This window comes from Ochotona curzoniae, unplaced genomic scaffold, assembly GCF_017591425.1.
Source record: "Ochotona curzoniae isolate NIBS_2020 unplaced genomic scaffold, NIBS_Ocur_1.0 contig_523, whole genome shotgun sequence".
Lineage (NCBI taxonomy): Eukaryota > Metazoa > Chordata > Mammalia > Lagomorpha > Ochotonidae > Ochotona > Ochotona curzoniae.
The window spans coordinates 8664773-8765733 of record NW_024466459.1 but is presented as its reverse complement, the minus strand read 5'-3'; the positions used below and the strand labels follow the sequence as shown (position 1 = coordinate 8765733).

Below are 100961 nucleotides of genomic sequence, written 5' to 3'. Positions count from 1 at the left end.
CCTTCCTCCCCTCACCTCTGCCCTACTGCTAACTCACAGATCCAGGAGGAACCCTGTCAGGCCTGGGACCAGCGAGTTCTGCTTTCCTCCTGGCCCACTGGCCTCTTCAATTAACCCGTTCCCTTTCATCAGCTCCCCCTGCTCTCTCTCTCTCTCTCTCTCTCTCTTTCTCTCTCTCTCTCTCTTTCTCTCTCTCTGGTGAGTTGGCTGTGCAGTGTCGCATAGCCTGCACCCATCAGGAACTCTGTCATGAGCACTTCCTCCCCACAGGAACCCCATTTCCCAGCATAGGGGTACGCTGGCAACAACATGATGACGTCTCAGGGTGGTCCATGGTCTCTCAGCGAAGTAGATTTTTGCGTCCTCCCAAGTGACCCGTGCAGAAGCCCTGATCCCTGGAGAAATGTCCGCAGTAGGGCTCTCTGGGAGGCACCTGCAGACAGAGGGCAGGCTTATGGACTTGGAAGAAGCCATAGAAAAACTAGCTTGTTCCTACTGGCTTAAGTTGTCACCTGCAATGCTGGCATCCCGTATAGGCACCAGTTCGAGTCCCAGCTGCTCCACTTCCCATCCAACTCTGTGAATGCGCCTGGGAAAGCAGCAGAAGATGGCCAAGTGCTGGGGCCCCTGCCCTTGCAGGGGAGACCCGGATGAAGCTCCTGGCTTCAGCCTTGACTGCAGAGTGAACTAGCAGATAGATCTCCTTAAGTATGCCTTTCAAATACATAAACAGTACATTTTTCAAAAATATTCTTAGTATATTACATGTGAGGCAGGCAGCCTACAGCAACCTGGGAGGGGGTCTCACCAGACCCCAGCTTTGCCTGCTGCTGCTGATCGGGGGTGGGGCTGTCCACCCCAGGCTGTGGGAAATCAGCAGCTGCCAGCTGAGCCACACGCCCTGCTTGTGGCCCTCTGGAGCACACCTGATGAACATTGCTCGATTTAAGCACCAAAACATTGGGGGCACCTCAAAGACCCCCAGAAACTATCACGTGGGACGAGAACTTCTGAGATATCCTCAACCAAATTACAAGGGCCCGAGGGTGGGAAGGGCGAGAGATAAGGGGCGGTCCTCCCTGACAGCACTCAACCGCTGAGCCTGCAAAAGACCCCGGTCAAGCGCTTGCCCCAGGCACAGCCCTCCTCACCTGCGGAAAGACACACAGCCAAGCACCCCTGAAGCCAGCACTGCTCCTCCTAGCCCACGCCTTGGACCTGCAGCCCGTGGAGGCCCAGCATATGGCAGGTATGCTTTCCCTCCTGCAGATTCTGTTCCCAAAATACTCTTGGCTCCCAGGTGCCCAAACAGATTGCCAAGTTCTTGCTGGTCCTGCCATGGGTAATGGTGAAACCGAGCCCTCCTAAGGAAGGCCTGGTTCTTCCCTAGTCAGCACCCACCTGCAATGGCTCGGTAAACCCTTTTCGTTACAGAGAGTTTTCTGACCTTAAGATCGGCCTTACCAGCAAGGGAAGCCACTGTTGGCCATGGGGACATCCTGTAAGAGAGTGCCGCTTCAGGGCCACTCCTGGCTAATGCACCTGGGAAAGCAACCGGCAGTGAGTGGCTCAAGTATTTCCACCCTATCACCCACGTGGGAGACCTGGGTGGAGTTCTTGGCTCCTGCCTGCTGCTGCCATTGCAGGGTAAACTAGTGGATGGAAGATCTCTGTCTCTCAAATAAATAAACAAATCTTATAAAAATGAGAGTGTGGGTTTAGCCCCCCATCATGGGCTACTTGGCAGGCATCGAAGAGTTTGCTTTTGCGGGCTGCTGTTGCAGCACAGCAGGTTAAATCGCCGCTCAGGATGCAGACAGCCTGTGTCAGACGCCTAGAGGGGTGGATTCCCGCCTTGGCTTCTGAGACGCACACCCTGGCAGGCAGTGGATGGGGTGCTGCGGGAGCAGTCCCTTGGCTGGGCTTGGTCCGGGTTCTTGTCTCTGTGCAAGAAACACTTCAAGGAAGAGACATAGGAAAAAGCTGAGGGGCAAAGCCAGGATTATTTAAAGTGAAAGTACACTCTCAGGGGAGACAGCATTTCCTGTTATAAGCTTTGCAGTGCTGGGTCTGGCGCTGTTAAGCTACAGTCTGCGACACCAGCATTCCATATGGACCCCAGTTTCAGTCCTGGTCACTCCACTTCCCATCCGGCTCACTGCCCATACTCCTGGGAAACTCGGCAGAGGATGGCCCAAGGCTTGGACCCCTGCTCCCACAAGGGAGACCTGGAAGAAGCTCCTGGTCCCTGGTTTCATTCTGGCCCAGCCCTGGCCTTTACAGGCCATTTAAGGATTGAACCTGCAGATAAAAGATCTGTCCTAGAGAATCAAGATGATAGAATAGGATGAGAACACGTTTAAACAGAGAAAGAAACATTAGCCAGGATGAAGCAGAGCAGGCACATGCCAGGAAATAGAAGAGGACAGACGGATGGCAGAAGGGCACCTGGAGATGGATGGACATAGGAAACCAGTGGAGACAATGGTGTGGTCTGCAGTGACCTGACACGCCAGTGGCCTTCAGCATGTGGCAACCGGAACTCCACCTGCAATCAGGAGGGAAGGGGAGTTCACCGGAATGCAGGAGGTGAACCCAGACAAAATGCCAGGCGGGGTTGGCAGCCCTCCCGTCCAGCTGGTCTGTTTGATTCAACCAGGAACAGAGACAGAGCAGCAGGCCCCAGACCTGCATCCGTGTGGGATCCCAGCAATTCACCGTGAGCACTTGAGTTGCTATTTATCGTGCTGGGCCCGGATAAATGGTTTTTATTATTCTCATCCACACTTTCACAGCTATTATGCCCGGCGTGGTGGCCTAGTTAGTGGCTCCTTCACCTCCACACGGCTGCAGGGGCCCGGGCAGTTGGGCCATCCTCCGCTGTTTTCTTGCTTGCAACTGGATGGGAAGTGAAGCAGTGGGACTTGAACCAGTGCCATAAGGGATGCCAGTGCTGCAGTCAACAGCTTAACCTGCTGCGCCTGCCCCGGGACAGCTTGTTTTGTTAGTGTTCATTCTGACCTTTGAAACGAGACTTCGTTCAACCAGTTTCGGTTTTCTTAGCCATTCCCCTAGTGAAACCAGGCCGAATCTTGCTGGTCCAGGTCTGCGAGCCAACTCCTGGGAGAAGGAACTCGGCTCTGGCTGCTACAGGGTGACATTCTCCTCTACGCACAACTCCGCTTCAGTTCTCAAGTTCAAAATGTAAAAGATTCCATTGTCAACGGAACTGCAAGTTCAGCGTAAATCATGGACAAAGGCTGGCGCACGTTCAAGTTTGGTGTGAAGTGCAGGCCAAGAAAAGCCAGAATGAAACAAAGAGGGGTGTGTTTCAGGGCCCTTGTCCCTGGCCCTGAGGGACAAGGTCGGTCTTGGCAACCAGCAAGTGGTGGTTCTGCATGCTTGCCGCACTGCCCGAACTTCGGAAACAACGGAAGGCCTTGACTCTGTTTTCCTTCTCTGAACAAGCTGGGCCCGAGTGATCTTTACTTCTAAAAATAACCCCAGCTTGGATCTCTCAGCTGATTCTCTCCATAGGATGCCGGAATCCACGCTAGGGGTGGGAGCAAAATTCTGGGCACATGAAACCAAGCTCACCGGGAGTGACCCTCTGGGCCCCACCAAGGGCAGTGGTACAGAGCAGCAGCTGCCAGGGCCGCTGGAAAATCCGACATGGAACGCAAGGTGGACTCCTCGGGGAACAGAGGCCCTGGCCCTGCCTGCAGGGTTAGCAGCTCTTGGGGGAGTCCCTGGAGGGAAAGTCTGGGAGCCTCTTAGGGACCCAGACCCCACCAAAGCCTCCACCCCAATAGAAACCTCTGGTGCCTTCTGGCATTTCCTTGTCCAGGTGGCCAGATGACAGCAGTGCTGGCAGGGACAGGAGGAAGGCCAGGCAGGGCTGTAGGGGCCGATTGCCCAGGCAGACAGAGAGATCACACAGCATGTGACTCGGGACATGAGGTGTGCTTGGCTCAAGGCCACCCATGTCTAGGGTGGCCCCCAAGCCATCCAGCGTCCAAGGGTAGCTGAGGCCACAGGGGTCGGCCACAGTCACAACTGCCCCCCGCCCCAGACACTCAGAGGCTGCAGCCAGTCTGCCCACTCCCACTCAGGGAACCAGAGCTTCCCAGGGGTCCTGCCTACAATTAGCAGCCATGCCTCCTTTTGCTACTCAGTGGGATAGTGGTGAGGGTTTCCCAGAGGGCAGGTGAGTCAAGCAGTTAAAATAGAGCTGGCTAATCTTCTACCCATGATGCCAGCATCCCATATGGGCACCAGTTCAAATCCTGGCTGTGCCACTTCCCATCCAGCTTCCTGCCTATGGCATGAGAAGACAGCAGAGGACGGCCCAAATGCTTGAGGCCCTGCACCCACATGGGAGACCCGGAAGAGGCTCCTGGCTCCTGGTTTCAGATCGGCTCAGCTCCAGCCATTGCAGCCGTTTGGAGAGTGAACCAGCCAGAAGATCTATCTCTCTGTAACCCTGCTTTTTCAAATAAAAACAAAATATTTTTACAAAAGAACAGGTCTGACACACAGTACCGATTGAGTGAAGGGGTTGGGAAGTATTTATGTCTATTCGTCACACGCCGATAATAAAGCAACAGACACCACACCTATTGTATCAACAAATAGTTTATACTGAAGTTGGTGAAGCAGGTATTATGGGATGGCAATACCTGGAAACAGCAGAAAGTGAACCTGGAATAGAGCTCGGATGTGTGGAGAAGGGAGCAGGGACCCCAAGGAACCACCGAAGCAACGGCAGGGAGGGGTGGGGGACAGGACGGGCAGAGGCTGGCTCAGAATGCAGGGACACTGGGACCAAGAGCCTGCAGGCCCTCCAGCGGCCCCTGTCGGCAGAGTGGGCCGAGAGCCGAGGGGCAAGACGCAGCTCTCCTTTCACCCTTTAGACTTCCAGTGGCCCCAGTCACCACACCCAGCTCAACAAGTGCAGCGGCCCTCCCGGAGGGGAGGGGACAGACGGGGTGGAGGGGAGAAGCTGGTGGGGAGGGGAGGGGATGGACGGGGTGGAGGAGAGAAGCTGGTGGGGAGGGGAGGGGACGGACGGGGTGGAGGAGAGAAGCTGGTGGGGAGGGGAGGGGACAGACGGGGTGGAGGGGAGAAGCTGGTGGGGGACAGAGACAGTCCAATGAGCTGGCGACTGGCTTAGCAGTGGATTGTGGTCTGAGAACTGCATTTGTGAACTATGATTCGTTCTCTTTGTGTGCGAATCATGTTAGCATGAGAACTGTGGAGGCAAATAACATTCGGGGGGCCGGTGTGATGACTTAGTGGCTAAATCCTTGCCTTGCAAGCGCTGGGATCCCTTATGGGCGCTATTTTGTGTCCCAGCTGCTCCACTTCCCATCCAGCTCCCTGCTTGTGGCCTGGGAAAGCAGTCGAGGACGGCCCAAAGCTTTGGGACCCTGCACCCACATGGAAGACCCAGAAGAAGCTCCTGGCTCCTGGCTTTGGATCGGCTCAGCTCTGACTGTGGCAACCACTTGAAGAGAAAACCAATGGAGGGAAGACCATTCTATCTCTTTCTCTCCATAAATCTGATCTATCTTTTCAATAAAAATAAATAAATCTTTTTAAAATTTATTAAATTTATTTTTTATTTTTTAAAGATTTATTTATTTTATTGGAAAGGCAGATACACAGAGATGAGGAGAGACAGAGAGGAAGATCTTCCGTCCAATGGTTCACTTCCCAAGTGGACGCAACGGCTTGAGCTGAGCCAATCCCAAGCCAGGAACCAGGAGCCTCTTCCGGGTCTCCCACATGGGTGCAGGGTCCCAAGGCTTTGGGCCATCCTCGACTGCTTTCCCAGGCCACAAGCAGGGAGCTGGATGGGAAGTGGGGCAGCCAGGATTAGAACTGGTGCCCATATGGGAGTCCAGGCACGTGCAAGACAAGGACTTTAACCACTACGCTATTGCACTGGGCCCATAAATAAATCTTAAAAAATAATGCTAGATAGCAAAATATTGGGATGGTGCCCCTCGCTGGCAATGCTGTGTGTTCTGTTGCAGGTCAGAGGGCATGGAGGCTTGCTGTGGCACTGAGTATGGTACAGCCTGGGAAAAAAGAGGGAGGGAGGGAGGGAGGGAGGAATGAAGGGAAGGAGGGAAGGAGGATGGAGGGAAGAGCTGGAGACTCATACTCCTCCGTGAGGACCAGGTGGGGGTGGCGCTGGGGACAGAGTGGAGTTGTGAGAGTAGGGGAGGATGGGGAAGAGCTGCCTGCGTCCACTTGACTGGCCCCTAAGCCAGGCACTAGCTGATTTGCTCTGGGGTTTCTGGCGTCTGCAGGGGGCAGTGAGCGCAGGGCTGGGCAATGCCCCCTGGGGACTCCCCGGGCCAAGTGGAGCTGGCGCCAATGAGCCTGTGGATCCTGGGACTGGGGGTGGAGAGAGAGCTGGGAGACCTCCCCAGAGTCGCAGGACCTCGGGCTACCTCCTGGAGTTAGGAGGGGGAACCGGCCAGTGGACAGCCATGAGCAGGGACAGCCTGGTGCCCTGGCTTGTTCACAGAGTGCTTGGCCCCTGCTACACCTAGCACCCCCACAAACCATCTGGAGACATCTTTGGTTGGCCCCATTTCAGGGCTGCCGGTGGCATGCAGTGGGAAGGAGCCACAGATGGAGCTCTGACAGCAAAGAATGTTCCAGGCCCCATGTCAACAGCACTGAGGTCGAACACCCCGCCCTCAGGAATGAGCTAGATCAGCAGTCCAGGCCCACAGTGGGCGGTGACACCGCAGGAAACACATCTGGTTTCCATTTCTCTCCTTCCTGCGGGGGTGGGGAGACACCACAGCCCCCCTCCTGCCTGGGTGCTGGGAAGGAAGGGTGCAGGGGAGGGAGTCAGGGGCTGGGAGGCAGGCCTGGGAACAACCCAGGGATCGGCGCATAAAGCCATACACTGCTCTGGGGCTGTGCTAGTAACTACAGCATGGCTTGGACTGCAGCGATGCTGTGGGACCCTCATGTCCACCAGGGCTGGTCTAACACTGCAAAAGAATGAAACTTAAAAAAAAAAAATAAACTTTAGAAACGGATTTATGGGGCCCAGCATGGTCGCCTAGCAGCTAAAGTCCTTGTCTTGCACACAATGGGTTCCCATATGGGCACCAGTTTTAATCCTAGCAGTCCTGCTTCCCATCCAGCTCCCTGCCTGTGGCCTGGGAAAGCAGTGGAGGATGGCCCAAAGTCTTGGGACCCTGCACCTGCATGGGAGACCCGGAAGAGGCTCCTGGCTTGGGATTGACTCAGCTCAAGCCGTTGTAGCCGCTTAGGGAGTTAATCAATAGATGGAAGATCTTCCTCTGTCTTTCCTCCTCTCTGTATATCTGACTTTGTAACAATAAAAAATTAAATAAATCTTTAAGAAAATAATGTCCCATGAAGAGTGAAGGATTCTAGGTAAATATTGTGAGGTGGGGCTGCGTGGCTTCAGATAGCATGCGGGCCCAAGGGCCAGGGCCAGTGGGCATTGAGGTGCTGGCTTCCTGGACTTGCATCTGGAGGGATCCCTTCTCCCTCCCTCACTTGCTGTTTTTCAACTTTATGTACTTGCTTTTCTGGAGCTAGTGGGATCCAAGTTGCTGCTACCTCACAGGGGTGTGTGTGAGCAGGAAGCCAGACCCAACGTGGAGGCGCTGCGCCAGGGGCCAGGCACCCTGCCATGGGCGGAGGCCACTTAACCTGCTCTGCCAACTGCCTGCCCCAGCTGGGGCGAGGCCAAGGGCAGGAGTCTTCAGTGCTTCCCGCCTCTCCCCCACATCTGCACTGCTTCTCACACAGAGTCCATGTGTGTATGCATGTGTGTGTGTGTGTGAGAGAGAGAGAGAGAGAGAGACCTGCCCTGTCCCTGGAATCTGGCTTCGTGACTAAGGCTGATCCATCTCAGCTTTTCCACTCATGCGTGGGTCTCTTGGGATAGCCCCCCACTCCATGTCCCAGGGAAGGTTCAGGCCAGCACTGCGGCCAATGTCTCCTGTGGTTGAGGGTGGGCGCCATTTCCCATGTCTGGCCCCACTGACCTTGCAACCCAGGGCAGCCTGCAGGAAGCCGCAAGCTGGGCACACAGTCAGCTCCGAGCCCACCCACCGTGCAGGAGGACAACCCATCGCTCTAAGATGTGTTCATACCATCTGTGCTTTCCCCTGGGGCGTCGAGCGCTTTTGCCAACATCTGCTTCCTTCTGGGACAAAAAAAAATGTTCTTTCTAGTGATGACCCACGAGGGGGTCACACACATCAGACATCAGGGCTGGCAGCAAGACACAAGTCTAGCCTGAAACATGGTGTGGGCACACATGCCATGTGGCCAGGTAACACTGCCCTCCCTGCCCTCACCCCACGCCGTTCTTTCTTTCCCTTCTTCCTCGCCTCCAGTTCCCTCACACATTTCAACTTGTTATTCCAAAATACCCACTTGGACACCAGGCAGATGCTGGGAGAGCTGACCCACATCAGAGGGAACAGCAGGAGGAGGAGGGAAGAAAGATTGATGGCTAATTCCTAACCTCCCACCCCCATCCTGGTGCGGTCTCCAAGTCCTCCAGGTGGGTATGCAAGGGAAAACCGAAACCCCTAGCAATTAAATGCCAATTAGACAAGAAGATAAAAAAGCAGGTCCAAAATTGCATTAACCATTCAACAGGGAACTGGATTACAATTGACTTCCTGAAGCCGCAAGGGCGCCTGTGTCGACGCCCCCTAGTGGGAGCTATGCTAAGAACAGCAGCACCAGGCCTGGCGCCCCCATCTCCCCCTTTTCCTGGAGCCTGGACTTGGTCAACATCCGCACGTTCCCACGCCCGCGAGGAAGTGCGGGAGAGATGGTAGCCGCATGCGTCATTTCTGTTCGGTGCCTGAGTCACCCCCAGCTCGTGTTGCTTCTTGGAGACTCCACTCACCACGTGGGAGACAGGCTTCAGAACCCAATCACTTTGAGATTGCAGGCTGGCATGCCAAGAGAACCCTGGGTGCTGTGCCCAACACCAGCCTCATCCAAGGGTCTCTGAAGTGCCTTGTGGCCTGACACTTAGGGCTTCCACAGTCAGAATGCTCTCTCCATGCATACGCATATGTGTGTGTGTAGGTAGACATTATAGATCTAATACAGGGTCAGGGGAAAGATGGAGAGAGATCTTTTGTTTGCTGATTTACTCCCCAAACGGCCAGATCGCCAGAGCTGGGCCAGAACAAAACCAGGAATCAGAAGAAGTGGTGAAACTGACATGAAATGCGTGCTCATACAGTGCACAAGTGTGCAGCACCAAGCTCTCACACTGCCATGCAGCCAGCATTTCTGTCTGCTCTCCAGGCACTTCTCTCTGCCCCTCCCCTGCTCCCTAGCCTGTCAGTGCGCCGTCCCCACCCCACCTCACCCCGGCTTTGCTTCTTCTGGGCACTGCAGATCTGACCTGAACCTCTGCACCTGCATTCTAGCTCTTGGCATCCTGAGGCTTACCCACACCATGGGGTGTTACCAACAACTCCACCCCTTCTTATATACCCGGACTGCAACTCCTGATGGGTCACGTGCTGCTAATCCGCTCACCCTCGGACCGACAGCTGGGTCGCTGCCGCTCCTGGCTACCGTGACTAATGCTGCCAGGCGCACTGAGGCCCCGTCCTTGTGTGGGCACGTGTTTCCATGTCTCTTGGTGAGTAACTCCGTGGTGATTTCATGCAGGATCCTGCAGCCTCTCACTTTAACCAATCTTTTTCTTTTTTCCCAATGGCTCCTTGGCCACTGCAGCTCTGCTACGTCTGATCTCATGGACGGTGTGCCAGCCTGTGTTCAGAATTAGAATCGGATCCCTGCTGCTGGCTTCAGGGTCCTTGGGGTATTAAACCTCGGGGACTAGAGCGCTCACACCTTCCCCAGCAGCGTGGCTCCTGCAACTTAGGGAAGGCAAGCCGCCCCACGTGAACCGAGACAGCCAGAGCCGAGAGCCGGGAGGTGGCAGACTCGCCCCTGCAGACCAGTTCATCTCTGCATTGTCTACCCTTTTACGAGTTCTCACATGAGAACTCCCTGGTCACACATACTTGTCACACATGGCAAAGGCGACTGCGACTCGCCCTACAATGTTCTGTGCTTGCAAGTGTCAAGTTCTGCGCCTATGGATTTTTTTCTAGGTCGTGCACAGTCAGGGAGACTGATGCATCGGGACCATCTGTCCCTCCCGGGACTCCCCAGCCTGCTGTGCCAGCCTATGGGTGGGGGCGCGGGCAGCAGCAGGGGCAGTGCCCCTGGTGGGCTCTGGGCTGCACCTACAAGCAGGAGGCATGGGGAGGGGGCAGGGCAGGTGGGGGAGGGCAGCCCAGGACATCTCTGGGGGGCACTTGCGTGTACAGACCCTCACTGATTGCTTTTCTAGGAAGGAACCCCAAGAAATGCAAATATGCTCTGATTCCTCTCTGCCCCACAGCATGCTCCCGGCCCCAAATGGGGTGCCTGTGTGTGTTTCATAACTTCCTTTGTTAGCCTGCACCCCATCAGAGGCACTCAAAATCACAGCCTCTACCCCTGGTCAGGTCATTTGCTTTTCACTGCCGTCTTGGAGGCTGCTACCCTAGAGAACTGTCACTTTCAATGCACCCCTCAGATCAGGACTTTAGGGGCATTGAGCAAAGAGGACCACGCCCTCTGCTTTGGGAGCTGGCACTCCTGTCGGATCAGCCCAGGGTCCTGCCAGCAGGGAAAGATGCCAAGTGGAATTAGGTGACCGTGATGCTCGTCTCCAGCTCCCCTCCCGGGCCCCAGCTGTCCAGCCCAAGCTGCATCTTCCTCGCTTACATGCCCAGGGCTGCGTGTGGAAAGAATCGAAGGCTTTGTCCTTCAGGAGATGAGCCTCTTGGGATGATGGAGCTTCTATTTTGGGGTGCCGCAGATAATGAGCATGAGGGGCCGGAAGTCCTGCTGCAGGGTCCCTGTCTTCTGTGGCTTGGACAAATGGGCCAGCCACCCCCTCCTCTGCCCTGGTCCCTGCCCACCCCCAACTTGCAGTAACTGCCTTCAGTGAAGGATGCTGCGTGGCTGTTTGTAAAAGAGGAACAAGCCAGAGATGGAAGTAGGGTGGGGCAGGCACCAGGGTGCTTGTCTGGGGCTACCGTGAGATTGTTCTTCTCTCCCCTTCCCCTCTCCTCCTGCCCCCCACAGATGGATGCCCACTGTCTGTCATCAAGACATGGCCTGGCTTAGGGTCACGTCCAGCCCCCTGCTGGTTTGCTTTGGGGGGAAGCACTTAGCACACCCATCCCTTCTGCCCCACGCTCTCTGCTGCACACAGAACCAGCTCTGGTTTTCTGTTTTGCAGCTGCACACGTGCCAGGTACAGCTTTGCAAATCCCAGTTTTCCTGGTGGGAACTGCCCTGGTCGCTGGCCAGGATAGTGACATATATGGCTGCCTCTGAGGCTTTCTTGGAAGGAGGTCATAGGAACAGGTGAGCAGGATGTAGCTGTGTGGGCCAGGGGCTGTCCCTGTCTGGAGCCTTGGCAGAAGGGACCCCCACGAGCATCCTGGATGTGGGGTGTGTGGGATCCCGGAGCTCTGGCTGTGCTTACAGAGTGCTAATGTCAGCAGGAGCCCATAGCATAGTCCTGCTGCCTGCTGGCCTGCTGCAACCTCACCACTGTGGTCCCAGGACAAGAGCTGCCAGGAGCCTGGGGACCCTGACCAGTAGCGGGGGTTGGGCTGGAATCCTACCAGGACCACAAAGAGCGAGCCAGTGTGCCTCTGCCCCGCTGTGGGTGAGAACTTGGGGTTTTGCAAACCTGCAATTACTAAGTATAGCCAAGATGCCAATTTCTCCCTTTCAGATCGTTTTCAAAAACGGACATGAGCTTTCTTGGGCACAGGGAGGAGCTACACACCACAAGACTCTTCAGAACCGCATCCTGGTCCCAGCCAGCACGTCCCGCGGGGAGAGCGAGCGAGCTCCTGACTTACATCCGCTTGGACAGAGCTGGCAGAGAAGGTTCTGGAGCCGAGTCAGGACACAGTTCCCAGACTACTGTCCAGGCCATCTGTGTTTGGCACCACAAGATGTCTGCACTGTCATCCCCACACAGCCCTGTGGAGCAACGGGGTTCCACAGTCAGCACCAAGTTCAAAGTACCAGGAAGGGGATGTGCCCGCGGGGTCCTTACAGGCGGGAAGTGGGGTCCCTCTGCCGGTGGGGTCCTTACAGGCGGGAAGTGGGGAATGGGACAGCCAAGTGGAGGCCAGAGCAGGCTTGGAAGATTCCATGTTTCAGGAGGGGGCCCTGAGCCAAGGAGTGCAAGTGGCCCCGGGGAAGCTGGGAAGCGCCAGGGAACACTGCCTGCAGGCACGCCACCAACTTCGAAGCCCCACACACATAAAATTCCGTGGTTTTCCATGAGCACAGCAGTAAGGACCTAACACAGGAAGGTTTTGAAACATTGGTGGAAAAACAAGAATGAAAAGCTGAGGGGGACTCCCCATGAACCCACGAACACCGTGTCCAACACTCAGCAGAGCTCTTCCAAGGCCTGGGGAGCTAACCCATCTGTTCAGGAGGCCGAGGAGCCTGTGGTCCCGGCGCCAACTCTGAGCGGTGAGGCAGAAGGCATGGTGGAGGGCCTGGCGCGGTAACCTAGTGGCTACAGTCCTCACCTTAAACACATCAGGATCCCATATGGGCGCCAGTTCTAATCCTGGCAGCTCCACTTCCCATCCAGCTCCTTTTCTGCTTGTGGCCTGGGAAAGCAGTCGAGGACGGCCTAAAATCTTGGAACCCTGCACCTGCATGGGAGACCTGGAAGAGGCTCCTGGCCTCTTTGGAGCATCAGCTGTTGTGCTCACTTGGGGAGTGAATCATTGGACGAAGATCTTCCTCTCTGTCTCTCCTCCTCTCTTTTTTTTTTTTTTTTTTTAAAGAAGGCACAGTGGAGGTGCTAGGCCAGGAGTCTGTGCTTTCCATACAGACATAAGCAGCTTTCAGAGGACCAGACACTGGCAGCACCAGCAGGAGGGCAGGCCAGCCTCCCAGACACCCTTTCTTCCCACACCTGTGCCAGCAAATCCTCCATTCCTCTCCCAGAATACCTGGTCTTGTCCCAGGTTGTACCAAGGGGTCACACCCTGTTTTGAAGGGCCACTCCCTACATTTCTGGCTGCTCAACTTCCAATCCAGCTTCCTGCAAATGCACTTTGGGAAGGCGGCAGCCCGGGGAGCCTGCGGTGCTTGGGCCACCATCAGCCTTAGGGGGAGATGCATGGGGCTCCTGGCTTCTACCTGGCCTAGCTTGGGCTGTTGTGGGCATTTAAGAGTGAGATCTCTCTTGGTTGCTCTGAGATACGCATTTAGTGAAAAAAGGTAAAAACAAGAAGAAGACACTCCTAGCTCCCAATCAAGTAGGTTTTCCCTCCGAGAGTCGGTGACAGCTGACAGAGAACAAGCCACAGAGGCCCAGGGAAGATCCAATCTCATGACAAATCTCGGCCGACTCCTTCCCTGGGAGAACAGCGTGTGAAACTGCAGACAAGACAGGTCAGAGCGGGGTGACACCTGTGCAAGTCCTGGGGTGCTGATGAGTGACAGGACCTCCCCCACAGCCTCCCTGGGAACCAAGGCTGCCCACACCGTGACCTTGAACCAGGGACACAATGCGTTTCTGTTTTCCCAAGTCCCCAGGAAACACACAAAGCAACACTCCCACAGTTCAGGGTGGAACAAGAATGGCCTACACAGACACCTGCCTTGAGAATGTTCTGGGAGCTGCAGCTCAGGGGAGGAGAGCACGTGGGAGGCAGAGCCCTGGGGCCTCCTGGTTTAGAGAGGACATCCACAGAGAAGAGGAGACCATGCCGCCCCCTGCTCACAGCTGCAGAGGACCAGGAAACCTGGCCAAAGCACACCCTCACTGCCCACAGCCAGGAATCCTGCACCTCTAGCCCGCTGTCCCAGATCCCCCCGGTGCTGGCAGATCCCCCCCTTCTGCCCGCCAGGCCTGCCCTGGCCAACCTGGAAGCCACATCTAGGAAAACTCCTAGAATGGAAAACCACGCACAGGCCAGTCCAGGAACAGCAAATCTTAAAGAGAGCCGCCAGGACTGGCCGCCTCCCCGTCTGCCTGGCCCCTGCCCTGGCAGCCTGGCACGCAGTAAAGCGGCACCACAGGGAAGACTGAGGTCAGGGCAGGCCTCGGGCTCTGCAGCTGGAGAGCTGGAACCTGCAGGGAAAGTAGTTTCAGGCCAGGGTGAGATGGCCAGGAGTCCCTCCCACTAACAGCCAGTCACCTGCCAGGCTCGCTCCCAGGTGACCAGAGAGGCTGGCACATGAATGAATGCCTGCTTTCTTTCTCCAGAGAAAAAACAAAACTACCCCAGGCAGGCGGAGGCGCTCAGGTGTGCCTGCCTGGGGAGGCCGGGGGAGACAGACCCACAACCCCCCTCACCTGTGTAGCAGGTACATCGGGAAGCCCAGCCCTGGCTGGCAGACGCAGTGGGCCACCCAGTTGGCCCACGCCCGATGGCAGGCCCCTGGTGGGTCTTCCTGGGAGCCATTCTGCTTTCTCAGCGGGACCTAGTGACTGGCCTGGGCAGGAGCAACAGCCAGAAGCCTGCCCACCCCCACTCCCCAGGCCCACTGCAGGAGGCTTGGCCTCTTGGGTCCCTGGATCAGGATTGTGACAGCTGCTTAGCTCCCTAAGGAGTTGGTCTGAGGTTGGGGGGCTGTGCGTGGGACTCTTCACTGTCCAGCCAAGCCGCGGGGTGCCAGGCTCCTGGCCAGAGGGTGATGGAGGTCTTTCTGGTGTTGCTAACTTTGCAAAAGCAGCAGCGTTCTTAGCAGAGGCACCGGGACTGGCAGAGGCGAGGGAGAAGCGGGCACAGGGCAGAGCAGGCAGCACTATGGGCCTTGGGGCGAGGTGGCAGGGAGGACAATGGGGTCATTGTGTTCCCTAGAACCGGGGTCAGTTCGCCTTCCTCCCACTGGGCCTTCCACAACTGGCGCTGCCCCCGCTCCGAGCTCTAGCTGAAGGACGAGGGCCCCCCATGTTCCCCCCACCCCTCCCTGCCACCGGTCTTCCAGGAGTCAAAGCCAGACCCAGCCTCTCACCTCGGAGCCGCAGGAGGGAGGGCAGGCGGGGGGCGCGCGGCGCACGGCGGCCCGGGGCTCCCGTGCGGCGCCCCTTCCTCCCGCCATGGCTCGCGTCCCCGCAGCGCGTGACAGCGTGACAGCAGCACTGCGGCTGCAGCGCCGCCCTCCCCTGCCCGCGCCGGATTCCCGGGCAGTGGGGGCAGGGGGCCGGGGTGCAGGACCGGAGTCTGCGGACGGGCGCCGGCCCGGGGGCGGGGGTGGAGCGGTGGGGCTGGCGACACCACTGCACCCCTCCTCCCTGAGTTCCTGGGGTCGCGGAGTTTCTCCACCCGTGAGCGCGTCGCTGAGTCACCACCTCGGCACTCGCTCGGGGCGCCCAGGACCCCAGCTGGGGCTGCCGGGGAGGGGGAGGCGCTCAAAGAAGCCAAGGCGGGTCCAAAGGACCACGTCTCCCATCCCATCCCACCCCACCCCCGCCACCGCACCCTGCCGGGAGACCCCCGAGGCTCGTCCTCTTGCCCCTTTCCCTCCACCCACTACCGAGAGTTAGGAAACGCGACCGGGCCGCCCGGGTCCTCGTGAACAGAAGGTGCCGTGGAGGCGTGCCCGAGGTCAGGGCGCCGCCCGGCTAATTGGCTCCGCGCTCGTCCCGGACCTGCCTCTTCTCCATTTAAGAAGCCATGAGCAGAAGCGCGTGTGCGCGGAGAGCGGGGCAGGTGCGCGCGCCGGGGCTCTCCGCAGCCGGGCTGGCTTGGGGACCTCCCCCCAATCCCTCTGCCTCCGAACAGGGGGTGAGGGGCTTGGCTTTTCCTATCCTTGACCCTTACCTGGCCCGCAGTCACCACGTCAGCTGTGGCAACTTCTTCCTCTCAGGCGCTGCAAATAACCCGGGCATTTCACTCGAGATTGTAGCGGGCACCTTCGGTCCCTCTCCGGGAGAAGTACAGCTCTCACACTGACACACGCGCCCCCGGCGGCCTCCACTAAGCGATAATTCCTGCGTGCTTTCGCAGCCTCGCGCTGGCCGCGGGGGACAGGGGTGGCCTCGGGGGCCACACCCGCCCAGCTTGGCGCTCTAATCGGGACCCGATCCCCGGGGCCCTGCCACGATGCCAGGCGCCTCACCGGCGGGTGACCAACGAGGACCTGGATCGCCCGCTGCGGGCAGCTGCTCTGGCCCAGGTGAGCCTCGATGGTGTCCCTTCCGGGGGCAAGGATCCCAACTTTTGAGCTTCTTAACGAGGCCCTCCCCTGCCCGCCTCCCTTTCCAGCTCGGAGCCTCCGTGGCTTTGTGGATGGTACGCCCGGCTGCCTCGGGCTCAGGGGCCAGGCTGCACACCGGGGTGCTAAAAATAACCTTCCTCGGAGAGTGCGGGGGTGGAAAAGCAAAGGACGCCCCGGGCGGCGGGAGATGCCCCGATCCGGATGAGGGGCACCTGGCAAGGATGTGGTCTCGAATTCCCGGGGCGTCAAGCGGGCTCCTTCATCCCTGCCTCCCGCGGCGTGAACTGGTCGCCACCCCTCGCCCAGGGCGGCGTCGAGGTGTCTCCCGGAGCGTGAAAGGGCGCGCGCCCGAAGCCCGTTTAGATGTTGTGCATCCAGGCAGGTTTTCTCCTGGTCCGCGTTGCGCGCACTCCATTTGGCGCTGCCGGCACAGGCTGCAGCCGCCGGGCGCCGCTAGCGGCCGGATGCTTCGCCCGCGTCTCCGCGCCGCTCCCGTTACAAGCGGCGGGGTGCAGAGTCGCGCCCCAGGAGCCCTAGCCAATAGGCCGCGCGTGACCCGGTCGTGTGCGCGGACAGTGATGGGGCTGGGCCGGGAAGGCCGAGTGGGCGCCGGGCTCCCTTGTGAGCTCCGGGAAGGCGGGGGCGTGGCCGGGCCGGCGCCCAGAGCCCTCCCAGCGCCGCGGCGCGCAGCAGCCAAGTTGGGCGGAAAGTTTGAGGCCAGAGGGAGCGAGCCCGCGAGTCTGTACCAGCCCGGAGCTCCACCTGCCGATCAGATGCGGGGCTGGGCCCTGGGCGAGAAGCGTTCCGCCCCAGGCCACTCCAGGGAACGGCAGTGGCTTCTCTCCAGGCAAACCGGACCGACTGGGTACGGCCTCCTGCGGCCGGTTGCTCCTGGAGGCCCGCCCCTCATCGGGCCCCAGGGAACTAGGCCACGCATCGTGAGGCCTTCGCGCCCAGTTGGCGCTGGGACGAGGGCAGGCGGCGGCAGGCTGCGCGGCCCAGGTTCAGCTGCTGGGGGGATCCGGACGCGGACCCCGTTGGAGCGGGGTCCTCGGAAGCGCGCGCGAGGCTGCAGCTGCTCGGGCTGAGGCAGGGAAGAGGCGAAGCAGCTGGCTGCGGGCGGGAATCCTCGCCCTAAACTTCCCGCTCCGTGATGACCGCTCAAGTTTTGGGATTTTTACGCAACTGGACTCCCCACCCTCTGGGATCCCCGCGGGGTGAGATGCTGAGCTGGTCGGAGCCAGGGAGCCACGGGGCTCTGACTCATCGGTGGCACCGGAAAAACTGAGACCCCAGAGAGGAAAGCCCCCCCAACTCAGGGCAGCGACCTTGGCCTCGGGGGTTGGGGGCTCAGGCCCATGACGGGGGCGCCCGAGGTGCCACCTGAGCTCTGCTCTCCGAACCTCCCAGGTTCCCTGCCCACGGACTGCGGACCGAGGCAGGGACACGAGGTCCCAGGCTCGGGGGCGCACCCGCCCGTCCCACCTGGGAGGAGCCGCGCGCAACTCGGGTCTCCAGCTCCTCTTCTCCTTCAGATGCAGCCGCCGCAGAGAATGACCCGGGGGGTCCTGCAGTTACGACTCGGTTCGGGGAGGGCGCGCCCCACAGCCGGCCCCGCGACGCCCGCCTGGACCGTGGCGATAAGGGGCTGAAGGCAGCAGAGACGGCGGCCGCCACGGGCAGCGCCCCTTCGGTGCAGGGCACGGCACTGCCGTGGGAGCCACAGGCCGAAGCTATGGATCCAGGTTTGTTACCGGCCTAGCTGGGGGCAGGCCGTAGGGGGATCCCCTCTTCCTCACCAGGAACGCACAGCGCCCAGCTGCTTGTACGAGAGGGCCTAGGGCTGCTCGGGATAAGACTCTTTCCTTCCGATCCCGCGAGGCCGGAACCGGGTAGGGAGGGACAACTAAAGGGGCGCCCCCACCCCGGGAGCCCGCGCCGACTGGGCAGGTTCACCGGGGTGGCGCGATCCCGTCCGGTCCCCCTAGCGGCCGACGAAGAACGCGGCGTCGGTTGGTTCCTCCGCAGCGAGCGGCCCCCGGGGTCTCCCCCGGCCCTGCCGCGTGTTGGTGCTGCTGAACCCGCGTGGTGGCAAGGGCAAGGCCCTGCAGCTCTTCCGCAGCCACGTGCAACCCCTGCTGGAGGAAGCCGAGGTCTCCTTCAAGCTGATGCTCACGGGTGAGTGATTCCCTGAGGCGGGGTGTGTGGGGTGCAAGGCACATCCCCTGAGAGCTATTCGTGGAACCCCTCAACCCCCACTCTCCCCCACTGCAGAGCGACGGAACCACGCGCGGGAGTTGGTGCGTGCGGAGGAGCTGGGTCGCTGGGACGCGCTGGTGGTCATGTCTGGAGATGGGCTGATGCACGAGGTGAGCCCACCTGCCACTGCCTCTCCGGGGTGCGGTGGGGCCACGGGCCGGTAGTGGCTGCTCAGAGCACTAGGGCGCTGCTGCACCCACAGGTGGTGAACGGGCTCATGGAGCGGGCCGACTGGGAGATCGCCATCCGCAAGCCCCTGTGCAGCCTTCCGGCAGGTTCTGGCAACGCGCTGGCAGCTTCCTTGAATCACTATGCCGGGTGAGAGCCCAGGGACCCAAGAGGAGTACTTTTCCCCTGGGCATCGCCTCCCCAAGACCCCGACCCAGGCCCTGAGGTTTTCTGAGTTCCGTTTCCACTTGGGCTGGGGGTCCCGGCTGCCTGCACCTGACTCCTCTCCTCCTCTGAGGAGCACTGTTGCTGGAGGAGGAAGGACAGGGCTCTGGTTTTTTGCCATCTGACTGTCTCCTCCACAGCTACGAGCAGGTGACCAACGAAGACCTCCTGACCAATTGCACCCGGCTGCTGTGCCGACGACTGCTGACGCCCATGAACCTGCTGTCGCTGCGCACAGCGTCCGGATTGCGTCTCTTCTCTGTGCTCAGCCTGGCCTGGGGCTTCATTGCCGATGTGGACCTGGAGAGCGAGAAGTACCGGTGCCTGGGGGAGATGCGTTTCACAGTGGGCACCTTTATGCGCCTGGCAGCCCTGCGTACCTACCATGGTCGCCTGGCCTACCTCCCCGCGGGACGGGCAGCCGCCTCCCAGACGCCCAGCTCGCCCGCTACAGCACGGCAGCAGGGCCCCATGGATGAGCACCTGGTGCCCCTGGAGGAGCCAGTGCCTGCCCACTGGACGGTGGTGCCCCATCAGGACTTTGTGCTGGTGCTGGCACTGCTGCACTCACACCTGGGCAGCGAGATGTTTGCAGCCCCCATGGGCCGCTGCGCGGCGGGCGTCATGCATCTCTTCTACATGCGGGCAGGTGTGTCCCGGGCCTCGCTGCTGCGCCTCTTCCTTGCCATGGAGAAGGGCAGGCACATGGAGCATGACTGCCCCTACTTGGTCCACGTGCCTGTGGTGGCCTTCCGCCTGGAGCCCAAGAACGGGGAGGGTGTGTTTGCTGTGGATGGGGAGCTGATGGTCAGCCAGGCCGTGCAGGGTCAGGTCCACCCCAACTCCTTCTGGGTGGTTAGTGACTGTGGGGGACCCCCTGCCAGCATGGGGCCCCCGCACAAGTCACCCCCTCAAGAGCCCTTGTGACTTTAGGGCACTGTGCCTTTGCGGCCGTCCCTCCTTCCCAGGACTTGGGTGTGTGCGTGTACACCACACTGCGCTGCGGGACTCCTGGAGGAGTGGGGAGGTGGTGGCTGTGTGCTTTGACAGACAGGCTCTGCCTGTCAAGAGCCACAAACTCAGCTGGCTGGGCCAGTTGCTGTGGGAGGCACTCCTGCTCGGAGAGCCCACCCTGTGAGTCAAACCTGAATAAAACGACATTTCCCACTCTGGTGGTTCTGTTCTAGGGACTGGGGGGAGGAAATGGGGTGCTGCAGGGGTGGGTTAGTAGAAGGACCATGTCTCTAAATTCAAGGCATGAGGGAAATGAGCGAGGGGTCCCGAAGAACTCTGAATGTTGGCTATGGGGACTCCTGGCTCCCCTTCCCCGTCCCATCTGCAGCTGTCCACAGTGTCCAAGGTGCAGCAAGGGGCAGTCTCCTGCATGCGAGGACAGTGACAGCCCGCCCGCCCCTGCCAGGAGCTGTGATGTCAGCCCAGCTCGCTCAGAATCTAGAGCCTGAGCCCGGGTCAGCTGCAGGCCCCTAGGGACTGCAAGCTGCTGACAGGCAGACACAGCTGCGCACTGACTTTTCAGGAAAACTCCAGCAGTGAGGAATGAACCCCGCCGAGAAGCACGAACAGTGACCCTCATGGCCCCTGAACCCTGGGAGTGGAAATCAAAGATGCCAGGGGCATGTGGACAAGGCAGGGGCAAGGTGCTATGCCCAGTGCTGCCTTTTCCCCCTACCCAGTTAGGGAAGCTGGGACCTTCTCTGGCTGGCCACGAGGTTCCTTTCCCAGGGGACGGACTGTTCCAGGTACAGATGTGTACACACACACACATACACAGGAAGGCAATAGAGCCCAAATGAATGGCAGAGGCAGATTTAATGGTGTCACCTTGTCTTGTTAATGAGCCAACCAGAAAAAAAAAAAAAGCAAGTTAAAAAAAAAAAGTTGAATCACACAGCACTTTATACAGATCGTATAAGCAGGAACCATTCACATCTCCACACAACGCGCTAGAAGCAGCCTCGCCGCTCATGGTGCCCCTGCAGACGGCCGTGCTCTGCGCCCCAGCCCCGGCCACCCCGGATCGCTCCTGCAGACGGCTGTGCTCTGCGCCCCAGCCCCCGGCCACCCAGCGGGCACAGCTGCCCCGTGGGCTTGGCTGCCCGGGGGCTCGGGGCTGGGGGGCAGGCGGGCTTGGCTGCCCGGGGCCCAGCGCACAGGTATGCAGCCACTTAAGGCTGACAAAACGCATCATGCTTTGGCTTTTTTTTTTGCCTTTTTTTTTTCTAATAAGAGTTAATATCTTTGCTTCTGAGATTTATTTTGTCCAACCTTAAATATTACATACATACACCAAAAATTACAGAGCTGCAGTGTACTCAACAGCTTTTTCAACCTGGAGCTTCACATTATCAAAAGCTTAGAAAACTTGGAAACCTCTGGGTCTGTCTCGGGGAGGTCCCAGCACTCACACGCACACTCCCTCTGGGGTTGAGCCTGCAGTCTGGAAGCCAAAGGCTGCCAGGGCCAGCTCACCAGGCCACCTCCCGATACTCCCGCCTGTGCCTCAGCTGTGTGCTGCTGCCCCAGCCTGTGGGGCTAAGATGCCACCTGCCACAGTCCACACTACATATGCCCCTGCCAGCTCCAGGCAGCACAGCAAGGCACCCCGAGCAGTCTGCGGGGGCCACCCCTCTCCTGCGTACGATCTTCCACCTCACCTGGTCCCAACCTCTCCAAGAGAGCCAGTCCAACAGGTCTAAGGGCTATAATGCAGTTAGCGGGCCAGGTGGCGCCAGGGGTCAGGGGCAGCAGCTACAGCTCCCTGGGGACAATGCCCATGTCGGGGGACAAGGGAGGACTTGGGACGTGGGGAGGCTACAGCGACTGCCGAGGTCAGTGGGGACCAGGGGAACTGCGGGGACAACCTACCCTTCATGCAAGGCACATCCACCCTCCCACTGGTCTGTGCCGGAGCCCAGCCCCAGGCCCCAGTAGCACGCCACCTCTGCCCTGGGAACAAGTGCTGGGACGCTCTGCCGGGGGCAGTGAGCGGAAAGCCTGCGGCAGGGTCCCACCTCGGCGCAAAGGAAACAGCAGCACCTCGAGACACTCCTGGCACTTCTGTGCCACGCTCACCCAGGGGGCGGGGCAGGGATTGGCACTGGGGGACATAGGGGACGGATGGGCAGGGGAGAGGCTGCAGGCGAGGGAGGGAGTGGGCAGCAGCTGGCCTCGCCCTCTGTGATGCACCTTCCTCTGGGCCTGGGGCTACTTGTCCTCTGTTACCTCAGGCAGGCCTGCCTCCAGCAGGGCTGCCCGGAACTGCGTCAGCACACCCCGGATGCTCTTGATGAAACCCTTCGAGAGCGGGAAGAGGGGGAAGCCGATGTCGGGGTAGCCACTCTTCTCAGGCAGGAAACTCCGGTAACTCTTTCTCCGTTTCTTTGGTTTAACGCTGGGTGGCACAGAGGCGTCTGGTGCCGTCCCCGGAGCCTGGTCTGTGGGGTCCCTGCTGGCCGAGGCCGGGCCCGGTGCGCCCCCCTCTGAGTCGGAGCCCTGCGAGGCCTCCCCAGGGGCCAGTCCCCCATCCTCGGGGTCCTCACGGCCCGAGTCTGAGAGCTCAGCCATGGTGGGGGGCTCCGGGGAGCCTTGGTCCTTGGGGACTCCGTTGGGCAGGCCTTGGGCCCTCTCCAGCAGCACGTGTGTCTCCAGCCAGGACTCAATGCGGCTCACCAGGCGCCAGCCGCCTGTGCTGAAGTGCTGTCGGATCTCCTGCTCGAAGACCTCGGGCGGCCGCCGCACCAGCTGCGTCATGGACTGCACCACGCGGATGAGCGCCATCTCGTTGTAGCAGCGGCTGTTCTCGTAGCCCTCCTGCAGGCCCCGGTCACTGTCGAAGCCGGCCTCATTGTAGTAGGGCTCGTTCACCAGGATCAGACCTGTGGGCAAGAACGCCTTACCTCAGGGGCGGCCAGTCCTTGCCTCACCTCGCCACCCCACCGCGGGCACGTCCAGGTAGCAAGCCCGCCACCAGTCCCACCGCACCTTGGATGGAGATGAGCACCTGCAGAAGGCTGGACTTGCTCGTCCACCTCTCTGTCCCCTACAACACAAACACAGTACTGTGGATGGACTCTGTCTCAGACCCCACCTGCCCCCCGCCAGCCAGGATGCTGGCTCCACACTCACCTTCCCGATCCAGGTGCCCAGCAGGCTGACGCACACCTTCCCGTTGTCATACAGGTTGGGGTTCAAGCGGCCACTGCACTGAGAGAGGTAGCAGAAGTGGGGGGGCACGGCCGGGTAGATGTTGGGGAGTTGGATGTCGAACAGGTAGAGGCCGTCCTCATAGGGGGTCCGTGTGGGGCCTTTGATGAGGGCGGAGAAGAGGTCCTGTGGGTGGAGGGGGTTGTGGTTGGAGGGGGCTCCAGGACTCGGACCAGGCCAGGGACAGAGCAATCCAGTGCCAGGATCTCTGCCCCAAGTGTGGGGTGGGAGCATATCACCCCAGGATGGCCTGAGGGGGCCTGCTGGAGACCACCAGAGGGGAGGTCAGTCCTCTGGGCACCTGCTGGCAGGGAGAGACCAGGAAAGTGCCTGTTGGGCGGAAGCTTCACACATACACACACACACTCTGCAGGGTCTTCCTGCCAGGCTCCAAGTGAGGCCTGGACACAATAGGCATACCTAGCAGAATGAGATGGCCAGATCTACAAAAATAACTTTTTAAAACTAAAAAACAGGACCCAGCACAATGGCTCAGTGGCTAAGTATTTGCCTTTTGGGTGCTGGGATCCAATATGGGCACTAGTTCATCTCCCAGCTGCTCCACTTCCCATCCAGCTCCCTGCCTGTGGCCTGGGAAAGCAGTCGAGGACGGCCCAAAGCCTTAGAGCCCTGTACCCATGTGGGAGACCTGGAGGAAGTGCCAGGCTCCGGACTTCAGATCAACTCAGCTCTGGCCACTTGGGGAGTGAACCAGTGAGCAGATGGAAGATCTTTGTCTCTCCTTCGCTCTGTAAATCTGCCTTTCCAATTAAAAACATTACTTATTGGGCCAGCGGTGTGGCCTAGTGGCTAAAGTCCTTGCCCTGAATGCACCGGGATCCCATATGGGCACTGGTTCTAATCCTGGTGGCTCACTGCCCATCCAGCTCCCTGCTTGTGGCCTGGGAAAGCAGTGGAGGACCACCCAAGGCCTTGGGACCCTGCCTCTGTGTGGGTGGAGGAAGTTCCTGGCTCCTGGCTTTGGATCAGAGCCTTACAGGCCATTATGCTCACTTGGGGAGTGAACCATTGAATGGAAGATCTTCCTCTCTGTCTCTCCTCATCTCTGTATATCTGCATTTCCAGTAAAAAAAAAAAAATCTTTCTAAAAATTTTAAAAATTAAACATTATTTATTTATTTATTTATTTATTACTGCAAAGTCAGATATACAGAAAGATGTTCCATGTCTGCTGGCTCACTCCCCAAGCAGCAGCCGCAGCTGAGCCAACCCCAAGCCAGGAGCTAGGAGCCTCTTCCAGTCTCCCACATGAGTGCAGGGTCCCAAGGCTCTGGGATGTCCTCAACTGCTTTCTCAGGCCACAAGCAGGGAGCTGGATGGGAGCAGGGTAGCCGGGACACGAACCAGCACCCATACGAAAGCCAGCACATGCAAAGTGAGGATACAGCTACTAGCCTATTGTGCCAAGCCAAGAATAATCTTTAAAAAAAATAAAACTCAAGAAGAGGACCCAGAGTGATGGCTCAGTGTCTAAATCCTCACCTTGCAAGCACTGGGATCCTGTATGGGCACCGGTTCATGTCCTGTGCCTCCACTTCCTGTCCAGCTCCCTAATGGTCTGCCAAAGCAGCAGAGGACGGCCTGTGTCCATGTGGGAGACTCAAAGGACGCTCCTGACTCCTGGCTTCAGAGGGGTTGAGCTTTGACAGCTGTGGCTACGTGGGGAGTGAATTGGTGGATAGACTGTTCTGTCTTTCCTTCTCTGTGTAAATCTGCCTTCCCAATAAAAATTTTAACAATAAGCCTTAAAACAAAAAAACATCATGAAGAAACAGTGTGCCCAGTTCCCTGCCCGGCCCTGGCTCTGCTGCCCCGTTCCCTGCCCGGCCCTGGCTCTGCTGCCCCGATCCCTGCCCGGCCCTGGCTCTGCTGCCCCGATCCCTGCCCGGCCCTGGCTCTGCTGCCCCAGGAGCTCCCCAGGGATCCGTGTGTTTCCGGAATAGGCCAGAGTCTAGCACCGTGCCTGGCTAGAAACAGAGGTCCAGAGACAGCTGCTAAGGGAAGGCAGCGGCTGACAGGACAGCCTGTTCCTCCCACGGCCTTTGGGAGACGGGACCCCAGAGCACCGGCCTGGCAGCAAAGGAGTGGGCACATAAGGCGGCCTGTGGCGGCCAGCTTCGCTGCATGAGCCACGCCACAGGAATCTGTGGGCAGGGCTTGCGCGTGGCCCCTGGAGCAAGAAAACGACCTGCTGATGTTGTCAGATAACTCTCTCGCGCCAAGAACAAGTCCCACCGAGAGATGGCGTCAGGGTGACACATGAGAACTGACAGCAGGAGGCTCGCGTCCGGGAGCAAGCCCACGCACTTGTGATGGCCACGGCCTTCGGAGCCGAGGCTGGCCACAGGCAGCTGCCATTCTGTGCATGGGGTTCCCTTCTGTGAAGAGGATCTGACTCCAGTAATAATTACAGAGGTAATTCCATGCCAATCTCTGGCGAGAGGTTGGAAGGCAGGCACTACGTGGCCCGACTGCTTGTGGCATGCCAGGTGCTTGCCAGCCCCGCAGGCCGTGCAGCTGCATGGCTCTGGGCCAGCCCACACCTGAATAAATCGCCCGTGAGCCCAGTCACCCGCCCACGCCACACCATCAGCCCACTTGCCATTCGGTCCTCAAAAGTCTTGACCATGATGCCGTCGGGCAGTGAGGTAGCCAGCAGCGCCATCTCCTTTCGCACTGTGCTGAAGAATTTCTTGGCTTCTGGTGGCTGGAACTCAATTTTCTTGAATGAGTGATTTGCTGCGGGGGCAGGGATGGGGAAAGAGTTAGTGCCTCATTCTAAAGGGACCCAACTTGCCTGCTGCCCCAGAATGGGGCCAGTGAGAGTGGTCTCCTGGTAACCCAGACAGCCTCCAGACACCCACCAGCCTCCCCATGGCTCCTGGGTGTGACCACACTGGGGACGCTGCTCCCCGCCAGGGCAGCAGCGGGGACGGGGCGGGCTGAGCGGGAGAGACTGACTCACAGGGCGCAGACTCCAGCACGGAGAAGACCTCGCCCTTGGCGCTGGTGAAGGTGACGCCGGGCTTGCCGCCACACTGCTGGCACAGCACCGGGGTCTCACTGGGCCACTCGGCCTTCACCGGGGACTGGCCCTCGGGCTTGTCCTCCTTGCGCTCGGCTTCCGCCATGGCCTCCATCTTCTCCTCCTCTGCAATGGCCACATTGTCCAAGGTCTTCTTGAGGTTCTCCTGCAGCTTCTTGATGTCGTCCAGGAACTTCTTCTCCCGTGTGGGCTTCTCGGGCTCCACGGTCGGGGAGGTGGGGGAGCCGGTGAGCAGCTGCTCCACCGTCATGTTCTTGAGGCTCTCCAGGATCTTGATGGCCTCCTTCAGCTCCCGGAAGCTCTTGGGGGGCCCGTCCTTGCTGGCCTTCTCCATCAGCCCTGCCATGGGCGTGGCCATGGCCACAGCGCCCTGGATGGCGGCCGTCGCAGCCTCTTCGCTAATCACCACCCCCTTGTCCTCCTCGGGTGCGGCTGGTTGCTCAGCGGGTGGGATGGGGGGCTCCTCTATCTTGGGGTGCTCATCTTCCACCAGCCCGTTGTCCGTCTCCCAGCTGTCGCTGTCATCCTCCCACTCATCCGAGGATGCCCCACTGGTGCTGCCTTCCACGGAATCATAGTCTGACTCCTCAATCTCTGACTCAATGTTGTACAGGTGCTGGGGGCAGAGAACGCAATGGGAATCCGCATGGAAGCCGCCACCCACCATGATCCTTACAGGCAGTGATCATGGGGCTTACCAGGCCTGGTGGTGGTTCCACCCTCCCCACCCCCTTTCTGCTCAGGACTCTCTGTGCTGGGGGTCCTAGGATTCTGAGAGCAGTCCACCTCAGCAGAACCAAAGTCCCAGTTGAGTCTGTTGTTGCCCAAGAGGGCTCCAGTCAGTTACAGGGTTGTGGAGGGAGAGCTGGCCAGGTCAGATCCTCTTCCCCTGCTGGGAACAACTGTCTAGATGAGGGGCCAAGCCCTTGTCTTCCCCGGCCTGGCCCACATAGACATCAGGGGCAGGAAGTTCCCCTCCGACAAGGGGACACCCACTCTTGTGCTCCACACCCAGCACAGCGGCTGGCACTGGCACTGAACATCCATCCCTTCACCCTGGGAGCTCGGTCCAAGTCCATATGCACCTGGCCTGTGGGCTGCACGCCCTCACGCGGTTCTGTGCAGGATGCCAGCCCTCCCTCCCTGCACTTCCTCTGGGATCTTATTAGGAAGGTCTGAGCCCGTCTCTGGTTCTTAGGGACCGGGGCAGCTAGCACCTGCAGCCCTGGCGGCCACAAGCACGGCTGAGTGTCTCACCTGGGGCAGGATGATGGTCTTGGAGTTGTCAGCCCACACCACCTCCACCTTGCTGCTGACGTCCACACGGGCCACTTGGCCCACCGACGGCTGCTGGGCAAAGGGGACGGGGTCAGGGGCAGCCTCCTGGGAAAGGCCAGGGCCAGTGCTACCGAAGGCTGCAGCAGTGGGCACAGCAGGACTTAGGACTAGGGAGCAGGACCTGTGGTGGCACCTGCCTATGGCTCAGGACTTCCGTGTGCTCGAGACCCCACTCACTCATGCATTCTGGTCTCTTGCCATTTGCAGAACAGTGCTTCCTGCCGCAGTACTTGGTCCCCACTCTTCCCTCACCTGGGATCTGCCCAAAGCTCCCCCAATTCCCCAGCTCTTCTGTACTCCACAGCATGCTCATGGGGATGGCAGTGGGGGACCCAGCCCCTCCAGGAGCTGTACCTACAGGGCCAAGGAGGGCCCATGGGGACAGACGGGGCTGAGCAGCAAAGCCACGCCGAACCAAGGGGACTTCCAGGTCGCACTGCCAGGAGCCACCTGGTGCCACCCTCAGAGACTGCAGCTGCTGCGGGGCCAGAAGCAGAGACCCAGAACTAGGATACAGGCCAGTACCTCATCCTCCTTGTGAGGGGCCCCATCCTCGGCATTGCCAATGCGGATGACAATGTCAGTGGTGCGGAAGCGGAAGTCAGGGTGGTCGGCAATGTCGTAAACGCTCACATCGTCCTCTTCCCCAATCAGCTGTGGGGCAGGAGAACTGTGAGGGGCAGGCCAGCCCACCCACCCCCAGCCTGCCTGGAGGAACAGACAGCACACGCTCACCTCCACATCATCGCCACTCGGCCGCAGCTTGAACCACTTCACCATGCAGGTGCGCCCGATGTGGTCCCCAGACTGCACCACGCCATAAACTGCAGGGTCTGGACAGCTCTGGACTGGGGAGTCAGAGGAGGTGACATGACCAGACAGGCACCGGGGGGTACCTGTAAGCCGCCTGCCACAGGCCAGTCTCTCCAAGCCTCATGTTAGCTCGGACCTCAAGTCCTCTAGAAAGCCCCACCCAAGCCCCCACTGCTGCGGGCTGCCCAGCAAGCCAGTCCTACCCCGCTTGTCCACCACGAAGTCCCCAGGGCAGAACTCATTGTTGTCCAGGTGGTGCACGGGGAAGAGGTCGTTGGAGCGGATGTTGCACTCCACGGAGCCGTCCTGCCACATCACGTCGGCCGAGGTCATGGTGGTCACCACCTCTACTGCCACCCTGCGAGCAGGCCAGTGAGCCGAGCTGGGGCCCCCAGAAATGCCTCCCCAGGCAAGGACAGCTGGGCATCCCCGGTGGCTTGGAGGACACGTGACCCCTGCTCAAGACCCCCTGCAGCTCAGGCCTCCTCTAAGACAGGACCCCTGTGGGGCACAGGTCACTCTCCGAGCCCTGCTACCTCCCCTCCCCGATGGGTCATCTTCAGTGGGCACGCGGAGCGCAGACCTCAGGCCATGTGGCGGGCAGCGCACTGAGCTCACCTGTCTCCCGGTTTGAAGTCTCGGCTGATTTTGTTCTTCTTCCTCTTGTGTTTCCGCTTGAGGTTCTTGATGGACAAGGGGATGCTTTTCTTGCGGCCAGTGCCGCTGCCACTCTGGGAGGAGGCGGTGGAGCTGGCCGAGGAGGTCACCGAGCTGGTGTCGTCTGTGTCGTCAGCTGCCTCGTCGTCTGCGTCCTGCTCTGAGTGCAGCCTGTCGTCCCCGCCCTCCTTCAGCAGGAACGGGGGCGGCCGCTGGCCGGCCTCGGCGGGCTCCTCCACACCCTCCTCCCGCATCTCCACGGGGCTGGCGGGCGTCTCAGGGGTCCCCTCGGGGCTGGCAGCAGCTGGCTCACTCTTGGTTTTGGGCTCTCCTTTCTTGTCTGGGTCCTCCGTGGAATGGTCCCGGGGACATTGGGTGTCCGGGGAGCAAGACATGACCCTCACGACCTGCTTCTTCAGGAGGCGCCTCACCTGTGAGGGACGGCAGGGGCAGAGCTGGAGGGCAGCAGGTGGCCTGAACCCACGCTGGGCCCATGGCATGTCCCGCTCCCCTGCTTTCCAGTCTGGGGGCTGATGGTCCATGCTCCAGCGGCCAGCAAGGTCATCAGGACCGCCTTGAGACCTAATGCATAGACCATCCCGGCTACGCAAATGGCTTGAGGCTGGTTCCTTAAGTGCCTACCAACCTCCAGGCCCAAGGACATACCTTCTTGGCCATGGAGCCCTCCCCCTGGGCGCAGTTCTTCTCTGGACACTCCCAGGCGATCTTTGCCGGCTCTACCTTGGCAGGGAAGACATACAGGCAGCGCTCCCCGAGCTGCCGCTGCGCATGATCAAAGCAGCCAAGCCGCTTCACCCTGGAGGGGAAAGGCAGGGACCGTCGCCGTGGTGGCGTGGTGGTCGGGTCCTCGGCCCTCCCCACCCTCTGCGCCAGGGTGTGGCCCTGGGCAGAGCCAGGCTCACCTGCCCAGGTTTTCCTGAGTGATGGTGGAAGGCGGGGGGCTGACGCTGTCCGTGCCTCCTGGACAGAAGCTCTTGGTGATCCACGTGACTTTCAGCTCCACGACCTGCACCTGGGGCCGGAGGGGCACAGCAGCAGTCAGGGCAGGTCTGAGGGCAGCCCCCTGCCCTCTAGGCACCAAGAGGACCTTCCGGGTGCAGGATCAGGTGCAGACTCAGTGAAGCAGGGCCTGACTGGCAGCCCTACTTCACCCTTGTTGGGGACACCTCCCCCGCCCTGAGGTCGACTGGCTGGAGGACTTCCGCCTGGAAAGTGCTCTCCCATCCTCCCAGCCCTCTTAGAGCAGCGGGGCACAGCCGGCTGTACTCTCCGTGCAGGCCACAAGGGGGCAGCAGCTCCACTCCGAGGCCCCCACCTCTTCCACCACCACTCGGAACTTGCTCTTGGTGCTGAGCACCGGCTTGACCCCCGACAGCCACTGGACACTGGAGAAGATCTTGGCGGGGCCGATGAGCACCTGGCCCGGGTAGAAGCCGTAGGAGTCATCAAAGAAGAGACCCTGGGGGTTAGGAGAGGGAGCAAGGTCCGTTTGGGGCACTGGCTCTCTGCCTGCCCAAACCCAACCCTCCAGGTCTGGAGCAGCCCTTCTTTAGGGTAATGGGCCCCAGGGACGGCACAAGATGGATCCCGCCTCATTCTGTGTCCCCAGCCAAGTCCTGCTGCAGGGTCCTTGCGGCTGGCAGAGGGACCGAAGCTCTGGAGTGCAGCCGGCTAATGATCAGCAGCACGCCACGAGAACGTACCGAGTCACTGACGTGCGGACACACATCGTAGAGCTTGGCACCATCTTCTGTGTTCATGGAGCACCTGAAACAGCAAGTGGGGGCTCCATCTGCAAGGGTACAACCGCCCAGGACCAAAGAGGGGTCAGCAGGGTGGCCGCAGGCCCAGAGGGCAAGGCTGTCTGGAAGGCCAGCTTCCCGTTACGGACACTGGTTTGAATCCCTGTTGCTCTATTCTGATTCAGCTTCCTGTTAATGCCCTGGCTGTTGTGGACAATGGAGGCGTGAATCAGCAGAAACAAAAGAACTAATCTCTCTCCTTCTCGGGACAGCCCCACTCTATCAGTGTCTGGGTTCAATCCCCACCCGGCTTCTGATCCCAGCTTGTTGCTAACGTGCAAGGGAGACGGCAGATGATGGCTCAGGCGGCTGGATCCCCGTCACTCACACAGGGGACCTGGCCTTGGGCCCTAGCTTTGTCCTCTCAGCCGTTGTTGCAGGAGTCTGGGATCTCCCAGCAGCCCATGAGAGTGGCTCCAAATGATGGCATGTCTCAAGCCAGCAGAACTGAGCCACCGCAGATACGGAGAGCAGCACAGGGCTAGGCCCTGAGATGCCAGAGGCCAAGTGCCAGCAGCACCTGTCACTCCCCTTGATTGCATCTGGCATCCCAGCCCCACCAGGAACACTCCGCCTGCCCTCCCGGCCCAGCCAGGGCCCAGCCAGAGCCACACCCACCTGGCACCATTGGAGAGCTTCAGGATGATCTGGTTCTTCAAGTCGTAGACCTTGCCCAGCCAGCAGTCATAGGCGATGTAGTCCCCATACATGAAGGGCTGCAGGGGATCAGGGACGCGTCAGTGAGGCCCAGGGGATGGGGGCAGAGGGAGAGCAGCTGTCCTGCTCACTGCTGCCTGGACCTCCCTCAGAAACTCTGGGCTGCACCCCAATGCCCCTTCCCAGATGTGGTGGGGATGGCAGAGGGGGGCCGAGAAGGGCAGGCAGAGGCGGCTGGCAATGCAGACAAGCAGTAGCGTGCTCTTGACACTGGATCAACAACATCCTGAGGACGGCGTGCGCCAGCTTCCCACTGAGAGGGTGTGGGAATGACTCTGTTTAGCAGCCCAGGCGAGGTGCAGGCATGTCTGGCTGTGTGTGCATGATGCACTGGTAGCTATGTTCCCGACGCTGTCCCAGGAGGCCAGGCAGCCACTGGCACACCCTGCACCTGGATCTGGGCTTCTAGAATAACGTTTTCCTCCAAAAGAAGAAATGGTTGATCCCAGGGCTGGATCAGAAACACAATGTGAGGGCCCGGTGCGATAGTGTAGTAGTGAAGGTCCTCGCCTTAAACGCGCCAGGGTCCCACATGGGTGCCGGTTCTAATCCCGGCGGCTCCACTTCCCATCCAGCTCCCTGCTTGTGGCCTGGGAAAGCAGTGGAGGACAGCTCAAAGCCTTGGGACCCTGCACCCATGTGGGAGACCCAGATGAGGCTTCTGGCTCCTGACTTTGGATTGGCTCAGCTCTGGCTGTTGCAGACGCTTGGGGATTGAACCAGCAGACGGAAGCAAGATTTTTCTGTCTCTCCTTTGTGTAAATCTGCCTTTCTAATAAAAATAAATCTTTTTTTAAAAGATTTTATTTATTTTTTATTGCAAAGTCAGATATACAGTGAGGAGGAGAGACAGAGAGGAAGATCTTTCGTCCAATGGTTCACTCCCCAAGTGACCGTAATGGCTGGAGCTGAGCCAATCTGAAGCCAGGAGCCAGGAACTTCTTCCAGGTCTCCCACACGGGTGCAGGGTCCCAAGGCTTTGGGCCATCCTCCACTGCTTTCCCAGGCCACAGGCAGGGAGCTGGATGGGAAGTGGGGCTGCCATGATTAGAACCGGTGCCCATATGGGATCCTGGCGTGCTCAAGGTGAGGACTTTAGCTGCTAGGCCACGCCGCTGGGCTTAATAAAAATAAATCTTAAAAAACAACAACAACAAAAAGGCAGACAAGAGACAAGGTCACGTGAAAGGGCCATAAAATGCAGCACAGGCCAGAGCTAGCTCACTAAAGCCACAAAGCAACCATGGGAAACAGCTCAGGTCCACACTGGTGCAGGAAGCACGCAGCCAGCCAGGAACGTGATGTAGGACCTAGCAGTCAGCCGTGGAGGCTCGGGCTGCGACGAGTAAGAGTCTCCTAACATAATCCTGAGATTTGTTCCTGCACGTTTTACCACTTACAAACAAATAAAGCAAAAACGCACTTGCAGCAGTGCCGTGGCCAGGGACCCACAGCCGGGGCGCTCTGAGGCAGGCCTGCCCTGCACGCACCGGCTCATGCTGGCCATGCCCTGCACACATCCCAGCCAGGAGGGGCACACCAGGGGAACACCTAGGCCAGGAAAGGGATGCGGGCCCTGCCAGGGCAGCACACAGGCTCCAAGGACGGACAATGACGTGCCAGGGGCATCTCTTGGCCAGGGCTGCATGGGCATGTGCGCATGTTTAGAAAATGCATGCGGGGAATTCTGGGGCATTCGATCTGTAGTTTGCGCTCAGATGTTTCAGGGAAAAAAGGAGATGGATGGGAAAGTAGGGTTTTGCGGGAAGTCCCAGACGCGAGGGGGAAGGAACTTTCCACGCTGAGGGCCAGGATCCACAGCATGTGGGAAGTCTGAGACAATTTAAAGAGCCTCTTCAAGGAGTATTGGAATAGAAAGAAGTTAAGACAATGGCCTGGGTGCCCGAGCTGGGGCTGCAGTCACAGCCACAGGTCTTGAGGGAAGAGCCAGCTGCTGGGAGCCCTGGGCCCCGCCATGCGACCCGGGGAGCTGCGTGGGGACCCGGCTCACCCAGATGTGCTGCAGGTCCTTGCTGTTGACAGGGTAGATGATGCAGTTGGTGCCGATGAGCTTGACGGCACAGTCGATGTTGACATCAATCACCGTGCCGCACTGACTGTCCTGGGGAGGCAGGAGAGTCCAGGCCCAGGGCATCACAGCCGACCCTGGCCGGACAGCACCCCCAACCCCACACACCCTGTGCCCGGGGCAGGATGGGAACATGGACTCTCGGTGCAGTCCATGTGCCAGACCACGAACCTGGCCAGATAACGCAGGGTCCACACCCCCGCCTCCAGCCCCAAACCCCCGTGTCCAGGGCAGGATGGGAACGCGGGACTCACAGTGGAGCGCATGTGCCGGACCACGTCCCGGGGCACCACGGAGCGGTCCTCCAGCTTCAGCTGTAACAGCAAACAGGCAGGTGTGGGAGACAGACATTTGCTTTCCAACCCAAGAGGTACAGCACCCGCATTTTCACAGGCTCCCCATCTGCCCAGTAGCCCCTGGGGTCCAGCAGTGGCTCTCCCTGAGGGCTTCCTGACCGTACTGAGATCACAGCCCCGGCATGCTGGCATTCTGCCGTGAGTTACAGCCCTTCTCTCCTCTGACCCACGTACAGGATGCTGCCTGAGTGGGGTCACCCTGAGCCCGGCTCATCCGACTATCCCTCCTGACCAGCAGCAGCCTGCTCCTTATCTGCAGGCTGTAGCACCCGGCGGCTGCTGAGTAATGCTTGCTCGCACTCAGAGCCTGCGTGCTGGCAGCCAGCCAGCCCCTCAGCAGCACCCAGCCGCTGTCCACAGCCCAGGGCACTCCTCTGGAGTTCTTTACCAGTCATGGGAACAGGTGGGTCTCTGCAGCCGCACACTCCATGACCCCAAGTCACGAGACTGGCAGAGGCCTTCCTGCTTCAGTCTTGGGGCTAGAAAGGCCATTACTCTGGAAGCAGGCCAAGTGTCGAGGTCACAGACCTGCTGACAACAGCCACTGCAACTCTGCTCTTAGTAGGATGTGGCTCATAAAAAATACAGGGGACAGCAAAGCAGCAATGGCTAAAACTACCGGAAGCAAGCAGCTCCAGACAGGACGCCTCATTGTCCATCCTCAAGTCAGACAACCCAGAAACCTCTGTGAGCGGGGGTGGGGCTGTGGCAGGACCAACAGGAGTCTGGCAGGCACCCTCAAGGCCCCCCATGTGTCACTGTTGTCATTCCCACGGCCCCGAGTGGACAGGCTGTGGCTTGGACTCGGGCAATCTGGCCCTGAGCCCGTCCTTCACTCCACAGACAGCCTCTCTCTGCGCAGGCCGCAGAGGAAGGGGCAGGACAAAATAAGCACAGGTAACCACGCACTGGAGCGACTTCCAGTGAGACACGCCTGCCTGCAGATGTCCGGGGGACCCCAAGAGCTTCCTGCTTCCCTAGCTCACGTCAAATGTCCAATCACAGGTTTGGCGGGCCTAGGAAGGCGGACACTAGAGGGCGCCAGCTCCCTTCCAGGGAACAACAGGTGAACACTAAACCATGAAGTGCTCTCCAACCATTGCACTCTCTAGGTGAGCCCTGAACCTGTCAGCATCTAGCACACCGGCCAGCTGTCACTAGGGCACTACAGTTCCAAATGGCTGTGAAGTGGGTGAGATGTGGCCTCACATTTTATGGAAAGCTGTAGCTACCAGATATCCCAACAGGAAAAGCACAAGAGAGAGCGCAAACTGGCGGTGGTGCTTCTGTGTGAGCAGTGCCCTGGGCAGGGAACTGAACGTGCGTCACCCCCGTGGACTGGGGCTGCCTGGGAGACCCAGGAGCAGTCCTCTGCTGTCCCCTGGAGAGAGAGGCATCATGCAGGACATCCGTCTGGTGTGTGTGTGTGTGTGTGGTGTGGGTATGCAGGCAGTGTGTATCTGCATGTGGCGTGTGGGTCTGTAGGATGTGTGGGGAGGTGCAGGGTGTGTGTGTTAGGGGGACACAGGGTGTGTGCCTGTGCGTAAGGTATGGGTGTGTGGGGTGTGTATGTACAGTGTGTGTGTGAGTGGGGAGGTGCAGGGTGTGTGTGTGTGTGTGTGTGTGTGTTAGGGGGACGCAGGGTGTGTGTGTGTGTGTGTGTGTAACGTACGGGTGTGTGGGATGTGTATGTACGGTGTGTGTGCACAGCAGTGAGTGGGGAGGTGCAGGGTGTGTGTGGGGTGGGGGTTTCTAGTCAGGGCTGGCAGGCTTTCAGGAGCTTAGAAGCTCGTGCTCTCACAGGGGCCCACCCTGGCACAGGCTGGCAGACAGAGGGACACAGGCCGGGCTGGGCTGAGAGTCACACAAAGAGGGCAAGCTGGGAGTGCAAAACAGTGATCACAGAAATTCCAAATGTGTGGTTACAAAGGATCACCTGGAGGGTCATGTGGCAGAGAGCACGGGTACCACAAAGATGCCAGACTATGCCCGCACATGGCGGGTTTCAAGGCAGCCACAGAGCAAGGCCAGGTCACTTGGGCCATGATGAAAGTCCCTAGCTTTCAGACACAGAATCCCAAAGAGTGGGCAGGTCATGGGGGGATGTCTGTGGCGTCCACAGCTGGGCCAAGGTGAGGCTGGAACCCTGCAGAGCACAGGGCAGCCTCAGGGATCTCGCCACAGCACAGCTGCGAGTGCCCAGGATGGCAAGACGGAAAAGCAGGCAAGCCCCACACACCTATACCTTACGCACAGGCACACACCCTGTGTCCCCCTAACACACAAGCCCCAGGAAGGGGTGGGGAGCAACCCGGGGGCAAGCAGCAGCAGGGATGCCAGCACTTGTGTCCCACGCCTCGTGTGGTCCCCCGCTTCTGCCAAGGTGGCTGGGCGCTGCCCAGGAGGAGTGGAGCACCAGGCCTGTCCTGCCGGAAGACTCATTGGCTTACCGCCAATGCCGAAGGCCACACAACCTGTCGGGACAGCCATCTCAAGGCCTCTCTGGACAACACGGCAGGGACAACCAGCTTTTCCTAGAGCTCAAGGTCTGACCCTTTCTTCACGCCACTGACCAAGGCCAAGCAGGTGGAGTCAAGCCCACCCTAAGAAGTGTCCCAGATGAGGCTGGACAAGAAAAGCGCAGGGAAGCAAAAACAGCAGAGAGCTCAGCGTCCAGCCAGCGCCCCCTGTGACTCCCACTGTTGCCAGCCCGCCTACGATCGCAGCCCAGGCTGGCAGGCCGAGGGCGTGGAAGGGCCCGGACACCCATCCAGGGCACTGCTGGCCTCCACAGGCTGAGACCAGCTCCTCCCTGAGGCCAGCGCAGGACCGGGTCTGCCCTTGAAACTCCAGGAGCCACGCTGGCTGGGGCGGCATCTGTGGACGGCGTGCCTGCTGCTCCCCAGGCAACAGCTTGCAGGCACTGCCCGGGAGTGGACATCACTCCTGAGGCTGAAGGAGTCAGTGGCCCCGAAGGTCTGCCCCTGCGGGAGACACGGCCTCAGGCGGGGTCACCAGCACTGCAGGGGCCGCAAGAGAGCCTCCACAGTCCCAGCTGCCCCCAGAGCACACATGGGGCTCTCCTCAGCCCCCCAGGGAGGACCACTGTCACTGGTCAGTGATGTTACCAGTCTTCAGGCTGGGCAGCATTCCACATGCCACAAAGGCTGGAGAAGAAATCCTGGGTCGCAAAGACCAGCGGCTTGTCAGGACCCACTGTGCCCCTGGGCGAGTGAGAAACAGGGCAAGAGGCGGCAGTGCCCGTGGCCTGGGTCTGACCTTGGCTGGACTGAGCCAGGCAGGACCCGGGAGACTCCCGAGAGGAAACGAGGCCAGACCAGCGCCAGGAACGTCTCAGTGCCAAGGTGGGTCTCACGGGGGGCTCACAGGACTTCCAACCACAGCAGGGATCTCAGGGACCCTAATCAGTCCTTGTCACTGCCCTCCCACCCACACTGGCATGCACTAAGGAAGCTCTACCCATGGCTGGAGCCCCGCTGAACCCGGGGCTTAACTACACAGAGGAAACCACGCAGACCCAAGTTCCCTTAGCGCCCCATACGGACTCGGCCAGACAACAGCACAAACATAAAACAGGGAATTTACAGGGCTTGGCACAGCGTGTGGCGCCCTGAGTCACGCTGCCATCTGTGAGCTGGCTCTGCTTCCGATGCAGCTCCCTGCTAACACACCTGAAAAGCGGCAGAGGATGGCCCAGGTGTGTGGGCTTCTGCTGCTCACAGGGGAGACCCAGATGAAGCTCCTGGTGGATGGAAGATCCCTTTCTCTAACTCTGCCCTCAAACATACAAATAAAATCCTAAATAAACATAAGAATCAGGCATAAAGGGCCCAGCATGGCAGCCTAGTAGCTAACGTCCTTGTCTTGCACGTGCCAAGATCCCATATGGGCGCTGGTTCTGATCTCGGCAGCTCCACTTCCCACCCAGCTCCCTGCTGGTGGGCTGGGATAGTAGAGGAAGGCCCAAAGCCTTGGAACTCTGCATCCATGTGGGAGACCCGGAAGAAGCTCCTGGCTCCTGGCTTCAGACTGGCTCAGCTCTGGCTGTTGCGGCCACTTGGGGATTGAATCAATGATGGAAGATCTTCCTGTCTCTCCTCTCTGTACATCTGACTTTGCAATGAAAAGAAATAAAACTTAAAAAAAAAAAAAAAAGAATCGGGCATAGGGATGGGGTCGGAGTGGGTCAATGCAAACAGGAGTTCAGTTCTAGGGAGCTACCTAGGCCGTCCTGGGATAGGGAGAGCGGCATGGGAGGGTGTGTGTGTGTGTGTGTGTGTGTGTGTGTGTGTGTGTGTGTGTGTGTGTACCTAGGCCGGCCTGGGATAGGGAGAGCGGCATGGGAGGGTGTGTGTGTGTGTGTGTGTGTGTGTGTGTGTGTACCTAGGCCGGCCTGGGATAGGGAGAGCGGCATGGGAGGGCTGTGTGTGTGTGTACGTACCTAGGCCAGCCTGGGATAGGGAGAGCGGCATGGGAGGGTGTGTGTGTGTGTGTGTGTCTGTGTGTGTGTGTGTACACCTAGGCCAGCCTGGGATATGGGAGGGGCATGGGAGGTGTGTGTGTGTGTGTACCTAGGCAGGCCTGGAATAGCGGAGGGGCATGGAAAGTGTGTGTGCCTGTGTGTGCACATTTTGAAAATCTCAAAGTGGAAGAGCTGCCAGAAAAACACGAGTCGAGCCTGTTGGTGGCAGTCTCGGGGCCAGGTGGATTCTAGCTGGGTCCCACTGGGAGGGAAAGGTGAATGTGGGAAGGTGCTACCCACTTGCCAGCATCAGCTCTGCCCTGAGAACACCTTCCAGCACACACGCATGCCGGGGCCCAACAAGCAATGCCTGTTCCACTGTGTATCATGGTCAGAAAGTCTGTGCCTGTTAAGAAACCAGAATCTCCACCAAGGACCTGCTAGCCCCGTGCCTGGGCACTGCCAGCTCCCTCTGGCAAGCGTGCTAGGGGGTGTCCTCCCCTTGCACCAGCAGCTCAGGACCCAAACATCAGCAGCCAACACCTGCAGGCCCAGGACAACACAGCCACTGCCAACCTTCAGGGCGGGGGAGTACCACCAAGCTGGCTGGGACAGCAAAATGAAGAAAGGCAGAAAACCAGGGCTGCGGGTCTGACTGGCCAGCTGACCACCAGGCTGCTGAGCCTGCACGGAGCGTGCTGCCTACCTGAGCACGGGAGATGTTGCCATTAAGCACCAGGGACTCCCAGACCTGCAGGAGCACAGCTGGGAATGGCTGCAGTGTACAAATCAAAACACTGGTGCCCCATCAACCATGCTTTCTAAAGCAGCTCCGCCTCCCCTGACTGGGTCACCAGGGGGGACAGAATGTGCACCTAGATGGGAAGTCAGAACGAAATGACACCCGCAAACATTGACTCACCACAGCACATGGACAAGCTGCATGGAGGGACTCCTGTTTTGGGGGCTTGCAGGAGGCAGGGAGCCAGGCTGCACAGGAACTGTACCCCCAGCACTCCCACTCCCCAGGACTACCCTCTGACTCCCCCTGCAGTCCAGGCAGGGACAGACCGCATTACTGCCTGGAAACTGCAGCCGCAGCGCCAGCTTGCTGGAACGGTCAGGAAGCCTGGCCTGCCAGGGACAGAAGGGGCTTGTAACCAACTGTCTGCTGGAGCGGGCGGGAGGCGTGCGCCTGGCAGCAGGCCAGTGGGAGGCCCGGGCAGGCGGCTGGTCTCTGCAGATGCTGCAGGGTTGGATATGCTCAGTGTGTGCTCTGTGGCAGGAACTGGCACAAGGGGTGCCCTGTGTTGCACCCCTCGCCTGGGCTCTTGGCCTGTCAATCTGGTGGAAGGGCTGGCAAGGAGGGGCGAATGGGCAGAAGCATGAGCCACTGAAGTCACTTCCTGCTCTTGCCCCTCCTGGTTGGGCAGTCGCCACTTTATCTGTCACAGGCAGCTGCCCAGGGGCTGCGGCATTCCCGAGAGCGGGAAGGGAAAGGCCAGCTGTCCAGGCACAGAGAGTGCTCACTGGCGCCACACGGCCCTCTAGACGCCACTGCCACACACCATGCTGCAGTCACTACAGGAACCTGGCCTGCCAGAGCTGGCACCGTGTCAGGGGAGGAATTCAGGTGCCCTGCCTCTGCCAGGCCACTTGATCCCCTTAGGAGACCCTGGTCTTGCTGTTCTAACCTGAGGGGTACACCTGGGAAGCCTGGAGTGGTGAGGGGACTGCCCAGGGTCACCCTGTCCTTCCTCACCCGGTGTGCAGGGCCCTCTGGCACAGCCCTTAGCAGCACTGGAGGAAATCAAGTTGGACCACCATGCACACTGCGGCCTCTGGGTGGCAGCACAGTGCCTTGTCTGCACCTACTGGGGGGACCTCCCCAGGTGACTGGGGGCACTTCCTCAGACCTTGCTGATCTCAATGGCGTTGTAGGGGAGGAGTGAACAACAGGCTGCTTCTCTGTGAGCTGTCTAGGGGAGACCCTTGGGTCCAGCCGGGATGCACTTCCTTGGGGGAAGACCCCTGTGGGGACTTCGTCTGAGGCCAGCAGGGCAGAGCCTGCACTCAGCCACGGGGGACCCGTGGGAGAGACCCCTCCTCCTTGAGCTCACACAGCTCGGCTGGCGACTCCAGCACCCATAGTTACTATTTTGGGGTAGATGAAACGAACACCCAGCCAGACGGCTGGCATCCCAAGGACACCAACTGGCCTGCAGCCTCTGGGCTGCCCACATGGCCCCACGGGGTGGACAGCAGCAGCTCTTGGAGAGATCACAGGGCCCTGGGGACCTCAACTGTCCACCACCTTGCCATCACTTCTCCCAGAGTACACCTGCGAGTCAGAAGTGTATACCAACTCCCCGTGAGCGTGGCCACAGAGCCAGGGAGCAGGACGTGACCGACTCACCAGGTGTCGTGAGAAGATGAGAGACAACACGCACAGCCGCTGCCAGAGCGAGCGCTGCCACCCTAGGTCCACCTCCCCAGGACAAGCAGCTGTGGGCTGCACAAGCTCGCTCACCATGGAGCCTGCCCTCTTGCGTCTCCACCTGCCTGGCACTGCCCACAGCCACCTTCTTGCCTGTCCTTGGAAGCAGGTCCCCACATGTCCCCAGGTAGCAGGGCTGGGGGACATGCCCTACCACCTGACCAGCACAGGGCTGGCCCTGAAGGCTCCTGTTCTGAGGTGCTACCAGCTCAGCTGGAGGGACCAAACACCTACATAGCAACACTTAGGAACACAATGTAAGGGACTTCAGTACAGCCCGCAGTACCGCTGACCAGCACCTCCCGTCCTGCCTGTAATGTGGAGCCAGGGGTCGGGTGAAGTGGTACTGTGTGAATCAGTGAGCAGGTGCAGGGGACCCAACCAAGGAAGATGTGGCAAAGCACCATTCTGGAGCAGGACATGCTGTTGGTCTGACAGGAGAAGGAGCTGAGTTCAGAGACAGGAAATGACACGCAGAGCCACCACACCACAGGGACCAGGAAGGCCCAAGTGGAGAGCCCCAACCTAGCAGGTGGTACCAGGCGGCAGGGCTTCTGTCCTTGTTTCTATGCAGGGGGCGCTGCAGTGCTGAGAACTGAAGGAGGCTCCAGGGTGTCCCCCAAAACAACAGACCAAATGCTCCGCACAGGCAGGACCCACTTCTGATCATTAACCCTAAGGCGGTGTCGCAGCCAACCCCACTTCGTTCTGTTTTGTTTTTGCTATAAGATCTATTTTTTTTAAAGATACATTTATTTTTATGGCAAAGCCAGATATACAGAGAGGAGGAGAGACAGAGAGGAAGATCTTCTGTCCAATGATTCACTCCCCAAGTGAGCTCAACAGCCAGTGCTGTGCTGATCCGAAGCCAGGATCCAGGAACCTCTTCCAGGTCTCCCACATGGGTGCAGGGTCGGTCCCAAGGCTTTGGGCCGTCCTCGACTGCTTTCTCAGGCCAAAGCAGGGAGCTGGATGGGAAGTGGAGCTGCCGAGATTAGAATCAGTGCCGATATAGGATCCTGGTGTGTTCAAGGTGAGGACCTTAGCCATAGGCTACCGTGCTGGGCCCTACGATCTATTTTATTTGAGTTACAGAAAGAAGGAGAAAGAGAGAGGGCATGCACGTGCTGGCTCACTTCCCAAGTAGCCACATCTGGCGCTGGTCCATCTCCCCACGTGGCTGCAGGGGCCCGAGTGGTTCCTCATCCGCTGCCTCCCAGACACCTGAGCAGGGAGCTGGATTACAGGGGGCAGCTGGGACACCAACCAGCGCCCTTGTGGGATGCTGGTGCCACAGGCAGAGGCTTAGCCTACTACGTCTGGCAATGGCCCTAGCCTTGCTTGTCTTTGAGGGGTAACTACGAGAAACCAGCTACTGGTTCGAGTCCTGGCTGCTCCACTTTTGACCCAGCTCCCTGCAAATCCACCTGGGAAAGCATCTAACGATGGGCCAGGTCCTTGGCCCCCTGCACTCCTGTGGGAGACCCAGAAGATGCTCCTGGCTTCAGACTGGCCTGGTTTCAGTGGTTGTGGCCATTCAAGGAATATCTTTGTCTCCCTTCTCTCTGAAGCATTGCCTTTCTGATGAAATAATAATAATAATAATAATAATAATAATAATAATAATAATAATAAACAAAACAATGGCAAAAAAAAAAAGCGGTTTCGTTTCAATCAGCAATCTTCTCTTTCTTCTAAAAGAAAATATACTCCGGGCCTGGAGTGGTAGCCTAGTGGCTAAAGTCCTCACCTTGAATACGCCGGGATCCCATATGGGTGCCAGATCTAATCCCGGTGGCCCCACTTCCCATCCAGCTCCCTGCTGTGGCCTGGGAAGGTAGTTGAGGACAAATCACAGCCTTGGGACCCTGCACCCATGTGGGAGACCCAGAAGAAGCTCTGGCTCCTGGCTTCAGATTGGCTCAGCTCTGGCCGTTGTGGCTGCTTGGGGAGTGAAACAGTGGATGGAGGATCTTCCTCTCTGTCTGTCCTCTCTGTATATCTGCCATTCCAATAAAAATAAATACATCTTAAAAAGAAAACCTTAAAAATATATACACTCCAATTGTTTAGAGACTCAATTTCTACAAGACCTGGGAATGAAGCAGCTGCTTTAGAACCATGAGCCAAGGGAAGCTCTTTCCCCCGGCACACCTTGCCTGAGGTCCAGCCCTTGGAGAGTCCCCAGGGCCCCCCTCTGCTGGCCCCCCAGCATGGCCAACCCCATGCTCAGGGGAACCAGCTCCATCAGAGGCCGAGCACAGAGCCCTGAGCTCCAGGACACTCAGTCCAGCTGGAGTGCTGAGGGCAAAGAGCGGGTTTTGCCAGCACACGTCCTTGGCAAGTGGGCTCAGGGGATGTGGTTCTACCACCCCGAGACTGCCAGGCAGCAAGACAGGAGCCTGGGCCTACACATGGCCCAGAGCTGGATTGTCAGATCAAGTCAGTGTGCAGAGTGAGCACGCGGAGTCTGGGGAAGCCGTGCGCACTGGCGGGAAGCCGCATGGCTGCTGGCCACTCGAGACCCCTTCCTCACCTCCCGACCGGGGCAGCGGAGTGCAGCCTCGGCTGGCTGGCGGCAGCAGCTCCCTTGGCCACATTCCCTTGTGATTCAGCTGCGCTCTGACAAGCTCTCCAGCCAAGACCACCTCACCTCCCAGGTGCTCACCCAGAAATCCCGTGCTATTCCAAAGGCACAGAAGTAGAAGACTAAGACAAAGTTAACACTGGAGGGCCTAGCACAGTAGCCTAGTGGCTAAAGTCCTCGCCCTGCACACACCAAGATCCCATATGGGCACCAGTCCTAATCCCAGTGTCCCACTTCCCATCCAGCTCCCTGCTTGTGGTCTGGGAAAGCAGTCGAGGACCACTCAAGGCCTTGGAACCCTGCAGCCATGTGGCAGACCCAGAGGAGTCTCCTGGCTTCGGACTGGCGCAGCTCTGGCTGTTAGGTCTACTTGGGGAGTGAATCAACAGAAAATCTTCCTCTCTATCTCTCCTCCTCTCCGTATATGCAACTTTCCAAAAATAATAATAATAATAATAAATCTTTTTTTTTTTTTAAAAGTTAACCGTGGAGCCTCCATGCCAGGCAGAGCCTTGCAACGGGGGCTGCTCCTCCCGGAAGCACCAGAGCGACGCTGGGGGACACTGGTCCCTGCCATCCTTGTGCTTTCACTAACACATTGATTTCAGGCCAATGGGCAGAGAGGTGGGGCGCTGAGGAAGTCACACAGACACAACCTGACACCCAGCCATGTGTTCTCCTGGATAACACGGGACCAGTGCTGGCTCTCCCAGGCAGCCACCACTGCAGCGGGCTGGGGTGGGTGGGTAGGCTGCTGTTAACACTTGCTTTTCCCAGGGAAGCAGGAGCCTGGCACAGCTGTGGAAAGCCGAGGCACAGGAGACGCCTAGCACAGGAGACAGATGGCAAGATGTGGCCTGGCACTGCATGGTGATGGCCCACCACAGATGTCCATAGCCCCCCAGAGCTCCCCAGACTGGCTGAGCTGCACAGGAGTCGGCAGGGCTGTCCCCGCCGCTTGCCCCCCAGGATACTCCAACATCAACCTTGACCATGCACCTTCCCTTTCTCCAGCTTCCCACATTGCTAGAATTTTGTCAGGGAAGGACTGGGTACACAGCAATCTAGGCAAAGATTACCAACAAAATACCAAGCAAACAGGTGGCAATGGCTGCCTCGCTGAGCTCGTGTTAACCGGCATGGCTGTGGACATGGTCACGGCGCACTTGGAAAGGAGAGCGGGGACACTCCCACCAGAGCCCAGTCTCCTCTCCAACAGGCCCACTGCTCCTTTCCTGACCAGAAATGGGGACCAGTCCCTGCACGAGTTCCCGATAGCTGAGCCCGACTGTAGGAAGACACGTAGATGAAGCAAGACCCCTTTCCCTCAGCCAGCCTCCCCTACGACGCAGGGGCCACCTCCAGGAAGCCACCGGGGCACACAGTATGATCTGGCAAGTAGCACATGGCGGATGCACTAGCGCATTACAGCTGATGCAGACAGCCTGTGCGGCCCTTGAAGAAGCTGGAGGCCCAGAGGGCAAGCTCTCATTTGCTGCTGGTTCATTCCCCAGAGGCCCTCGGCAGCTGGGGCCCAAGCTTGCACGGAGCCATCACACTGCCTCCCAGTGTCTGTGATGGCAGGAAGCCGGATCAGGAGAGAAAGCAGGCCCGGAACCCTTGCATTCTGATGTGGCACATGGCGAAAACCTGCTCCTGCCTCTTTCCATTTGTCCCCACAGTCCCTGGGTCGTGGACATGGCCAACAAGGTGCACACCAAGCTACGCGGTGTGGGTCATTGCAGGAAACAGCTCTGGCTTCAACACCTGCTCCCGCTCTGATGGCCTTTCCTCAGAAAGGCCTCTCGGGGGGCGGACGCAGGGGACACTGTGAAGGAGTGGAGAGTGACCGTGGACGAGAGGCTTCTCACAAGCCAGGGACACCTGGGGTCCCAGTGCACTGTCTCTCCTTCATGTCTCTCCAGTTGTAGGCTCCCTAACCCAAGCTTACCCCTCCCCCAGTCCCTTTGTTCAGGTTAGGTCTGTTGCTCTTCCCTTTTGCTTTCTTTAAGTTTGATTAACATAGAAAAACCAACCCCAGAGGGCTGTTAGTCTCCTCTAAGACAGCGCTTAACAAAAGCTTGCGTATCCTGGCCTCTGTAACAAGAGCCTTGTCACCCGACTTTTGGGGATAGAAAAGTCTGCATGTTCTCATGCTAAAGGCAGGGATGATGGCCGCAGTGTAGTTTTAATGAAATCATTTCTCCATTACGCATCTTCTCGTTGTCTCCTTCATTAATCCTGACAACACCGTCACCCTCCACGGGAGGGCCAGGGCCAGTCCCGGATATTCTGTAGACAATCTGGCCTCCTGCTGGGGAAGTGGTGTCACCCAAGTGCAGACTTGGGGTCTCGAGGCCCCTCTTCAGTATCTGGGGCTGAGATGCTCACACTAGGCAGGCACATTGCCAATGCCCAGCTCCTCACGCCCATCACTGGGAGCCCATTAGCCCAACACAACAGCTCAGATACCCACTGCAGGCACTGCGGGCAGGGACGCATTCATGACCACACATTCATCTGAGCCTTCTCCAGAGTCCTGGAGCGGGGGGACCAAGGACAATCTGTGGGCCCAGTACAAGAGAGCCTGCCTCATGGTCATCCCAACACATTTCCTTCATTCCAAGCTTTAAGGCTAGAACTACACAGTGGTGGCTTTTACTAAAATGAATATTTTGGGGGATGAGTGGGAGGAGGAAAAAAAAATACGAAAAGGGTGTTTGTATGATGAACTTTTAAAAATTGAAAAGCAAAGTTATACAGAAAAGAGGAAGAAACAGAAATCTTCCAACAGCTGGTTCACTCTTCAAATGGCCACAAGGGCCAGGGCTGGGCCAAGCGGAGCCAGGAGCCAGGAGCTCCAGCATACACAGCAGGGCCCAAGCAAGCACCTGAGCAATCCCCTCCTGCGTGAGGGCGCACGTGTGCGGGGGCTGGCTTGGAACCACAGGAGCCAAGGTGAAGCCAGGCAGGTGCCCCAGCAGCAACCCAAACACCCAACTTCCACCCTTGAAAGTCTGCTCAGACACCTGGAACCCAACCCCAGATGGAAATCAACTATGAAGCTGAAAGCCATGAACGTCTGTGTTTAAGTGTGCTAACACTGCTCTGTTTTAAAGCTCTACACAGTCTCAATTCCCTTGCACTTTTTTTTTTTATTTCCCTATTTTTTACATAACTCTGAGCAATCCAGAAAGTCATGCTTCATATAGCGGACTCTTACACACAGGCACAAAATAATCCCCAGGCAGGGGACGACCTTGTGGTGCAGGTCCTACAACGCCTATATTCCCTATGGGCACTGGTTCAAGTCCCAGCTTCTGGTCGGCTCCTGCGGATGCACCTGGGAGGTGCCCTGGCCATACGCCTCTTCTCCCAGCCCCACTGCAGGAACTGACGCAACAACAGTAGGTGGTCACCAGGGATTTCCAAGCGTGCTCATATGACCCCATACACACCAAGGACTCTGTCAAATGTCCATCTGTACCGTTCTTCAGCGCCAAGTCAACCACCTGGGTATTCTGAATGCCTTCCCTGTGTGTGGGTCCCAGCAAGGCCCTTCAAAGGGGGCACTGCATGCTTGAAAACGTCTCCCCTCTTACTGAACTGGCCCCTGTGCTGGGTGTGTAGCACCCTAAGAACTGGAGGGAGGTGCCCACTGCCCCCCAGCCCCTTCACTGACCGCTGGGGTCCCACGTATGGAAGCTTTATGTCTTACTCTTGTAGCTATAGCTGGCTGCCCTACCACCTGAGCAGGCTCCCTGAGTGTGGAGCACACGCATGACCCCTCATCTCCCCACGTCTTCCAAGCCAGCCTCTGGCACTGCCCTCTGTGGTAGCACCCGGCGCCCACCATCCCCACGTCAGTCAGTGCCCATCACCGGCCCAAGCGCTGCACCTCTCGCTGACTCCCACCCTCCCCCTCTCATCCCATCTTCTAGTTTCTGCTGTGACTGCTTCTCACTCTCGAATGGTCACACCAGCCAGCTGACCAACTCTATGGTAAGCACTTCTGTCCTGGCCTGCTGCAGTGGCACGCGGCGACCTGGCCACCTGCTGGAGCTCACCGCTGAACCTGTGGGGTGGTCTGTCTGCTGCTCTCTGGCTGCCTGGAAGCTGCCGGGTTCTCCCGGGGAATCCCTCCCAGCCATCTGCAGCACCCTCTCGCCCTGCCCTGTGTCCCAGCTCCACTTCCCTGCTCCACCTTGTCTCAGTGTGGCTTTCCAGTTCAACGAATCCTCTCCTGAGAATCTATTCTGCAGAGGGGGAAGAAGGGGCCAGAACATGGCACAGTAAGCTAATCCTGTCCGCTGTACTGGCATTTCTATGGGTGCTAGCTTGAGTCTCATTTGCTCTACTTCTGATCCAGCTCCCTACTCACAGCCTGGGAAGGCAGCAGAGGATGGCTCAAACCTTTGGACCCTGCCACCCCTGTGGGAGACCTGAAAGAAGCTCCTGGCTCCCAGCTTTCAACTGGCTCAGTTCTGGCTGCTGCAGCCATTTGGGGAATACCAGATAGATTTTTTTTCTGTAACTCAGCTTTTCAAGTACAGTAAATTCCATGTTTTGTTTTTTTTTAATTAAATATTTCAGGCCCGGCACAATAGTGTAGTGGTTAAAGTCTTCGCCTTGCACACGCCAGGATCCCATATGGGCACCGGTTCTTTTTTTTTTTTTTAAGATTTATTTTTATTATTTTTTCATTGGAAAGGCGGATATACAGAGAAGAGAGACAGAGAGGAAGATCTTCCGTCCAATGATTCACTCCCCAAGTGAGCGCAACGGGCCGATACTATGCCGATCCGAAGCCAGGAGCCTCTTCCGGGTCTCCCACGCGGGTGCAGGTTCCCAAAGCTTTGGGCTGTCCTCGACTGCTTTCCCAGGCCACAGGCAGGGAGCTGGAAGGGAAGCGGGGCTGCCGGGATTAGAACCGGCGCCCATATGGGATCCCGGGCGTGCAAGGCAAGGACCTTTAACCACTTGCGCCACTGCGCCGGGCCCCGGGCACCGGTTCTAATCATGGCAGCCCTGCTTCCCATCCGGCTCCCTGCTTGTGGCCTGGGAAAACAGTCAACGATGGTCCAAAGCCTTGGGACCCTGCAACCGCGTGGAAGACCCAGAAGAGCTTCTGGCTCCTGGCTTCGGATTGGCTCAGCTGCAACCGTTACGGTCACTTGGGGAGTGAACCATTGGACGGAAAGTCTTCCTCTCTGTGTATCTGCCTTTCCAATAAAAATAAATAAACCTTAAAAAAAATGTATTTACTTTCCAAGAAACCCCTTGTTTATTTTTTATAGTAGCCTTTAAAACATCCACAGGTAAAATCCTGGCTCTTTGGGGGGTGTCTAGCCTGGTGGGTAAGTCACTGGCACCCCAGATTAGAGTGTCTGGATTCAAACTTTATTTTTTTAAATTCTTTTATTTTGAATTTTGAGTTATATGATACATTTTTGTATAGGCTGGGATTCCCCCCCCAAACTCCCACCCCCGTCAGATTTTTCCCATTTTTTTTTACAATAGTGTAGTCCTTCGTAAGGAATCATAGTTCTATCAGTCTCTTATTTAAGTGTACCCCGACACTGCTGGTATAGACAATAGACAGTCCAGCATCCCATTGTCTACACATGTCCCACAGTTTCACTGGGAGTTCATCTTTCGTCTGGATGCAGGGATGCATGTTCCATTGCACCCCCACGTCTGCACATGACAGACCCCAGTACTCCATCACTATACATTACCATAAGTGAGAAGCCATGAAATGAGGTCAACAGCCGGTATGAGTTAGAGCAACAGCCTCAACAACAAATTACAGCACCTTGAAAAAAATAACGCGCCACTGAGTAACCAACACGTGAGTGACAAAAAGGAAACACAGAGGTCTCTTGGGAAAAATGACGTCATCATATAATTCATGAGCACATGATGAATTTGACTAGAGAAAAGAGATTATTTGGAAGGAACCAAACTGATATAAAAATATCAAAACACATGGGATACAGCCAATGGGTTCAAACTGTAGCTAAGCTCCTGGCTCCAACCCTGTCAGGTGCACTTCAGGTGGCAGTGCTGATGGCTCTAGCAGCTGGGTCGCTGCCACCTCTGAGGGAGACCCAGGGGGTTCCTGGGCCCAGCTGTCGTGGGCATCCGTGGAGCAGAATGGGAGCTCACTCTGCCTCTCAAATAAGGAAATATTTTTGAACACTGGCCCTTACCCCCATGCCCTTTCTATGCACCTCGAGGGCCTCCTCCAGGACAGTTTGCTTTTTGCTTGCTCTGCCTCTACTTCTCACAAGGGAAGATTCCTGAATACAGACATTTCTGCCTAGATTTCCATTCTTATCAAGTGGGGTAACGGAGTTCCAAGATCTGGTCCTGAAAGTCGTGGTGGCACACACGACATGTGAGTTGCAGGTGAAGCACTGCCCACCACCGTGCCCCAGCATTGCATCCCTGATCCTGGGATTCAGGGAGAGGTAAGTAGAGGCACGCTTTGTGATAAGGAGGGTCAGCTGGAGGAGAGGCCAGCATTCACTGGGCGGCACCTCCAGAGGCCGCCTGGTGAGTCCGTACGTGGTGTGGTCGCTTCCCCCGGACGGCCTTGCCTCTCCATCCCAGTGGCAGATGTGGTCTCTGCATGTGGTAGGCCATGGCTGAGGCCTGGTGGGATATGGATGGGTATTGATGGGCATGGCAAGGGCTTGGCTGGGGTAGGTAGGGTCATGGCTAAGACATGGCAGGGACGGGTAGGCATGGCTGGGCATGACAGAGGCTTGGCTGGGAAAGCCGGGCATGGGTGGGCATGGGCGGGGCATGCCCTGCAGCCTCATCAGATCCTCTCCACACAGCATCCCCTGCTTCTCACTGTGCCCAGCAGCCTAACCCATGGTCCCTCTGAGATGCTCTTCCCAGAGCACCAACCTCTGCTGCCCGCAGGCACAGAGTGTCCTCCCGCCTGCAGGTCTGGAGAGACAGGCAGGGTAGGAGTGGAGAAATTCTCTCTGAATGAACCCCCTCCATCTTGGACCCACAGCGCACCGCCACCTTGAATGACTGCAGGGACCTGCAAGGCCGCAGACTCTGAGCGGCTGCTCTGACAGCGCCAGCACGGCCTGCTCTCCAACTCGCCTCCCAAACATCAGAGACTTTGTCATTGCTCCCTCTCCTTCTCTGTCTTACAGGTTTCTAAGAGGAAGAAATATATTTATTTGCAAGGCAGTTACCGAGAGAGGAGGAGAGACAGAGAGATCTACACCTTTGATAGTCCAAATCAGAGCCGGTCCAGGCTGAAGGAAGGAGCCTAGAGGTTTATCTGGGTCTCCTGTACGTGGCAGGGACCAAGCACTGGGACCATCACCCCCTGCTTTTCCCAGGCCATGAGCAGGGAGATGTATAGGAAGTGGAACAGCCCTGACTCAACCCAGCGCCCACAGCGGATGCTAATATTGCAGACGGCTTTACCCGCCACAAGGCAGGCAGATGGAGCGCTGCCGGCTCCGACCTCAGCCTGGCCCAACCCTGGCAGGTGCAGGCATTAGAAGAGTCTATTAGCAGACGGAAGAGACACTTGGTCTCAATATTCTGCATATCAAGCAGATAAAAATAAACAAATAAGCTTTATAAGCTTTTAAAAAATCGTTAAGAAAGTCACCAAGCAGAGCTAGCGTGTTAGCTCAAATGACTAATCCTCCTGCCTACAAGTGCCAGCATCCTATATGGCACGCCACAGCTGCTCCACTTCCCATTCAGCTCCCTGCTTGTGGCCTGGGAAAGCAGCTGAGGATGGCCCAAAGCCTTGGGACCCTGCACCCACATGGGAGATCTAGAAGAAGCTCCTGGCTCCAGGCTCTGGATTGGCTCAGCTCCGGTCACTGCACTGTATGAGAAGTGAAGCAGTAGATGGAAGGGGGGGTGTGAGGTCTTGTCTCTTTATAACTCTGCTTTTCAAGTAAAAACCTAAAAATAAATAAACTGAGTGAGTGAAAGCAAGGTCGACCCGTGAAGTGCCAGCCCAGATTCACTGAAGCCAGGGCCTCCATCAGCAGGCAGGGCTGTGCATAAACACACAGACTTCAGCTGGACCTGCTATCAACCTGCCACATGCTTACAGAAATGACTCAGCTACCAAAGCATGTTCCCATCAGTCAACAAACATTTCCTCATCCTACTGCATAAGCAGAATCAGAATCCAAACCCCAGTAGGTGCCAGGGGCGCAGGTGTCCGAGTCGCAGCCATCTGCTCCAGCTCCCTGCCAGCTAACTGGCCTGGGGCACCAAAGGACAGCTCCAGTACCCGTGTCCCCACCCTGGCAAAGCTCCTGGCTCCTGCTATTGTGAACTTGGGGAGTGAACCCACAGAGGGAAGACCCCTATCTCTGCCTTTCCAATAAATAAATAATCTGAGAAACCAGAGGAAAACAATCAATGTGTAAAAAGGCAGATTGAACAGTCTATAGCCTCTGAAGTCGCAGCCTGTTCCTGCACCCTAGAACCTGCTCCCACGGAGGCAGGTTCTAGAAGGCTGTCCACTGGCAGAGAAGACCCACCAAGCAACCCTTTCCTAGCTCCAGAGACTTCAGCTAGACTTCCTCCTGGGAAGACCTGAGACCCAAAGCCCCTTCAGCTCCTAAGGGTCTCAAGTCTCTATAGCATCCTCAGCTAGGAAGAGGGTTCAATCTCAACATGACAGATCTTTTTTTTTTTTTAAAGATTTATTTATTGGGCCCGGCGCAATGGCACAGTGGTTGGGGTCCGGTTCTGGTCCCAGCAGCCCCGCTTCCCATCCAGCTCCCTGCCTGTGGCCTGGGAGAGTAGTCCAGGATGGCCCAGGGCTTTGGGACCCTGCATCCACGTGGGAGACTCGGAAGAGGCTCTTGGCTTTGAATTGGCTCAGCTCTGGCCGTTGCAGCCGCCTGGGGGGGGCGTGAACCATTGGACAGAGGATCTTCTTCTCTGTCTCTCCTCTCTGTATATCCGCCTTTCCAATAAAAATAAAATAAATCTTTAAAAAAAATTTTATTTAGTTTTTTATTACAGAGTCAAATATACAGAGAGGAGGAGAGACAGAGAGGAAAATCTTCCGTCCAATGATTCACTCCCCAAGTGAGCGCAACAGCTAGTCCGAAACCAGGAACCAGGAACCTCTTCCAGGTCTCCCACACGGGTGCAGGGTCCCAAAGCTTTGGGCCGTCCTCGACTGCTTTCCCAGGCCACAAGCAGGAAGCTGGATGGGAAGTGGAGTTGCTGGGATTAGAACCGGCGCCCATATGGGATCCTGGCGCGTTCAAGGCAAGGACTTTAGCTGCTAGGCCATCGCGCCGGGCCCAACATGACAGATCCTAATGATGGGGCACCTGCCACAACAGGTACTGCACCTAGCAAGCCCCACAAGGATGAGACGCTCCCAAGCCATGGCCGAGCAAGCATGCTGGTCCAGGAAGGCACAAAGCACCAGTGTGAACAGCCGTTTCTCTGAAGACAAATGGCCAGCAAGCCAAGCAAAGATGCTCAGCATCATTAGTTCTGGGAAGTACAAATCAAATCACAATGCCTGACCGCTCCTGGTGTGTGCCACAACTGACGGGGCCCGGACAGCTGAAGTCGTGCAGCAGTGAGCCACACACAGAGGGTGGGGACACCCACAGGTGCAGCTGCTCAGAAAGTCGGAGCCGGAGCTGGGGGCCGGCCTGAGGCCTGGGCACAGGTGAGGGCACCGGCAGTCCACGGCAAGGCTCAGCTCCCGACCCCAGCTTCCTGCAAATGCGGCCTCCGGAAGGTGGGTTCAAGTGTTTGGGTTCTTGGGATTCAAAGTCCCTCCAGTTTATAAGGATCTCAGATCCCTTTGGGCGTGCCATGCCGCTCCACTCGCCGCTGTTGTGCCAGCTGGCCTGCTTTAAGCCATGAAGGCTTTCTGCACCGCACACTGCCTGCCACCTTCTCATGGAAGTTGGCTCTTGCTACTTTACCAGTGGCAACTCATTCCCTCATGAAACAAAGCCACTACTCTGGGCCGCAGCTGTTCCAGTGGACAAGACGTGCCGGCCCTCCCTCCCATCCTGCTTGAGGAGAGAGCACCCAGGACATGAAGTGCCACCATCTCAGAAGCTGTGAGGTGCCACGAAGGGAAGGAGGCTGAGTGAGGCGTTGGGAGGACGGAGCTCCAGCCTTCCAGAAGTGCCCGGGGGCAGCACTACCCAGGACGGCCGCTGCCCCGGCCACAGCCTGCCCTCCCCTGCTGACTGCCGCACACACAGCATTTCCAACACACTGGCACGTGAACATCAGCTGACTTGTTTACCTTTTCAGACGCACCTCACATTTTACCCCTGTTGGCCAAGACTCTTCTGGAGCCCGCCGGCCGTGTCCCTCTGACTGCCTGGTTTTTAAAATCCAGTTTCACCGGAACACGGCCACGCTATCATGCTACAATGGCACAGCTGTAAAAGGGGCAGTGTGGCGTGTGAAGCCTAAAACACTGACCACTAGATCTCTCCAGAAAGTCTGCTGCACTCAAGCGAGAGGGCAGGGCCTGCACTGGACCTTTCCAGAAAGCTTATGGCCCCAAGCGAGCAGGGCCTGTGCAGGAGCCCCGTTCCCCACAACTCCTGGTCCAGTGCAAGGGTCACCCCAGAGCCGGAGAGAAGAATCTAGGCACTGACGGCACAAACAGGCCTAAGCCCTGATCCATGTGGTCCTCTCCGGGTTTTAGAATACTCTAAAATGAGCAGGTGTTTGGTTTAGCAATTAGGATGCTGGTCGAGGGGCAGGCATGTGGCCCAGGCATGCTGGTCGAGGGGCAGGGTGTTAGGCTGCCACCTGTAATGTAAACAGGGGTTCAAGTCTTGACGCTCCACTTTGGATCTAGCTCCCCACTGACATGCCTGGGAAAGCAGCAGCAAGCAGCCCAGGTACATGAACCCCTGCCACCCATGGGGGAGACCTGGATGAAGTCCCAGGCTCCTAGCTCCGACCTGACCCAGCCCTGGACATGACAGTCATTTGGAAAGTAAACCAGCGGAAGATCTGTCTCCCCTATATCTCTAATTCTGCCTACCAAATGAACAAACAAGAAACAAAGGTGAGATACCCAGGTCTCATGCTGGAGTGCTGGGTTCAAGTCCCACCTCCAAGCCTTGATGCCAGCTTCCTGCTGACGCAGACCCTGGGAAGCAGGGAGTGAGGATGGACTGACCTCCCGGCTCCCCTGGCCAGGATGTGGACAGTAGACCAAGGCAGACAGGAGTTCTGCTTCCTGCCTCTTCCTCTGAATCTTGCTGCCTTTTATCCTTCAAGATGTATGTAAAAGAGTGGGGGGTTAGAGCCTGGCACGATAGCGTAATGGTTAAAATCCTCGCCTTGAGCATGCAGGGATCCCATATGGGCACCGGTTCTAATCATGGCAGCCCCACTTCCCATCCAGCTCCCTGCCTGTGGCCTGGGAAAGCAGTCCAGGATGGCCCAAAGCCTTGGGACTCTGCACCCATGTGGGAGACCTGGGAGAAGTTCCTGGCTCCAGATCGGCGCAGTACCAGCCATTATGGTCACTTGGGGAGTGAACCATTGGACGGAAGACCTTCTTCTCTGTCTCTTCTCCTCTCTGTATATCTGCTTTTCCAATAAAAATAAATAATCTTAAAGAAAAAAAAAAGAAAGAAAAAAAGAGTGATGGGCTGACACTGTGCCATAGTGCCAGGACCTGCAGGACCACAATCCCCACACGGCAAGCCAAGCCTCTCCCTGCAGTGCTGGCATCCCATCTGGGTGCTGTTTTGAGTCCTGGCTGCTCCATTTCTGATCCAATTACCTGCTTGTGGCCAAAGCAGCAGAGGACAGCCCAAAGCCTCGAACCCCTGCACCCAGAAGCTGCTGGCTCCGGCCTTGGACCAGCCACTGTAGCCATCTGGGGAGTAGACCAGAGGATGAAAGATTTCTCTTTTTCTCTCTTCATAACTCTTTCAAGTAAAATATATAATATAAATCTTTTTTAAAAAAATAGATCTTTTGTCATAAACAGAGGCTTTTTTCTAATTTATTTATTTGAAAGGTGCAGGGACAGAGTAAGGGAGATTGGGGGGTGAGCAAGGAGGAAGGAGGGAAGTCGGAGAGAAAGAGGGGTCTTTCTGCTGTTTCACTCCCCACTGTGGCTGAGCCAGGCTGAGGCCAGCAGTCCTGAACCCCATGCTGGTCTCCCACATGTTAGTAGAGGCCCAAACACCCAGGTCATCTTCCACTGCCTTCGCAGCTGCATGAGCAGGGAGCAGCAGCAGAAGTGGAGTAGGTGGGACTCAAATCAGCATTGTGATGTGGGATGCAGGCATTGTTAGTGGGCTGCAGGGTTTTCCAGGCTCGTCCTGGCCAGGCTGCACTGCCGGGAGCCCTACATCACTCCCTTCATCCACAAACAGGGTACTGCACAACCCTACAGCTCCACGCTGTGCCTATCACTCTGCAAGAGCCCAGTCCTGGTGTAGGCTGGGCTGTGGCTTCACCGTCAGCAGGGCTGCCACTGTTTACGCCTCCCAGAAGCCTCAGGCTGAAAAACCCAGCCACGCTCCTGGTGGGTCTGGGAACTGATCCCCACCCAGGAAACTGCACTCATCAAGTACTCTAGGGACCACTGCAGTGGCTTCTCAGGCACAGAGACGGGACCATGCCCCCAGCAGGCTGGGCACCTGAGACTGAGAGGAGGTGTTCCCACCAAGAGCCCGATGTTCCTGAAGGTGCTGGGACTCAGGCTGCTTCCGAAAGGCGGCCCAGAGCTCTAATGCCAAGGCCGTGGAGGAGACCCATAGTGGCCACAGCCAGGACCTGTCACCAGCCTCGCAGGCTATAGTATCACCCTCACCCAGCCCGGTCAAGCAGGCCACTGCTGAGCCGGCTGCTGCCTCGGCAGTCACCTGTGGCGCTCGCTCTGGCCCAGTGCACTGTGCCCCATGCGGGGAGTCCCGGGATGCCTCAGGTTCTATACCTCCTCGTATTATGATGACCATACAAGCCAGTCCCAGAGTCATTCCCAAAAGACCCAGCTTGGGAAATGAATTACAGTCAAGCTATCCAGCACGTGTGCTGGGAGTGGAGCTGGCTAGCAAGGTCCACACAGCTCCAGTGCAAACAGAGGCGTCTGGAAAGTGACAGGCAGGGACGCTCACAGGTGAGGGAGGAACGAACTCTGGTCAGTCCCTCCAACAGTCCCTAAGACTTTGCATGTCCACTCAGGTGGAGCGGCAGAGAACAGTGCGGGTAAGCTGGGGACACACAGGAAGACTGGCTGGACGTCAGCTCCCGAGGCAGGAGACACGGGAGATCTGGCGGGAAAGTAGGAGGGGGCCCTGGGTGATACACTCAGGCAGGATGGACAGGGGCCCAGGAGGCCAGCCCAAGGCACTGCACTGAGCGAGGGGAGACTGGAGGTCTTGCAGAAAGGAAATCCAGGCACACAGAGGCCAGAGACAGTCAACTCCAAACCAATCCAAACGTAATGTTCCAGCTTTAAAAGATGCCAAGAAGCTGTGGCACAACGGGCCAACCCTTCACTTGCACTGCCAATGTGCCATGAGAGCACCTGTCCCAGCCTGCTCCCTACTAGCAACGGCCCAGGAAAAGTGGCAGAAGATGGCCCAGGCAACTGGCCCCCTGCTACCCACGGGCAAGACTAGCCTGGTGCAGCCGCAGCAGCTGCAGCCACCTGGGGAGTGAACCAGCAGATGGAGACACTCCCCTCCCCGCACGTGCTGCTGCCTTTCAAATAAATACATTTTTTTTAAGTGCACACTTTGGCGTCAGCCATCACCACGCCTACTCCTGCCTTACCAACAGCTTGGAAAAATGCATTTTCACACACGCACAGATAAGGCCTGCATGGCGGAGTGTTAGCAACTGCTGACTCATCACAGCTGGCAATTAGAGATCATCGGCCCAGCCTTTCAACATTTCTGTATGTCTAAACATTTGTCACACTAAAACCTCGGAGGAAAACAGTCTTAAAAATTCCACAGACTGCGGGGAGGGTAGGGGGGTGCGGGGATGTGATACCAGGACAGCTGAGGTCAGGGCACAGGACAGAGCTGGCCAGCAGGCCCGCAGGGAGGGTGATGCAGACAGGAAGCCACCTCCAGGGGTGGGGAGAGGACAGCCTCACACATGAGGGTACAGGGGACAAGAGAAGAGGCAAAACGAGGGGCGTGCCAAGACTGTCTGGCCTAAGGGAACCCCACAGAAGGCCAGCAAATGGACAAGGCCGGAGGAAAGGTCAGAGCCGGTGACCTGTGACCTTCACGGGAGTCACCCACCACCCAGCGGGGGTGGGACGCAGGGCTGACAGGCAGGAGGCAGCCTCCACCAGCGGGGTGGGAGCAGGGACCCCCCAGAGCAGAGTTGGGCAAAATGTCTGTTCCCCTCCACCACGAGGAGGAAGTCCTCAGCCCTCAGGACCCCCTAAGCAATTCCACAGGAGACAGACACAGGTGCCTGACAGCGGCGGTCACGTGCGTGCTGGCGCGCCCCCCCCCCCCCCCCCCCCCCGGACCGCTGGGACCGCTGGGATCCCTGTCCAGCAGCAGCTCCCGCACCGCAACGCGAATGAAGGACGCTCTCCGAGGGAGCTCTCCAGCTGTGCCAGCTTCACCACTGGCTGGTGGGTAGGCCGGCATGCCTTTTCATTTCTCAAGCATGACTCAGTACCTTCATTTTTTCCCCCAAAGCTTTAAATTGCCACAGACTATGTCCCAAATATAGCTCTGTTATCAATCTAAACCAAAAAGTGACCAAGCAAGCATCTCTTTGACCAAGCTGCCAAATAGTAAGTGTTTCTTCAGTCCTTCAAAATATGCAAACACACTGAAATTGCCCCAAATAGCCAACCAGGCTTAACCCAGAAAGGACATTCATTTCAATACCTGTCAGCGGAACACTTGGGAAGGGCGGTCACTCAGGAGCACGTAGATGTGCTTTTCACAACACTGCCGCAGAACACAGCTTTTGGGGCGGGGGCTGGGGGACTCTGGGTGACCCAAGAATTCACTCAACACAGCCTGGGTCGAGGGCGACAAACAGCAAACCAAGGCCAAGCAACCTTGGAGCAGGCATTCAGAAAACTAGCCATGAACATGATCCTATTTTATTCTCAGCTACAGGGAAACAAAAATGCCAGTAAGCACTTGGTGCTTCCTTGTGACCATACATATGTGAGGTGGCTCCCAACAGACCCCTGAGGCAGGCCGCCACGCCACGCCACGCCACGCACACGCCAGCAGCCCTGTACTGGTCTAGCGGAGCCTTAGGAAGCAGCTATGGTTAAACAGCACCGTCCCACTCAGCACACGAGGCCAGAGCCTCCTGCAAACTGCGAGGCACTTCACAAACACTCCCTGCTGGCTTCATACCTCCCCTGGGGCCATCCACTTCCGGCAGCATGCCCCAGGTCTACTCCACCCCTGGGAGGGGGCTAAGGCTGCTGCACGTCACCACGGAGCACAGAGCAGGCCCCCACCCTGGGGTGAGTGAAGAGCTGCGGAGGGACCCCAAGGCAGCAGATGCGGACAGCAACTTGTGCCCTTTTCCAAGAGTCTCAGCCCAGAGCAGGTGCCACTGGATTCCATGAAGCTCAATAGTGGGTCAAATAATTAAAAAATATATATATATCCTCTTGACAAAATAGGAAATGAAAGAGAAAAGCAGAAGCAGGGCCTAGTGGCTAAAGTCCTCGCTGTGAACGCCCGGGATCCCATATGGGCGCCAGTTCTAATCCCGGCAGCTCCACTTCCCATCCAGCTCCCTGCTTGTGGCCTGGGAAAGCAGTGGAGGACAGCCCAAAGCCTTGGGACCCTGTACCCATGTGGGAGATCCTGGTTTCAGATCAGCTCAGCTCCAACTATTGCAGTCACTTGGGGAGTGAATCATCGGATGAAAGATCTTCCTCTGTCTCTCCTCTCTCTGTATATCTGACTTTGCAGTTAAAAAAAAAAAAAAGCAGAAGTATCCATCAGTGGGGTTACCCAGAGGCTCGTAATGTCCACCTGGAGAATTCCGGGTGCAGAGCGGGACGGGAGGCCGCCTCCTGAGCCTGTCTCATGACTCAGCACCGAGCAGGAGGCGGGCAGCAGCAGAGGGGTCAGGTCAAGGTGGAGCTCCAGACACTGGTCCTGGCTAAGACAGCACTAAGTGAGTCAGACAATGGAAGCATACCCCAGAGACATGCAGAGGGACGCCCCAAGGCTCTCTAGAGATGCGTCCTAACAGGGATTCTGAGAGTGACTGGGGGTGGCCGAAGGGCAGGTGGCTAAGGACAGAAGCACACCACTGGGTGCAAGAGGTGTCTCTCCCTCCCTGGCCACCTCCTCTTCCAGAAGACCTCCAACTGCAGGCTCCTCAAACTCAGGTGAGAAACGCCTTCCTGGGCTCCAAGGACTCAGGTTCCTCCACTTAGCAGCAGTGTGACCTTTACCCTCTTGGTTCCTCAATTTCCTCCTCTGAACCAAGCGGCTAATAATAGCACCTAATTGTGTGATTATGTAAAACACGCGATGCCCAGCGTGCCACGCTAAGCAGTGCCTGCGCTCTCTGCTTTCCTGGTTACCTGACAGTACCTGGGCCACAGACCACCAGCCTTTGTTGCATAAACTCATCACCCACCTTCTGGGAACTTCAAGGACTCTGGGCCCTGGAAAGCCTCCCCAACACACTTCTTCCCACCCGGCCCAGGCCCAGAGGCTGCCACACTACTACCCACATGCTCTACTGGACTCTCCACGGGGACAGAGGGCCCTGCAAGAGTGTCGCTGGGCTTTATCCGGTCGGAAATCCACCTGCTCACCTGGAGGCACCATCAACTAGGAATTCCCAGCCCCTTTGTTTGCTTTTGCTTTCCCTGTGTGTTTTTTCTTTTCTTTTTTTTTTTTTTTAAGATTTCTGTCTTTTTTACTGGCAACTCAGATCCACCGAGAGGAGCGACAATAAGAAAGATCTTCCATTCACTGGTTCATTCAAGTGGCCACAGTCAAGCTGATCTAATGCCAGGAGCCAGGAGCTTCTTCTGGGTCTCCCACACGGGTGCAGAGTCCCAAGGCTTTGGGCCTCCTCTGCTGCTTTCCCAGGCCACAGGCAGGGAGCTGGATGGGAAGTGGGGCCATCAGGACATGAGTTGGAGTCCACATGGGATCCCAGCGTGCAAAGCGAGAACTTGAGGCACTAGGCTATCATGCCAGCACTCTCCCCCCCCAGTGTCTTTGCCTTTATCCCAGCACCACCCTGCGATCTCAGAGGGGGACAGGATGCTGTGAATAACCCAGCAACACCACACTACCCTTCTGGGTACCTGCATCCATGTGGGTTCCTTTCAGGACCAGACAGCCTGCCCTGGCTTGCACTGCAGAAAGAACCATAAGGCAATGGCTTGGCACAGGTGATGTGATGAGGAGCTAGGTGCCACCAAAGGAGACTTGCAATCACACTGTGAAACACAACCTCATCTGGCCAAAACGCCCCAGCGCCCTGCCACAGGCACAGAGGGCATTGCGGGCACTGAGGCCCAAACGCTGGCATTCTACATGCACACAGAATGCACGGAGTCCCGCCTCTCGGGTCACCTTACGTAACTTCTTCCTATGACATCACCAGGGCCCAGCACCTGGACAAGTGAGTCAAACTTCATGTGCTGGGATGCTATACCTTCACGGCCTTCCCCTGGGAAATGTTGGCCTAAGGAAGAGCCAAAAATAAACTCAAAAGCCAATTCCCGAAGGACCTGCCAGCACGGCTGCTGCTCGCATAGGGTGACCATGACAGCTCAGCTGTGGAAGCTCTGTGTCTGCCACGGGGACAGGCTGAGTGTCAGGGCTGATGCACTGGAGCTGGGAGAAGCAGGGCAGGGGACAGTCAGACGCTTCCAAAGCAACACTACAGCAGGGGTGCTGCAGCGGAATGGAAGGGCTGGCGGGTGGGCAGCAGAGCCCTGTCCAAACCAGGCTCGGGAGACCAGAAAGACCCACCAGCTCTGGCTGGTGCTCACGAAGATGAGGGGGCTTCAGGCCTCTGGCTTTAATCCAGAACTTTATGCAAAGGGTATGCAAAGGGCACCTGTGGTATGGAGGGGCGACAGGCAATGTGAGGTTAACAGCCGGAGCTGCAGGGACCAGGAGGCCACGGAGTCAAGGGGCCATGTCCTAGGCAAAGTCCCTCACTTCCACCCGGTCCCAAAGGCCCTCAGTGTAAGGCTTCATGGAAGAACTCTGCTTCCGCTGCTCATCTTCACAGAGGTGACGAGAAGGGCGGGACTTGCTGCCCAGTCTCTTAGCTCTCCTGATCAACTTGTTCATGAACAACTTAAATCGCGGGCCTTGACCCACCACTCTCCGCAACCGAACGTGCAAAGTACAAAAAATGCTCCACATTCAGTGGACGCTATTTAAAAACAGTCCCTGGACTCATTTCAAATGCTGGGCTGGGTCCGAGGGTCTCTGCTGCACGCCAGCAGGAGACAAGCAGCCAGGGTCAGCCTGTTCACACTGCTGCAAGGTCCTCCCACCCTGGGGGGCAGCCGCACGCTCAGGGAACCAAGGTCATATGTGCCAAGAACCACACCTACCCTCAAACCCTGAGAGAAGTGAGTCTTGCCCACTCACATCTCGGGATGCCTGTGCCCTTGGCTTCTACTAAGCTGGAAGCCACAACAGCCTAAGGAACCCCTGCCACGGGAGCGGCAAAACAGAGATGAGCAAGCCCCACCTGCAAGGGCAGTTCTTAAATCTAGCTTGTGTCTTCAAAGTCAGGTGAAATCCGACTTGGTGTCAGGACACACGGGGCTCCTCATGGCAGATGGAGCAGAACCGTCAACACTGCCAACCACCCAAGTCACACTGGACAGCAAGGACAACCGGCAGCACCCAGAGGCTGCATCCCTGAGGCCCAGGGCGGGAGCACGTTCCGCAAGTCACCAACCTCCAGAGGCGGTGGCCCTGGCGACACTTGGGAACTCCCAGAGAGACGCCGGTCAGCACCTGCTGGGGAGACAATGAGGGTGTGCCCCCACAGCAGCTTCTTTCCCGTGCTGAAAGAGTACTCTACAAACACTCCTCCTGCCAACGAACTGATACCCAGTCAGTGGGACTGGCTGCCTGATTTCCGCTCTAAGGGATGTCCAGTGCATGGACTGGTGTGTGTGTGTGTGCAGGCTTATTAGCGAGAGAAAGACCCTGCTGGGGCCACAGGGCTCTTCTCTGGAGTGGGGTCTCGTCCCGCCCCAGCCATCCTCAGACAACTTCCCCACCACCACTCCCCCATGGAGTGATGCCTGGCTCCTGCACCACCTTTGTCTCCTAGGGTGAGGGAACCCCCAAGAGCCCCTCTAAAATCAGACCTCTCAACCTCCTGGGACCTCACACTGCACCGGGCAGGCCTGACTCTGCACCTGCACCCGAGGTGTTCTGCAGGAGCCCAGGAAGGAGGGGTGTGAGGTGGAGTGATGTGTGTGTGTGAGAGAGGTTCACTGACAGGAATTTACACTCGGGAAAACAAGCCACCCAACCCGCCAGCCTCGGGGCGCAAGGTCTGAGCTCTCTGATGACAAACTTCTTTGTTTTGTAAAATGGAGGCACCCCGATACCATATGGGAACCCGATGTTTACTTTACAAGCTTTAGGCTTTGCAAATTGGGGACCCTCCTGCATCCACGGTCCTGTAACATTAATTTGTTGTCCCCAGAAGTCCGAAAGCACCTGAGCAGCGGTCAACCCCAGAGGCAGCTAGCCCTGTTCCCCCCCAGTACCATTTGAGACCTTGGGTCCTGACCGGAGAATAGGACAAAGTTCCCCGCAGCCATGAAAATAAGGCTGCAAGATAAAGCACAAAGGCGCTGCGAGGCTTCACCCGCATCGCATCTTCCCAACTTGCCGGGTTCTCAGAGCCCACCGGGTTCTCAGCCCTGGCATGCTGCTACCCCTCCCCGCCCGGGGCGGGCGCACAATGCCGCAGCAGGCAGCTGCTCCTGGGGGGTTGGACAGCCTAGCGCTGCACTGGAGGTCCCCCACCCCACCCCCGGGGAGTCGGTGCACGCCCAGTAGCTGCAGGACGATGGCCGCGCAAGTCCCCTCCCCCTCGAGCCGGGAAGCCCAGGGCCCGGTCCCAGGCCGGCTGGCGTGTGCGCCCCGAGCTGGTACAATGACTTTGCAATGGAGCGCAGCCTCCGCGGCCACTGCAGTGGCACGGCACGGGGCAGGGCCACCCCGGGACCAGGGCTCTGCTGCCCCCCACACCTCCCCTGGCACCCCGACCGCGCCCGGCCGCACCTTGGTCTCCTTCACGTGCTGCTTGACGCCCTCCGGGTACCACTGGACGCGCACGTAGCCGCGGCGCAGCGGGCTGGACCGGCCCTCCTCGTGGCCGGTGCCGCCCGCCTCGGAGCAGCCCGAGCTGCCGCGGCCATCCTCCTCGCCCTCCGAGTCCGAGTCCTCGCCGTGGATGAGGCGCACCAGCCCGAAGTGCACCGAGCCGCGGTAACGGCCCGACACCAGGTCGTGTGAGAACAGCAGGCGCTGCGAGCCGGCTTCGGGGCCCGAGTCTGAGGAGGGCCCGGAGGTCGAGTCCGGGCCGGGCGTCGGCGCCGTCTCCGGGGCGGGAGCGGGAGCAGGAGCCGGGGCCTGGGCGGGCGCTGCGGGCGCGGAGGGCGCGGCGGGCGCGGGGGCTGCGGGATCCGCCATAACTGCTCTGCGTGAGTCTCGGGCGGCGGCGGCGGACGAGGCGCGGGGAGGCGGGGCCTGCGGCGCGGGGGCGGGGCCGCGGCGCGCTGACGTGGCCCTGCGTGCGTCCGTCGTCAGGGAGCCGGGATGCGGTTGCTAGGAGCCAGCGCCTCGTCGCTAGGGGACGCTCGAGATGCTGCAGGGGGAGCGGCGTCCGGCGGAGAGGGAGGGACGCTGGACAACGCCGAGGTGGAACCAGGCCCGAGGGGCTCCAAGTGCAGGAGGAGGAAGTTCAGGGTTGCCCCGAGGTCAAGGGGACAGGCCGACAGGGCGGAAGAGACTGAACAACTTTTAATGAGTTGTCCCAGTCTCGGCTTAGGCCATGGGAGGGTTTTCCAGATGTGTAATTTATTTAGGGAGGTAAATAACACCTTAAATAGCTCCGAAGCAACTCGGAGGTTGCTGCCGAGCCAGGCTGTAATGGGCAGGTGTAGGTCATTAGTAACTCCGTGTGGACTGGTCCAGGAGGTGCTGAAGCGGAGTCAAAATAAAACAAAAATGCAGGAAGAAAGCAAAGCAAATATCATGGCTCCAGGGACTTGGACCCTACCTTGTCGTGCATCCCGTTAAGCTGACGCTTGCGGTGCCAGCAGTCCCCATGAGGGACCCAAGTCCCCCGACTTTCCATCCAGCTCCCTGCTGTGGTGCCTGGGAAAGCAGTGGAAGGTAGCCTGCGTCTGGGGCCACTGCCACCATCGTGGCTGTTTGGGGAGTGACCCATTGAATGGAAGATGCTGCTTGCTCTGATCCTCTCTCCCTCAGCCTTTCAAGCAAATAAAGGAACCTTTGGAAAAAAAACATTTTTACTGGAAAGGCAGATTCACAGAGAGGAGAAGCAAGTCTTCCATCTGCTGGTTCAGTCCCCAAGTGACTGCAACAACCGCTGGAGCTGAGCTGATCCGAAGCCAGGAGCCAGCAGTTTCTTCCAGGTCTCCCACGTAGATGTAGGGACCCCAAGCACTTGAGCCAGTCTCTGCTGTTTTCCCAGACCATTTGGCAGGGAGGTGGGAAGGAAATGGAGCCGCTGGCTCTCCAACCTGTGCCCATAAGGGGTTCCGCTGCTGCAGGCAGAGGCTTCCCTGTTACACCACTGTGCCAGCCCCAGAAGGAGGAACACTTAACAGTGAGGCGAAATGCCTGACCCTCACCCGGTTCTTTCACCTGTAAAACTCAGATGACAAGAGCACTACCTGTGGGCCCGACCCTCTGGCTTAGTGGCTAAATCCTCATTTTACATGCGTTGAGATCCCATATGGGTGCCAGTTGGATGCATTAAAAAGAAAGAAAGAAAGAAAGTAGAGAGACAGGCTCCAGCACAATAGCCTAGCAGCTAAAATCCTCACTTTGCAAGCTTCAGGACCCATATGGACACCAGTTCCTATCCCGGAAGCTCCACTTCCCATCCAGCTCCCTGCTTGTGGCCTGGGAAAGCAGCAAAGGATGACCCCAAGCCTTGGGACCCTGCACCTGCATGGGAGATGCAGAAGAAATTCCTGGCTCCTGGCTTCAGATTGGCTCAGTTCCAGCCGTTGCAACCACTTGGGGAGTGAACAGCCGATGGCATATTTTCTCTCTCTGCCTCTCCTTCTCTCTGTAAATCTGCCTTTGCAGAAAAAAAAAAATATATATATATATATAAAATCAATCTTTAAAAAGGAGAGTAAGAACACTTCCTGTGTCATTTTCAGCTGGGGGCTTAGAGGAAGTGGAACCATGCCCGGCCTAAACTCCCCCAACCGAGCTGGACCGTTATCATAATATTTCGAAAAGCACTGCCTGGATCAACTCCAGATTGCAAGACTGTGATTGGGCTGGTCTGTTTCACCTTGTGATTTCACAGGATAAAAGGAAATTCTACCAATGCAGTGTGTCACCTAAATAGATTTCAAAAGCTGTAGATGGATTTTCAGAGGACGGATTCATAGCTGGAAAGAAAGACTAGCAAAGGGCTAGCTCTCATCTTGCTCGGTCAAGTCCGTTCTTCTGCAAGATCATCACTAACAGCTTAGCAAGAAGATTTGATAATGCAGCATTCAGGGAACTTGGGCCATGGGACAGTAGGCTAAGCCTCCACCTACAGTAGCAGCAGCCCATATGGACACTAGTTCAAATCCAAGCAGCTCCACTTCTGATCCAGTTTCCTGTTAAGGGCCTGGGAAGGCAGCAGAGCATGGTACAGTCCTTGGAACCCTGAACTCACGCGGGAGACCTGGAAGAAGCTCTTGGTTCCTGGTTTAGATTGGCTCAATTCTAGCCCCATTGCAGCCATTTAGGGAGTGAGTCATCGGATGGAAGTTCTTTCTCTCCTTTCTATGACTCTGCCTTTCAAATAAAAAATAAAATCTTTTTTAAAAAGAAAAATAATAGGGTCGGGAACAGGAGCCTAGTAGCTAAAATTCTCACCTTGCACACACTGGGATCCCATATGAGTGCCGGTTCTAATCTTGGCAGCCTGCTTCCCATCCAGCTCCCTGCTTGTGGCCTGGGAAAGCAGTTGAGGACGGCCCAAAGCCTTGGGACCCTGTACCCGAATGGGAAATCCAGATGAAGCTCCTGGCTTTGGATCTGCTCAGTTCCAGCCACTGTGGCCGCTTGGGGTGTGAACCAGAGGATGGAACATCTTTCTCTGTCTCTCCTTTTCTGTTTAGATCTGACTTTCCTATAAAAATAAATCCTTTTTAAGATACATTTTCTATCTTAGGCCCATGCTTGTCACTTTGAATTCATTAAATAAATAAGAAGAGCCCGGCGGCATAATCTAGCGGCTAAAGTCCTCTCCTTGAATGCGCTGGGATCCCATATGGGCACCGGTTCTAATCCCGGTGGCCCAGCTTCCCATCCAGCTTCCTGTTTGTGGCCTGGGAAAGCAGTGGAGGACGGCCCATAGCTTTGGGACCCTGCACCTGTATGGGATACCCAGAAGAGGTTCCTGGTTCCTGGCTTCAGATCAGCACAGCACCAACTGTTGCGCTCACTTGGGGAGTGAATCATTGGACGGAAGATCTTCCTCTCTGTCTCTCCTCTCTGTATATCTGACTTTCCAATAAATAAATAAATCTTAAATATATATATATAAGAAAGAAATGTTCTTTCTTCCCTAAGCCCTGAGTGAAGTGCTGATCCTGCAGCTTCTTAGCACAGCTAACACTAGCCATCCTCCCTGGGCTGGGACATCCTGCTGGCACCAGTGCTGTGCACAGGTGATGAGGAACCCTGCCAGGAACGCCGATGGCAGAGACCCCCTCAGCATGGCAGGGGCGGGTTTGCATGTGACCCTTGGGCCTGGGACTGTGCCTGCTGTGCTGTTGGAACTCACACAGCTGGAGGTCAAAGGTCTGGGATTCCTGGTCTCTACCCCACCCCCATTCCCCTGCTGAGGGAGGAAGCAACAGGCTGGCCAGCGCGCATGCCCAGGGTTGCTGGTTCGTTCTCAGGGAGAATTCTTCAGTCCCTCTTCCCCCCACCCCCCTGTGACTTGGTTATGGGCAACAGACTGCTCCCCTGTTTACAAATGTGCCTGTCAGGCAGCCAGCCAGGCAGCCACTCCCCTGGCTGCATGGGGTGAGCACAGTGCAGGCAGTGGAGCTGATCTAGGGAAGCAGGACTGGCTCGTCCCTATCTGAGGTGCCCAACGTCACCGCTGCAGCTCCAGCTCGGCCTCCCTGGGCCAGTAAGTCCAGGCTGACCAGCAGAAGAACCCTTTCTGCCCTGGAGTAGGTGTTTGGAGACCCTGTGGTGTTGCCAAAGACGCTAGAATGACAAAGTCCTGAGCCCTCCTATGGCCTGGTGGGCCAGTGGGTTGCTGGAGTAGCAGGTGTTTCTGCAGATAAGGTGGGATTGGCCCAAGGATGCTGGGGAGCAGTTTTGGTTAGCCATTGAGACTGCTGCTATCGCAGGGTGTCCCAGTCCCTGGGGCCAGACAGGTGGTACCTGGGACCACAGTGCAAGGACTGAGCCATGACTGCTGCCTCTTCCTGTTGCCCAACCCATGGAGATCCAGGGGTGAGGCACCCTGAAAGCCACCCTCTCCCACCCACTCCCAGGCAGGTCTCCCCAGCACCAACTCCTAGGCACTTCCAGGATGTGACAGCCACCGGAATATTGCTTTTGTGTCCTAAGACCTCCTCCTGACTGATGGCAGTGCCACCTGACCTCCCCTCCCCTGAGCTGGCTGCCTGTCGGTCAGCAGTGACCCTGAGGTAGTCCAAACCTGGATGGTAGCCCGCCCCATCCCTGGTCCCTCCGCTGGTGGCTGTGTGCCCTTCCCCTCCCCCCATAGGCTCTTCCACTTCTGAGGCTTCCCTCTTAGTGGGACTAATCAGGAGGCCGCCTTTGTGGGGAACGGCTTCTCGTGGCACCTGCCACATCGCGCCTGGAAGTATTGACTGGGACATCTGTCCATCAGTCCCCAACCCCCTAATTTTTTTTTAAGATTTGTTTATTTTTATTGGAAAGTCAGACATACAGAGAGGAAGATATTCCATCCATTGGTTCACTCCCCAAGTGGCTGCAACAGCCAGAGCTGAGCCAATCTGAAGCCAGAAACCAGGAATTTCCTCCAGGTCTCCCATACAGGTGCAGGGTCCCAAGGCTTTGGGCCGTTCTCCACTGCTTTCTCAGGCCACAAGCAGGGAGCTGGATGGGCAGTGAGGCCACCGGGATTAGAACTGGCGCCCATATGGGATCCCAGAGTGTGCAAGGCAAGGACCTTAGCCACTACGCTACTGTGCTGGGGCCCTGACCCCTTCCTTCACAGGCACTGGGTGGACCACCTGATCTACCCACAGCATTGTTTCAGGAGTAAGTGAAAACACACACAAATGTTCATCAGTCATGTGGTCATCTGGCTGCGTGGTTTTCTGGGCTGCCCCAGAGAATGGCCCTTTGTGGCCCAATTCTCTCGCTTTCCCCACCTGTTCTTCCTCCATGCAGTAGGCGTGCACCATGCTCTGGCCTCAGGCGCCCGCCAGCACTGGAAGCATCTCTGTCCTCTACCTCACCGTCTGTCCAAACCGCTTTTCACTGCAGCAGATCCAGCTTGGGCAGGCCTTCGCATCGGAGCATCCCCCTCCATCCCTGCCAGCGAACCACATTGTCTTCACCTTGGTAGCCCAGCAGCTAGCACACAGTAGGTGCTCAGAACTCTCCCAGAGTCACTGTGGGTCCAATGTGGGCAGTGTGTGCCAGCGGAGCCAAGAGTGCAGGCACTCGGACCTGGAGGTCTCCGGGTAAGTGGTCAGGCGGGAAAGCTGGAGAAGGAGAGCTGGTCAGTGCGGGAACATTTCCCACATTCCAGGGCTCCAGGGTCCTCTGGGAATCCTGGAGAAGGCTTCCTACTAAGGGGGCAGCACTGCAAGGGGTTGAGCCGTTACTGAGGCACTGGCATCCCACAGGGGAGTGCTGGCTGGAGTCCTGGCTGCCCCGTTTCTTGTCCAGCTCCCTGACCTACGTGCTAGGGCGTCTGTCACTCAGGTGGGACACCTGGATGAAGCCCCTGGCTCCTGGCTTCAGCCTGGCCCAGTCCTGGCTGTTGAGGCAATCTGGAGAATGAAGAGGCAGGGGAAGATGTGACACTCTTTCTCTCCTTCTTTCTGCCTTTCAAATAAAATAAATAACCATGCAAATTTCCACTGGCAGGTGGAGCAGGCACAAGCCACGCCAGGAAAGGGAGGCTGAGAGGGGGCCTGCAGATGGGGTCTTTGGGGCCCCCATCCTCCCTTGCCCTGTGCCCGACAGGTCCCCTGGGGTAACTGAGGCAGTTTTGACCAGTCTTTGCTTGATCTGACATGTGAGACAAAGATTCCAATTGCAGAAAGTTGCCTGGGTCAAAAAGGCTGTGACTGCCCCAGCGCCCACAGTGGCCAAGGCCCTCTTGACCCATGGGGGATGGGATGTGACCCTCCTGTTGGGAGAAGAGCAGGGTCACCTGCGGCTCACCTGGGGAACTTCTCCACCCCCAGATTCTACCCTAGGACCTGAGGTCTGGCTCTCGGGATGGGGAGCAGGGGGCCTGGGTACTGGCCCCAAAGCAGGAAGGGCTGTGGGACAGACGGGAGGTCCAGGGACCCAGACCCCAGCCACACTGGCAGGTCCCCTCACAGCATGCTAGCCCTCCTGGGTCCCTCCCTGCCCTGTGAGGCCAGTCTGTGCTGGCCACTCCCTCTCTGACTTTACAGATAGGGCCGCCGGGCAGCCCGGCGACTGGACCCTTGAGTAAACATGATCCCCGTGAGCTCCAGATAGTGCACGGGCATGCTGCTATCTTAAGTTGTTTGTTGTTTATTTGAAATACAAATTTCACTGGGTGTCTTCTACATTGGTTTGCTGAATTTGGCAAGACTACTCACTCACACAAGACATCTAAGATTAATTTATTTCTTGAAAAGGCAGAGTTACAAAAAGAAGGAGCTCTGCCATCCTCTGGCAGAGAGCTGCAAAGACTGAGGCTGCGTTTGGCTAAAGCCAGGAGCGAGGAGCTTCACCTGGGTCTCCCACGTGCAAGGCAGGGGGCCAGCTGCCCCTGTTTTTCCCAGGCACATTAGCAGGGAACTGTCGCTGTCCCGCAGTGATGGACTTGGTGCACAGAGCCGATAATAACATGCATGGACCCTGACTGATGGTCAAAAGCCGAAGTTTATTAGTGGCATCAGACTTTATACACTGAGGGTCATGTGGGATAAGGGAGGAAGTATTGAGCATCAGCAAAGCCCAGTAACAGTGTCTGCTTTTGTTTGGAACGCCTTTTGTCTTGTATATTCCACCAAGTGTTCTCTCACATACTGTCCACTCAGCTGTTCTTATACAAAGGATATCCAATCAGGTATACAAAAGGTGGCCATTCGGTTGTTCTCATGCACATATTATCCAATCAACTGTAATCCTGTGCTCCCTGACCCTCTAGGGTCACAATATCCTCTTACAGGGAGCTGGATGGGAAGTGGAGCAGCCAGGACTGGATCCAGCACCTGTATGGGATGCCAGCATTAAAGCCAGCAGCTTTCCTCACTAGCGCACAGTGCGGCCCCCATCAGAGGACATTTGCTGAGGTCGCTGTGTCGGGATTTGTTCGCAGCTCTCTGAGGGAGAGGACTGCAGGGAGCTGCAAGGAGCTGGGGCGGGTGTTCAGACACAGCGCACTGTCACCAGACATGGCCTAGAGATGGATGCTGCCAGTCTTACAAAACAAAACCCACCAAACACAGGGCTCGCATTGTTGCCCAGTGGGTGAAGCCACCATCTGTGATGCCAGCATTCCAGCAGGCACCAGTTCACGTCCAGTCCAGCTTCCTGCTAATGCCGAGAAGCAGTGGAAGGTGGTGGCCTACCATGCCTCTTTCTCTCTCCTCGCACCCCATAACTTTTTCAAATAAATTATATTTATTATTTCTTTAAAGATGTATTTAGTTTTATTAGAAAGGCAGATATACAGAGAGGAAAATCTTCCGATGGTTCACTCCCCAAGCAGCCATAACGGCTGGAGGTGAGCCAATCTGAAGCCAGGAGCTTCTTCTGGGTCTCCCACATGGGTGCAGGGTCCCAAGGCTTTGGGCCGTCCTCCACTGCTTTCCCAGGACACAAGCAGGGAGCTGGATGGGAAGTGGAGCTGCCGGGACACAAACCAGCGTCCATATGGGATCCCAGCATGTTCAACGCGAGGACTTTACTATGCCAGGAGCCAGGGACTCTGCTTCTCCTGGGAGAGGTGGGGGACAGGGAGGTGGGCAGGGACCAGGAGCATCTGAGCTGCCCCCTAGGGTGCACACCAACGGGGACCTGGGGGAGGCACCGCAGTCAGGACTTGAGCCGGGATTCCAATATGGCATGGGGGCATCTGAACCCATTGTGCCACCACGCCAGCCCTCCTCTTTCTGCTTCTTACCAGTATTTCTTATTTGAGAGACACAGAGTGAGCCCGCCCCCAGGTCACGTCCCGGACACCCACAGTGGCAGGGGTTGGGACCTCTGTTCGTTTCTCCCCTGTGAGTGGCAGGGATCCAAGTACTGGGGCTGTGTCACCTGTGCTTCCCAGAGGCCACGCTCGCTGGAAGCTGGCACCGGGAGCGGGAGGTGTCAAGGTGCCAAGTAGGCACTCTGGGGTGGGACGCAGTCCATCTGTCCGGTCCTGGTCATGAACGTCTCTTCCTGAGTGTTCTATCTCCGTGCTGTCCTATGTGTAAGTGGGATGCCTGTACCCTCCCCACCCCCACACCCCGCTCCATCCACCAGGAGAGGAGTTCCTCCCACCCCCCGCTGAGGGCTGGGCCTCTAGCCCTGCAGAGTCTCTGCCTTCCCACGTCCAGCCATGTTTTCCAGGAATATTAGGTCCACTCTGAGTTAGTGACAACAGCTGTCCCAACAGAGCGATTGGGATGGACCACCAGGGGGTGCTCAGGAGCCAGACTGCAAAAAAGGACTGAGAAGCCTTGCAGGGACCCTGGAAGTTGGAGAAAAGTTCCAGAGGGCCTGGTCTGGTAGCCTGGTGGCTAAGGTCCTCACCTTGTATGCACCAGGATCCCATATGGGTGCTGGTTTGTGTCCCAGCAGCCCCACTTCCCATCCAGCTCCCTGCCTGTGTCCTGGGAAAGCAGTGGAGGACGGCCCAAAGCCTTGGGACCCTGCACCCACATGGGAGACCCGGAAGAGGTTCCTGGCTCCTGATTACCTCAGCTCCGGCTGTTGCAGCCTCTTGGAGGAGTGAATAAGCAGACGGATCTTCCTCTCTCTCTCTCCTGTCTGTGTATCTCCAGTATAAATAAATAAATCTTAAAAAAAAAAAAAAGGAAAAAAGAGAGAGAGAAGTTCTGGAATACCAACCATTCCCCCCCCACTCCAGACCCCAAGCCCAAGCCGAAGAGCTCCACACAGTCTCGGGTTTGCATAGGGGGAGGACTGGGACACGCTGAGTGGCAGGAGAGTGAGGCAGCAGCTGAGCCCAGGGCTTCTGTCCAAGGGTCCTGAAGGGCCTGGAAGAAGGAGACGCCGCGGAGAAGAAAGGGTGCCTGCAGGGACCACGTGTCGGCCCAAGGTCAGCTGCAGTCTGTGCTGGTCTCAGCGGAGGGCCAAGGGCGAGAGCGGCGCGCCCTCTGCTGGCGTCTCTCGGGAGTGCGCCTGCAGGGCCAGGGGATCAGGGACTAGGGAGTGGTTAGGGTCTCCGTGCTGGGGCATGGAGTCAGGTGCCTAGGGGTGCCCGGCAAAGAACGAACTGGAGAAGGCAGGACCCAAGGGGGTCAGAGGAGACCTGTGTGCAGGAGGAGACAGAGAGGCTGAGCTTCCGGAGGGAATGGATAGACAACCTTGGAAATGGCTTGGAAGAGCAATGCTGTGGGGTAGTTAAGCTTAAAGGCGACAACAGCTGAAGTGAATGGTCAGCCAGCTGTGTGCATATCCCCTTCCTCCCCGACTCATGGGCAGCTGAATGTCCCGGAACCCCCGAAGCCCCATCCTGGCCCGTAGGTGAGGATCGGACCCTCAGGACTGCTTTGGCTTTCTGTCCCCTCATGTGCAAGCTGCAGGGGCTGTTCTGTGGCAGGTCAGTGGCATCCGGGTTGTTCTCTGCGTACGCGCAGTCCCGGTCTCCTGTGCTCCGTTAGGCACAGGGAGCATTGCACCTGTGGCCTGCAGGGTGTGGTGACCTCCAGTTTCAGGGGTAGTGAACGCTGCCCAGGTTGTCTGAGCTGGCTGCCCTGTCCCGGAGATCCAAGGGGCTGGGGCTGCAGGCCAGGCGGTGGGATGGGAGCACGTGGCCCCAAGAAGGCTTCCTGGCCGTGCTGGGGTTTGCAGCTGCTAGGACAGTGGCCAGCTGAGCCCTGCTTCTGGGTTTTCTCTGGAAAGAGGTGTGTTTGTGGGGGGGAAGCTGGCCTTCGGCTCCACACATATAGTCATCGGTAGGTTGTGTATGAAGAAGGCAAGAGGGTGCAGCTGCCTCTTAGTGGCTCTCCGGTGTGCACACTGCAAGGCTGCTGCCTCGCTCCTACTGGAGCCTCCCCAGGTTGTTCCCACAGCCAGATTTGGGGAAGGTGGACCCAGTTCTGCTCCCTGCTTGAGGTGACCAAGCCAGCATTACAGCTCTAAGACCCTGAGTCTTAGCCCTGTGTAATCTTTCCCAACTCCAGGGCCTCAGCTGGTGCTGTGAAATCTATCTCGTCCACAGGCTGCCTGGGGCGGGGCTGGGCGTCCTGCTAACCTGCCTGGTGCAGCTCGGGATTGGGATCCAGGGCATGGGGGAGATTAGACATTGCAGAGAACATCACGTGTTCCCCAAGACACCTGCCACCTTCCTGCCAGGTAGGAGGGCTCCCGCACTTGCCACGTCCTCCAGGTGACTGGCTCTGTGGAGCAAGGCAGCTGGGGCTACTGCTTCCCACAGTCTTGGTAAGTGGTACCCCCCCATCCGTGGTCCCCAGCCTTTAGGACCAAGAGCTTCTAGACCAGGGGAACAGGCAGAAGCCATGGTGGTAAAGTCTGCAGCGGGGCAGGGTGAGCTTGTTAAGAACTGTGTGTCTGCAGGCGCCATGGGAGTGCCAGGTGCTCCGTGTGCGCCCCGTGGCTGCGCCTCCCTTCGTTTGCACCCTCTTGCAGTCCCCCGTGCCCTGTTCCTGCCCTCCCACCCCACCCCAGCCAAGTCCTGTGTGTGTGTGCTGTGTGTAAGTGAGGGGGAACTCATGGCCACCCTGATTAAAAGGACTTTTCCCAGCAGCTGCCAGCCACAGCATCTGGACCCCAGGGCAGGGAAGGCTCCCTCCAGAGAGGTACAACCCCATGAATGGCGGCATGGGGCCAGGGCGTCTCAGTCGCATTAGAAGTGGGCCAAGGGAGTTCGGGCGCCTTCCCTCCTTGGGGGAAACAGTTGCACTGGGGGTCCCCCAACTCTGTTGAGCCCTGCCCATCTCCCCCCACGGGTCCCCAGGGCTCACCCAGAAGGCAGTGGGACCAGAGCCTCAGGGTTTGGAAGGGCTGTCCCACACTCACATCCCTCCAGGATGCAAAGTGGGTGAGGGAGCCTAGGGTTTGCAGCTTCCAGTAGCTTCCCTGGGGCACAAGCACCTGGGAAGGACCGCCTACCAGCTCCAACTCCCAGAGATTGGATGCACTGCTTCATCAGAAATGGGAACTTGTCCCCTGATCCTGGCTGTTCCGACAGGTACTGGAGGTCAGTGTTGCAGCCAGGGTACCCCAGGGAGGCAGCAGCCACCAGGATGTCCATGCTCAGCATCTACCCCCAGAGACCCGAGGCCCTGCGCTCACCCTCCCGGGCCACCCCCGAATCTCCAGGCTGCCAGCGACGCCACACCCTCCCTGCCAGTGAGTTCCGCTGCCTCAGCCCCGAAGATGCGGTCAGCGTGTTTGAGATCGAGCGCGAAGGTGGGCAGCCCTGCTCTGGCCCAGTGGTCCCTGGGAGGAGACCCTCGAGGGCCCCAGGGGCTCAGCCCCCAAGTGTGGATTCAGGAAGGGGGGAGCAGCAGCCCTGATTGCTGGGGATGGGGGGGTGATTTGCAGGTGAACATTTGGTGGGCCCAGGCAGCCCAGTGACCACCCACACCTGCCCCTCCCCTCCCCCGCAGCGTTCATCTCTGTGTCAGGCAGCTGCCCCCTGTTCCTGGACGAGATCCGGCACTTCCTGACCCTGTGTCCAGAACTGTCTCTGGGTTGGTTCCAGGAGGGCCGCCTGGTGGCTTTCATCATCGGCTCGCTCTGGGACAAGGAGAGACTCACGCAGGTGAGGGCAGGGTTCCACAGGAAGCGAACCAGGGAAGGGGTGGTGGTGGTGTGTTCCTCCCTCGGAATGGAGGAGTTCCAGTCCCAGGCCTCTCCCAACCCAGCCTCTTTGGGAGCCCCCACCGGAGGCAGCCTGGGCCATCTGCTCTTGGCCGGGCTGAGTGGCCCGGGAGAGCAGGTGTCAGCAGAGGCCCACCCCTGCAGGAGTCACTGACGCTGCACAGGCCCGGAGGCCGCATGGCACACCTGCACGTGTTGGCCGTGCACCGCGCCTGCCGGCAGCAGGGCAAGGGCTCGGTGCTGCTGTGGCGTTACCTGCAGCACCTGGGCCGCCAGCCGGCTGTGCGCCGGGCTGTGCTCATGTGTGAGGACGGCCTGGTGCCCTTCTATGAGAGGTTTGGTTTCCGTGCCGTGGGCCCGTGTGCGGTCACCGTGGGCTCCCTCGCCTTTACCGAGCTCCAGTGCTCTGTGCGGGGCCATGCCCGCCTGCGCAGGAATAGCGGCTGCTGAGCAGGGAGGGGCCCTGCCCTGCCCGGCTGAGTGTGGCGGCACTCCCCAGCCTCAGGAGAGGGGAAGGGTCCCTAACCAAGGCGCGGCTCCCCGCTGCTGGGCTGCCCCTCTCCTACCAGCCTCATGACCACGCCGTCCTCATTGCCCTTGGCCCTGGTCTTAGGGTGCAGGACTGGGGGTAGCGAGTGTTTGGTTGGGCACCTATTCCTAGCCCACAGCGCCCCACATGTCCCCCAACTCCTGTCTTTCCCAGCAGTCCCTTTGGCCTTGCCCTGGCTCCTCATAAATAAAACACCTTTGTCCTCACTATTTCCTCGGTGTGATATGGGGTGAGGAGGGCCGCAGGTGAGGTAGGGGTGCAGCTGGCGGGCAGGCTTCACCTTTGCCCACCTCACAGTGTTTGAGCGAAGGGAGGAGCAGGTGCAAGTGGGAGGACTGGCTGAGGGCAGGGAGAGGAGGAAGGACCCAACCCATCCCTCTCACGTGGCCCAGGCTGGTCTCCGAGAACTCCTGCTTGGTTCCTGCTGTCCTGCAGGCTCCGCTACTTCCACCCCGGAAGTTCCCAGCTTCTGGTTCTAGCCTGAGGTCTCAGGTTAAAAGACATCACTTTCAGAAACCTCATGTCATACGTTAGAGACGTGATCCGTACAAAGTCAGTGTTATTCTTACAAATTAGGACCATGATAGAAACTGGAACAGTAGGCCTGCTCAGATCTCAGCCACACCCCAGTGGAAGCAGGTGTTGGGGTGGCTTCTGCCTGGGCCAGGGTGAGGCCGTGGGGGTGGTTGGGAGTCGGGAGGCTCACACTGGAGCCGATTCCTGAGTCAGAAAACCCTGTGCTCAACAGGGCGAGGGGAAGGGCGGTGCAGACCCCAGCCTCCGTCCACCCAGGACTGGCCGAGGGCCCAGGGTCCTAGCCCAGCGGGGCCCTGCTCTTCTCTGACCCTGGTCTGTAGCCATGGCCTGCCCTGCCCGGGAGCCTTGACGGGTAAGCTCATGAGTCCGTGGAGGGGTACAGGGTGGGCTCACAGAGCACGGGAGGGAGGTGACCAGAAAAGGGGGCTGCCATGGAACTGGTCCTGGGGCAGCTGAGGGGCAGCCGCGGCCCGAGCAAGGGCCTCTCACAGTGATGGCCTCGAGGAGGCACGGGCAGGGGCGGCTGCTGGGTGCCCTGGGAAGAAAAGCAGCGCACTCCCCCGTCTGCGGGGGTCACAGCTGGGTCGCCGAGCCTCGGAGGCCTGGGCACGGCCCTCTAGGGGACCCCTGGATGTCCTTGTCTGTGGCGTGGGGTGCAGAGGGACAGTCAGTGCAGCACCTGGTCCAGCTCATACTTCTCACAGAAGCGGCTGGTGAAGGGCAGGCAGGTGAGGTGCTCGATCCAGGGCCAGTGGATGGGATAGATGTAGAGCCACAGGACCAGCGAGGAGAAGAGGCCGGCGAAGACCAGCAGCGACACCAGGATGAGCGCCCGCTTGCGGTACTTGTCGCTCGTGCCGAAGGTGATGTAGGGCAGGAAGGCGAAGGCCAGCAGCAGGCCGCTGAGGAAGCCGAAGATGTGCGCGATATTGTCCATCCAGGGCAGCAGGCCGCACACGAACAGGAACAGCACGATGGCCGAGAGGTTGAGGAAGGCCTTCCACGGCCGCTCCAGCAGCTGCCAGCTCTGGAAGAGCTCCACGAAGAGGCAGGCCAGCAGGCCAAACTGCGAGCCGGCAGGGCCCACCTGCAGACATGCGGGTCACCTCCAGGGCCGAAGGGCCACAGCCCCGCCTGCCCCATGCAGAGGTGGGCTCCCTGCAGCTCCGCAGATGGACGACAGCGAGCAGCCGCCCACCTCCCGCAGCCGGCCCCGTGTCTGTATCCCAGGGATGTGGTGCCTGTCACACCACACGGCCACACATGGTGGGGAGGGTGGGCCCACAAGGACTGAGGGCAGGTAGGTGCAATCCCTGCGGTGGACAATGTCACAGACAGGTGACAGGTAGGGAGGGTCACAGAGGAGGGGTGTGAAGGCTTCCCTGCGGGGTGACGTCTGAGCAAGGCGGGGGTGGGCCGGGGCCCCTGGTGACTCAACAGCCCGTGACAGTGGCAGGAGATTAAGGACTGGGCAATAAGCCGGGGCTTAGCCACCCACCTGCTGCTGAGCCTGGCTCAGAAGGGGCCCGTGGCCCCTATTCCCAGATGGAAGTGGGGCTGGGATGGAGGTGGGGGAGGGCAGCGGAGCAGGCTGCCCCCTCTACACCAGGTGCCACATGGAGTTTTAGGCCTCGAGGGTCCTACCTCTGCCCGATACGGGAGGAAGATGGCACTGGCGAGGTTGCCCGTGATGCCACTGAGGATGAAGATGATGGAGATGCGGTGCCAGCCAGCCAACTTCTCCAGGTCGCGCAGGATGGTCATTTGGAAGACCACAGACACCAGGCAGTGCACCACGCTGGGGGCAGGACACACTGGGCATCAGGCTTCCCACACCTGCTCCTGGCCGCCAGGAGGCGCAGGGTCTGACAGGCGGTGGGATGGGGTGGCCCCCGAGCCGGAGCCTCACCCAGCATGCAGGAACAGTGAGAGCCAGAGCCGGTAGAACTGATCAGGGACCTCGGGGTTCAGGAAGGGCAGCAGCCCGCACACCTTGTCCAGGCAGTGCACCTGTGGGTGGTGGGGTGGGTTGGTCAGGCTCCCGGGAGGGAGGTGCGGGTGGGTCGTGTGACACTGCCCCTCGTCCTTGCCCGGCCTCTCCTTACCTGGGAACAGAGTGTCGCCTCCTCGTGGAAGTAGCCGTGCATGAACTCACAGTATTCCCGGGTGGTGATCTCACAGCTGGGCGGGACAGGGGGAAGGGGAGGTGAGAGGCCACGGCAAGGTCCAAGGTGTCCCCTAGCCTACAACTCAGAGCCTGGATGCCCAGCAAGGGAGGCAGAGGGGACGGAGGGGAGAAGGGAGGGGCAGAGGACGGCCTGCAGGAGGCTGCTGCCCAGGGAGGGGCGTGGCCAGCCTACCTGCCCTTGGTGCCGATGCAGCAGGGGCGGCCCTTGATCTCACAGTCCATGTGCAGGAAGCTGGTGTGGTTGCTCCGGGCCTGCTCTGTGCAGATCTGCAGTGATGGGAGAGGAAGTACCTGAGTGGGGTCCCGCTTCAGCTGTCACAGATGCCCCCTGCCCTGCCCAAGGGCGTTTCCTCACCGGCCACTTGGTGATGTCATCAGGCCAGATGTGGGCACCACTGGAGGCTGGTTCCTCACAGGTCCTGCGTGCAGAGGCCAGAGTGGGCAAGATGAGGTGCCATCGTACCCACAGCCTGCTATGTCCCCCCTGCCCCGTCTCACTACCCTGGGGGACTGGGGCCACATGAGCCCCATGCCAAGCAGTTCCACCTGGGGTCCTGGTGGCACACAGCGCCTGATGTCCGCTTCTGGTGTGGATCAGACTCATCCAGGACGGGCCCTGCACCTTCTGGCCACTTGATAAAAGTGGCTAAGGTCTCCTGGAGGGAGGATGGGGGAGTTGGTCACACGGGGACAAGGCAGTGGTCTAGCTGACTGTGGATATTTGTGGGTCTGGGAGCGGGTGTGGCACCACAGTGGAGGGGGATGGGGAAAGGCCCAGCCCCCGAGGCCCACCGAGCAGTCCTTCCGCAGGGTCTGGATGCAGCCAGAGTGGTCATTCTGGACACAGCAGCCTGAGTCCCGCTCCAGGTCGCGCTCTCGCCGCACCAGCTGCTCGATCTGCTGGTCCTTTCGGATGCAGGGCGAGAACTTGGCGCCCAGGTGGATGAGGTCAATCTGGGCAGAGAAGCCAGAGCTCAGGGGTACTGTACCCCACCTCGCTCCCCAGGGGAGATAAGGAGCGCCTTGTGCTGTGCTCAGGCCTAGAGCACAGGGGTAATGCACCCCACCTCGCTCCCCAGGGCAGATGAGAAGTGCTGTGAGCTCAGGCCTAGAGCACAGGGGTACCGTACCCCACCTCGCTCCCCAGGGCAGACGAGGAGTGCTGTGAGCTCAGGCCTAGAGCACAGGGGTACCGTACCCCACCTCTCTCCCAGGGCAGGACGACCAGGCGCAGTGGCTCCCCCAGCCCAACCCTCACCGAGCTGGGGCCGATCCAGAAGTTCTCCTGCTGGATGTACTTGACGCTCTCATACACACCCTTGTTCCGTAGCACCTGTGCACGGGTGGGGCAAGGGTGGGGCAAGGGTGGGTCAGAGGCTCAGGCTGTGGGCATGGGGGTGGGGGGCTGGCGAGCCCGTAGTCCCTGGCCTGGGGCCAGGTTGCTGTCACCCTCGGGCTGGTAGCCTCCTGGTAGGGAGCGCCCCACTCACCAGCTGGGTGGTGACATGCTGGGCGAAGCCCACGGGCGCAATGCCGTATGTGCAGATCACCAGCAGCGTGATGATGATGTGGACGAAGGTCAGCCAGTAGGTGAAGTAGGGCCTGCGAAGGGGCCAGGGTGGTGCAGCTGTGCTCAGCGCTGGCCTAGGCTCCCTGCCCCACCCAGCCACCCCAAGAGGCGCCTCCCACGGCCATTTCAGACCTGGGGGTGAAGGCCCAAGTCTCCTTCCTCTCAGTGGCCGCACTGGGCTGTCCCACCCCCTCTGGCCTCTTTCCCCTTTCTCTTGTGGTTCGTGGCCCGCAGCTGCAGCCCCAGGACATTGCACGGGATTGCATCCATCACGGGGGGGGCTTTCCCTTTCCTCCTGACTTCCTCCACTCCATCCCTGCCTGCAGATGCTCAGGACACCTGCCACACTGCTTGACTTGTTTTGTGGTGTGGGTCTGTCTGCGGAGGTAGCACCAGCGGTGAGACCCACCCCTCCTCAGAGACCCAGCTTTCAGCAATGTGTTTTAGAGGCAGCGTGACAAGAAAGACAGGCAGACAACTCCACCCCTTGGTTCGCTCTTCAAATGCCCACTGTAGCTGGGCCAAGACCAAGTCAGGAGCCAGGAACCCAGTGTGGGAGAGTAACAGCCCGTGGCCTGTTACTTCACAGGCACGCACTGGCCGTCAGCTGGGATCAGGCGTGTAAAGCCAGGACTCGAACCCAGACACTGACACGGCCACCCCATCCGGCCTTTCAAACACAGAATCTTAGGTCCGTCCCTCACAGCCCCAGCTTGTGTCTCCCACACTGTCCTCGTGGCTCCCTTTTCCAGGGGCCCTGCTCGTGGTGGCACTCTGGGCTTTGTGGGCAGACAGCCATCAGGGGCCTGGCCAAGGACACAGCAGTAGGCATAGCAATTGCCCGAACCCCTTCACAGGTGTGTATCTGAGGACAGGGTACACCTGCATGCTTTTCACGACACCCCTGGCCCACCAGGCCCTCCAGGAGGAGTCAGGGGAAGGCCCAGGGTCCCCACACTCTCACCGATGGCTGTCGAAGCTCTCCAGTTGCCGCTGCACCGTGCTGCTGATGCTGCGGCGGTAGCTGCGATTCAGCCAGTTGCCCACCACGCCCAGCCCATAGTGCCGCTTCTTGCGGTCGAAGGCAAAGTGCTTCACTGTGGATGCGATACGCCGGCCACGCTTGGTCCCGGCGGCTGGGGTTCGGCAGGAGTCCCTCCTGATGGGGACAGTGGCTCTCAGTCCCCACGCTGGCCAGCTGAGGGCCTGGGCTAAGACACAGGGAGGACCCCCCCACCTGGCACTGGGCCAGGGGCTCGGGGAAGGTCGGCCGAGCACTCACAGTGGGATCTGCACCCTGTCTGGGGACACTGGTGAGGCCGAGCGCGGGATGGCACGGAAGTAGTTGGCAGAGAGCGGCGGAGATTCGAAGACATCATCAGGCATGGAGCTCATTTCTTCCTGGGTGGGGGACACAGGACGGTGTGAGGAGGCCACGGCCCCAGACGGTCCCCCCAGGACACCACCACAGCGTAGGACCAGGCTGAAGGGGAGACCCCGAGCCTAGCAGGTACCATCCCCACCCTGGGTCCTCGCTCTGCTCGACACAAACATGCGGGGAGCAGAGCTCCATGCAGAGACACCCCCATGCCACCCACGGGACCCTGGCAGAGTACGACTGAGGCCAAGGTGCCACTACCCTGGCCCCCCACCCCATGCTTGCCTTACTAAAAAATGAGGAATCGAAGGTGTCTGCCCCATCCACGGCGTCTTCCTCCAGGGAGCTGGGGTAGGCAAAGCTGCGCTTGACTACCCGGCACCGCTGGCCGGCAGCTTCCAGCACCGGGCGCCCCTGTGCAGGGGGCAGAGGCAGGGGCATCAGGACCAGGCTCCAGTAACCAGGTCCCCAGCCCCCCAGCATCCATGTCTCAGAGTGGTACAGGGAGAGGCACCCCAGACCAGGGGCCAGGTTGTGGGGCTCTCGCTGGCCATGAACATGCTTGACCTTGGGGTCAGCTCCTCACGGGCAACTTCTAGGCCCTTAGATGTGGATAGCCGGCCTGAGGCCTGAAGCAGCCCACATCTGCGTGCTCTGTGCGGTGGCCTGGGCTGCGGCCTCCTGTGTTACGCTCCAGGCCCCTGCCCACTCTCCTGACCCCATGACCAGCTCTTACTGGAGACCTCCACTGTTGCCCTCCCCATCTGGGCTTCACACAGGCCATTCCCTCTGCAGACACCTGAGGCTCAAGTTCCGCAGCCACCCACTCCTCCCAGCACAGAGCAGGGGCCCAGTGCACAGGGACAGGGGTGGCCAGCACACGGCTCACCCATGCGCCCCAGCATAGAAACCAGAGCAGAGAGATGATGTGGGGCCTCGTGGGAGAACAGGGGCTTGGAAGAACGTGGCCTGGTGCTGGGCTCCCAGCAATGCACTGTGCCTGCACAGAAGGTGGAAGTCCAGGGACTGCTCTGGGCCCAGGGATGGAGTGGCCTGTGGGGTAGGACTCACTTTGAGGAGCGCAGCAGCAGCCTGGAAGCTCATGTGGGCCACGGACATCCTCTTGCGGCGGGATAGGTGGGAGAGGCCGGAGCGGACGCTGGTGAAGGAGGTGAGGGACAGCATGCCCGGGGTGAGCGGTGGGTGCGGGGCGTGCGGCCGGTCCACCTCATCCGGGTGGCGGAAGGCCCGGCCACGGGCCAGTGGATCCACGATCTGGATGGGAGGGAGGTGGTGAGCAGAGCCAGGAGCCCCTCGGGGCAATTGCCCTCTGCGGCCTCCTCTGACCCCTCCTGGAGCCCACCTTGGGCAACTTGCAGGGCTTGGGGGACTCGGTGCCTTGGAAGGACGGCACCTCCTGGCTGGGCAGCTCCAGGTCCCTGTGGCACGAGGCCTTGAGGCGGCCGTAACGCACGCTGCAATGGTGCAGGCTGCGGCGCTGCCAGTGCTGCCGCTTGCCCTCCCAGTCGCCGCTCACTCCGAACCACTGGGCAGTGCCCCTGCGGGAGCAGAGACGGTGTTAAAAAGGAGAGACAGCGTGTGCAAGGCGCCATGGTGCAGCTGTGAGGGGTGCTCTGTGTGTACCCATGGCCCCTTGGCAGAGATGGGTGATACAGCTGGGAAGACCCCTGGGAGCCACTCCTGGGACCCTCAGCCACCATCATGGATGCAGGCTGTACCAGGCAGGGGGCTGGGAAGTGCATGGGCAGGGAGGGGGTACACTGGGTAGGGGAGTGGGGTACACTGAGCAGGAAGTGGGGGTGCACTGGGCAGGGAGGGGGTACACTGGGCAGGGAGTATAGTGCACTGGGCAGGGAGTTGGAATGCAGTGGGCGGGAGTGTGGTGCACTGAGCAGAGTGGGGTGGGAGTGCAGTGGGCAGGGGACTTGGGGGCAGTGGGCAGGGGACTTGGGGTGCAGTGGGCAGGGGACTTGGGGTATAGTGGGCAGGAGACTTGGGGTGTAGTGCGCAGGGGACTTGGGGTGTAGTGGGCAGGGGACTGGGGCTGCACTGGGCAGGGGACTTGGGGTGCAGTGGGCAGGGGACTTGGGGTACAGTGGGCAGGGGACTTGGGGTATAGTGGGCAGGGACTTGGGGTGTAGTGGGCAGGGGACTGGGGCTGCACTGGGCAGGGGACTTGGGGTGCACTGGGCAGGGGACTTGGGGGCAGTGGGCAGGGGACTTGGGGTGTAGTGGGCAGGGGGCCCAGGGGGGTGGCAGTGAGGGCAGGCCTTTACTTGCGGATGCTCTGGGACAGGGAGGCCTGGCGGCGGAAGCCGGGTCGCTTCTCCACACTCTCCTGCCATCGTGCCCGCGGCTCCTGGAGGCTGACGCTCTTCAGGTAGGCTGGGTTCTTGGGCCTCTGCGGGCAGGAGGAGGAGGTGGGTGGGGGTGCTGTGTGGAGCCCAAAGTCTGAGCTGCCTCTGCATTGCCTCCCAAGGCCCCGGGTAGCTCTCCCTCCCTGCCGCCCAGCTCCTCACCCACAACCCATGGCCTTGTGGCCGTGCCCTCTGAAGGCCCCCTGGTAAGTGGGCAGTGTTCACACAGCTCCTCTTTATGTGGCGTGCAGCATGGGCAACCCACGCCAGGCCTGGAGCCTGTCTTCAATGGGCTCTCTGTGCGACCCAGGGCTGTGGGCTGGACATGAAGTTGCTGTTGTCCTCCTGGGGGAGCAGGTGCTGCTTGAGTGACACTGTCCCTGCTCTCCCAGGTCACAGATGACCCAGCCCTCAGCAAGCTGGGAGATGACAGGAAACAGCTCCAGGCTCACCAGCACTTCCTGTCTCCCACCGCCACAGCTGCCACCACCACCACCGTGACCCAGCTCACAGTTTGGGCCTGGCTCTCTGCCCTATTTTGAGCCCCGGAAGTGGGGACAATGAGGCCCGAGCCTTCCAGGCATGGCACATGGGGTGAGAACTCCTGGGGGAAGTGAAACCACCCACGTGGGGTCACAAGGCAGCCCTGTGGCCATGCCCACACCTCGGGGAGCATGCTGTCCTGTTCGCCAGGCGGCTGTGCATCAGGTGGCGGGATGGTGATGGAGAGGTTGGGCGGCTTCCGGCTCTGCAGGCGGCTGCTGGACCCGGAGGAGAGGCTCGCCCCATTCTTATCAGCCGACGCCATGCTGGGCAGGGGCTGGAATGAGACAGTGGGAGGGTGTGGGGCGTGGGTGGCCCTAGCACAGTCTAAAGTTGCTTTACACCTAACTCCAGGGTTGGCCTAGGCCACCTGGGTGAGATGGAGTGTGGGGAGGGTTATTTCTGTCCTGCGATTTGCATCCTGTCCCTTCCTGCTATCTTGTTTTGGGCAAGGACCAGATCACAAAGGGAATATGAAGGGGCCAACGTTGTGGCATTACAGGCTAAGCTACTGTCACACAAATGGGTGTTGGTTTGGTCCTGGCTGCCCCTCTTCCCATCCAGCTCCCTACCCGTGGCCTGGGAAGGCAGTGGAAGACGGCCCAAAGCCTTGGGACCCTGCACCCGTGTGGGAGACCCACGGACCCCCTGCTGATGGCATCAGAGTCACTTTAATCACCTCCCCTTTGGTTAGGCCCTGGGAGTGTCCCTGCCCGCAGTCTTCTCTCCTCCACTTCCTGAGGTCTCTGGGCAGGTGGCGTTTCTCCCCTTCTGCAAGGCCAGGGACCCATCTTCCTTTGTGCGTGCTGACCCCGGGTTACACAGATGGAGGCCGGGTCAGCCAGGAGTCCTGCCTTCGGGGGGAGGCAAGGGGCTGATGTTGGGGTGGACAGCTGGGCAGGGCAGCAGTCACATTCACTCCATGTCTGTCTGTCAACTGCCTCTCTCTCCTGAGAGACCACACTGACCTCCTGACCCCTCAACCTGCTGCTCTGACACTACAGGGCATTCTCATTGTTTTAAGATTTGTTATTTTACTTGAAAGTCAGAGTTATAGAGAAGAGAAAGTAAGCGAAAGAGACAGATCTTCCATCAGCTGGTCACTCCCCAAAATGGCCACAATGACCAGAGCTGGGCCAGTCCAAAGCCAGGAGTTTCCTCGAGGTCTCCCACACGGATGCAGCAGTTCAAGGCTTCGAGCCATCCTCCACTTTCTCAGACCATAAGCAGCGGGCTGGACTGGAAGTGGAGCAGCTGGGACACGAACCTAGCTGTTCCCTGTGCTCTGGACATCAACCCATTCCGTCCATCATTGACCTCCCCCATCTGTCCTTTGCTCTCTGCCTGACCCGCTGCTGGACATGCCCCAGAAGTGAGCTAGCCCTGCAGCAAGCCCTCGAGGAGCAGGCCTGGTCATCCGCTGGCCACCTGCAGAGTCGGCCCGCTACCAGACACGCACTGGAAGTGAGCTGGCCCCACAGCAGGTACCTGAGAGGTGGGCCTGGCCACCCGCAGAGTCGGCTCGCTCTGCCGTTTCCTGGGTCTTGTCTCCCAGCATTTCCCTAAGGCATGTTCTGTCTGCTAACTGGGTGCAGCTGCCCTGGCATGGGTTGAACCTCAGCTTGGGGCTGTTGGTGCCAGGTCAGCAGGGTGACCTCCTCGGCGCTCTACCTGCAACAGAAGAGCGACCCCTACGTCTTCCCACCTCCGTGAGTTCTGTCTCTTCCTTGTAACCTGTAGCCATTCCACCTCAGAAAGGGGGCACTCAAGGCTCCTAGGGGTGCTGAGCAGAACACCCCTGGGTGGCTGGGCAGCCAGAAGCACTGATCTCGGAGCATTTCCAGTCAATCACTGAAGAATCCGCTCCTGAGGTGGGCACTGGCCTAGCAGCTAAAACCCGCCCCTTGCGCCATGCCCCTTGTCCACTCCGTGTTACAGTGCCTTAGCTAGGGCTGCAGCTCTGTCCTCACGCCAGCGCCCTCTGGACGATGACCCTGAGAGGCAGCGGAGGTGGCTCAGGACACTGCCACCATGCGGGGAACCCAGATGGCGTTCTTGGCTGAGGCCTGGGTGCAGCCCTGTCTGCTGGGTGCACCTGAGGAGTGAACCAGCAGACGCAAGCTTGTTTCTCTCTCTAGCAAAACGAACAATTCAAACTGCCTCTAGGGTCTGGGACCCTGGACAGGCCCGGAACACTGAAGTCATGTGCCCCTATTTTGTTTGCTTGTTTCAATATTACTCAATGGAAACATGTAAGAATCCAGAAATTGCTGGCTGTTTTAAGGAGAGGCAGAGAGAGAAAGATCTTCCATCCACTGGCTCATTCCCCCGATAGTCACAATGGCCAGAGCTGAGCCAGGAGAGTCCTTGGGTCTTCCATGTGGGGGCAGGGCCCCCAAGAACTTGAGCCATCCTCTGCTGCTTTCACAGCCATTAGCAGGGAGCTGGACTGGAAGTGGGGCTGCCGGGACTCAAACCAGTACCTGTATGAGATGTTGGGGACACTTGGAATGCCATAACACTGGCCCCCTGGTTATCTACCGATTAACATTTGTTATCACGGGTCAGTGGCTCGAGGTGATGGCTTTTCCCACTACAACATGGCATCTGTTTCAGGTAAGGAATAGGGGCCCACACCCCAAGGAGACTGCCCAGCCAAATGCGACAAGTCCCATCAGGATCACAGACAGATGGCTCCCGGTACTGGGCCCGCCTGGCTCCGTGGAGGGTGCCACATGGGGCAGCTCCAAGACAACAGCCTCACCCGGGGCCTCTGCTCACCAAGCTCCCTGGCTCAGCTTCCTCGGGGACCGAGCTGCAGAGGGTATCAGAAGGGCATCGTCCTGGGAAACTGTCCCTGTGCAGGTGGAGGGTGGGGGAGTGACAGGAAACGGGTGGGGATGGCACTGGGCAGACAGGATCCTCCCAGGATGTGCAGCTGACCACAGCCACCTGGAGTGGCATGGTCGGGTCTGTCCGGCTCACATCACGGCTCCTTCAGGAAGCCTGCCTCTTGTTAACTGAGTCAATCACTTTGTTCCTGGTTCTTTCTAAGACCCCACTTAACTTTGGGCAGCCTGAGACTGAGTGTGTGGACAGCCTCCACAGGAGGACTGGGGGTGTGAGAGTCTGTGCAGCCAGACAGAGCCATCACCCCTAACCCTGCAGCCAGTCTGAGAAGCAGCCCCCACTGAGGGCTCTGCCGCTGTGCCCACTATAGGGCCTGGGTAGGAGGTAATGGGTGCTGTCCTGGATGAGCACCCCTGGCTAGCTCAAGCTCCCCATCCAGCTCTTGGACACCCCTTCTGGTCCTGGGGAGCTGCTGGCCAGCCCTCCTCATCCTAAGGCCACATCTCAAGCTGGGGCCCCAGAGGACCTGTTGCTGGCATCTGTGCCTACCCCCTGGTGGAAGGGACAGCAGACAGAGGGCACAGAACAGCCCCAGGCAATCTCTGGTGGTGGTGGTGGGGGAGAGGGGACTTCCAAAGAGGAGCTGGCTGACTCCAGAGGGCCAGAGGCAGGGCTAGGTGGTGGAGTGCCTGGGAGAACAGCCTTCACCCCCTTTTAGGGCAGCACAGTCCTGGGTGATGGTCTGCAAGCTCCACCCCTCAGGCCTCCTCCCTGTCAGCAGAGGTGTCAGACTCATGAAACCACATGCTGAATACCAGGCAGTTCCCCCTCAGCCCTTCTGCCCAGCAGGTGCACAAGTGGGCAGGCCAGAAGCCCAGCCCCTTCCTCGGCACTCAAGGAGGGAAGGGCAGAGCTGGCAGGTGCTCAGGGCACTGGCACACCCACTCTGGGCACCAGTGCCACCCATGTTCGTGGAGTGGCAAAGCACTGAAAGCTCAGGCCGGCAGGAGGTGCCCTGGCTCAGTGTGCCTGCTCACTGTGGGGGAAATTGTGACATCCTGGCCCCAGCCTTCCTCCCAGCTGGCCGCAGTGGCAGCCAGAGTGGGGGTGGGAGGTCTGGAGGTTGCCCTTGAAGGCACCTGTTTGACCGGATCCTGGCCTCGGGGGGTCCCATGCCCAGGGTGGCTGCAGCCTCAGCATGGAGAGGGGCAAGGCTCAGGGTGGGCACGGACTTCACTTCTTCCTCCGGGGGCGGCAGATCCTGGGACACAGTGCAGAGTCCGATGGCCTGAGGCAACCCAGCTTTGTCTGCACCCCCTCTGTCCCGCTCTGGCTAGGATGGCGTAGCCCAGGCAGTTACACCCAGGGCCCAGCCACAGAATGGACGTAGAATGGCCAACCCAAAGAGGTCCCCTCCAGGACAGCTGCTTGTGGCCAGCCCAGGTGGGGCTGTGTCACTCGCAACGCACAGCTGCAGTTGCACCTGCATCAGGGAGTCTGGCTTGGGGCCCCAATCTGTCCTCCCAGGGCTCCCACTACTGCAGCTCCCAGGAGAGCCTGTGGTCTCACAGAGTGGGGGTGCGGGCTTGGGTGGGGGGCACCCTCATCCCCAGTTCTGCAGACCTGAAGGGCAGGGCAAGGAAACAGCTTAACGTGAGAACCAGAAGCAGGGACAGGAAGGACCCCTGTAGGAGGAAGGAGGGAGCCCACCACCAACCACTGGGTGTGATCAGGAAGACGGGGCCTCCCGTGGGTGGAGCCAGACATCTGAACAGGGGAGGGGGAAGACTCTGCCACCTGGTCCACGCCCCTCCAGTCCAGTGCGGCTGGCAGCCATGGGCGTCCAGAGTGGGCAGTGAGCAGGGAAACGGCTCGGCTGAATCACAGGACACTAGGGCGAGGGCCGAGGGCAAGGAAACTGCTGTGGCCACCCAAACCGAAACTCACTCTCCCTCCCTCCTGAGGCCTTGCTGGGAACTGGGGCCTTCTGAGAAAGCTGCAAAGCAGAATCTGGGCCCAATGCCCACTGCACAACCTCGGCCTGACTCCGGGCTCTGTGACCCAACGATGAAGGTGAGGACAGCTTGCAGTCAGAGCCCAGGCTCCCTGCATAGCCCCCTGCCGGCGCCTAAGGTGGGAGCAAGGGAGCAGAGCGCAAGGGGCAGTACAGGGAATGACGGCTTGCCCAAAGTGGGGGTCGCAGCCATCTGAATGAGCCTAGGGAGGGGGCAGGGGCTGTGATGGTGGGGAAACAGGCTCTATTCAGCCAGCCCCAGAACCCAAAGGGGAGTGGCTCCTGACCCCCAGTCTCCCAAGCAGGCAGGAGTTTGGGGAGCCCCCATCACTGGCATACAAGCTGCAGCTGACAGGTGCCAAAGAGCAGCCACTGCCAGCGCTGTCCGCGTGCCTGGACCCAGAAACCTCCCTCATCTCCTCCAGATCCCCATGGGATAAGACACAACCACTGGAGGCGGGGCGGGGCCTGGCCACTGCAGGGGCTCCAGGAAGCCACCCAAGCCAGGGGCGAGCGCACAAGCAGCACAGACCCCAGCAGCTCTCAGTCCGTCTCTTTCCAAGGACCACTCCACAGTGGGGCTGGCTGAGATGTGAGCAGCCCCTGTTCTAGAATTTCGGGATGCAGCAGCTGCTGGCAGCACAGAGCAGTGGGTGCCACAGAAGTCGGGGGTGCAGCCAGCTCACTCCCCTCTCCCTGCCACCAGGCACAGAACTGGGTCCCCCCTCCCCTGCTGGCACTTGTGACCTCCAGCCAGTAGAGACAGAACTCTGGGTAGCCGTGAGGCAGGCGGCAGGTGCTGGGGACAGAGCCTGGGCACCGGACAGGAAAAGGCAGTTCCGAAAGAGAGCAAAGGAAGCTAAGTGTTCATAGGGCCTCCGAGGCAAATTCTGGCCGGCACTGCTTGCGGCTGGGATAGAACAGGTGGACAGAAGGGCTCTGCTTCAGGGCTGCAGCCAGAGCTCACCCAGCCCTCCTCTCTCTCTTCCCACAGTCTGGCTCCAGATGCATGCTGCCGACATTGCCTGGCATGGAAGACAGGTCTCGGGCCCAGCCTGGCCGCCACTGGGCACCCCAGACAGGCCACTCGGTCTCTGTACGTAGGCTTGTTTCTGCCTATGGTGTGAGGAGAGCCTGATGGCACCACACACCAGGGCTGCTCCCAGCAAGCGAGCTCAGGTAAGGGACAAAGTCTCACCCTACCTCCTGGAGCACATGAACCCTGCCCAGCCCCACCCAGCCGCATACCCAAGACTGGGGAGCTGCCCCTCATGTGGGTAAGCTCACACCGGAGTCAGCTCAGCCGCCCGGCGTCTGCGGAAACCCCTTGGCAGACAGGCCAGAGGAAAAGCCAAGCAGACACTCTTTGGCTTGTAAAGACTCATTAAGGAGCCAATAAACCTGATTTCCCAGAACCCTGCCCTAGGGCCCTGGGCTGCCTAAGAGGAGGCTGGCTGCAGCCCCAGTGGCTGCCAGTACTTCGCGGTGCTTGGGCATGGGCCCACCCAAGATGCTCATGCCAACTTGGCTTGCCAAGTCACCTGCTCAGAGACCCCGCCTTCCTGGTACCAGGAAGCCAGCAAAGACGACACGAGGTGGCAAACGCCCAGGGCCTGGCACACAACCTATTTCTGGCTCCTTCTTGGCTGAGTCCTACCACCACCACTGGCTCGCCTGGTGTCTGAGCCACCAGACCAACAGAGGTTAATTGTAACCACCTGTCCAGGGCCTCACGGTTAGGGAGGGACACACTGGCCCCCATCAGGTCCTGAGCTCCATCCAGCTCCCTTCTGCAGTCTCATGACATCCGGGGACCAGACGGGGCAGTGCTGGGCAGCCAAGCCGGGAGTGGTGCAGGTGCGCAGGCTTTTGCTGGAGACCTCTTCACCCCTACACAGACGCGAGCACACCAACTCTGGGAGCACTTCCCAGCTGACCCCAGGCCTACCAATGCCATCCTACCGGGCAGACGCTGAGGGCAACAGGTGGCTGCCACCATGTTCCACAAGGGTTCAGGCCCGGGGCTTCCCTCCACATCCCAAGACAGACCCTAAGCCTTCTCTTCCAGGCCACACCACCAAACCCCAGCATGAAGAGGAGCGAGGCAATTCCTACCAGGGACCCATGCCAGGGTGCCCTCCCTGGACCACCTGCAGCACTGCTGCACAGGCCAGCACGGAGCTGGAGGGCAGAGAGAAAATCTGAGACCACCAAGGCCACAGACTAAGGGCCCCCCACCTCAATGCCCCCGCCCCAGCATCAACGCCTATGCTGGCTGCCTGGTAAGGTCCTGGGTGGGAGGCATAGTGTACGCCTGAGAGGAAGCCCACCCTCACCGCTCTCGGCCACCCAGGGACTGGGGTTCTCAGCCCCACACGGGGTCACTCCACTCACGACAGCCTCCAAGGAGGGGTCCCTGCCTAGGCAGCCTCAGTGTCATCTCCTAACAGGGGCCCCTTCTCTCTTCTTGTTCCCCACCCTGGCAGCCTCCTAACCACCCTGCTGGCTGCCTACTGCTGCCCCACAGTGCTGCTGGGGAAATCGGGGTATGGGCCACTGCAGAGACCCCATCCCACCAAGCACTGCTGCACAAACCCCATGCCTGCCAGCCCCGGCCCTCGTCCCCACGCTGAGCCTGGGCCAGTGGCTCTGACTGGCCATGCCCTGCACTGGCCACCTGCTTGTGCCACCTGCCCAGAGGGGCTTGGGCGGCAGTGGGGTGGTGCTGGACTCATAGCTGGCTCATGTCTGGGCATGGGCCGTGGCACTTGCCTGGAACAGAAAAGACAAGCCTTTCTCCGCCTCCCAGGAGGCAGCCAGGGCACCCTGACACGCTGGGGAAATCCCCATTCTCCCAGCGACTATGAGGCCGCGGCCCGTCCCTGTCTGGCCACTACGCAAGGTCAGCCTGCACCAGCTGGGCTCCCCGCCCCAGCAGGACAGGAAACTGGAGCTGCTTCCAGGACACGGGGCAGACACAGATGTGACGTGTGAGCTCGCCCTGGAAACCCCCGCTGGCCTTCTGCACACTGTGGCAGATCCCCGGGGGGCTTCCAGGGGGAGGCACAGCCCGTCTCCCCCCCAGTGCAGGGTTCACTACATGTACATGTGTGCCCATACAGCCTGACCCCACACACGTGTGTGCCCACACATCCTGTGATAAGCAAGACAGGGCAAGACAGAGAGGGCCGAGCAGCGCCCAGAAAAACACCAGAACGGCCCCCAGCATTCCTGACATGCGGTGCATCCCTCCGCCTTCAGAAACAAGTCCCCTCGCTGGGCGGACACTGAGTGTGTGTCAGCCCAGGCAAGGCCACCTGGGCGCTCAGGGGTGGGCTCGAGGGTGGACAGCCAAGGTTCAAAACCAGGCGGCATCTCTCACTTCTCAACAACCTTGAGTGAACAGACCCATGCACTCCGCCTGGGGACAATGGCCACCAGGGCTGCTGCACCTGCCGTGTTCAGCTCAGTCTCACTCTAGCTTCTCATTGCTATAACAAAGCCATCCAGAAACTTCCAGCTGCCTCCTGCTGCACCTGGCTCTTATCAGAACACCTGTACAGTCCCGGCTGCCCCACTTCCTATCAAGCTCTGAGCTAACACACCTGGGAAGGCAGCAGCAGATGACCCCTGCACCCACATGGGAGACCTGGATGAGGCTCCTGGCTCCCAGCTCCCGGCTCAGGCCTATCCCAACTCCAGCCATCAGGAGAGTAAATTAGCAGACGCAGGCCCAGCGCGATGGCCTAGCAGCTAAAGTCCTCGCCTTGAACGTGCCGGGATCCCATATGGGCACCAGTTCTAATCCCTGTGGCCCCACTTCCCATGCAGCTCCCTGCTTGTGGCCTGGGAAGGCAGCCTATGATTGCCCAAAGCTTTGAGACCCTGCACCCGCGTGGGAGACTCGGAAAGATGTTCCTGGCTCCTGGCTTCAGACTGACACAGCACTGGCCGTTGCGGCCACTTGGGGAGTGAATCATCGGACGGAAGATCTTCCTCTCTGTCTCTCCTCCTCTCTGTACATCTGCCTTTCCAATAAAATGATTAAATCTGTTTTTTAAAAAAGTAACACAGAAATGGAGGTAACAGATCCAATAAGCACAGGGGAGAGCAGGGAATGCCATCCTCCCACCCCCTGCCGCTCCTTGCACCCAGAAAACAGCGGCACATTCCTTGGGCTCAGCTGGCATGACTGTGGGTCATGCCCACGGGGGCCCACCTGGCTTCTGTCTCAGGGTGTGCCCCATCTGCCACCTTCACTCAGCTGAGCCTGGGGCTGGGGGAACCTTGCTCTTCCAGCAGCTGCCCCTGGCCCCCCTGCTACCCCAGGGTCCCCAGGGTCCGCTCTGTCACTTCTGGACATTGCTTTCCTGGTGTCTGTAGCTGGGACAGCTCAGTCAGTGTGAGATCAAAAGGAATGTTCCAACAGGTCACACGGCCTTGGGTATCCACGCTGGGCTCTGCTGCCCGGCTTTGGGGGGGCCAGTCTAGGGGAACAGAGCTGATCCCCGGTGCTCCTCAAACCTCAGGCCATCTCTGCATGGACAGCTGGCCTTGGAGCCAAGGACTCCCTCCCCCTACTGCACCCAGACCCGCGTCCTGTACGGATTGGCCTGACCGGGCCTGCGGTGGGGTGGAGGGCATGCTGGGGGCAGCAGCCATCTTCACACATACGCAAAGCTATGCTCCTTGGGGTTGATTCCCAAGTGTCTCCCCAGCTCCTGGAGAGCTCAAGGTAGGGAGGAGCCTCGGTGGGAAATTACTTGGTGGCCTGGTTGCTGAGCTAACACATCCGGCTTCGTGGGCTGGCTATTCCCTGGGGGCCTGCCCAGTGCACCTGCTGGGTGTAGTGTATAGACGTTGCCAAAAACCCTCCCTCTGCACCAACCACTGCTCCAGTCTGCCCCACCAAGAGTGACAGTAATTTGGCACGACGTCACCCACTAAACGCTGGGGAAACCACAGCTGGGGATGGTATGGGGCGCTCTCCTCACTGCACCCGCCACCTGCACCCTCTCCGGTTCCCCGGGGTGGCGGCAGGGACCCTGATTTGTAACCCAGCGCCAAGCAGGTCCAGGCCAGCCCGGCGGTCCGGCAGGCAGGGCTTCCGGGCCCAGCCCCACAGCGGGGGGCCGCTCCCCCACACCCGCACCTGCTGCACCTCGTCCAGGTGCAGGCTCCCACTTCGGCCCGGCTCTCCGGGGCGCACCGGGGCTCCCAGCACTCGGGGGACGAGGGCGCGCAGGGCGGACCCCCCTCCACCTCCCGGCACTGGGAGCTTCGGTCGTGCCCCGCACAGGGCGACCCCGGCCCCGGGGCCCCGACAGCTCCGCTCCAGCGGTCCCGCCCGCGCCGGCCCAGGGCGGCCAGCCCCGGGCTCTGCCCCGGCCCACGTGGGCCCCGGGCGCTCGCAGGGCGGGCACCCTTCCCGGCCGCGCGGCCGCGTCCCGCCGCCCCGGGCGCCCCGGGCCCTCTGCCCTGCGACCCCGCGGCCGCCCGCCGCCCCGCCCCGCCGCCGCCCCGCGCTCACCTCCCGGCGGCCCCACGTCCCGGGACGCCGCTCCAAGCCGCGAGCTCAGCCGGGCGGCGGCTGCTGGGGGCGGGACGCCGGCGCGCAGCCTCTTCCCTACCTGCGCCGCGGGCGCCGGGGCGGGGCCTGGCGCTGGGGCGGGGCCTGGGCGGGACCTGACGGTGGGGCGGGGCCTGGGGGGTGCAGGCGGGCTGGGCGGGGCCTGATGGGGGCGGGACCGGGGCGGGGCCTGGAAGGTGAGGCGGGGCCTGTGGATGGAGGCGGGCGCTGTGTGTGAGGCGGGGCCGGGGCGTGGCCAGGTCGTGGGGCGAGCCCTGGAAGGTGAGGCGGGGTCTGTGGGTGGAGGCGGGGCCTGGGGCAAGGGCGTGGCCAGGTGGCGGGGCGGGGCCTGTGGATGGAGGCGGGCCCTGAGGGCGGGCGCTGTGTGAGGCGGAGAAGGGGCGGGGCCAGGACGCGGGGCGGGCCTGGGGGCGTGGCTCCCTGCGCGCGGCGCCGCCCCCTACAGGTCCCCGCCCGGCCAGGCCGCGTCTTTCCGTCTGTGTGCTGTGTCCGGGCGGCTTCCTGGCGTCCCGGTTCGGGGCGCGCGAGCTGGGTCCTGGCGGCCGTCAGCACTGTCGCTGTCCCCGTCCTGGTGGCCCTGGGCACGTCCCTGGCTGCTCCCTGGGTTACGGCCAGGTGGGATCCGTGCCCAGCCGCAGGGTTCAGCATTGCTGCCCTGTCCGCTGCTGCCCAGCTGCTGTCCCCTGGGTGGGGCCCGTGGCAAGGCCTGCCCCACACCCACCCCCGCAGGCCAGAAGGAAGGAGTCCAGCGTGTGACCGGAAGGGTGAAGGCAGCCGGCCGTTCCAGCTCCTTCCATGCTGGGTGTTTTCTTCTGTTGCGCCATTGAATCCCTGGCGCGATTCCAGGAAGTGATGCCATTACTTCCCTATTTTAGAGATGGGAACATTGAGGCACCGGGTCCCAGCCCGGCTCTGAGCTCGTCCTCAGCTGTGGAGAGCCAAGGGGAGGACTCGCTGTCCCCAGCTCTGTGGAGGGAGCGAGTGGGGCTGGGAGTGGTGAAGTGTCCTTGTCCCCTGGGAATGTGGCTGCCCACCCAGGCGAGCAGGTGCAAGGATGCTGATCCCAGCCTTGGGGGACCAGGGGGGCAGACTGAAGGCTCTGAGGCCACGCTGCTCCCATGTGCGGTGACCCCAAGGCCTGCTCGGTCGTGCCAGTCCAGCTGCCTGCCTCACACAGCACATGGGCTCAGCACCTGTTGGTGTGTCCTCACTTTGGAAGGAGAGAGGTGTATGGGGAGACAGGGGGAGAATGGTGCGTCTGCTTGCAGGCCGTGTGTGTGTGTGTGTGTGTGTGTGTGTGTGTGTGTGTGGTGTTAGGGCTCCCAGGGGTCTGGGTGGAAGTACAGTGGGTTAAACCTCACTTGCAGTGCTAGCATGCCATATCGGAGTGCCAGATAAAGTCCTAACTGCTCCACTTTCACTCCAGCTTCCTGTGCATGTGGCTGAAGCCAGGAGGCAGGAGCTTCTTCCGGGTCTCCCATGTGGGTGCAGGGTCCCATTTGGCCCGTTCTCCATTGCTTTCCCAGGCCACAAGCAGGGAGCTGGATGGGAAGCAGGGCTGTGCCCCCCAGGATTGGAACCGGTGGCCATATGGGATCCCAGCACGTAAAGGTGAGGACTTTAGTCACTAGGCTACCACGCCGACCGCCCCCTTCCCCCGCCTAGTATTTAACCTTCAGGACAGTCCTGCCCGGTAGGTGACACGGATAAGGAAACCGAGCAGCCACAGTGCTGTGACAGCACAGCCTGATGGGCAGGTGTCAGGGGGTCTCCCAAGCAAGGACCCCGACACCCACAATCCCTGGGGCCCTGGGACCTTGTGAACAAGCATCGCCTCGAGGGGGCCCATACCCCCGCGGGAGACCATGACAGGGCTCTCCTTGCTCATCTGACCCTCGTGAGCACTTCTCCCCAGTGGGAATGCTGCAGGCTGACTTCCTTAGGGAGACCCGGGCCCACCCTCGCAGCTGTCACCGCGACCCCACTCCTGGTTCTGCGGGGTCCGTGGATGGGGAGGCAGTGGGGAGGTGGTGGGACCCCAGGGGTCTCGCCCCCCGCTGCCGGTGTTGATGGAGCAGCGTCTCCCTCTCGTGGCCATAACTGAGTACTGCATCCAGGAGCCACACCTGCTCAGGGGAACCCCTGAAAGCTGCAACCTTGCTCCCCCACATGCCACAGAACCCGGCAGGGCTGCCTCAGCTGGGTCTGAGGGCATGGCGGCTGGTAAGACGCCAAGGCCCACGCAGCTGTCTCCTGCCGCTCTGCCCGCCTTTCGGCACAGGAAAGGCAGCCAGGGACCCTAAGAGGCACCCGCTGCTAGCCAGGCCCGTTTTCAGGGAACTGGATCGGAAACAGAGCAACCAGGACTTAAATCGGTGCTCTGATATGAGCCGTGGGCATCCCAAGTGGCAAGCTGACCCACTGCAGGGCAATGCCCACCTCTTGGCTTTAAGCTACACATCATAATTATACTGTTGCATCTTTTCTGCATGTATTAAACGAACGCTGCCTTTTTAAACTGATAAGCAAGGTCATAGGAGGTGAAGCTGCCATCTGGGACACCGGCTTGAGGCCCAGCTGTTCCACTTGCAGTCCAGCTCCCTGCCCATGCCCTGGGAAGGCAGCAGAGGACGGCCGTTGCACTTGGGCCCCTGCGTCCTTGTGGGGGACCTGGAGTAAGCCCCTGGCGTTGGCCTTGCTGGCCTGTGGCTGACTGGTGCAGGTACCTGAGTGAGCCAGTGGGTGGAAGATATAGCTCTCCCCATCTCTCCCTCTCTCTGTCTTTCAAATAAAAGTTTAAACTTGTGTTTTTTGAGGGGTTTTTGTTTTTTTTAACAAAGCCAGCTATCTTTAAGATTGCATAACCAGCAACCCTAAAACTTTCCTGCTGGAAGCGAGTCAAGTCTCATCTCACAGATTCTGAGGGGCGGGGGTCCAGGCTAGGCCCAGCTGGGCCCTGGGGCTCGTGGTCACCTGCTTGGATGGCAGTCCAGGAGCTGGTGGGGCTACTCAGGGCTTCCGGGGAAGTAGGGGGGGCGGTGTGATGCAGGCCCAGCTCTCCCATGTAGGGTTGGAACTTTGAGTTCAGACCCAGGGTGTGTGCCCGGAGCAGCAGCTCAGCTCCCTGCTGGTCTAATGCTTTGCTGTCACGCTCTTGGTTTTATCTCTGAACTTGAAGTTGCCAGAGGGCCATGAGGCATCCCTGTGGGCAGCGGAGACCGCACGGACAGCTTTGCGATCCCTCTGCAGCTCCCGGGAGCCCTCACGAACGCCGGCTGGGGAATCCTCCCTCCCCTGTGGAGGTCCGGCCAGAGGGAAGGAGAGTGTCAAGTGAGGGGCGTGGGAGGCCGTGGACTTTGGGGCAGAGTAAGCAGAATGCAGACGGGAAAACAGACCGGTCGACTTAGGCCGGGGCCGTGTGTTTGCAGTCCTGGCGGGGATGACGCACGCTACTGAGGCTTGGAGGAGCCGCAGCACACAGATTGGGTAACCGCGCCCGCTGCGCCCGAGGGACACGCCCTTGCACAGGCGTGGGGAAACTGGCCTTGCACAACACAGAGATGAGCAGTGAAACGTGTGCTGATAGCTTAAACATGTATTACAACACAGAGGACGTGGGGTGCGCCTGGTGGCACAGCATGTGAAGTGGTGGCTTGGGATGCCCGTGTCCAGCTTTCTCCTCCCTCTGCCCTTCTTGCCCAGCTCCCTGCTAGAGCACCAGGGGAGGCAGGCAGTAGGGGATGGCCCAAGTGCTTGGGTGCCTGCTGCCCAGAGTGGGAGCCCTGGCTTTGGCACAGCCCAGTCCCCAGCTGTTGCAGGCATCTGTGGAGTAAACCAGCAGGTGGAAGCTCTCCTTTTCATGCAGATGAGCACTGAATGACGCCCTGTACAGCAGCCCACACACTGTGAGATTGCGTGCTCGGAGGCATGCCCCCAGAGACGGGAGTCACTGGTAAGGATGACTTACCAGTGCTGGCAAAGGGAGGACCTGCCGCAGGGTCTGGAGTCCCTTGGCTGTGGACACAGACAGTGGTGCTGGCCGTGGGTCAGCCAGGTGCCGCTGAGCGACTCCCTCCATTGAGGAAACGCTGCGGGTCCCTAGCAGGGGCAGCTGCCAGGCCCACGTCAAGGGTTGGGCCCTGACCTGCTGCCCCTCCCAGGTCTCAGGCGCAGAGATTTCTTGGAAGTGGAGTCGGCTCAGGGGGAATGAGCTAAGATGAGGTCATCCCGGAACCGGGTGGCTCCCTGTCTTCATCCATAGGGGAAATGTGGACATGGCAGGTGGGCGGAAGGGCATCCTGGGAGCCCCGGAAAGGCCACCAAGAGCCCTGAGCAAGGGAGCCCTGCTAGGTCCCCCAGGCCTGGATGGGAGGGGAGGTACCAGAAGCAAAGATCTCCAGGGGCTGTATTAGCCACACCCCCACCCTGCTATCCCAATTCCTGTGTGGCCCGAGGCCAGGGATGGGGGTCAGGGTGGGGGGAAGCCAGGGAAATGGCATCCGGCTTGGGCCACGGCTGTCACGGGTTTGAGTCTCGGGAAGCCGTGGGAAGGAGAAGTGGCGAGTCATCAAGTAATAGGGCAGTTACACGAGTTTCCATCTGGGTGTTTGCTGGGTGCCGGGGACAGCCTCGGCGCCCTCAGCTTTGTTCATAGGGACGCTGGCAGGAACAGGGTGGGGAGTGAGGGGGAGCTACTGTGGGCCCAGGCAGATTCACAGAGCCACGATGGCCTCTCCTTACTGCTTCCTGGAACCTGGAGGGGCCAGCCACTCGGCCGCCCTGCTTCTGTCTGCTTCTTCACCTGCACCTGACTATCCGGGGGCCAGGGCATTGTCCCTGGGGCCTGCGGTCCTGGGGCACTGAGGACGATGGGGTGACCAACAGATGAGTGTTGTATTAAAACATTTTTGTCAGCATCCCATGTGGGCTCCGGTTTGAGTCCTGGCTGTCCCACCTCCCATCCAGCTCCCTGCTTGTGGCCTGGGAAAGCAGTCGAGGACGGCCCAAAGCCTTGGGACCCTGCATCTGCATGGGAGACCTGGAAGAAGCTCCTGGCTTCAGATTGGCTCAGCTCCAGCTGTTATGGCCATTTGGGTAGTGAATTAACAATGGAAGATCTTCGTGTCTTTCCTCCCTCTCTGTAAATCTGCCTTTTCAACAACAACAAAATAAATAAATAAATTTAAACTCTCAAAGAAATAATCATTGAGGGATGGCCTTTACTGCATTTGGTGTTTGTTTCAATGCC

General features: G+C 59.1%; 4 protein-coding genes across 8 annotated transcripts; 2 read left to right on the top strand and 2 right to left on the bottom strand.

The window, feature by feature from the left end:
* Positions 1-15960: 15960 nt before the first annotated feature.
* Positions 15961-20123, top strand: SPHK1 (sphingosine kinase 1). Of its 3 annotated transcripts, none has more exons than XM_040989619.1 (6): positions 15961-16269; positions 17847-18056; positions 18340-18489; positions 18586-18680; positions 18773-18888; positions 19104-20123. In XM_040989619.1, exons 1-6 carry the CDS (start codon positions 16197-16199, stop codon positions 19888-19890), a joined length of 1431 nt encoding a protein of 476 aa, XP_040845553.1. In that variant the 5' UTR covers positions 15961-16196; the 3' UTR covers positions 19891-20123. The 3 variants fall into 3 exon arrangements, with proteins under 3 accessions (XP_040845553.1, XP_040845556.1, XP_040845554.1); XM_040989622.1 differs by lacking the exon at positions 15961-16269 and adding an exon at positions 16922-17176; XM_040989620.1 differs by lacking the exon at positions 15961-16269 and adding an exon at positions 17213-17528.
* A 1098-nt stretch (positions 20124-21221) lies between these two features.
* UBE2O (ubiquitin conjugating enzyme E2 O) lies at positions 21222-64348 on the bottom strand. 3 transcript variants are annotated; one of them, XM_040989616.1, is made up of 18 exons: positions 63891-64348; positions 33946-34005; positions 33614-33724; positions 31504-31601; positions 30787-30850; positions 30399-30542; positions 29986-30095; positions 29729-29879; positions 29024-29493; positions 28609-28763; positions 28328-28440; positions 28118-28246; positions 27512-27601; positions 26174-26870; positions 25811-25947; positions 23110-23313; positions 22966-23023; positions 21222-22859 (listed from the first exon to the last, which is right to left on the bottom strand). In XM_040989616.1, exons 1-18 carry the CDS (start codon positions 64299-64301, stop codon positions 22189-22191), a joined length of 3873 nt encoding a protein of 1290 aa, XP_040845550.1. In that variant the 5' UTR covers positions 64302-64348; the 3' UTR covers positions 21222-22188. The 3 variants fall into 3 exon arrangements, with proteins under 3 accessions (XP_040845550.1, XP_040845551.1, XP_040845552.1); XM_040989617.1 differs by lacking the exon at positions 63891-64348 and adding an exon at positions 34147-34296 and having other exon boundaries at positions 27512-27604; XM_040989618.1 differs by lacking the exon at positions 63891-64348 and adding an exon at positions 34152-34295 and having other exon boundaries at positions 27512-27604.
* An 11163-nt stretch (positions 64349-75511) lies between these two features.
* On the top strand, positions 75512-76565 carry AANAT (aralkylamine N-acetyltransferase). The gene is made up of 3 exons (XM_040989615.1): positions 75512-75701; positions 75902-76056; positions 76260-76565. The coding sequence occupies exons 1-3, from the start codon at positions 75536-75538 to the stop codon at positions 76563-76565; spliced, it is 627 nt and encodes a 208-aa protein (XP_040845549.1). The 5' UTR covers positions 75512-75535.
* A 639-nt stretch (positions 76566-77204) lies between these two features.
* RHBDF2 (rhomboid 5 homolog 2) lies at positions 77205-86010 on the bottom strand. The gene is made up of 17 exons (XM_040989614.1): positions 85381-86010; positions 84636-84760; positions 83702-83897; positions 83410-83613; positions 82624-82752; positions 82243-82361; positions 81925-82119; positions 80881-80992; positions 80649-80723; positions 80183-80344; positions 79937-80046; positions 79746-79809; positions 79563-79657; positions 79308-79383; positions 79112-79212; positions 78847-79000; positions 77205-78289 (listed from the first exon to the last, which is right to left on the bottom strand). Exons 1-17 carry the CDS (start codon positions 85522-85524, stop codon positions 77870-77872), a joined length of 2481 nt encoding a protein of 826 aa, XP_040845548.1. The 5' UTR covers positions 85525-86010; the 3' UTR covers positions 77205-77869.
* Between the last annotated feature and the right edge of the window lie 14951 nt (positions 86011-100961).

Excerpts from the sequence above, each read along its gene's own strand:
- SPHK1 (XM_040989619.1), top strand. The coding sequence starts at position 16,197 with ATGCCAGGCGCCTCACCGGCGGGTGACCAACGAGGACCTGGATCGCCC. Across the intron at positions 18,057-18,339 it reads GGCCGAAGCTATGGATCCAG|CGAGCGGCCCCCGGGGTCTC; the intron begins GTTTGTTACCGG and ends GTTCCTCCGCAG. Across the intron at positions 18,490-18,585 it reads CTTCAAGCTGATGCTCACGG|AGCGACGGAACCACGCGCGG; the intron begins GTGAGTGATTCC and ends CCCCCACTGCAG.
- UBE2O (XM_040989616.1), bottom strand. The coding sequence starts at position 64,301 with ATGGCGGATCCCGCAGCCCCCGCGCCCGCCGCGCCCTCCGCGCCCGCA. Across the intron at positions 26,871-27,511 it reads AGACCATCATCCTGCCCCAG|CACCTGTACAACATTGAGTC; the intron begins GTGAGACACTCA and ends CTCTGCCCCCAG. Across the intron at positions 22,860-22,965 it reads GGTGCTCATCTCCATCCAAG|GTCTGATCCTGGTGAACGAG; the intron begins GTGCGGTGGGAC and ends TCTTGCCCACAG.
- AANAT (XM_040989615.1), top strand. The coding sequence starts at position 75,536 with ATGTCCATGCTCAGCATCTACCCCCAGAGACCCGAGGCCCTGCGCTCA. Across the intron at positions 75,702-75,901 it reads GTTTGAGATCGAGCGCGAAG|CGTTCATCTCTGTGTCAGGC; the intron begins GTGGGCAGCCCT and ends CCTCCCCCGCAG. Across the intron at positions 76,057-76,259 it reads ACAAGGAGAGACTCACGCAG|GAGTCACTGACGCTGCACAG; the intron begins GTGAGGGCAGGG and ends CCACCCCTGCAG.
- RHBDF2 (XM_040989614.1), bottom strand. The coding sequence starts at position 85,524 with ATGGCGTCGGCTGATAAGAATGGGGCGAGCCTCTCCTCCGGGTCCAGC. Across the intron at positions 83,614-83,701 it reads AGCCCTGCAAGTTGCCCAAG|ATCGTGGATCCACTGGCCCG; the intron begins GTGGGCTCCAGG and ends CCTCCCATCCAG. Across the intron at positions 80,047-80,182 it reads CCCTGCGGAAGGACTGCTCG|GAGACCTTAGCCACTTTTAT; the intron begins GTGGGCCTCGGG and ends TCCTCCCTCCAG.